Raw genomic sequence first — 121,431 nt, 5'->3', positions numbered from 1 at the left:
TTAGGCCTAGGCTATAGGCTATAATCTAATTCAAATGTAAATCACTGCAACCTCCAGCTGGAGATTTTCACAAGGTAAAATCACAAGTCCTACACACAAATAATTGTATTTTTAGAATAAACTAAACATATACAAAAATATATATACTTGGCATGGTCTGGGTGAATACTCAATTCTGATTGGCTGCAGGGTGTCCATAAAAAATTAAAAATAGGACACCTAGCTACTAAAGCATTTCTGGTGAAACTGACTGTTGACTGTCCTAAATGAAAAGTGAATCTGTTATTTCCAACACTGTGAGGTGCTTCAGTGCCTCGTCCTCTGAACACCACAGGATGGCGCTAACACACAAGCTGCAAGAAGTGACATTTAGTGCCCCTCTTAACTGACTTTGTTTCACAGCGAATAACGTTATCTCACTTCACGTTCGCTGTTCAGCTCGCTACTTCAAGCTGCGGCCGACAGTAACGTTACACATCGTGGAAGCAACCGCAGAGGCAACCGCGTCGGACGGTTCATGTCTCGCTGTTGTCCATTAATAGCCTACCTGACAATGGACACCTCATCGGGCATTAACCCTTACATTAAATACACATTTTGTTAATGGGAAGACCCTCAAACAATTCCATCGATTAGAAATTCGACATTTGATTTTACTTATTCAAGTTTTAAAGGATCAGTAAACTCTGTTCTACAAATAAAACCTCAATAAACTGAGAGTGAAAGCATTTTCTGTGCCCTACATCTATAGTTTCTAAACTACGTTTGTAACCCCAAATAGCAGTTGCTTAGCCCTTCTGTGAAGTGTAACAAAGTGTTTGTATAATGGGCTAAAGTACAATACTGTCGGGCTGTTTGTTTGAGTGTGCTCTTTCACATGTCAAACTAAGCCTATCTAATCATTCATTACTGGTTATTAAATATTAAATATAGAATCCAAAGGAAGTTGTGCAAGTGTGTGTGTGTGTGTGTGTATGTGTGAGTGAGAGAGAGAGCTTTAATCACAAATTCATTTAATAACAATACATTTAATTTGTAGATAAAGATCATGTTTTGCCAAAAACAGACATTTTTGTAGCTGTTATTGTTGCTGAGAGAGCATTTAAATGCAAAATCATAACATATGGTACATTTAATTTGTGTTGACAGATGACTGATTAATAAATTAAAACTGAATGACATTAAGAACCTTTAATGTAGAGGTTTCTCAATCCTGGGGTCGGGCCCCCATTTGGGTCTCCTTGACGTTCAGAGTGATTTCTAAGACTTGTTTATTCATATTTGTTTTAAAGATATCGTCACATCTTCAGGGTATCAGCTAGGGCTGAAACGGCTCCTTGGGTAACTCAAGTAATTTGATGCAAATTCTTTGCATCAATGCTTTGTTTAATCCCTAAAACTATATGCAGTCCATTGTCTTCTCCTTGTTGGTGTTTTATGGCAGCCAGCATCTGCATTGCTGCCACCAGAGCCCAGTGTGTTTTGCACAGATAATTATAACATAATAATGTTACACAATGTGCTTACGGGCTGTATACGGGGGAGGTGGACGACGTGGAATGCAAAATGGGGAAGAGAGAGAAAACAGCGAGGCGCAAAGAGAAGAGACAGGCCAGAGAAAGTGACAGAAAGTGTCCAAAGTTTGGGATCATTTCAAGCTGTATTGTAAAACAGAGCTAGCCACAATAGCACGACGCCAATGCCTCAGCATGTCAGCAGTAAGCATCCAGTCTAACATCAGCACCAAGTCCATGGAGCGGACCCAACATAACGTTAACGTTAGCATCTAGCGTAAATTAATATGATTGCTAGTAATGTTCAGACTTGCCCGTCTGGCGGATGAACCACACTGCCCACACTGTGGTGACACAGAGCTGGTTAGCTGATTTAGTCAGTTGTTGATTTTAAGAGACTTGTCTTATTTTCTCTTGTGTATATTATTGCTCTTTAATAAAGCAAAAGCATGTCTTTTCTGATTACTTGATTAATCAAATGATAATTTGTCATTTAAAACAGGAGTATTTCCTGACAAGATGAAAGTAGCTAAAGTCATCCCATTGTATATATCTGGTGACATATTTTCAATAACTATAGACCGGTATCCTTGCTTTCTCAGTTCTCAAAAGAACTTGAAAAACTATTTATCACAAGGCCAAATAATTTCATTGATAAAAACAATTTACTAATGGACAGTCAGTATGGATTCAGATTCGGTAGATCAACGTCTGTGGCACAAATTGAGTTAGGAGAAAGATTAACAAATTGTATTGGAAACAGAAACTATGCAGTGGGGATTTTCATTGATTTAAAAAAAGCATTTGATACTGTTGATCATGAAATCCTGTTAAAAAAAGGAAAGGTATGGCATCAGAGGTGTGGCCTATAACTGGATAAAAAACTAAATTGAAAACAGGAGTCAGTTTGTTCAAATGCCGGTCAGTGAGACTTAGTACTTCCTGTGGCATTCCACAGGGGTCAGTATTAGGCCCAAAACTGTTTATCCTCTACCTAAATCACATACATACTCTTTATTGCACGCTTATTTATTCATTTATTGCACGCTTATCTTACCAAAGATGTAGCCTGGTTCCAAACCACTGGATCACATCTTGAAATTGTTCAGCGATTCAAATAACTGCGAAAGGAATAATCAGGCTATTAAAGATGGACATCAAAGAAACAAAACAGTAATCGATTATGCCGTGTCAGTGGAGCTGCTTTGTGGACGGTGAAAGTCACTTTGTGGAACGATCCAAAGTTATAACGGAGGTTTTATCACCATTCTTAACCCGAGAGCATATGTTGATCCCTCCGTAATTATCTTGGACACTGTCACCTTGTCCCTCTGTTTCAGTTCACTGTCTTCAGAGCTGTTAATCGGTTTATCCTTCACAGGCTTTGGGGATGTATCAGGCTGCCTTTTTTCCTTTTAATTTGTTTTTTAAGACAACAGTTACAGTTCACTAATGCAGAGGAATCTTGCCAGATGTATTATGTATTCACAGATATGACATCACCACGTTAACGGGTTACAGCTTCTACAGCAGTTTGAGAGAGCGCAGCAGCACATATACCACACCTAGAGGAAGGAGGAAAAGACCAAACAATATGATCATTGGTTACCTAATAAAGTTCTAGTCAAACAGCATTAATCCTTGCTGGAATGCATCAAAGTCTGGACCTGTGTGGGATTGGATATTGGACTGAAAGAGGCCTCTGAATTGTTGAAGGATGATGAGGTAAACATAAGCAAGGCAATGCAGCTTTACTTGTATAGCACATTTCAGCAACAAGGCATTTCAAATAAAACATTTATAAAACAGCTATAGTGTGTGGTTTCTGCCGCACCCATGATGCATTCTAAGTAATGACAACAAAACTGTCAGCACGTCCACATGATACAAGCCTTCCGTGACCGCGCTTTTTTTTTAAAGAAAGGCAGCATCAAAAATAAAAGTCTTCAGTCTTGATTTAAAAGAACTGAGAGTTACAGCGGACCTGCAGTTTTCTACATAATACATAACATACATATTACGTACTGCTTCTCTAAAAGTTTACAAAAGAGACATAAGACTGAAAAAATTTGAACAAATCCTTAAAAAAAGACAAGACATTCATTTCTGACAGTGTGTAAAGAGAGTTACCACATTCCCTGTGATAACATGTCATACGCTGGTACCCCATGTACTATGATTCCTATAGTACTTTTTGTGTTCATGTGATATATATTCCAATACTCCAGTACAGAGACTTGTGAGGTATTTTGATACATTTACCACAGGGCCGTACCACATGCAGAACCTGAGCTACATTCCTGTGGTAGATGTCCCAAAATTCCAAACAAATCTCTCAGTCCCACAGGAAAATGTCAGATGCCAGAGGAAAATGTCACAGGAACACAAAAAGTACTAGAGGAAGTTACCTCAAAACCTCGGGGTACCAGTAAAGCAGAACATAGGGTATTTTACCACTGGAAATGTCTTGTTGCGGTGTCCACTTGTTCTTGAGAAAAACATATTTAGCTCTTTAAATGCCACGCTATGCTATTGAATGCTGGACATTAGCTTGCAGTGGGTTTATCACAACTTGTTTGCAGAGTTAGTGATAATTGTCTGTGAGTTTGTCATTATGATTAATCTTTAAAACATTGCACATTTGATTCAGTGTTATTCTGAAACTGGTTCAAGTCCCCACATGGATACTATGGATAGTATGGTGGTGGACTGGTAGCTGGAGAGGTGCCAGTTCACCTCCTGGGCACTGCCAAGGTGCTCTTGAGCAAGGCACCAAACCCCCAACTGCTCGGGGAGCCTTTCCATGGGCAGCTCCCTCCCTCTGACATCTCTCCATTAGTGCATGTGTAGGTATTGAGCATGTGGGTGTAATTCAGGCCTGTGTGTAATAAAGTTATGAACAGAGTGAAAAAGTGTAATTTCCCCTTGCAGGATTAATAAAGTATACATTATTATTACATTATTGCAGCTTTAAACCCTGGAATTAGAAATACATTTTTTGTCATGGAGGGATCTTCACCTGCAGTTAAACAAATTCAGTTCAATTCAATTTTATTTATAGTATCACATCATAACAAGACTTATCTCAAGACACTTTACAGATAGAGTAGGTCTAGACCACACTCTATAATTTACAAAAACCCAACAATTCCAGTAATTCCCCCCAGAGCAAACAAAGACTGTGACTTACTTCGTGACAGGCTGTCTTAGTTTAAAAGGTCTCAAAATCTCTTAATAATAATATCCTTTGGGTTAAAGTAACTTTTCAAAAACAGCTGTTTAAATTTCAGTCCATAGTTACTGAGGATTACGGGATCAAGGCTGGATTATTAAAGGTCCCATGTCATGAAAATTTCACTTTACGAGGTTTTTTAACATTAATATGCGTTCCCCCAGCCTGTCTATGGTCCCCCAGTGGCTAGAAATGGTGATAGGTGTAAACCGAGCCCTGGGTATCCTGCTCTGCCTTTGAGAAAATGAAAGCTCAGATGGGCCAATCTGGAATCTTCTCCTTATGAGGTCATAAGGAGCAAGGTTACCTCCCCTTTCTCTGCTTTGCCCGACCAGAGAATTTAGCCCACCCATGAGAGAGAGACATCAGGGCTTTCAAACAAGCAAAGTGGCAGTTGGTCAAGGCCACACCCCCACCCTCCATCTTGCCCCCTCTCTCTCATTGTGAGACTCTAGTGGTAATTCTGCACCAAGGCTGAATTTTGGGAAAGAGACTTCAGATAAAGTATTAGGGGACCACTAAGGTCTATATAAAAGAGACTTCAGATACAGTATTAGGGGACCACTAAGGCCTATATAAAAGAGACTTCAGATACAGTATTAGGGGACCACTAAGGCCTATATAAAAGAGACTTCAGATACAGTATTAGGGGACCACTAAGGTCTATATAAAAGAGACTTCAGATACATTATTAGGTGACCAGTAAGGTCTATATGAAAGAGACTTCAGATACAGTATTAGGGGACCAGTAAGGCCTATATAAAAGAGACTTCAGATACAGTATTAGGGGACCACTAAGGTCTATATAAAAGAGACTTCAGATACAGTATTAGGGGACCAGTAAGGCCTATATAAAAGAGACTTCAGATACAGTATTAGGGGACTACTAAGATCTATATAAAAGAGACTTCAGATACAGTATTAGGGGACCACTAAGGTCTATATAAAAGACACTTCAGATACAGTATTAGCGGACCAGTAAGGTCTATATAAAAGAGACTTCAGAGACAGTATTAGGGGACCACTAAGGTCTATATAAAAGAGACTTCAGATACAGTATTAGGGGACCACTAAGGTCTATATAATGGGGTTTTTCCATTACATGGTACCTGCTCCACTCGCCTCGACTCTACTCGCCTCGACTCGCTGTGCGTCCGCAGATTTTAGTATCGCCTCAGCGTGGCTGGTCGTCATAGCGACTGCCGTGGGCGTGGCTTAGTAGCTTGCTTTTCCCATTGACATATCCCCACGCATTTCCTGGTTCTCCGTCTCCGTAAACAACATGATATCAAAGAGATAGTTAACGTTTACTGCTCCAGATTTCCCACCGTGGTCACATATATATGACTCTAGAGTCGCTACTCGCTTTGTTTCTCTCACATATATATGACTCTAGAGTCGCTACTCGCTGCGGAGATAATCACTGTCACTCTCTCACTTCTCCCTCGCTCACTAGCTCCCCACACACACACATACGGCGACTCAACACACACACATCACACATGCACACACCAGCGCACCAAGTATATATAAAGTATTAGGGGACCACTAAGGCCTATATAAAACAGACTTCAGATACAGTATTAGGGGACCACTAAGGTCTATATAAAAGAGACTTCAGATACAGTATTAGGGGACCACTAAGGTCTATATAAAAGAGACTTCAGATACAGTATTAGGGGACCACTAAGGTCTATATAAAAGAGACTTCAGATACAGTATTAGGGGACCACTAAGGTCTATATAAAAGCATCCAAAAAGCAGCATGTCATAGGACCTTTAAATAGGAGCTGAACTACTATTAGCTTGAACCTGGATATGATAACACTAGTGGCCAGAGAGCTGTTTATGACTGATAAGATGCTGCGATTAAATGTTATCAAAGACCTCCCTTAAGAGCTCAGCTGGGACAACATTTTGGGGAAAGGTGATGAACTTCATATGACTAACACCTCTAGGAAAATAAGTTTAAAACAGCAGCAGATTTAAAAAAACGATTGCTCACAAGCTTTTGATGAAGGATAAAAGAATCAGCATGTTTCTCCTGGGACGATCGTGTTTGGCAGAGGCTTGATAGCAGAGATGATTACACTGAACAGTGCGTTAGTGTTGTGGCAATTATAAGATAGGAACTCAGAGAATGCTGCTCTTGCATCTTCTCTGCATATATCTCACACTACAGTAGGTCTTCCATAGGGTCCTGGAATATTTGCACTCTGCTGATTGTCTGTCATGTTCATGCTCTATAGGGGTTTATGTTCCCGGAGTAAAGAGAAGGCTGCGAAGCTTTTTATTTTCTTTTATTTATTTTTTTAAACTATAGTGCTACAGAACTCAATTCAGGGACTCCATTCAGCACTAAATGGAAACTGTGCCATCTCTGCAAGCTTTGAGAAGCTCACAATGTCTGTTTTTTCTTTAAGGCTGTGCCCAGAAGTATGATTTCAGTTCTCGTTCCTTTGTGTCTTTAGGAAGCATAACGTCGCTGTAGCCAGGTCTCACCCAGGCTGCGTTTGAACTTTAACTGAAGTGGCTTGAAAGGCGATGCTAGCCTGCTTGCTAGAGTTTTTCATTGACGCTAGCTGCACACAGGGAAGACATCTGTGGGAGGACACCAAAGCCTTCTCACTCCTGCTTCTTTCCTCCCATCCATCCCTCGGCGCCACTTTTCTCTTGCTAGGAAACAACTGAAGACAATGGAATCAAGTGGTGAAGAGGAGGAATAAGGGAACATGGAGGCCATTTGGGATTTGGATGTTTATTACTTCTCTATCATGAAAAATTGACATCTGTTATTGATGAAGTGGTCCAGACATATAGCCTGTAGATTTAAGTTCTGATGTCTGAGAAGGTAGCTCGAATTAGCTTTTGAAAGCTGATAGAAAAATAGAAAACAACTGCTGAGACATCTAATTGGGTCTAGTCACGGGGCAACATGCTTAAAACTTTAGAGGGCAACACAGAAGTAGACTTCTGTCCTGTGTGATTTTATGTCCATCTTCAATACATAGATATTAGTCTGTGTCTTGCATTGTCTCGTCTGTATTTTCTTGTTGAGTTCTAAGTGTAGAAATTTAATGTATGTATCTATTGTTTTGTACTGTCTTTTATATATTTATTGTTAAGTTTTATGTATTTTAAAGGCCCATCTAGGGACGGGTATTGCAAATTATTAGGCTATAAATGCGGTGGTGTGTGGCATAGGTTTACATACTTGCCTATAAATAACATTATAAAAAGATAATAAAATAGAAATCAGTGAGGAGCTACCATCTTGCATGCAGATAACGCACAACATTATGCTACATCCTCAAATTGTCCCTAATTTGTCAGATTTTTGATAATCCCCCTTTACTTTTAAGGCTGTGCCCACCTATGTTAAACCCACACAGGTGCTTGTAATTACTCGTGCTGATCAGACCTTTTCTCAGGACTGTGTGAGCATCATGGTGACTGAGCATGCCCAGAGAACGCTTGGTTGACATCTCCCGCACTCTTTTGTAAGCTTTGTTGCACACGTTAGGGTGGGACAAATTACACCTTTATCGTGGCCGGTGAGCTCAGTTGGTAGAGCGGGCGCACATATGCAGAGGTTTGTTCCTCGACGCAGAATGTCCGGGGTCCGTGTCCGACCTGTGACGGTTTTCCTGCATGTCTTCCCCCCTCTCTCTTTCCCCTTTCATATCTCAGCTTTCCTATCGAATAAAGGCAGAAATGCCCCAAAAATTTAAGGAAAACCACACAAGACATTTTGACACGTCACAGTAGGAAAACCACAGGTTTAAAAAAAGAAAAGAACGTTGGCTGCATTCCATCTGGTTTCAGGGTTCTAGTATTGTATCCCCGTCACAATGTCATGGCTTACTGGGACACTTGAATTGAACTCATCGTTAAAGTTATTATGATCCCCTGTGCTTTTCCTACTATGATAAATCAAAACTGCTGCTATAAACCTTTTTCACGGCAGACATGTTGCATTGTCATAGTAGGAAAAGCACAGGTGTGTTCAAAACCATTAATGATGGCTGCATTCCACTTAGAAGAGGCCCCTGTTGTGCATGCTGACTCACTGAAACAGCTCACTGGGACCCTGTTTACACGTACATGGTTATTTTTACAAACGGAGACATTTCCCTTCGTTTGTACCCTTCGTTTACACGCAAACGGAGATTTCGCCTCTGAAACCGAGTCTTTCTAAAAACTCTGGCCAGAGTGGAGATTTTTGAAATCTTCGTTTGCACGTACACTGAGACAAACGGAGGTTTAGGCCATAGACAGTATATAAACTGGACCAACAGACCCTGTTGCTCTGGACGGAGACCAGTGAAGGATATTAGAAGCACTTTTCCGGTGATGGCCAGCTTTACTGCGCAGCCTCCAACTGACAGAGACAGCGTAAATGTGACGTGAGCAACGTGTCTGAAAGTTGGAAGTCTTCTGGTAGCTGTGCCAAGAGAAATCTCAATCATTCCCAATCTTACAGAGACGGAGAGCGTAGGTATATGAAAGGAGATAACATGGGCACAGGCTAATTATTGCTAACTAAAATGCTAGTTAACATTAGTAATTAATCCTAAACAGCTCATGTAAGTTGAAACTTTCTGCAAGCTTATCCTGTACTATACGGTAATTCCTCTACTATGTGACACAATCGTTAGAGATACAAGGTAATGGAGCCTTTTATACATTATTGTGTTGAGGTTTGAGTTCTGAAGCGAAGCTTACCCCCGTGGTTTACGTCCCGAGAGAGAGAAAGAGGAAGTGATTTGTTGCTGTTGTTGCTATTTTCGGGATTCTGATTGGCTAACGTGGGCTTGAGCTTCTCGTTACACTGCCACCTACAGGTCTAGTGTGCTCTTGACTGCATTGACGGTAAACGAACACTTTTCTGAAAACTGACAGCTGTGCACAATGTTCTTTTTGAAAATGGAGAGGTTGAAATGTCCGTTTATGAAAATAGCCGGCCATGTGTAAACGTAGCATCAGACACTTGATGGAATTGAGCCATCGTTAAGGTTATCAATTTCAGCTGTGCTTTTCCTACTATGACAAGTCCAAATGTCTGCTGTGAAAAAGGTCCATTAGGAGTCCCCAGAATAGCTCCACCTTCCTTGAAGATGTAATCAGCCAGAATTGGAAACACCTGTGTGGGTGTGCGTGGCCTTTAACAGGTAAACACTGGCACTATTACAGTAATATTGAGGAGACTGACATTTAGTCTTATTAAAATGCGTCCTCTCAGTATGAGGATGATCTTTTCTTGAGTTCAATCAAACGGCTAATTTAGAACTCCACTAAGCGCTATCTCCGTCGTTTCCCTGTAGGTGAACCAGTGAAGTGAATTTGAGCTGTGATCCATATATCTCTCCCTGGCTGTGAGCTGGGAGTAACAGCCTCTGATCCTCCATGTTGATGCAGGTTTCCTGGTGTATGCTATCATGAATTCCCTTCATTTCCCTGTCCATATAAACACGATAATCAACATATCAAGCACCTTTAAGTAGGGGATTCGAACTCCAGTCGCTGGCAAGGACTGAGCCTACATATAACAGTTATTTACTCCACTGCCAGAGCATTCACATTTATTACACAACAAAATAACTGCTGCTGAGGGGTGACAGATCACTATTTTGCTATAAAGGCTCTGTATGACTGCAGTTATGGCTCACTATCTTACTATCCTGCAGCAATCTCAATTATGAAATATCTTCATGGAGATTGGGGTTGTAGTAGCACAACACCTTTTTAAAGCAGAGTTGCTTTTAAGGGCAGTAATTATCTCACTAGGGTACTGTCAATTACCCAATTAGAAATAATTAATTGATGTGAAAGTATCTGGTTGATCTCTCAGTGCTTTATTTTATTTAGTGCTTAAATAATCCCGCTGTTTTCAACTCACCCAATACAATTGTCTTTGCTGATTTCACCTTATGTTTTCTTCCTCTCATGGCATTTTGCGCCAAGGTTTAAGAAAGTGAATTTAACTGTGTGTCAATCACACACACGCATTCATTCTCCCTTGTGGGGTGGGGCTTAGGAGACCGTTTTGGGCTTTAGCGGAAAGGGGGGAAGGACTGAGAAGTTGTCAACGTTCAAATTTTTTGGCTAAGTCCTGGATCTTCGCAATCCTACCTACGGCACCTTTAAAGCAACCAGATTATGCAACGATCACCGGGAGCTATCGCGTTGTTGCAGCAGCCATACTTTAAACCTGTTCTCCTTTCTGCTGCTGTCAGTTGTCATTTCAGGCTAAATCGATGCGACCCTTCCTCCACCCCGTTCACCTCTAGCTCTCATCATCATTCCCAGCAGCGCCCAGGCTTCCTGCATCATCAGAAGCCCCGCTCCTCATCGCGTCCATCCAGATCTCCAGGCCTCCTTCATCACCATCAGCAGTGTCTAGACTCCATCAGGGGGGATGATCCTGTACATCCATGGCCTCTATGCCCCTTATAATTTATTTAACGTTGCGATGGAGTCTAATCGCCAAAGACTCAGAAGACATATCAACCGATTATGCACCATTTTAAATAAACATATTTCACTCCACTGAAGTCTCTCCTGATTGAAATCTGTCAGAGATTTTGGCCTCTACCCCAATACAATGGTGGTGACTATAAATCATTGTATGTTCCTTAAGGTATTAAAAAAGTGTATTTTAAAAGCGCTCCCAGCAGCTCTGGTCATTTTGAATCAGTTCCAGCCGCTGTACTATCCCTTTGACTCGGCAGCTGATGAGAGCAGCTGTACCTACCACACATGTAGCATGTTTTAAGACAATCAGCCGCCTACGAGTAACGAGACCTCAGGTTGCACTGTACACCCTGTCAGTCTGAGGTACGGGTACTGATATAAAGGAGGGAACGCTCCAACCTGACCCCAATGCGTCAGCCTCTGCTGATGAGGCATCTGGTTGACACTCTGTAACAATCACTGGTGAAATCAATCAGCACAGTAGATCAAAGAGAGACGGAGAGACAAGAATGCAAAGGAGCCGCGCTAACGTATTAAACAGAGCAAGTACTGAGCGGGAGAGAGTGTTCTCAAGTGAGAGGCGGGTTGCCGTCATCTGGGGGGGGATGCCGAGCATTGTGAGAAAACGGGCATGCTAATGAGGAGAACAGCTGCATTGTAAATGAGCTGACTTTGTACACTTGAGCTCGGCTGAATCTCTGAAGCGTTGTTTGTTAATCAAAGGGGGAAAAAAAAGGGGAGAGGAGCAAATGACTAAAAATAGTAACTGGAAAGGCTGGGTGCAGCTCTCGCCCTCTGATGACACATACAGCTGTGGTAATTGCTATGAAAAGGTCGCCATTATTGTTATTCGCACTGTGAAGGCAGGTTGAGGAACTGTGAGGTACTCCTTGACATAAAGCTGATGAATGCACAGAGACTTTATGTCCCCGGGTATGATTATAGCTCAGGCTTTGTCTGGAAGACTGGGACGCTTTACAGGTGAGTAACCTGATCGCCAGAAGGCAAATCATCTGGCAAGAGGTCACAGGATTTACGTCATCAATAATAAGGAAAAGGTAACTTCACAGCACTGCCCATCCTTATCCCCTTTAACTATTCGAAAGGACTCCCACATGTTGTGAACATAGACGGTATATATAGAATGGACCAACAGATCCCGTTGCTCTGGACGGAGACCAGTGAAGGATATTAGAAGCACTTTCCCGGTGCTGGCTGAGTGTTACTGAGCAGCCTCCAACTGAGCTCGAAGACGTAGATGTGACGTGAGCAACGTGTCTGAAAGTTCTAAGTCTTCTGGTAGCTGTGCCGAGAGAAATCTGTCATTCCCAATCTTACAGAGACGGAGAGCGTAGGTATATGTAAGGAGATTACATAGACACAGGCTCATTATTGCTAACTAAAATGCTAGTTAACATTAGTAATTCAATTTAAACAGCTAATGTAAGTCCAAACTGCCTGCGAGCTTCTCCTGTACTGTACGGTAATTCCTCTACTGTGTGACAGTAAGTCGCGTGGTTATGACACAATCGTTAGCCTATTTTTACAAAAACGTCTGCTACGGAGCCATAACGTGAGCCTTTAATACATTGTCGTGTTTCTTTAGAAATAAACAATGGACAAATAAAGTCTTTAAACGCTTCAGACGTAAAGTTATTAGCTGTCAAAGTGGCGTCAAAATGAATGGCAGTCAATGGGATGCTAACGGGGGGGGGGTGAGTGCTTGTTAGCATCAAAATGGCGCCATAGGAGCTACACTTGCCAGACGCTCGCTTACGTCCTTGGTCTTGAACACTATCCACATCAAGAGGTCATGGGAAATGCTTTTTTTAGGAATGTAAGAGGAGGCCTGTTCAGTTTACCTCAGGGTGTATTCAGTGACTGCAAAAAACAACGCTTGAAATCCAGAATTTCAATAAACGTTTATTTACAAAACGAAAATAATGACAAAGAATAACTTGAAGAGTGAATACAAAACATGTGCTAATATGACAAAATACATTATCATACACAACGTATATCTTTATGTATGTGCATAAACTATGCGTAGATTTTTTTTATGGGGTTTCCGAAAGGTTGAGGAAGCAGGCAGCCACTGTTGGATTGCTTTACGTTATAGGGATTATTGCATTTCAGTTTGTGTTTAAGGCAAAGATGAGACATGAAGAGGAGACGGAAACACTTCACGTCACAATGAAGCAACATTACTTTTTCTCATCATCACAGGGCACACCATCACATAAACATCAATGACCAGGAAATGAAAGAAAGAAAGAAAGAAAGAAAGAAAGAGAATACTCATCTCATTAAAGAAATGAAACAATTTCACAAATAGGATTGGTCCATACATTTTTCATTTAAGAACAGCTTACAAGAGAAGCCATCAAAGCCATGTGTGTGTGTGTGTGTGTGTGTATGCATTATGAAACAGTCCCTGCAGTTGTCAGATGAATTGTGTACCATGCCGTCCAGAGCACCCTAAGGACTTGTCTTTGGTGCCTGATGTGCTGTACTAGTGTGAGTCCACAGAATCAGAGTCCTCTCCCTTTAGTCGCACCGCCTGAGGTCTTGGGCCGGTTCCCGTCTCTCTGATGCTCCCTTCAGTACGGGTACTGCTTCTGCTTCTTCCCTGCGAAACATGACAGCCAGGTGCACAGCAGCATGGCAGCCGCCGCCCCTGCCCCTGTGCAGTAATACGCCCAGCCGATCTGGCAGGAACCTGTAGAGGAAAGCCAAAAGGATTCAGGACCATATCTTTTTTTTTTTTTCACATTTTTATTTTATCTGTCCGTCTGTCAGCAGGATATCTCCAAAAACCCATGAATAGATTTCAATGAAATCTGGACAGATAAGCCTTTGGCCAGGGACCAACTGATACGATTTTGGCTTACCACCAGAATGCCTGAGAGTTAGAAGAGTCCTGCACTGTTTACTCTACATTTTATAGAGCTTTTTTTTTTTGGGGGGATACTAGGGCTGGGTACAATTCAAAAATGTTGGATACAAATACCATAACTTTGATACCGGTTCCTGAACGATTCCAATTTTATAAAATAAAAAGAAATTCCAACATTACAGCACAAATCCATTTATTTCTTTTTCAGCTCCTACTACGTGTAACGTGGAGTTTTTCCTGCGTGTCTCTATGACATGTAACGTTAGAAAGCCAATCCCAGACATGATTAGATCTTGGTAGATCTTATAAATTTTTGGTTCAAGCCACAGCATTTCCCTTCCTCTTGTGAAAAAGAGTTAGCCCGGTTGACACCAGACCCTTCTCAGTTGTACCTGAGAGTGGGTCTGGGCAAGCTTCAATCGCAGCCCATTTCCAAAGGGGCGTCACCAACGGACGCCGCTCAAATGCCTCTGGACGCAAATCGGATAGTCCTTCAACCAATCAGAGCAACGATCCGGGTGACGTAGCAGCGACAGCGGCATCAACGGGTCGCTGCGCTTCAGTGGCCGTAATGGTGAATGTAAACAAGAAGCTGCTCGCCGTCACGGCGCTATCGTCATCGCGTAAAGCCCGCCTCAACGGTTGTGATTGGTGCCTCGATTTGGAAAAATTGGAAATGGGCTTGAATGGGCTCTTGGCCAGACTGACTCGCAGAGCAAATCTCAAATTTAAGTAAGGAAGTTCGTCAGGGTTTTCCCAGGCTAAAAAAAAAGAGTTAGTGTTGTTGAAACAAGTTTTACTCAATTTGCAAACAAATGCACTCTCACAACACAGACTTTTGGAAAGCACACCAGTGGCAAAATATGATGAAACTGAGCCAAAAGCCAAAAGCAAGAACAAATTAACACATGAAGGGCCTATCCTTAAGACGCATCTTCTATAATCCTCAAAAGGACATTATGCGCATTATTAAGCAAAGATAGGATCTGATTCTAAATTTGGAAAATGTTATGACCATTAAGACTTCTCATTTTAAACATTACATCTTGGGAGAATGTCTGATTGACTGTAGTTATGTAATTACCAGCCGTGTAAGGGGAGGCGGAGGCGTCTCATTAACAAATCATATCAGCCGTCTGATTCAGCAGCCAAAACCTGAAAATACTCCGAGTCTCAAATTTCTCTCTGTGTCAGTGTCACACCAAATGAAAATTTGCTTGCCCTCTTTTTATCTATTAACATAATGTAGGAATAGTAGAACATGTCAGGTCAACGCTAAGATTTTTCATGCATTCATTCTGTGGACATAGGTTTGATCATTTCATCAACCCTTTCGTGTTGCACATACATGCAATTGATGTGTTCTGCAACAAGTGCTGCCTGCTCTCCTCATGATTAATCACAAGTCTACGAAGCGGAGATTTAAAGTCCTTGTTGTGGCATCACTCCCGTTCTCATGGGAGAACATCACAGTCTTGTCATGAAGAAAGAAAGAGGTGATACTAGAATAATTGATGTTGATGCTGATGCAAACACACTTGTTAACAATAATTTATATGTACTGAGCCTGTTCTTTCAAAGAGGAAAGAACAAAATTAAAACCTAACATCCAACACAATTACTTCTGGTGACAAGGGCCGGCTATTCAGTAGTTAAGCTGATATGTTTAGGAATTCTAAAAAGTCTGTTTGTTTGGATTTAAATGCTGCAAGAACAGTCAAATCTTTCTGCTGACATATTGGCTGCTGTAATCCGTATGTGTCATCATGGGTAGATGCATAGACTTTATAAATCCTGCCAGAACATCTTGATCGCCCACTTATGGCTGGCTGCAGTATAGGTCATAAATCCCACCCCCTCCATGTTAGCAGATGGGACATAAAAAAAAAAATGTATGTACACAGCAACATTTTTTATGCAAAGATTGTTTCTGTCATTTTAGGAAGTTCTTCTCACGCTGATGTTTGTTCAAGTGTTCATTTTCCTGATAAGTTTGGTTTTTATTAGATAAAAACAGGCTAAAACATCATGATTTAAAGCTTTGATTGACTGTGATTGGTCAAGTGGGTGTATGGGCGGGACTTGGATATCCACCACCCGATCACTACTGCGCTAGTCTCGCTTTGCCAGACCTTCCTTCACAGCGCTGCGGAGGAGGGTCTGGGCTGGCTAGTCCACACAGCATTCCGGGATGGGAGAAAAACGTGCTCTGGTTTATTGGCGTTTCTTTAAACCAATCACAATCTTCTTGGGTGGCGCTAAGCGCCGGACAGAGCAATGGTGCCTCTGCAAAATAGCCTTGAAAAGGAACTTGTTTCAGTGGAACGTGCACGTAGGGAAGCAAGCTCTGGAATTAAAATGGCTGTCAAGTGTGTGAGGAGAATTTTACTCAAAAAAAGGGATAAATATAATCTGATTGTCGGTTCTAGCTCGGAGGATGTTTCCCGAATCGACCGGAGTTTAGAATGCCACCACAAAGAAAGCGGAATGTGAGGGACATCCGGACAAAAATGAGGCTACATGTACATTGCTACGTTTTGGTTTACATTTCAGAGTTCCTAAACCGGAGACATTTAAAAACACTTCTGACCCCGTTTTGGTTTGGAATCTGCGGGGTTGTGTTACGGTCTCAATGGCCGCAAACGGAGACCTTCGGGCAACACAGACACTGACGCCGACGTTTCGCCGCCTGATTGGGTCGTGACGTCTCGTTCTCTGAGACTTAAGCTACTAACGTTACCATGGCAACTACCAGCATCGGGCAGAGTACATATGCTGCCTCCTGTTTACCCCTGAGTCCTGCAGCGGTGCGGGGGCAAATCCAACCTGCTGCCCTTTGTGGCGTGTCATCCCCGATCTCTCTCCCCCTTTCATGTCTATCCACTCGCTATAATAAAGCGAAAAGACCCCAAAAAATAATCATATATATATATATATATATATATATATACTACTATATATATATATATATATATATATGTTGTTAACATTTTTTTGATTTACATACTTTTCCTCTTGTTATTTCTAAATTATTTTGCATAGAATAATATTATACTGACTACTATTTTCTCTCTCTGTTAAATTAAACTGTTGTGGATGTGTGTAGATATTGTCAAGAAACCAAAACACTGCTTGAACTCACAAGATAACATGGGGGGAGCCACTGTTTAGTCCTCGTCTAAGCACGGTGTGTTCCTGAGTACGCCCTCAGGAACACAAAGTTTATTTTTTACTTGTGAACACAAGGAGGCAGTTACAGTACTCTCAGCAACAGAGTTGATGTCGTAGTCAGTTGTTATCTGGTAAAAGGACGATGAGTCCAGTTCCCAGACCAGACAGATGAGACGACATGGTCTCTTACCAGATAACTACTGACGACATCAACTCTGTATCATGATTGTATTACATTCCACTTGGTATTAGAAAAAGCGTCTGTAGAGAGCTTTTCGTTTTCGGTCACTTCTGTACTTAAGCTGAGAGTACTGTAACTGCCTCTTTGTAGTAGTTTAGTAAGTAAAAATGAACTTTGATATAACTTCAGTGGTTCCGTCTATCCTTTGATAATGTAAATTATTCTAACACACACACATATATATATATATATTTCAGTCCTTCCAGAAAAATGCTGAGTTTTTTAGTGATTGTTGCAGGCAAAAATCCTTGATTATGCAGCACGTTTTCTTAAAAAATGCGATGGAATATGCGGGATATTTATGCAATTTTATGCGATGAAATTGCGGGAACTTGCAAAAATTGCGGTTTGATGAAAAAGAAAAAAAAGTGATTCTCCCAACGCCTGCTGTTCACGTCGCGTAATTACGTCACTTCATAACGTTCCCATGGCAACAGGGGAAAAGGGCTGCTCTTGTGACGTAAACACAACATTTTTCAATTTTCTGCTAAGATATATGTGACTTTTTTTAACGAAAATGCGGGGATTATGAAATCATGCAAGCCCCGCATATTTTGCGCGGAAATCGGCAATTTATGCGCCGAAAGTGCAGCGTATTTGAAAAAAATGCGGCCCCCGCATAAATATGCGGACTTTGGCTGATTATGCATTGAATTATGTGATCGCATAATCGCGTTTTTCTGGAGGGACTGATATATATATATATATATATATATATATATTTTCTTTTTTTTACAGTGGATGTGGAGATGTGTGTTCATGTTTATTTTATTTTATTCTATTTTTTTTTTTACAGTCGATGGTATGTATCAAAATGTATTTCTTAACTTAATAATAATAATAATAGAACTAATACAATGCCTTGTTGGTGATGGTTTTAAAGAAGGGTGATGTTTGGTTGGTCTTTCAGGGAGTTTCTTCACCCATCTGTCCAGATTAATATCTCACCAACTACTGACCAGATTGTCATAAAACAAATCATTGACGAGTGGCGCTCTGGTGTCACACCCTCATAGTTGCTTTGTAACAAGCTGCACTTTTTTCACTCAGCAGTGAATAGATATATTATAGTAATCCGGTTCAATGAAGACATAGAAGCTCTGCATATCTTAATGGAAGGAAGAAGAAAAGATGGAATAAAAGTGGCAGAAACTCTAGCATGGTGGACATTGACGTAAATTGAAAGAGAGAGCAAATCTAAGTGTAACAGATGACGTAAGTTATGAGCTCAACAGCGCTATCACGAATGTACCTTTGACATTTAATTAAAATATTACAATCACACCAAATTAATCTCTCCGTGTACATTAAGTAGAAGATCAGAGCGCTGTTCGATTAGCATCAAATAAAAGAGCAGCTGCAGTATGAATCGCACCTCCAGTGTCTGATACAGTAGTATATTATTGTCTATGAGAGAATCCTGAGAACGCCAGCTGAATACAGAGCACAAATCAAGCTCCTGCTTATTCTCAGCACATATTTATAGCTATAAAACACTTCAGAAATCGACAGCAACTGGAGGTTGTGTTGACTTTTTATCAAACATTTTAAATACCAAGGGATTGTGTTTCCTCAGTATATGACAGCAGCAGAGAGCTGTGTCTGATCCGTTAAAAAAAAAAGAAAAGAAGAAAGACAGAATGTCAAGGGCCAGATATAAAAGTTTGTTCTCAGTTTCCAACTTTCTCATACATTTGTTATCTGTTCTGGGACAAGAACATTCAGCGAACACAGGACACATTTACCCAGTCATGGTTGTGGTTTAGGCGCTGTGCGTAGGCTGTAGGTGTGTGTGCATACTGGATCTGCCCGGTGGACAGCTTACCTAGTTGAAACTGGTCTGAGCTGTTGTTGCAGGTCTGTTGTACCTCCTCACTGTCCCATCCCAATGGGTAGAGTGCACAGCCAGATCCTATGAGCAGACCTGAGACGAGAGAAAGAGAGTCTGTGAGTGACGAAGGAATCACAGTGGCTCGACTGATCCCTGCGGGTTTAAAAAAAAAAAACATCACAAAATATGACTGGAGGCCGAAAAGACCCAAGAGACGTTTGTGAGGCGAGTCCAGTGCTGGGTAGCGTTCAAAATGTTTGGATACCGGTACCTGTGGGTAAGCGATCTGTGCTTCCTGCACGATTCGACATGCGCAAGCAGGCAGCACAGATCGCGTACCCAGAGTGTGGAGGAAACTGAAGGTTTGCATTGACAGAAAGAATTCATTCCACATCTAACCAAAATGGTGTATGTTCATGTAACATCTCCTTTATTATTTTGGATCGGCAACCACATAAACACCTCGTAATGCTACATTTAAAAACCTCACCGTCCCATTGATGCCCAGCATGTCCATATCTACCGTGGAGTTATGGAGAAAAACCCAGCTCCAAAGTAAATCGAGATTTTGACATTTCTGTTGCTAAAGTGCCTGACTTTGCACAGCAAGTCACAAAAATAACAATGTCGCCAAGGCGTAATACATGGACGTCCATGTGCGGTTTTGGATCAGTGACAATAAGAACTTAATTTAAATATCTTCATAAAAACATACCTGCTGTAAACAGCATAATGAATAACATAAAATGTAACCTACAAAAATATGCCGCCAGTTGTGCCGCCTGGCCGTCCAGTGTTTCAACGCATTAGTGTAGGGAAACCGTCACGTTTTCTTCTACGTATTTATGCGCATGCGCATATTGGATCGTGCAGGCAGCACAGATCGCGCACCGACAGTACCGATACCAATACCGTGACAGCACAAATATTTATTTTTCAGCTCCTACTACGTGAGCCCCGTCTCTCTGTGTAACGTAGACTTTTTTCCTGCCTGTCTCTATGACGTGTAACGTTACACAGCCAATAACAAACATTATTAGAATAGGGCTGCGCGATATATCGTTTTTTTTATTTTTTAGCGTCATCGCAATATCAACTGCCGCAATATACACATCGCGAAAGGCTGCGACATATCGCGAAAGATTTTTTGCCTTAGTTGAAAAAAAATATCACTAGAAAACTGCACTTTAAAGTCATTCTTTTTTCTTTTTCTTGCCTTAAATATTGAATTCAATGTTTCATTTGTTCAAAAAAAGAAAGTTGGAAATGATTTCCTTTCATTTGTTTTAAATTCAACAAGCAATTTGTCGTTTTTTAGCAGAATACTGAAAGCAGCAGAAATACAGAACTGAGTACACTTAATAATATCTGTTTATGTATTGCAAGTAATATTGTTATCGCGATATTCAACAGCGTTATTGCACATTCCATATCGCACGGCCCTATATTAGATCTTGGTAGAAGCATGCTGCATGCTTATTGGCTCACTGACACTTGATGGGATGTACCCCTTAAGGCCCGGACACACAGGGCCGACGGACAGCTGATTGGACGAACGCGTCACGTGGGTCTGGTTTCTCCGAAAATTCTAAGCCAGACTGTCATGGCGGCTTGTTCAGAATACGATCTCATATTGTACTAAAATAGTTAACAGAAACGTGTTTCTGAAAACATTTTAAGAGAGAAATAGGCCGTGCAGTCTTCATTTCACATCAACAAAGTTTAAAAGATTTTCGTCAAATTTTGAGAGACTCCAGTCACGCTCATTCCTCTCCCCGTTTCCGGGTTAGCTCTCCACCAATCAGATGGGTCATTTGAGTCCGACTGTCGGCAGCACCCCCGCCGATTATACATGTCAAATCGGCCCAAATGAATGCCGACGGCACGGAAAACACCGAACAGACTCGAGTCACTGACCTCACCAGACTGTCCGACGACCGATTATTGGCTCTATGTGTCCAAGCCTTTAGGGATTGAAATTGGGTATTGAATGACGAGGCATTTTTCGATACTTTCGGTCAGTGCCTAAAAAAAGTGTTGAATTGGGTACCCAGCCCTCAGGGGACGACTGCAGCAAGGACAAACTCTCACCATCAAGGTGTTCACTCGGCTCCTTGAGGGAGGTCTGTATTGTTTTTGTGAGACCTCGCCTATGTGGGTTTTTCATAACTTAACAATCTTTTCATTAACGAGGAAGTAAAAATGCAAAGCAGTGTGTTGTTGTTTTTTGTTCTTCTTTTGTTGCATCCAGATATCCTGCAAGGTGAATTTAATTCAAACTCGGGTTTTGTGTGGATTCGCTCTCATTTTTTTGTGGTTTATGTTTTAATTAAAATGATCAAAAAGACAATGTGCTGCTGCTCTGCAGCAGAGTGATGCGTGTGACCCCCACCTCTATGATTTTTGTTTTTGTTCACCTTATCAACCGTTTCCAGCTGATACTGACGGTGAGGCAGCTCCGACCTGTTCCAACAGTTTCACCTAACACGCCCCAAATCCCTTTGTAAAATGACATGGATTGGGATTTCGACACTTCATCACGTTTTTTACAGCGACAAAACAAAGCACTCCTGCCAGCAGCTCATAAAAAAACGCTGCAAATGAACAACGCACATATGCAAATGGCTTGGCAATTTATCACAGAGGCAACAGTGAGAAAGGCAAGCACTTTTTTGGTACGCAATAATTACTGTAAAACTGGAAAAATCCTAGAGGGACTGCTTTATGTCAGTGATTAAAGATACTTAAAGCTGCACACAGAGACAAGAGTAAAATCAAGTCAGGGCCATTTACATTAAGGATTAATATCCTCAATATTAGCCTACAGCCAGGTCTTGACAAGTTATTCCCTGGATGCCAAGGCCTGTCTCTTGAAATTACCCTGTAGGTGGCTCTGCCATCACATTAGCTTAATCCCCTCCGAAGTGTCTACGCTGCTTTCAGTTTTGGGATGTGAGGATGGCAGCGGAGGTAGAGAAGGCAAGAAAGCTCTGCCTTCCAACCTGATTACCCCTGCCATCCAGGGCTGCCTTATTACATCTAGGCCTAGATAACAAGCAGGAATTAATCCACATGCTAATGCAGATGGGCCAGACAAACTGGCCAACATCAGCAGTAGGAAAAGTGAAAAAGACATCTGTGTTTTTCAACAGTCGCAGCCAAAAGGACGGCGAAAATGTCATCGGCTCGCTTCTGGGAGAAAATAGACTGGCTGATTATGGCACCTGTGGTAGAAAATCAATTCAGTGAAACTCTCTATGTTGATGAGAATGAAGGGATATAAAAAGGCTCGGACCAAGTCTGTGTCATTACAGCTCAGGATCCAGGGATTGTCCTGCCTAACAACTCAGCCGTTTCTTCTTCAGCCCCCTTAAAAAAAACTTCAGAGGAGTTTCTGCTTCAGATCCAAAATGACTATACCTTTAGCTGAGCAGTACAGTCAAAGTTACACAGGAGCATTTGATGTAAATCCCTGTGCAAGCGCCCACTGTGGACCTCTGATTAACATGAAAAAAAAAACCCACTATTCTACAAGGTACAGAAATGCATTTAGGAGCAAGTGAGCATACACACAGTCATTAAAATATCCCCAGTTATATAATGTCAGTTCAATTTAAATGTGTAACAGTAAAGGCTGTAAAGCATGTGATAATGTATTCATGATTAATATTTAACAAAATCTAAAATTCTCTTTCAAGTGTTGTGTAATGCAGAGAGATACAGCAGCATGTAATCAAATTGAATTTCCTTGCAGCACAAGGGAGGAAAAAGAAATAGCGCAGGGCAGAATGTGGCTTTCCATCCCAAAGACAATGTTATTCTATCCCGCAAACTGTATATAACTATATTTCCATTTGAAAATAAAATAATGTGTGGATTCTTAGTCATTCTTTGATTTTTGCATTTGTTAAAATGATCAAAACCATGCTCTTTTAGCAGGCACCTCAGAGAGAAGAATGGGGAAAGAAAGACTTCAGTGCATAGTTTCCACATCAGGTCAGACGATGATGATGATGATGATGATGATGATGATGATGATGATGATGATGACATGGAACGCAGAAAATGTAGGACTACGGCCAGGTGGGAAATTACTGCAAACAACAGAGACAAAAGCTCAGTTCCATTGTGTAACCACAAAGGTTTCCGGGTGAACCGCCATGTGTTTTCTGTTGGTTTTGGGGATAAACTCAATGTGAGCACTCACATGTTACCATGACACTATGGAGACAGATACTGAAACACAAATTACTGTGGGAGCGGATCAAAAATACAAAAACATGGCCAAGATGTAATTCAAGTTGGTATTATATGTGCTTCTCTTTTGGCTTTTTATTTATTTTATTTGATTCATTTATTTTCTGCCACTATAGCTAATTCCATCAAATCCCATCCTCCACACTCACTATGTGGGTTATTGAGAACCAGAGGTAGGCAGGCTGGTGACTGGGATGTGGGAGACAGATTAAGCAAGAACGGAAAATGTTTTTTTTTCCACATAATGTTTATGAGGCAAGCTGCTCGAGAGGAAGTGTGGACTTGTGAGAGGCAGCTACCTCAGGCTCTGATTCTCAATGCGTACCGCTACTTCCTGTCCTTCTTATTTTCCTAAGCTGACACAGATGCCCAAACAGACAGTTGGGGATTTGTGTCATTTAGCATGTGGTTGTCGGCTACAGCAGTGCTTCTCAACCTTTTGGGCATGTGACCTCTTAAACTGTACTCTTGACCTCCCATAACATCTGAAGACACTTTGTATCACAAAATGTGTTTTTTTCCCCCCAAAAATGTCTAAATGCCTAAATCTGGTGTCCTGGCTAAGGGAACACTGAGCTATCAGTGCACATGCTACAATCACAAGTACTAAATCACATGCTCAACTTCATAAGATAAGAAAAAACTTTGGATGAAAAATTGGTTCGCAGTAGTAGAAAAATTAAGAGACAGATTAGCTCACATTAAGTCACATTAGCATACTGCAATAGAAAAGTGACAAAGTGCAAATGCACACATGACTTTACCGAAAATCGAAAACACCCATATTGGCTTCAACAAATGTCCTTTGTGAATTTCAATGCGTTTCCCGAGCCACGGAGCAGCTCTCTCCTCTCTCAGACAACATGATGGGAAAACAGGCGTTTAGGCTCGGAATCAGTAGCAAAATCCCCCCAATCTTCAGAGGCTGGTCTCATTGGACACATTTATAGTGATTCTAAATGAGTTGGAAGCAGGCACATCTGGCTGTAACTGTTTCCAATGTTTTGAATGCTTTTTATTTATACATTTTTTTATCTTATAAGTTTTCATTTAAATCTTTCACATGTTCTGCAACGGTGTTATTTCTGCTGCTTCCTGTCTTGACCGAGACAATCTTGAAAAGAGAAGTTGTACCTACTCGTGGTTAAATAAAGCCTAAATAACATATAAATAATCAACTACAACAAGCGGCTAATTGTTCTGTGAGCAGATGGCTGTCTCATGATGAAATAATTGCAGAACTCCACTATAAGCTGCCGTGAGGGTAGTAGTGGAAGTCACCGCAAGGCTGTTAATTCAGCTATAGACAGCTACTATATTACACTGTTGAACAACTGGCGGACAGAAAAGATCATAAATGTGAGAAATCTGCCATCACCTGCATCCACAGAAACTCTGCGTGCCTTCCACAGACGTTTTTAAAGGCCAGGACACATAAAGCCGATAATCGGCCGTCGGACAGTCTGGTGAGGTCGGTGACTCGAGTCTGTTCGGTGTGTTCCGTGCCGTAGTCCGTCCGAGGGGCCGTCGGCCTTCATTTGGGCCGATTTGACGTGTATAATCGGCAGGGCGGGCACTGCCAGCAGTCGGACTCAAATGACCCATCTGATTGGTGGAGAGCTAACCCGGAAACGGGGAGCGGGATGAGCGTGACTAGAGTCTCTCAAAATCTGACGAAAATCTTTTAAACTGACCTTTGTCGATCTGAAATGAAGACAGATTCAGCAACTGCACGGCCTATTTCTCTCTTAAAATGTTTTCAGAAACACTTTTCGGTGAACTATTTAAATACTAATTTAATACTAATACAATATGAGATCGTATTCTGAACGAGCCGCCCTGACAGTCTGTCTTTGAATTTCCGGAGAAAACAAACCCACGTGACGCGTTCGTCCAATCAGCTGCCGGTTTTCATTTTTTGGGCAACATTACAGATTAGCGCCGCCTGCTGTTATGGAGACGTATTACGTCTCGTCTCTGAGGCATTTGTTTGACCAACTCGGGGAGACTGATCAGTCGTACTGCCTTTTCTGCCGACGGTTTTCCGTCTGGTTGGTGTGTAAGCAGCTTAAGAATCAAAGTTTCCCTTTAGCAGCATCAACCGTGACCTTGGGGCCAACTTAAAGAGGCCCCTGAGCTTTCTGGGAGAGCGGGAGAGGTTCACGTGCCGCTCTATCAACACAGGCCTGGGAGGTCTGTTTGTTTACTTTGCTGTTTTTTTTTTGCCAACACCACTGTTTGTCAAACCTTAAACCGTTTTGGAATCTCGTTTCAGTTGCCATGGCAGCCAGTTGATGCTGATAGTCTTCTCTGGCAGAGGCGATGAAGAGGAAGGCGAGAGGGTCAGAGAGAGCTAGACAACTTATTCACAGATCGAGTTTCAATTGATCTCCATGAGGTCGTTATCACAATGACTATCTCAGGCCTAATGGCTTCTCTGAAAGGCTATTCTATGAACTGGGAAATAGTTCAGATGAATGAACTTAACCAAATACAATCAGTCCCACATATCAGTGTTCAATCCATCAAATCCGCTCTAATACAGTGAACTTTCTTCTGCATATCCTTGCCTCGGATTTCATCATTGTAGTTGAGCTCACTTTTGAAATTGCCTTAAAAAGCACACAGAGAAGTGCTCTGTTCAATGGGAGCTGCTCTATTGTTACCCATCCTTTTTCCGTCAACGTTTTTTACCTGAATGAAAAACTGCCCCCTTTTCATATCCTCTACATTCTCTGATTTGGGGAGTGTTGATGCCTTTTGTCAAGCTTTCCTGCTCTCTGTCAAGAAGCAAAGGAAGTTCTTTACCCTCCTTCATGCCCCGAGACAATACCATTCAAGGTTATCATTCAAAAGGCCAAAGAGGACAGGGAGAAAAGGCTGCCGCTTAAGCTGGAGAGAATTTTGGTGGCCAGGGAATTGGAGTGGGGATGTGCCTGAATGGGCCGGCTTATTGCAAGACATTCCCTTTTGGGCTTGGAGGATGGTGCAAAAGGTTTATCAGTGTTTTAAGCCCCCAACGTCTCCTTCCAGCGCTGCCTGGAAGGCACTAGGATTAAGCAATGGTTATGGTTATGGTTAGGGTTAGGGTTAGGTTTAAGGTTAGGTGCCTTGAAGTCAACGGTCGCGGCATTGCCTGGAAGGAGACGTTGGGGGCTTAAAACACCATCGAGCGTGCAAAAGAGTGAGGGAAATGTAAGAGCAACCACACCTGGGAGAGCAGGCCTGTGCCGTGCCAACATACTATTTACATGTCCTTTTCACATGGACTTTTTTTTGTTAAAAATAATAATTCCAGTTATTTTCAATGCTTGTTTATCCAGATATGTGGAATAATATCATGAAGAAACAAAAGAATAAGGCAGGCTGGTAGGATTAATGAAATGTCTAAATATGTTAACAAAACTAGTTGCAAAAATGTATCTCACAACAACAGCAACAAGTTAAACACGAAATGAGTAGCTTAAGTAAGAATCTTTAAGATTATCATGGAATCAAATTGTTCGGCAGTAGCCGTTGAACACATTTACATTCTGTAATTATCTCTCTATATTGTAATTTTCCTTGTTAGTGGTGGAGTCCGCCATTACCACACTGAATACAAATTGCCTGTGTATGAGGGATTCAGCAATGCAGAATGTAATCCACTGCCACTGTATTTTAATTCCATCTCATTGATATTAGTATCATCGCTTACTGCTCACTCTCCTCAACCATATCAGATTATTATGACATTTCCTGCTGCTGCTTCACATTAAAAGCCGTTAAATGGCGAAACACACGATGGCGATGGGGGTGCTGACAGCAATCATTCATCAAAAACACATTTTTGGGCAAAACGAGACGTTTAAATATTACAAGGTAGTAATGAAACAGGAGGTGAGGGGGGGGGGGGGGAATACTTATTTTTGTAACAATCAAGTACCAAAAACTGAGTGATGTGGTCCTCCTCTCCTACTTCAATGCCTAACGAATCTATCTCTTTCACTGGTTGAAGCCTGAAAATATTGTAAACAAATTAATAACATAACTAATTACACTGGTCAGACTGTTGAGCTCTGTTTCAGACTGATACCTCTGGTTCAGGCTGGTCCTCATCCTCAACACGTGCCTCTTTCAGTCGTGGAAAATACTTTTCAATACTCATCTGGATTGAAGCAGCAAACATTCAGTGGAGTAAAAAAATGACATAACATTATTTATAATAGGCCTACGACAACCCAAATGCATTTTACCGCAAACTTGCGACTAGTTAACTTTCTAAAGCAGGCGCAATCGCTTGATTGCTAAGAGTTGGGTCGGGACTCCAGCATTAACACACTGACAACATTGTATTCAGAATATAACATTTTTTTATAGGACTTTTTAATGTGTGATTGTGTACAGCTGTTCACGAGATGGATACCAACCTTTCTTGAACTTTTGAATTTTGCCAGCCGTCTTCTCTCCTTTATGGAGACAGACGCTGAGCACGGTGGGAGGAGCTGTGCGTGTGTGTGTGTGTGTGTGTGTGTGTGTGTATGTGAGCGAAGACACAAGTGACAGAGAGACGGAGGAGAGCAGGGAAAGGAAATGCAGCTGAACATGTTTTAAATTGTGTTTTAAAAAAAAAAAAGTATAACAAAACGCAATGTGCGGCGGCCGGTGTTGATAGTGTGGCGCACCGCCACACATTAGTCTATGTGTGGGAAACACTGTGTTAACTTGGATATTGGATGAACATATTAATCTAACACTGGTCGCTGGAGTAGGCTGTTGTGCCACTGTGCCACCGCCCGACACAGAAGCACAGCTGGTATCCTGTGGGCAGCCCACGGTCTGAGCATGGGGGCTCGTCCACACCAAATCTTTACACACAACCAACCTTTTCAGAGCTAAATATTTCATAACTGTAGTGTTATAGCCTACAGTTTATGTCATTTTTTTATTCCTTTATTTATCCAGGTAGGTCGATTGAGAACAAATTCTCATTTGCAACGATGACCTGTCACATTCACACAGTTCCACATTCATACCTGGAAGCTGCCCAGTACAACCACAGTCTGATCAGCTGGCCACCGAGCAGCTCTGCTGGAGCGCTTGGAGGTTAAGGGCCTTGCTCAAGGGCACCTCAGTGGTGGTAATGAGGGAGGGACAAGCACTGCTCTTTCACTTTCCCCACCCAGATTCTATCCCAAGGGGGTAAGCGAGCCTCCGCAAAGCGTACCTCCTGTGGAGCCATTTTGTTGCTATCAAGCCGTCACCTGCCGTTAGCATTCCATTGACTGCCATTTTGACGTCACTTTGACAGCGAATAACTTTACATCTGAAGCGTTTAAAGACTCTATTTGTCCATTGTTTATTTCTAAAGAAACACGACAATGTATAAAAGGCTCCATTACCTTGTACCTCACGTTATGGCTCCGTAGCAGACGTTTTTGTAAAAATAGGCTAACGATTGTGTCATAACCACGCAACTTTCTGTTAACTAGCCTTTTAGTTAGCAATAATTTGCCTGTGCCTATGTTAGCTCTTAACATATACCTACGCTCTCCGTGTCTGCAAGATTGGGAATGATTGAGATTTCTCTTGGCACAGCTACCAGAAGACTTAGAACTTTCAGACAGGTTGCTCACGTCACATCTACGTCGTCAAGCTCATTTTGAGGCCGTGCAGTAACGCTCAGCCAGCACCGGAAAAGTGACTTGATCATGTCATGCAACTGCTGAATTAAAATACTGGCACCTTTTTTGGACCAATTCAGGCAGTGGTGTTAGCTGTAGTATGAAACCACACTTGCTGATACCGTGGTTACAGCAGGCGTTGCCACACAACCGGGACTACAAAATCAAAATGAAGACATTTGTTGTGCATTGTCGCCTTTACCCACAAGATAGCTGGTAACATGTGTGAACAATTGTGCTCCATTTAACCAAATGACGCACGTGGGTCCTCGCATGTAATGCATCGATACAAATAATTCTTTAGTGTAATAACCTTAATATGATATTGTAAACAGGTCCCACAGTGTGACTTCAGCCTATGTGAACAATCTGTCAACCGTACCGCCCCTGCATGTTGAGGCATGTTTATTCCCTCACTTGAAACGCAAGGCACACATCAGCATGTGCAGCTTGCATCCCTGCTTTTCTTATGATGCTCTCTTATTCTCTCTGTCAATCAAGTTGGATCAACACAGTCATATTCAGAAGGGCTTACTCTATGTGAGCATTTTTTGCCAGCGAGGCTGGTGTTTTTATGTGAGCGAGACGGGGATCTGGAGACTCGGTTGAAACGTTAGATTCTGGAGCTGTGAGAGATGGAGCGTGAGGGGGATGCAGAGAAAGAAGGGATTTAAAGAGAGTATGTGAAGTATGCGCGCGATGTGCAAAGTGATGGATGTAAATACTAAAATAAGCGTTATTTAGCCAATAGTCTGCTGTTTTTGTTAATATTTCTCTGCTAACAGAGTTTTTCTGCACAGCACTTCCAAAAATGACACCTCAATCATCCAGTTGGACGAGGTGTGTTCATAGTGAAGGTGTTTTTCTGGTTGAACGATGTTTCCTCCCAACTGTAATATTTTGAGATATATTTCCCACTGTGTGAAGGGTGACTACGCAGAAGCTCTTCCAGCCTGCAGTATTCTGAGTCTGTTTTATGTTTCTCCGTGTTTTTTTTGGCTTTACAACTTGAATATCAAACACAGGAAACCGTATTACTGACCAGTAAGAACAGAGCTCTGTGACAAACAAGCTCTACAGCAGGCTCTGACTGTTTAATTCAGAGGGTGACCATCCTCTCCATGACCAATTTCGCCCTCTTACCTCTGGTATCTGCTGCCGCCGGCCCAAGAAAAGGTCAAACCATTACAAACAGTCCTTTATCCCAGCAGCCATCAAAGGACTTAACAAGACTCATTGTCAGGTCGTGTTAATGTGAGGTCTGCATGGTTATATTTTCATCTTGCAAACAGACTGTTGTTTTCATGTGTTTCCACTTGCTGTTTTGTCACGTATTGCTTCTTTGTTCGTCCTGTTGTCTCTGCTGTATATCAGTTTCCCTCTGGGACCAATTAATAATAAAGTGAACATAACTATTACTGTTTTAATCAGTACACTAGGGGTCAAACACCCTAAGATCATTCTAAAATTTGGTTGTGAAAAGCATCTTTTTCACTACAGGAACTTAACAGAATGGAAAGTAATGTAGCTATTGTCACTCATTGCGCTTTTATTGCAATTGTTCTGTGCATGCTTTGGAGAGATCCTCCTAGAACTAACTAACTGGCTCAGGCAGTGCTAGCTGTGTTCACACTTTGTGGAAAGGTTATGGTAATAGAAAAAACTGTTCAAAAGTGAGACTATGTTACATGTTACATTGTCAATTTTGACTACATATTTCTAAGGAACAGGCCAACTATAAGCCCAAAGCGATGTACAGTATATGCTGGTTTGTTGGTTTGTGCCACTCTCCTATAACACAGTCTCATTTCATTCCCATGTCCACCCATCAGTCACCATCACTGGCCCTGGGCAGAAAGAGCAGCTTGTGTTATATTGATCTGTTTCAGCCCTTTTGCTACAGGCTTTCTGTCAGGACCTGGTCTTATCTAATCACGCCATTCATTTGTCACACAGTTTCCGGCTACAACCGCTAATTATTAAACACACCAATTACAATAGCAAAATTAACTTCTGGTTCATTAAGCAGTGGGCATTAAGCAGGAAAAAAACAAACATCAGGAGCACAACACAGCAGCCTAGAAATCTAGACACACCGTAGCGGCAGCAAATGTTATTTGCAGCCAGGGTCAGTCTAGCACATCTCTCCGTTGGCTTGCGAGCTGGAAAAACCAAACTCTGGTCAGGCCAATCACATGGTGTATAGAGTCGGTGGGCGGGCTTATGGTTGCTGCTGCTGGGAACAGCGGCCTTTCGAATCGGCTTTGGCCGCGACTCTGGAAGACTTGGAGTTCAGCTTTTCTTTGAGAAAAGAACAAAGAACAGCTCTGAAGTTATTCTTCAAAAAGAAAGATGTGTTCGGAGTTTTGCCGACCTGATACGGCAAAAGTTTAATCTATCAACTAGCTCCGCTACCTTCTTCGTTGCTCTGCTTGGTTGTAGCGCTATCCTATTGCGTGCAGAGGGAATTTGACAGACAACCGTTTATCCCGCCCCTCGGATTGAGTTCCCAGACCCAACATCTTGACGTGGGTCTGGCTTGTCAGGCTAACAACATAGTGCATAGAGATTAAACTGGGGCGTGCTAAATACGTAGCAAATAACTTTGGAAAGACAATGTCTTCTGGATGTGTGGGGGAAATGAGCTTTTCACATTAGGGTGCAGATATTTTCTGTATGTCTCACTCTTTCCAGCTACAAACCCACGCCTCCCTGCGACCTCAACCATGTCTCCTCTGATCTCATATTGCAAATTGGACATTCTCCCCCCTGCTTTCAGTTAACAGGAAGGGTAAAAAAAAGGAAAAGGGAAAAAGGGAAGGAATTCAGCAGCATCTGAGATTCCTAAAATTCCTCCTCTACCTTTTGCAAAATGTTGCACAATTTTACCTTTGTCTTGTTAATATAGTCACCCCTGTGCTAACCTAGTGTTAGAATGCACAAATAACAGAATAAACAATGAGCTCATGTATGTTAGCAGGCTATCTGAGACAACCTGCTGCCACGCTACACTGGTGTCAATTTTCTGCCTTGTGCCCCCCACCTCGAAGTCAAAGGGAAAATTACCTTTTTCAATATCTTGCAATATTTGAATGACTTATTGTCATTGTGAGGCTTGGTGGCAGGGTGGTGACAATAAGCTACTTTACTTGCACATGACAAAGATAAAGTCAAAGCCAACTTACAGCAGATTCTGGGCAGCAGTACTTCAGCCCTTATTTAACTGAAATTTCAGTAATATAAAAAACATCAAAGTAAGTGGGGGAAAAAATGCTAACACGGATATATGAGAACCTTCTACAAACTGTTGAACAAATCAGCATGCTAGTCTGGAATTTCAATTTAAAAGGTGATGGCTGTTGCATCCATCTGAGAGGCGAGGCAAGTGAAGAAGAAACTGTGTGAAGAGAACAACAAAGCCAAAGGGTATGGAAATCCTCCTCAGGGTAGGATCCACTTTATAGGGTCCTACAAGTGTAGCTCTTCTAACTGGGTCACGTCTGATGTGTTGAGCAGCACCCTCCTCCCACTGATAGAAAAGCATGATGGTAGTCCACGTGTCCAAAAGTCAGCATATACCTACAGCGATGCGCTCCTGCCTTAATTACCCTTTACAATGAGCAGTAAACATGCTAACGCAAGGCCTTCTGGGGAGAGGGGAATCAAAGGCACTGCAATTTACACTTTAATGTTCATGTTAATAGCATCCAAATATGCAATGAATGTTTTAGTATCTCCCACACGACGCTGGCAGATATCAAAATGCCTCTCTGACAGTACTGGGGCTCATCACGTGAGCAACTCCATACTGCAAACACAAAGAGCCTCCTTTCAGAAGACAATGCAACGCTTCAGGGATCCGGGAAAAACTGACTCCCACTGCCAAGTGTACAAAGTACTCCATTGCATGTGATTAAAGTGCTGGCCCACTGCATTCACGCTGTCTTCTGGGACACACACCAGGCTAGCTTATTACCCTGGGGGATTGAGTATAAGCAACCTTACCAAACTCCCAAAAATCAAACATTCCCTAAACTAACTGGTCACTTTTGCTCGCAGCATTTCATTGTGTGGGTGTGATGTGAAAACCGTTTAGTAAGAGTGGGAATCTCAGTAAGAGGCTCATTTTTTAGCACTAGAAAGGTTGTAACAACACCAGAATATAAAGTGATACATTATAGCACATATATATTCAAAACAAAGCATAAAACCACAGAAGTAGATTTTAACCAACTTTAGACGTACATTGTAATGATTTCATAGATAAAACAGTTAACAATAAGAGTTCACCTAAAACTGAACAGCCTGATATGATCTTTATGATTTACCCAAAGGAAACATTTGACATTTTGAGAATGTGCTTATTTTGCTTTCTTGCCTGGAGTTAGATGAAAAAAAATCAACACCAGTCTCATGTCTGTAAGTTAGTTAAGCTACCACTAGCAGCCAGTTAGCTTAGCTTAGCACAAACATTGTTTCCTCTATGTTGATTGGCAAGTGGCGGTCCGCCACGGTTAGATTTCTCCCGCCACGGTATCAGAAAAAAGCTGTCTATCAGCAGTGATTGTTAGAGAGTCGCAGAATAGCGCGGACACGCGCTTCACAACGCGAGTGCCACTCAGAGAAAAGGGAGAAAGAAAACCGGAGGACCCGGTTGAGATGGCATGTGTGCATCCTCGAGAACTGTAAGTCGTACAGCCTAACTTATATTGTCAGTTCATTTACGACTGTATTAGTCTATAGTAGGGGTGTAACGGTACGTGTATTCGTACCGGTCCGTTTTGGTACAGGACTTTCGGTACGGCGCACATGTGCACCAAATGCAATCTTTTATGTGCGGAACATAGGTACATTTTCGTGTTTCCACACAAACATATTAAGTGGCGGAAGTGTCCGCGTTCAGCGCAAATCCCGCCCTGCAGCTGATTCTAAAGTTTTCATTGGTCATGTCAATATGTCAATCACTGTACAGATTAACTACACCAAACACTGATCTCTAAACCTACCTGCCGTCACTGTAACTTAAACCAATGAAATCGACTGCAGGGCGGGATTTCTGCTGAATTGGTTTGGGGGAAAAAATAAAAATCACACACCGCGCGTTGTACGCTTTAGCCCAGCCTCTAGCTAGCTAGCGTCATGGCCAATGCAGACCAGCCCATAGACAGTATGGACAAGCCGGAGCTTGAAGAGCCACCCATATTATTAAGGTCTCCTTTTTGGGAAAACTTTGGTTTCCCAGTGAAATACGTCAACGGACAAAGACTAGTCGATAAGACGAAAGCAGTGTGCCGACATTGCTCAGTAATGATCGGGTATGTTTCCGGCAACACTTCAAACTTGTTAACGCACTTGAAAAGGCATCATGCGAGTGTGAACATCACTACTACAAGGAAAAAAACGACCGTAATTCAAACACAGCTCCCGTTGGCATTTAAACAGACCTTTGCTGGTAATTCCGATTGGGCCAACACAATAACAAAAGCAATTGGGTTTTTTAACAAGAAACAACCTACTTTGCAGCTGGTGAAGGAAGAGGTTACCTTATACAAGGCTGTGGACTGCATTTCACTGGATTCCAACCCACTTGAACGGTTGAGGACCAATGAGCCCATATATCCTCATATTGCCAAGTTAGCAAAGCACTACCTTGCTGTACCTGCTACCTCAGGCCCTAGTGAGAGGGTATTTTCTACAGCTGGAGACATTGTAACTGCCAGCAGATCTGCTCTTTCCATAGACAATGTGGACAAGTTAATTTTTTTGACAAAAAACATGAAAGTTGAATGAATCTGAGCAGGCCTTCAGCCTGGAGCTGTTAATGCTACACTTTAGACTGTGGAAAAGTTCTTAAAAATCTGAGCAGGTCTAAAAAAGTTACAGTTGTTGGAAAAGTTATATATATTTTTTTTAATATAAGCAGGCCTACAAGCTGGGATTGGTAATGCTGCACTGTAATCCATAGTTATTTATTTATATTTTTCATTATATTTTATTATGTGATATTGGTTTGAGACAGAGTATTTTATTTAGTGGAGAACTTTGCAGCAGTATTGTATTTCTTATTCTTTTTTATTTTATATATATTTTATTTATTATATTTTATTAAAAAAAAAAAGTTTATAGTAATAAACAACCTGCAGTTTAATGTTTGCATTTCTTTCCCTTACTGTACCGAAAATGAACCGAACCGTGACTTTAAAACCGAGGTACGTACCGAACCATGAGTTTTGCGTACCGTTACACCCCTAGTCTAGTGCTTGCACATTTTGAGTTTCACCTTCACCTGCTAGCTAAATTGCACGTGGCTGTTGATTCAATACAACTCCCTTGATATCATATCATGGCATAGTAGGCTAAACCGTGATTATTTCATACATTCATGTCCCGAAACATATTGGGGGAAATTCATTCAACATAATTCCAGCCAAAAAACAATTAAACGTAGGCTATGTTATTTGAACATTTATAACTTAACTTAACTGGCACTGCCTCCGTTTTGGTGTCTGCTGCGGTGCGCAGCGCAGCTCGGACCGTGCACCGCTGCACTTTTTTTCCTCCATAAACTCCGCTCTCCGCTCTCTGCCAGTTGCTGCATGAACTTCCTCCGGGACATTTTACAGCTGGTGCACTCTTTGGAGAGGATGTGTGTAATGATTCCAGCCAGTTGTAGCATGTATAAAGTTATATGAACACGTAGACAGCTACCGGCCATCTAGGCTACGTGTAAGCCTACGGCGCCTTTCACAGAGCGAGCGCCCGGTGCTTTTCTTCTGATTCAGAACAGAGTCCATCCACGCCGTAGCCTGTGTTACCGACTCTGGCTTTGCCTTCGGCCCATCGGTGATGCCCACTAGAGTCCGGATCGGGCCGAATTTTTCTGTCTGTTCAATGGGTTAACCTCTCCTGATCGCTTTGTTTCCGACCGGGATCAGAAAACCACCGGAGACTGGTTACCTCCAGGGCCGACGTTATAAAATGAATAACCACTAACTCTGCTCCGGATGCATCTACAACACGTATGCTTCCTCTTTCTCTATCTCTCTTCTGCCCACTTAGGCTACCACCTTAATGCCCTTAATGCCCACACTTGTTACTCGAGACCGCTAGTTACGTTTCTCTGACAGAGACTATGATTATTACTAAGCAACCAAGATGCATCTTCAATCACAAAAACAGAACCGCGAAAATGGCCAAAATAGGTAAAAGTGATTGTATTTTCTTGGCCTTTTGTGTAATGTATATAGCCTAAAAACAATTTTAAATGAAAATACACTATTTTAGGAAAAGCCAGGTACCAGCAGGATTGCATTTTTTTATTTAGCAAAGTTATTAAACATATAAATTTCGAAACGGTCAAAATGACCGTCCAGGCCACAGGGGGACCATCTAGCAGCATGTATGCTACTCAGCATTAATGGGCCACCTCTTTCTGAATTCCCCTATAGCCGAGCTTTGGAGTTATTTTTCCAAAAGCCAAGAAAACTCAAATGCACACAGCAAGGCTGCCAACTTTGCCACTGAGGCAAATATGCAATTAGTTTCATTATGAATGGTTTCATACTATAGCCTACTCTGGGTTTTGGTTTCCCTATGAAGAATTTCTTGTAAAATTCATTTTGTAGACCTACAGTTCCTCAAAAATACAGTTCAATCAAAACCAAATGAAAATATGCCTCATTGTGTGTGAATAGAGGTGAATAAATATATTTGTTTGTGTTGCAGCGAAGTGTCAGTTCCGTTTTATATGTAAAACATTTGGCAGCGGGGCGCGGAACTGGGGGGCGTGGGGTTCCGACAGATCTGTCCCCACTGCTAAAAAACATCCTAGAGGAAACACTGACAAAGACCAGCCAGCCAGCCAGCCTGGCTCTGTCCCAATCCGCCTACCACCTCTGAAGCTCACGAATTAACACGTTATCCTTCCTTTCTTCAATGCACACACAAATCAAAATGCACGTAACAACTTGTGGATTTTGTTAGGTGGATTTTGTTATAGTCACGCTAGTTGTTCCCACCTTTGTCCAGTCTTTTTTACATGTGTGTAGTAGCTCTACATTTACCGTACAGTTTTCCCAAAATGTAAAAAAAAGTATTCTTTTAAAATGGGAAATTATCTTCTCTTCTTCATTAGCTTTTTTCATTTGCTGTTTCTAAACAAGTCAAAGCTCATGGAAGTGACCTTTAAAAAAAAAAAATAATAATCTTACTTTTGTATAGATAGACAGACAGACATACAGACAGACAGAGAGACATATATATATATATATATATATATATATATATATATATATATATATATATAGATAGATAAAGTTTATATGAAAAAGCTCAAGTGGCGGTTATGGTGACATTTGAGAGCCTTTGAGGAAGAGGAGTATAGTTGAAATGAGAACACATTATGTAACATGTCATATCATCTTTGAGCAACACAATAGGGTAATACAATGGAGAGGCAGAGATCAGGTTGTGCAAGACAGTGTGTGCCTTTGGCATTTTGAATTATATTGAATTGGTATTGTGATGCTACATAATCATATAATATCTGGTTGATCCTGTCCGCTCAAGGATGAAAAGCTATTTCTGCCCTGGTGATTCAACAGACTGAAACTAAACAGATGTCAAGGAAAGGCTACCAATTCCATTTGATATGAACATTATCTTGCCTTTTTTTGTCGCCGTGCCAACTTTGACAGGGGAGTAAAAAGAACTCAGGTAAATTGAAGCGAATGCTATTATGTTGAGATAAATGTTGGTGATGAATCTGCAGCCTCCGGGTGATGCCTTGTCTTCTTAACAGTGCTGTTAGAGAGTCCTTTGAACCCACGGGTAATAAAATGACATCTAGAATAAACTTCGGTTTCTTAACGCTGATTGTGTGGTAAATATACATGACAGTGACACGTGTTTATTTTGCAGTGATGTTAAAAAGGCCTGCAGTGGTAAAACATGATGAAATATGTGTTACGCCTGAGAGTTTTTTTTTTTCCAAAACGGATGATAATTTTTGCTTCTTGGTTAGAGCACTGCCTAAATGCGATGACTTGGATCTTGTTTTTGACAGACATCTTTATTAAATATTCATATTGATTAACAGTTTGTATTTTTGTCAGTTAAGCCCTGAAGCAATCTAAATCAAAAATGTTTAAGGTAAAGAAGCAGAACCTGCGGGATCAGTATGAATCCAGACAAATGTAAACCCAAAGGGTTGAGCACTAGCTGGTGGGCTGACAACCAAGCAGTTTATATGGTTAATTACAGAGAATACTGAAAACGCACATCATTATTTGGAATACATCCATGGCTTTGCTTTGTTTACTCCTGTATCCACTTAGGAAAATGTGGAAACACCATGACGTAATGCAGAATGAACAATGAGGCAGTTATCCAACATGATGGGTTTCTAATAAAGCGAGAACTTTTAAAACAGGCCGTGCAGTGGCCGGTTGGCTCAGCTGGTAGAGCAGGCCGCACATGTGTAGGGGTTTGTTCCTCGATGCAGAGGGTCCAGGGTTCGAGTCCGACCTGTGACGGTTTTCCTGCGTGTCTTCTCCCCTCTCTCTCCCCTTTCATGTCTGAGCTGTCTTATCATTAAAGGCGGAAAGTCCCAAAAAAAAAAAACAGGGTGGTGCCCTGGTTTCTTTTTTAATATGCTTCAGACAATGCAGCCTTAACACCTCTATTACACTACTGCCTCCCACAAAAACGTGGCTTCAATTAAGCTGCAGGCATTCACGTCATACGAGTCAGTGGATGGCATGAATCCACAGATTATAGCATGGGAGCAAGGACGAATGAAAATCAATAGTTCCCTGAGCCCTAGCAAAAGTACCTCTCGCTGAGATGTTTCAAAGAGAAGAAAATCAGAAGAAAGGAACAATGCTATTTAAGCACCAGTGGTTTCACCCTGCAGTCACGGTGGTTATGGTGCATTTGCACTCTTACTGCCTCACGCTCAATTCGCACGGGACTAATAGCACGGTACGTTCAGAACTCATGGAATTAATCAATTAGCTACTTACTTCAAAGCAGAAGAAAAAATGAAATTTAGAACGTCGGATACAAGTCTGTGAAGTGAATCATTTTATAGTTTGTCACGATCCAAAGCTAAAAGCTTCAAATTGCCTCGCAGAAGCATTCGCAACAGCCCACTACAGTTTCCACTACTGCATCCGGTCTTATAAGTGCACAAAATTTTGCATCTAAAAGAAAAAGACATCGTTGGATACCAAAAGCAAGTTCAATTTGCTTGGGATTAGTATGTATAACCCTAGGACCTCTGACTTCACCAAGATGTGGCAGGTAATTTGCACTTAGGGCTGGGCAATATATTGATTATATATCAATATCGTGATACAAGATTAGATATTGTCTTAGATTTTGGATATCATTATATCATAATACGGCATAAGTGTTGTCTTTTCCTGTTTTTAAAGGCTGGAGTACAGTAGTATAGTCAAGCCTACGGTATCGATATCGAAGTGTTTGGTCCAAAATATCGTGATATTTGAATTTCTCCATATCGCCCAGCTCTGTTTCCACTGGAATTTTGCTTAAATTACAACCATGGCAGACGCGCATCAGGATTAAAATCATCAAGGATCACTTCCATCATCACTTCCCAACCTCAGGTTAATTTAGTTCTGTGCAAATACTGTAGAGCTTCATAAAGTTCCAGTATCAGTATTCAGAAACATGAACGGGTCTCTTCAGAAGCTTAAAACCAGAGATAAAATGTGACTCTGCTGCACTGACGATGAATTAGATACCAACTTTGTAGGATGATACTGTGAAACTTCACAGCGAAATTAACTTATCATAGAGCTCTCAGTGATGAGGCAGAAAAGCTCGCCTGTGTAATGTCATGTGTCCACAAAGGCTCCCATTCACTGTCGAAAAAGCTTGTCTCCTGATCGTCAGTTTGAGTGCATGTGGCTCAAAGAGGGACTTGTTCCTGCTCACACATTACGACGGAATTGTCCAAGATCACAGGCTATTGCATGTGCAAACACTTTTTTTTTTGTCAGGGATGAATTTTCATGTATGTTAATAACTGTAGCACTGTTACTGTAGCCTCACAGTGACTGAATAGCCTGACAAGGGCTGTTGGGAATGTACCACTGGACATTTCGGAGCTAGTCAGTCTGATTGATTGAGCCATAAAGAGTTTGTCCGTGGGGCTAACAGGACTTGGATAAAAGATTAGGAGTCTGTTGATTCTTGATTAATGTTAGAGGACATAACCTCTGGCCAGTGGTGCTGATAGATTTACAGTAGGCTATGTATACACAGGGTCTCGGTGGCGAAATATATACGCACGCTGAATTGGAGCGAATTTGAAGTCACTGAGGACGAAACAATACTAGGGTACCCTCAGGACACAAACTAAATCAAAACACAACTGTCACAAGTCCATAATGAGGACAACAAGCGCATTAGCCGGCAAATGAACACAAGCGACAAAACAGACCAGACTGAAAGATATATCTCAAAGGCAAGAGCCCCAATTTCATTTTTGTTGTTTTCTAAATCAGAAGGAATGTGATGACGGCGGGGAGAAGAAATTCCTCTGCATATTTATACGGGACCTTGGCTGTGTTAAACCCTGCCCCACCCCCTGGACTATAGGCTGCCTGATTAGTATTCAGTGAATTCATTAAGACACAATTGCTGGTGTCTGGGAACGTGGGGACTCTTGATGGAGGAGAGGTTGAGTTCAGCCCACTGGGTAAGTCCCCACAGAGGAAAAAACACCCCCATCCCCCCCAAACCTGAAGGTTACCATGTCCTTACCCAGCTACTGATATGATGATCACAGGCAAACAGCGGTGCTGGGGCTCAGTGTTAAAGATCTTTATTTGCACATGCCGTGTGTTTATTTGCACAGCATGCAAAGACCTGCACTGTGCCTCGGAAAAAGGTGAGCGTGAGTTTGACGTTTGGCTTGATTGTCCCCAAAGGCAATCACCCACAATTTATCACCCAGGAGGGAGCGTTGTTGTGCTGTGTTATAATATAGTGGTTCCCCTTGTAAGCAATAAACAAAATATAAATGAGATAAGACTTTGTAGCCCGCAGACCATCCATTCCTCAAAAGTTGCGCACCCCCCCCCTACTGCCCCCAACCCCCAACTATTAAAATCAATGTTAAGATGAATGAACAGCAGAGATCCAGGAGGGGACACCAGGTAGAAAACTCTTCCGGCTGCTCCAATGGTTCATACGTTAGGGAGCGGGCTTTGGTTTGCGTCCCGGCAAACTGGTGATGAATCATTCCTCAGGGAAGCGCTTACACACTTTCAGCCAGTTTAAATGAAAAACACCCCCCAAAAAAAGCTGTCCTGCATGAGAGCTTCACAATAATAAATCACACGCAACGAGAAAATATTGCATATGGCCACGGTGCACAAATCCAATAGAGTTTGGCTAAACTCTCCCCTCACTGCTGGACTGTCAATCTCGAGTGTTTCTTCCATCCTGCTGTTATGAATTTGACCTGGAGCTCCAAATACAAAATCTTTTTTCGTCATCACTTCCAACGTCTGAAAATGATTTTCAAATTATGAGAGAATTATCAAACAGGGGCAGAAACACTTCCCCCGGTGTTTAATATCACAATATAGGCTTCTCTGTTTTGCCTCAAGTGGTCTCTTGATTGCTAAGGAAAGATCTTTTGCCCGCATCAGTCTTAAGGTGTTCACAATAAAACTAATTACCATTAAAAAAAACAAAAAAAAGAGAATAATACCAAGAGCAGCTTCTGGCAGTCCACAGTGTGTATCCCAGAGAGACCTCTGTGCCATATATCCTGAGGCTTCTTTCTGTTTTCCTCCACCACAATGAGGAAGAAAGACTTTGATCATCCAATAGACTGTATCTCTCACTCACCAGGAGAAGAGGAAAGCAAAGTCAGGGCATAAAAGTTTGGTCTGCCACACGAGGGAACGCAGAGGAGAGGAAAATGAGGTGAACTGTCATGAAAAGAAAATCAAATTGAGAAACCTTTTCTGACACACACACGCAGCGCGGTCACCGGATTGTCACGACCAAAGTGGAAATGAAGTTGCCAGAGACTGCCGAGGATAGATCACCAACATCAAGAACAATGCTGACTGTGGAGGTGATGGTGGTGGTGGTGGTGGTGGTGAGGTGTGTGTGTGTGTGTATGAGTGTGAATTAATTCATTAATCCTAAGTGGGTCCTTCGATCAATACAGGATTGGAATTCCTTTGCACCACGTCTAGATTTTTGTCGTGGAGCCAAAGCAAAAAAAATTAAAAGAAAATAAAAGAAAAAAGAAAAAAAAGAAAGGCTTCCTCTCAGCAGAGCCCAAAGTATTCTGTCTGTCTCAAAAGATTTTCTTTTGGAGCCCAGGCATGGCAGGCAGGCAGGCAGGCAGGCACATAAGCATGAACGTGACAGCACGAGCGAGTCGATAAATACGCCCGGGCCGAGCACTTTCATTTAGGAAGTAGGGAGTACTTCAAAGTTCGGCCGACGGGGTTAAGAGAGAATACGAAAAAATAAAGAGGAATCTACGCTGGCTGAAAATGCATTTTGAGATGGACAGAAATGGATGCAGCGGCAACAACGGCTCCAATAAATACATCTTCAGTTGCATTCAAGTTCAAGTCAAAATAAGGAAAACCCTATTTGATGTTTATGAATTGTCTAGTCATGCCTCTATGTTAATTAATTTAGTGTATGTGTGTTAGTTAAGGTATTTAATGGGTTGGGTACCAAAACTACAGCTGGTTCCCACGCAACCGGTAGGAATTGGACCGGATTAGAACACAAATTTCGGTTCCTGATTTCGGTTCCACTTAATGTGTCGACTGAAATATTTTCCTAGCCTCGTGAGACCGTCCTGATCTGGCGAGCTCCAGTTTTCCACTCGCAGATCAGTCTGGCATCTTGAGGCAGAGAAAATTTGGAGCCGTTAGCCAAACGACCGGGCCAATCAGCGTTGGTTTTGAGGTGGGTTAGGTGGTGATAGACAGATGATTTATCCAATCAGCTAACCAGTATTATCAGCCAGCGGTAGCCCTAATTCTGTTAGCCGCTCGCTAATGCTTTTTTTTCTCTTGGATCCTTCTTTTGGAATATGGTCCGGGAACCTGAAATGGTGCCTTTTATTCCTAAATTCTCGCTACACAAACGGCAAATCTCCTTTACCGACATGTTGCTTGCATGCTGAGCTTACGAGCTATGCTTTGGCTGCAGCAGCAGGGGCGGGCTTGTGGTTGTATTTTCATACGCTTCGTGGATCTGACTGGTTGATTTGGCCCGTCTATCACCAACATAGGTGATAGACAGATGGTTCATCCAATCAAATAACCAGTATTCCGCCCCTTCCCAAAAGTTCTCCAACGGAAAGTTCCCAGATGGATATACCGAGCAAATGCGAAGCAATCCATCCTTTCTCTGTAGTCTGCCGTTAGCTAGCTACCGTAAATGTAGGATACTAAAATGCCATATTTTCCCTCTGGGCTCACCAAAAAAGGACGCAAAAGCATATTACGGCTACCACATCTATAAAAGAGCCTTTCTTTGATGTCATTTTTCAGTTTTTCAAGAATCGGTTTAGGAATCGGAATCATTTTAAAAGTACTGGTTCTGCATCAGAATTGTAAAAATCCAAACGATAACCGACCCCATTAATGACTAAACATTACAGAATAGCAAAGTAATATATTATTTCTAGCAAATCGCTTAATATGTTTTGACAAAATGTCCACAGAAAAGCAGAGGGTAAGCATGAACTATAAATCACACTAAAACACAATGACACTAATTCAAGAAGTAAAACAAAAATGCAAAGAGAGATATATGAGATGTGTTCCAGTGGAAACAGCAACAAAGAAAGGAGTGTGTTTATGTGTATATGAGTGTTGTGTGACTAAGATCAGGGGCATGTTGCAAAAGTTGAAGTGCTGAGTGTAGCTGCAATGGGATTAGTGGTACCCGGAGGGCACAGATGGCACCCAAATCCTCAGAGTCGTTCTGAAAAGGTCACACACAAATACAGGAGAGCCACCTCCTCACCCACCCATCACACTGCTGCTTACACATTCCTTGGGCTGGTTTCGGCTCGGGCTTTTAGTCCCTCATCAATCCTCTGAGTGCTCCACAATCATTCTTTTCAAGTGTGTAACAGAGAGCCGAAGAGAAATGCCTTCAAAATGTCAAACGGCAGCAGGCCTGACTTGCTGTCATTGATGAGATCGCAGCAATGGCTGAATTCAATAAAAAGCTTGTGGCGCTTTAGAGGAAAACAGATGTTAACGCAGCTCTTTTGTTACGATGTTTAATGGAACAGGAAGCAAGAAGGGAGCAATGCAGAGTGATTAGTATTAAAAAGACATTAGTCTTTATGGCCGTGCAGAGAACAAATGAATCGCCGTGCACCTTGTAATTTAGTCTGCAGGTCATGTTTGACCCTTTTCCATTCTTCTCCTCTCATTCATCTGTCTCTGTCATACTGCATGTACTCATGTTAGGTCCGTTGTTTTTGCATTGCAGTAAAGAGGCTCGCATTCCTCTTCTGTCTTGTTTTGCCATACTGCTGCGTCTGTGTATTTCCTGCCACCATACGGCCACATCGTCCCCAGGCGCTGGCTCCTTTTCGCCAACACCATATGGCAAGGCCAACTAGGCAGGCAGCCCTCCGCGAGACTCTCACAGCATCTCCGGTATCCGTGTTTTCTTCAAGGGACCCAATAAACCACTTACAGAGGGTTATTACTGCGTATAGAAAACACAAATACACTACATACCAACTCATGTACAATCGGAGCACGGCACAGCGAGGCAGCAAAGCAATTAGCAGAACAGACCACGATGGATAACAGGTTTTCAGGTAAGAGCCTCCGCATCTATTTGTGCATCATGAGGTCTTCATTAAAAATAGTTGTTTTTTCAGGAGGTAGTTGAGTAGCAGAGGGAGTTTGCCTGGAAGACAAAATCCTCCTTACTCCACCATACTGCTTGTAAACTCAGAAAACATCCACTGAGAATGGACTTAGCCTGACAGCTGGCAAAGCAATCACTGAACTATGGGGAGCGGTTCTGATGATGACATGAGTCAGAACTCTCTACACTCCAAAACCTGGAGAATAACTACTTCCACTAGACGCTGTGGGTGTAAAATGAAGTGTGATTCTGTAGCAGCACAGCTCATTTCGGACCAGTTTTGCTGGGTAATTTATGAGAATGTTAACAAATGCTGACAATAACTTGGGAATTTATTTTATTTTTATTAGGACAATGCACATTAATCAACATTTCTGTAAATGCGCCAGTGTTAGCCAGTCGGCTAATTTTCAACTGTAGTCCTAGTTGCCTAGCACGCATGTCTTTATGAATTTATGGCAAATGAATGAATTAAAACAATTCATTAATTTGGAAATCAGATGGAAAGACAGCCACACTGTAAGAAAGAAAAAAAATCTGTAGAAAAATGGATCATGTCCTGGCAGAAATGTACCAGTACCTTTTAAAGACATTTCTGTTCAATAACCGATGGGGTGGGGGGGTTCTTCCCCATTTTTGGCACCAGCAGTGTTAGAATGAAACGAAAAAAATTAAAAATGAAGTGTGAAACCAAATCTGGAGAGAAAGCTGTGAATCGACTCAGACAGACAGACAGACAGAGGTGCAGTATGTGTTATAGTGTGAAGATGAAGCATTGGTACCACAGGGTCACACTTCATACTGAGTAAGCCACTCTCTACGCGCTCATTTCAAATGGGAAGGTGTTATCACATTTCCTCTGCACAGGCGTCACTTTGGAAGGAAACTGAACTTTGATCGTTTTGTGTTGAAAATCTTCCATCTGTGAATCAGAGGTACCACAAAATAGAGATGTTGAAATTAATTAAATAATCGATGCATCGAATCGTAGCCATGGACGATGCTGCGTCGATAATCGGCCGGCTCATAATCGATTACTTCGGTTTACAATTTAACGTAGGCCTAACAACATTTCTGTTGACATATTCTGGTATGTTTTGCACATTCAGAAAGTGCCATGTGCTCAGTGCTGTAGTTTTATGTATCCATATTTATTTTGTATTAGAGCACTGCAGAAGGTTTTGTTTTTGAAGCTTGAAAAGCTATGAGTTAAATATCCTACATGGCTTTAATAGAAAAATGTATTGACGCATATAATAATATATAATAATATATGACGCATCGTGACGCATCGTGATGCATTGAGATAATGAATTGAAGACATGATAATCGTAATCGAATTGGGAGATCAGTGAAGATTCAATTCAATTCAATTCAATTTTATTTATAGTATCAAATCATAACGAGAGTTATCTCAAGACACTTTACAGATAGAGTAGGTCTAGACCACACTCTATAATTTACAAAGACCCAACAATTCTAATAATTCCCCCAAGAGCAAGCAATGTGACAGTGGCGAGGAAAAACTCCCTTTTAGGAAGAAACCTGGGACAGACCCAGACTCTTGGTAGGCGGTGTCTGACGGTGCCGGTTGGGGGGGTGATGAACAGTGGCAATAATAGTCACTTTAAAGATAATGGAATATTGACTTCAAATGATAGTTGTAGTAGTTCATGTCAAGATTCACACCTCTACTACAAAATGTGATGTTGAAATGGTATAATTAATTATCTAATGAGTTCCATCTGTCCACATGAAATCCTCGCACAGAGCTCTGCAGTTTGCAGGGACATACATTAAATGCATTATGGAGTAACTGATACCGGTGTCAACACATGAGAAGTGACAGAGAGTCAGCGCCCCCCCTGACATCTGTGACTGATTACAAGTTGTAATGTGCCAGTGATAAATGTGCGAACACGAGGCGGTGATGAATTTAACACTGTTCCCCGAGAAACCAGGGCCTTCCATTACATGTCGTATTACTGTCTCCCCCTCCTGATGGCTTAATTGATCCTTGAGGGCCAACAAAGTAAATCCTCCTCCACCCATCCAGAGATTATGATACCCGATAGGATGTTGGGGGGGGGACAACCACAGCAGCTTTTAACCCAACTGGCCCCTTGTTCAGCATTCAATTACAGAAGTGGTAAGGCACTGAGTCTCTTGTAATATCGAGCAGCTGCTGGACCATAAAGGTGAATGCAGCGTTTCATCACGTAACTTAATTTTCATTGGATGCAACTTGTTTTTCCTCAGCAGAGAAAACATGAAAATAGGGCCACTGGTCTGATTGGCATGTCCTGCTGCCTCTGGTGCGTGCTAAACTGAGCGCCTTCATGGATGAATTCAGAGGAGAAATGCCAAGCATGGAGGAATAGCATCAAAGAGGTTGACCGCAGCATTTGCTGCCGCTTGTTATTCCCTGTGTCTGCCTGTTTTCCATTGTATTTATAGCAGGGGGGAACTTGATTTAGATCTGCTCCATCTGGTTATTCGTTGTAGGGATGGGTGCCACATCCTCCGCTCTTCTGTGTAACCCCCCCCTCCACTCTGCTTACTGGCCTTTATTTAAAGAAGATGGTAAGTGAGATAGCAGGGCGTCGCTCCTCTCTCCGTCTTTTTTACTCTGACACCAGCTGCTGCTGCTGCTGCACAGTTTATGATGCTGGCTGGGAGGCATTATGAAGAGGGGGGGGTCTATGGAGGTGAAGAAAAAAAATCCCTCCCACTTTCTCTGGTGGCTTGCAAAGATTCCACGGGCGGCCTCCAGAGCCCCTTTTCCTTCCACAACCCTCCCCCAGCCTGAGCTCCCATCAAACCTTCAGCAGCCCCAGTAACAGAGCTGAGGTGTGGGTCACAGAGGAGGAAGAGGCTGATTAAAAATCATCTTTACCCTCCGACTTCCATGTCTGGTTCTCCTTCTACCTCAATATAAAGATGTGCAGGGATTTGTACCTACAAATGGAGCGAGTGTAGGTGGAAATGTATTTCATTTCATGTAAAAGCACTCAGCAGGAAATGTAGGGCAGGATGGCCGAGCTGCCACAAGATGATTTTATGATTTAATGAAGCCTAAAAAAAAATAATAATAAAAAAACAACCCAGACATACGCAGGCACCGACATCAAGAAAAAGAATAGCAAAAATAAAATTCTCTGTATATTCCTGAACATTTCAGCAGCACAGACCTGAGCCCATTTCCTCTATAATTTCATTTTAGAGGAGATCATAATACCTCTTAATGGGAAGGAAAGTCATCGCAACGGACAAGTGGTAATGTGATCGTCTACCCATGACTGACACTCAATTCAAATCTTTCTTTAAATGCCCTGATTTCATTACCCTCTAATGTATTCTTTACTCAGCATGCTGGTGCAGAGAGAAGTGGGTGAAATGAGGGAAGGGGCGGTTAAAGATGAGCTGCTATCGCAAATGTCTCATTTCATGGGTTATTTTTTTGCTGTTAAAAAAAAAAAAAAAAACTTTCAAATTGGGCAATTTCTAATCCGATGATTAATCAGCATCTGGCTTCAGCTGAAACAGGCCATTTGTTTCCTTCACCGCAGTGTTAAGTTGAAGTTTGTTGAAGCTGTATTTGACTTCCTCTCGAAAGGAACAAACAAGGAGCTCGGCCTTCAGCAGCTTTGTCAGGGACAACATGTCATTCACTTTGCCACAATTGCAAGACTTTCTGAGTGTACTTGCCAGAGTAAATAACTAACCATAGGGCCGGCCGTCTGTCTGACGGAGCTTTATTGTTGAATGCTGAACTATATACAGAAGTGCGTGCAAAACACCAAGATTGTACTTTAGGATAGGGCTGGGCAATACATTGATATATCGATATCGTGAAATGAGGCTAGATACCGTTATAGATTTTCGATATCGTAATATCATAATATGTCTTTTCCTGGTTTTAAAGGCTGCATTACAGTAAAGTCATTTTCGGAACTTACCAAACTGTTGTAGCTGTTCTATTATTTGCCGTTACCCACTAAGCCATTATATCCACTGGGGATAGACCGATAATCGGGCCGTTTTTTGTCAGTTTGCAGATTATTTGTATCAGCGTTTTATTTGCCAGATAACCAATGAAGTTAATTAATTTAAAAAGTGCGCTACTTTGGCTCAGCTGAGCTGCAGGCAAATGCTGACTTCTACCGATTCACACAATGATGCTAAAACAGACTGTGAAGCCTTCAAACCACAGCCAGATGGATGCATTGTGTGACAAAACACAAGCAAAAAGGGCACACAAATGACTTGCAAACAGTTCTTTGTCTTCTAAAGTCTTCGCGTCGTAGAGAACAACACACTGACGAGGAGCATCTTTGGCTGCCTGTGCACCGTGTGCGTGTGTTTGCATAACTGCGAGAGACTTGATTGTTTGCTCTACTCTGGCTACGTGACAAAGCTACGATGGAAATTTACAACAGGAAGAAAACAATAATATCAAATGTTGTTTCGGCAAATATTTATGTGTGATATGTGAGCAGCTTCTAAAACAAAATGGAACCCAGAATGAAAACAGGAAAGAGCCCAAACAGCACAGCCAGTGAAACTAACTTCCCAGGCTATTTATCCATCGTCACCTCTGAGCGCGAGAGCGGTCATGCCTGATTGTTGCCTCCGAGGTGGCTGGAGGCTCCCCGCAGGGAAAAAAGGGGCAGTCTTTACTGATTTTCATTTCCACGCATACCAACAGAGCGCGGGGGAAGAGACAGGCCACTGCTCCGGTGCCCACCTGGTGACCAGATGAAGGCTTTAGGGTTCAGCATCCCCCTCGTAGCTCTGCATATGCAAGCAGGACAGGACAGGCGCTAGGCTGGACCCGGCCTGTAGCCTGTCTTGAAGACGGATGAGGCAACGGTGCTGGGCCTGGGGCCCCCTGGCTCCCTGCAGGGACCTCACTGCTGGCCTGGTAGATTAGGTCTGGATCACACTTGACGTGCCACTGCAGAAAGCAATGGGATGGCGGAGAGAGAGGGTGGAGTGTTTCTCTCGACTTCAAAAGTGGAGCAGCCAACATGTGATCTGGTGTTTGAGATGGTTAGAACCGTTCTATGTAGTAATATAATGGCTATACCTAGCTTAGCTATTACTGAAATAATTTAGGGGATTCATCTGTCGATTATATTCTCGATTAAAGGATTAGTAGTTTGTTCTGTAAAATGTCCCAGAGCTTGTCTTGTTTTGTCCACAGCTGAAAGATATTCACTTTACTGTCACAGAGGAGTGAAGAGACTAGAACATATTCACATTTAACAAGCTGGAATCAGAGAATTCTGACCTTTTTGTTTTCATAAAAAAGTACTTAAACCAATTAATCAATTATCAAAACAGTTGACGATTAATTTAATAGTCGACAACTAATCGATTAATCTTTGTAGCTCTAATACAATTAGTCAGATAATCAATTATTCAATCAAAAGAAAATTAGATGTAATGGTTTAAGTCATTTATTAAAAAGGTCCGGTTTAGTTCATTATCAAAATCTGTGTTGTCTGTTTCACAAACTTGTCCTTTTTCATGAATATTTACCACCACCATCAATTCCAAGTATTCCTATTTGCTTGAAATTTTACATTTGCATTCGCATGAACTGGGGTAGACGCTCCATCTGGAAATACGTTAGCCAGTAAGGGACATACAGGACATAAACTCACAGCTACTGCTAATGCTGCTAATGGGTATCGTAGCTTCCCGGCCCTGGCACGTTTGAAGAAGGAAACATAGAGGACAACATGTATTCAAAATCCAAATTTCAGGAACAGGAGACTTCTTCTTCGCCCAGATTAAAAGAAAAAGGATATTGAAAAGAGCAAGAGACTGGCGTCATCAGAAAAAAGCGTGAAGGCTACCGTAGCTGTAATACCTACTTTGAACTGCGTGGCGCGAGAGAGTTGATTATATGATCTCAACGCTAGATGGGAGAAATTCCCACACATTGGACCTTTAAGCAAAAATGCCAAACATTGACTGGTTCCAGCTTTTTAGATGTGAGGATTAGCCTTTTCTCTGTTTTATATCATGGTCAATTGAATATCCTTAGGCACTGGACTGTTGGTTGCACAAAACAAGCAATTTGAAGGCGTCACCTTGGCCTTTCGAGGAAATGAGTTGCACCCCTATACATAACAATATTGATCATGGAGAACCTATGTACAGCATTTCATTTGTATTGTTTAGACCATTAGAACATAATAATAACACATCGTCCTTCCAACGGTTTCGTATTATCACGGGAAAGAGTACATTAGCAGCCACTCAAGCGGCAGCAGCCCATTTCCCCCATGGTCCCCTCACCACCCCCACCTATTACTGCTTCCTGAAGATATATAGGCAGCCAGATACATGCCAATGAATCACAGTGCTGCTCTGCACGCGACACGTTGCCCTTGGTTAGGTGTTACTTCTCAAGCTCAAGGTCTAACAACAGGGCAATTATCATAAAGGGGTGAGATAAAGGAGGATGTAGAGAATGATATGTTTAGCCAAAGTGCAAGGGGAGGTCCTTAATTGCTAGACACTTGGTGTAGGATCAATCATTGTTTTTTTGTTTTTTTAAAGACAAGGCAAAATCAGAGGACAGTGGCTGGATGTCAGAAAGAGAACAAAAGTGGCCGGGTTGGCTCAGTGGGTAGAGCAGGCACACATATACTGAGAGGCTTATGCCTCGACGCAGAAGTCCAGGATTTGAGTCCGACCTGAGACGATTTCCTGCATGACTTCCCCCTCTCTCTTCCCTTTCTCACCTAAGCTGTCCTATCAATTAAAGGCAGAAAAGCCCAAAAAATAAGTGCTGCATGTGAAGAATGTCGATCAAGATTTCTAAATGGAAAGATGTTAGGAGAAACACTCTCAAAGTACACAGCGAGGCAACAGAAAGGCTGAATCTAACTTATTTCTTATTTCCCGTCTCAAAGCTCTTATCCCTAACCCCGAGGAGCGAGCATCGAGGAGGGATCATCGAGGAGCGAAGGGCGAGGATGGAGGGATCTCTGAGGAGCTATAGGCAAGGATACACCGGAGCAGCCTTCCTGGAAGCCATTGCAAACTCCGCCCATATAGCTGTATTAACGTTACGCTTCAGAAGAGAGGACGTCTCATCCCTCTAAAACACATTTACTTATTTCCTCTCCTTCCTTCCTCGGTGGTACGGACTAGGAATCGAGAAAGGGAAGGATGCAATTTAAGGGAAGTGAGTTTCAGCTCGAGCTGGGGCGATATGGAGAAAATCAAATATCACAATATTTTGGACCAAACACATCGATTTTGGCGATACTGTGTAAGGTGTACTGTATATTGTGATTATCGGTGCTTTCACAAAATATGTACACAATGACATTTTAGATGAATAAATCATCAGTAATGTGAATATAATGACTATAGTACGTGGTTAAAGGCAAGTTCAGGAAACACGTGTCATATGATATTACGTTATCCAAAATCTAAGACGATATCTAGCCTAATAGAGTGATTTGATATTGATATATAGCCCAGTCCTAGATTCAGCCAAGGTCGCTCATCATCAAGTGCCAAATAGCGGTCTTTCGGTAGCTCTGGAGAAGATGTATTTCTCTTTTCACAGATCAATAAGTCCTGCAGACGCCCCTGTCACGGGGCCTGGTGCCTGCTCGTGTCTCCGTAGTGCACTGTCCCCTCTACCACTACCCTCCTGTGGAATGCCTGCAGGGCTTGCCAAGGGTAGAAGAGCACGCTGGAAACAACAAAGCCTAGAGCAAGGACACTATCGGGCTCCCAGCTGACGGATCTGAGCTTTGATCATGATTACAGCTTTCTGGGGCTTAGGGCAGGTGTCTTCCTGACTCAGCGCACCCCTGCTGCGAGCCCATCAATAAGCAGTGGGAAGGATGACTGTTGAATACTTTGGCTCGACGACAACACACCTTTAAATCCCCACGATACCACTGTACAAGCTGTCTTCTTTGAAATGTTGTTTTGTTCAGTTGCCTTTCCAAGAAAGAGGATATTGAAACCCAGGGGAGCTTATGACCAGATTTTAGAAGGGAAACTCTTTTATTTATTTATTGTTTTCATAAAGGAAATCACAACTTCTTGCCCAAAGAATAAGAACCATCCATTACTTCATCCCATTTATGTATCTGGTTTTCTTATCAAACCATGCAGGTTTTTTACTTTGGGCTGCGATCCCTCTATCGCACGTTACAGCAGTGAAAACAATTTCATAGTGACTACGCTGGAAGTTATTGTTGAACACTAGTGCCTTTTTTGTTTGAAGTTTGGAGTGGCGTATGTGTGTTATATATGTGTCTTTTTAAACTGAATCTATGTCGCCGGGGAAATCTCCAAGCGTCAGTTGCCAGTAGCCGGCCGGCAACTGCTCAAAAAGTGCTCAGCTCCTCTCAAGACTTTTCATTGTAAGCGTCCTCTCTGGAGGATAGAGAACAAAGCTGGGGATTGACCAGCAACCATATCTTTGCCATTTTGCTTTAGTTTGTGCTTTCCTTTAGGTTGGGAGCCTGATAGACAGGCAGAGACTGGGAGTTTCACACCAGCACAAAAAAAGCTCCAAACCATTGGGAATGCAGTCCTTTGATATAATAAGCTGTCAGATTTCCTTTGAAACCCTTGACATTTTGTTTCAGACCGTTTGTCTCTACTGTTTTTCCTGTCTAGGGTAAACCACAAATGTATTTTTTAGATTATTTTGGGGGCATTTTAGGCCTTTATTTTTTTCATAGGACTGCTGAAGACATGAAAGGGGGGAGATAGAGGGAGATTGACATGCAGCAAAGGGCCGCAGGTCGGAGTCAAAACCGGGCCCTCTACGTCAAGGAGTAAACCTCCATATACGGGCGCCCGCTCTACCAGCTGAGCTATCCAGGCGCCCTGACATATGTATTTTCAATCCTAAATGGGCTGTAGATATAGTCATATTGATACTTTACACTTATATGAATGCTGGAAGCTTTGAGCTGCATTCACATTGACTGTGTCAGTCCTCCAGACGGTGCGGCACAAACGCAGGTGTGCCCATTCATTTTGAATGGGGGTAGTGCATTTGGGGGGTTTCAAATAGACGTCACACTGCGGTGGCCAATCATATAACCAGCGATGAGACTTATCAGTCCGTTTGAGATGGTGTGAGAGTCCCGTACAGTAAACAGGAAACATCACTGCCTCTATCGCTGCCACAAGAAAGAAACAAGCAAGGAGTGTAACAGCTGACTGTTTCCTGCAACAACAAAGCACAGCCTTCAAGTGCGGTCGGGAATGTTGAGATCGATCAACAATCTGATGAAAAACAATAATTGTAAAATGTAAAATCTTCTTGTGCTACATTGGGAAGGGTGAATTTGCCCTTATAGGGAAACTCCACCCAGGAACAGCGTATGCGGTTTAAAACTATTTTCAGTTTGGTTTAGGTGATTTTATTATTCCTGCAGATAACTGGTTAACAACATGCCAATGTATATTTAGTACAGTCATGTCAGTCTTCAGTGATGTTATTGTCCACAGTAAACATCAGGTTTTGGTTCCAGCCTTAAACATTTGAGATCTGATCAAGAGCTGCTTTCTAGACGTTTTGCACCAACGTGCAACAATAATACTAACTGAAATCCATTGTAGAATGAACAGATGTCCCAGTTTCTGACTGCAGAGCAGCCACTTGATTTTCATTAAGCGGTGCAGCTCTGGCTTGGCAGTCTGATCTTAAAGTTGATCATGTGGGTGAATCCGCCAAGATACATAACAAAATCCTGCTCTTATCCTAGAGGACATTTCCAGCACAGATCATCAGCCAGCGAGTCCACATGGTTTTCAGCTGTTTCTCGTCTTTTTGGACAAGCCAAATAATGGATAACTCATCTCCAACTGCATTGCCTGAGGAAGTGGAAGCTTAATGATGTCAGAGCTCCAGACTCAGTGGAGGCTGGAGGGCACGATGCTGAGAGGATAATGGACATTTAGTGGCCAAAACCCAGCAGGGTATTGCAGGGGTCTCTGTACACCGCACAGCTATCTCGGCTTTTATTGACATTTTGTTCATGCGGCCTGGGTCAGTTTACCAGCTGGCTTACAGACTAAACTTGATGCCACTGCTGTTCATGGGTGATGTGCAGTGTAACTACTGAATGACGGATGTCAAACTCACCCACCTCTATAATAGCCACTTCTGTCAACCCACACCACCAGAGAGTTGATGCAGTTACAGAGGCGGAAAAAACAATATTGGGTAACATTTCATTTCTGGGCCAGTCGACCGTGAGAGAAAGATGTCAATATAATATCAAATCAAAAACCAGATATCAGGCAGGCAATCAAAATAGTACAACCTACACTTTGTCCACTCTAGAGTGTGACTGACAGTCTGCACCGTGTTATCAGCAGGCCCGAGTGCCCGACTTCTCCGCTTCTATTATCTCCCTCTTTGAACATGACGAGCTATTCGGCATCCATCATGAGTGAGGCTGAGTGCTCTCTGTTTGAGAGAAAAAAAAAATCCCACTCCGGCCACCCACTTACTCCGTGGTTATCTTCAAATGTCAGATGGTGAAGCACATCACGGTCGGGCTGAAACATGTTGAGCAGAACCGCTTTGAAGGACTTCCCTTCCTGATCCAGCAGCTCTTGGAGAGATTCAGCGATGTTACAAAAAAATAACATTGACTTCTAACCGGCCATCACTTTGTCAGAAGAGTTCAGCCAGCCGCTGAAACTATTCTGTTATGACAAGCAATCAGCTGAATCTCCTTTTATTTGCGTAATTTTGCCCTGAAATAATCACATCAAGGATGTGCCTTGTGAAAGAGCCTAATCCGAAAAAGCCACTTTGAAAATGTTCTAATGAAAGCCATATCTTCAGTTTTTCTGCATCTACGTGTTGTAGCAGAGAGAGAGGATGCAGCCTGAAGGGAATACCAACAAAGGACCGGCATTAGAGTAGCACTATCAGGACAGCAATACGGTGGCCCTGAAGCACAAAACACAACGACATTTCAAAAAAAACAGAGCTACATTTCACAAAACTCGACATTTCACAAAACACATCAAAAGAAAAGAAAAACACAACGGCATTTGGTGAGACTCAGATCGGAAAGGAAGGTAGGTACGTATTGGAAGAGGATTTCTCATTGTCGCTGATTGGATGCACTGTCTGTCAGTAAATTCCTGCAGCATCTAAAGGCAGCTGGACTGATATGGTGATACATTTGCAGCCTTTGAGAAGTGCCGTTACGTTGATATATATATATATATATACATATATATCAACCTCTACACACATCCGACTGGTCGATTACAGCTTTTTTATGATGGAGACGTCCAGTTCCCAGGGCTCATTCTAGTCTCTTTTCCAACTTTCTTTTTGAGAAAAAGTTAGTATCTCATGTTTTATTCTTGAAACACACTGCAGTGAAAACACTGTTGTGTAACGTTAATTACTAAAGCATGTGACTATGTACGAGCTGAGATACATTGGAATTATTCCTAAAATAGCGTTGGTCCGATCACTCTTCATTCTTTATTTTTAATTGGTTATCGTTATTAAAGCTACTACCTGGTGGAAAATCATACATCTGTCTTGATGTTTGTTCATGTGGTCGCGCTCTGAACCATTCAGACATTTCCTGAGGTAAATCTTCCCGTTTGCTGAGCTGCCGTTTGTCACGTTTAACTGATTGGCACAGCTGTTTCAGAGCTATGAGACCAGTGATGTGATGGAGAGTATTTAATAATCACCACAGCCGATCTGATCTATATTCACCCTCACCCAGCCCTTTTGCATTGTGCGTATGGAGACATGCCCACACCGCCTGTGTGCGCCTTACCACCTTGTGCTTGGCATTCATCATGCAAAATTAAACGGAGAGGTGCAAAATATTACACTGATGGTGCGATGCATGCTTTTGCACCCTGTGTATTGAAACTGCTGCATTGCAATTCTTCCCCGGGATATATATTACGTTTTATTTAGTTTTATCAACCCGAGCTGTGAGAGGCAGGAAAGTGCTGCAAGTAGGGCTGTCAAACGATTAATTGTTTTTAATCGCGATTAATCACTGAATTTCTATAGTTAATCGCGATTAATCGCGTGTTTTATCACATGATTCAAATTCTATTATTTTGCCTTTCAGAACTGTTTTTAAGTACATATTAACAATGGAAAGCAATTCTTACCAGTGTATCTTGATTGGGAACCAAATGAATGCAAAGAAAGTTACTTTATGAACTTGACTTTAAGATTTTTATTAGTTTATTATTTATTTACTGTAAACAAAAGAAGGAAAAAAAAAAAAAAAAGGAGGGTACTAAACAACAGTCAGCAACTTGTTTATTGTTAAGACCATGGTCAAAATTAATGATTTAATAATAATGTAATAACTATAACAATAACTTATTTCACCAGTAAATTGCTGTTGAATGACAAAAACAGGAAATTTGTATTTTACAATTTCTGTGAATGCACCACGAGGCTACCTGTTTTAAGTCTGTGTTGGTGAATTCTGACAACGGCAGCTGCTGCGCTGCAGAGCAGACTGTTACGTACTGCTGTTGGAATCCTCTACAGTGAAATCAAGTCACACTTTAATGTTAGCTGTCAGCATTTTAACCCTGTTTAATCCAGCTGCTAGCTAAAGGTAGGCTAACGTTACATGCTGTCAGGTGTAGTGTAAAGTCAGGCAACGAAATGAGGCACCGGAATTTTCGTTCTTATTCGGTCTCGTTACTACTGTTTAGGTCGGCACGTTTCGGTACCCAAACCCTACTTACCAGAGTCAATATAGTGTGCAGTAACTTCTAAATAATTTTGATTACTCACTGACGTCCAGGGATCACCGGTTGATGAGACAGCGTTGGCACTTTGGTTTCAATAACAGGTCGGCGAGTAGCACTCTCCAAAATAGTGCTTTGCCTGAGCCCACTAACATCAAACTGAGTCATGTTAACTGGACTATGCTTAGCTCATAGGTGGTAGCTCAAGCTTGACGTGCTTCGGTGACATTTTAATTCGGTTTTACACAATGTGCATATGGCTTTCGACTTGTCTACGGGAGTTTTGGAAAATAAAAAGCGCCATTCAGAATTGTGTTGCTGCTGCATTTCTTCATCATGCCTGCAGCCTGCAGCAGGAGGATGTGTTAGGAGGAAGTATGACAGCTTGATGATATGTAAAGGTGCGGCAAAGGGTCAAAATAGTAGCCTGTTAGGCACGACGCTGAGTGAAGTGAAAATAAATTAATAAATGGCAGCATGCGATTAATGCCATTAAAAGAAATTAACGCGTTATGCTCGGCCCTTAATCGAAAAGAAAAAGAACTTCTGTTTGTCGCAGACTGACAGACAATCACATGTTCAAGGCAGCGCTGGGACCGTAACTTCAAGGCACCTAACCTTAACTTTAACCCTAACCCTAACCATTGCCTCATCCTAGTGTCTTCCAGGCTGCGCTGCCTGGAAGACGACGTTGGGGATTTAGAACACCAAACACCCAATCACATCGAGGAATCATCCTACAATACGTATCTACCTTTTTTGGTTTGAGTCTCACCAAATGGCGTTGTGTTTTAACTTTTTCTGTTGCATGTTTCGATAAACGTTTTGTGAAATGTTGCGTTTTGTGAAATGCTGCGTTTTGTGAAATGTTGTGTTCTGTGAAATGTTGCGTTTTTTGAAATGTTGCATTTTGTGAAATGTTGCATTTTGAACGAAGAAATTCCGTCGAGGTTTTTACTTTTGTGTTTTGTTGTGTTGTGTTGTGTTTTGTGAAAATGTTGTGTTTTGGGAAATGTTGTGTTTTGTCCTTCAGGGCCACTGTACGGTCATGATAGCGACACATTCCCTAATGAGTCTTAGCTGGAGGTGCAGGAGATAAGTAGATGTGAGTGATATCACTGGCAGTGAAAATACGCTTCACCTCCCAGGGGCTTGGCTCCACATATAATCACTCTGTAATACCTGCTATACCTTAACAGGCAACAGCCTTGTCTTTAGTTGTGTCTGTTAAAAGCCTTTTGGTTTTCTTCCAATTTTCCCACTTAATGATATTCACAAGACATACTACAGTATATAACACTTGGGTGTGGGGACTGTAATGAGGTCCATGTATTTAATAAAAATAAATCAATATATTTTTCAGATTGTGGATACTAGAACAGAACAGATTGTGGATACTGCCAGAAAACTATATTTGATCCGATTAAACTTTCGAATGGATTGAGATTACTTTGGCAAAATGAACGCCACAACGCAAAGCATACAAATGACGGTGGTCAATGTTTGTATTATCTTGGAGCTAGACACTGATGATTGGTGTTTTCATTATGTTGGGGAGTCTATAAAGCCAGAGAATAAGTCATGTTTTATCATTTCGATTCCTCCACACCATCTCCCGCTAGAGACAGTAACTCGAGAGCCGGCTCAAGCAATAGCTGGAGTATGTGATTACAAAAGCCCTGGGTTCAATCATACTATGACTCTAAATCACTCCCAGGAAAACTTTCTATAATATTCTGTTTGTAACTGTAACTAGAGCCAGGTCGGCGTAGCCATGGGGACCCGCAGTGAGCCCGTGGGCCATGAAGTGGGTGAAGCTGGGCTTGTCAGGCCTAGGAAAACCTCACCAGGGGGCTCAGACTGGTCAAGACCCCGAATTAGTGCAGAGCAGAGTCAATCTGCTGGATCAAAGAGTACCTTTGTTCCCATGCTCCCTTTGTAAAGCAGCAGAACTCAGTTTTTCATTTCAGTTTTCAAAGAGAACGTACACATGAGTCAAGCAAGAAACAAGTGAAAACTGAAAAGAGAACTAATACTAAAACGTGACTAATGGTAATAGAGTGAATCATAGAGGCAGAGGAAGAGGTGGAGCGAGCATGGAGGGCAGATTGTTGCTGATATCATTATCCCCACCTATCATACATACTCAGCTCTTACTGCATCTGACACAACCTTTCAGTTGGGTTCCCCAGATTTGAACTCCAACATTAATTTCACTTTCAATTTAACAGTTGCCTCTGCATGGCGTTGAATAAAACCTCAGACGGCTCTGTACAGCTCTTCCAAGCTGTTTTTCCCAACAATCCTATATATGGCCGTCAGCTCTTGCTGATCTTCATAAACATACAAATATGGGTAGAGCCCGTCTTCTGTCCTGTTTATAGCCTCCGCTAGCTCTCTCTGAGATGGAGCTCTCTTTGAGCATTCCAGAGACCTTGTGTTATGCTTTCCCAGGGCTGCATTTTGGTCAGAGTGGCTCAAAATACATCCAAGCCTCTCTGTCTTACGGGCCTCGTATTCTACAGCACTTTGACTACCTTTGACTGCTGGCTAGATGCCTGGCTTCAAGGCCTTTCTTGCTGGGTTTTGTTTATGTCTAGCTGTTGTTGCTGGCTTTTTCTCTTGTTAGGGCTTTAAGGAAGGCCAGTCGACAAGGTGCTGTTTAAGTGTAGAGGCTTGAAACTGATCAAGGAGGGTAAAAATAGACTTTTGGAGCTGAACTGACCATTAGCAGAATGGGAATGTGCTGTTTCTTGAATCTAAAGGCAACTTGTAGCTTAACTTGTTTATCATAAGCAACAGAACACTGACCACTGCAAGTTACAAGGCTAGGGGGATTTTTCCAAATGTTGACCCTCCCTCTCCCTCACTCTCTCTGTGCTTTGGGTCTGCACCCCCTGCTGCTGTGGAAACCAGATCTTATAAGGGGAGAGCCCACCCAACCAGCTGGAATGAGAGACTGGGAAGCAAAGCAAAACTGGAATCACACTGCGTCGCCTTCCACCCAAACACTAAACCCTGCCCAGTCTCCACAAGTACTGCCGTGGGCCACAAAATGGAGATTATTCAGCTTGTGTCAGCCTTATAAAAACTGAGGGGATGCACACTTTTCTTTTCCTGAAATGTAATTTCATGCGGCACAATTATAGGCTTGTCATTTTATGATAATGGCGGGAGTGACATTTTGCTTATTACCACGCCAAGGTGCCTTTGATGGTTTGTTTCTGTGAGGCTTTAAAAAAAGCCCACAATGCACATTCCACATGAAGTCTTATTTGTATTGATCACTAAACGCACAAACACTCATTCTCTCAAGGCTCTGCACACTTCTAACTTATATGCTACAATACTTATCACAAGCTCAATACAGATTTTAGCCCACTGCTATAAAGACAACCATAGAAAGCAGTGAAATGTATTCAATTCTAACACTTTCTCTTGTGCAACACATGCAAGCACACTCATTCAAAGTCTCAAATTAAACTGGTAGTGGTTCTGAGGATGAGGAAGTTAGCGGGGGGTAGGAGGCAACAGAATATGTTTACCCTAAATTCCCAGCATTACTCAAGGCAGACAGAATAGGCGGGCCCTGGCCCCCTCAGCACACGGGGCATTAATAAACTCAGCCACATGCAGGCACCCCTAAAACAAACAGGATACAGGAAACAACAAATTCACACTTTACAGGAGCACATGTCCCTTTCACACATGCAAATACCGTCACCAAGTCATTAACAGACGCGTGACAGACAAATGCATGTGCACAGGTGACCAAACCCCCCCACCCCCCTCCCTCCTCTGATCTGATCTTCAGCTGCCTTTTTACGCCACTTTCACCTGTCCTCACTGTCGAGCAGCATGACCACATGTGTTTGAGTGACCCACTGAGGGACAAAGCTTGTCTCCCAGAGCTGCACACTGACCCTGATCTAATTCTCCCGGAGACAGAGGCGACTCTTTTCCACACATTACTAACCATGGGAGCGCTGGCTCTTTGTGAAGCTCTTAATGCTATTCCTGGCCTTTCAGGGATAAGACGCAGGAGATACTCTGCCACACTGGGTCAAATTAAATGAGACATCCACGAGTCAAAGTGGCGAAATAGAGAAGAATTGCTCATTCTTGTAGGTTATTCGCATTGCCTCTTTGGGACATGGAAATTTACAATATACTGTATCTGGTTTGAGGGTAAAGAAACTAAAGACAGGCAATTACTGTGGATTCTTTTACCAAAAATAGACTCCTCTCCCGGCTATTTTACGCCACCATGTTATTCGCAGATCTGACTCCATACATCCAGCCCATATTCGATTTCCTTGCTGGCCTGCTATTTGACCTACGAGAAGGCAGCACAAAAGGAGTATTGACCTCACATTCCCCCTCACTAGGAAGAACAGGGTATAATTAACTGTAGTGTTAAAGGCACGGAGCCTCTGAGACTGTAAAACAGCGTAGGAATACTGAGCAAACTACTTTCTCCCAAAGGACTCGGACCCAATCCATCCAATCCATACTTATTCATTTATTCAGCCCACTCATGGCCTCTGACTCCCTCAGAGACAGGTCAAACGTGGGCTTTCCATCTTCTTCGTCCCTAATTAGACATAACATGTGGTGAAATTCAGGAAAACAGTTATTTTTTTCTTTCCCTTGTTTTGTCTGTGTTTCTGCTCACACAATAGCGCTTATCTGCCACAGAAACAAGGACTAAGGCAGCTTAAACCGCATGAAGGGGGTTTATTCTTGTTTGCCTACCTGTGACTGAAGTATTGCTCACTGTAAGTACAGACTAGGGCACTGACATCAAACATGCCCTCCACAATGTGTGTCATCGGTGAAACAGAGAAGTGGAGCCTCCACCATCTGTTAAGCATCTGTCTGAGCGGTGCCTCATCTATTCACACATATTTGCTGTTTTAGGTGTCAGTGGCAAAGACGTGATATGTGTTATCAAATTTTCTGTCTGCTTCGCCCTTTCTGTTTAAGCAAAGAAGAACATCCTGGGTAATCATCCCAGGAAACAATGTCTTCCCAAGGAATTAAAAAAAAAAGGTTCCTGGGTTCCATTCCAACTATTTTTTTTTCATCCTCAAAAAATGTCGGTTAAATGTTAGCATACTAACAGGCTAAACTAAAATTTGCAACAAAAAAGGGAAACTTACCAGCTAAACATCAGCACCCTAGCATTGTCATTACGATTGTGTTAGCATGCTGATGTTAGTATTTGGCCACTAGCATGGCTGACTCTTATGCCCTACTTCCCAATGGGGTAAGCGAGCGTCTGGCAAGTGTAGCTCTTATGGCGCCATTTTGATGCTAACAAGCACTCACCCCCCGTTAGCATCCCACTGACGGCCATTAATTTTGACGTCACTTTGACAGCGAATACCTTTGCATCTGAAGTGTTTAAAGACTCTATTTGTCCATTGTTTATTTCTAAAGAAACACAACAACGTATAAAAGGCTCCATTACCTTGTATCTCATGTCATGGCTCCGTAGCAGACGTTTTTGTAAAAATAGGCTAACGATTGTGTCGTAACCACGCGACTTACTGTCGCATAGTAGAAGAATTACCGTACAGTACAGGAGAAGCTCGCAGGCAGTTTGGACTTACATGTTTAAGTTGAATTACTAATGTTAACTAGCATTTTAGTTAGCAATAAGTAGCCTGTGCCTATGTTATCTCCTTACATATACCTACACTCTCCGTCTCTGCAAGATTGGGAATGATTGAGATTTCTCTCGGCACAGCTACCAGAAGACTTCACACTTTCAGACAGGTTGCTCGCGTCACGTCTACGTCGTCTCTCTCAGTTGGAGGCTGCTCAGTAACGCTCAGCGCTCACCTGAAAAGTGCTTCTAATATCCTTCACTGGTCTCCGTCCAGAGCAACGGGATCTGTTGGTCACCTCCACGTAGGCGGGCTTGTCAGCTGATCGCCACAGCGATGCTGCGTTCCACTGCGGTGACACCATCTTCAACGCGAAACTCGCAACTGTTTTGCAGCCTACCTTTTTTTTTATTATCTGGGGTGTAACTGGGTACTGGCCCAAACGCTGTTAACGGTAGCATGGCTGTTTCAAAATGGCGGGTTTGTGCATGATGTCCCGTGTCGCACTAATGATGATTCTCTCTGACCAAGCTGGTCTGCCGTGTTTTAACTCTACCTTCTAGTTTTGGCTCAGCTCGCTTGGAACCTCAACCATGGTGGTACCAAATAAAGTACCAGTACTATACACAACTTCTGCTAATGGAAAACCAAAAAAAGAGTGGGTCAAGTTGAGTAGAGCCGCGCTGTACCATGCAGTGGAAATGTGGCATTAGTCTTGTTGTTGTTGGATCATAAAAATAAATGCTCATCGCAGAATCCACAGTCACAGTGCTTGTTTTGTCTAACCAGCATCCCAAAACCAGATCTTTAAAAAAGAAAGGAACAAAGAATCCTCACATTTATGAAGCTGGAACCAGCAAATGTTTGACATTGTTGCTTGGTAAATTACTTACAAATTAACAATTAACACTATCAAATTTATATCCCAAACTCATGAATTCCACAGCCTGTCAGGCTCCCTTGCTCTCTGTTTTTATAGCTGCATTAATGCCAGACACGAACGCAGAAACACCAGACACGTTTTCTGGAACAGTTCTGTTCTGAGTGACAAAAACAACCCCATATGCAGCACGCCTGCTACTATGGCAGTGAAAACAATGACTTAACAGAGGAACAGACTGAAATAACGCTTCTGTCTGTCCTTTGGTTCCCCAGACTTCCTGTTTGACAAAACTAAATCCCTGTTGATGCTGGGCTTTCCGCCCTGTTTCTCTCTGTTTCTGTCTCACTCTTTTTCTTTTTTTTTTATCCATTCTCTCATTCTGTCCAAGCCCAGGTCCACTCTTCGGGTCAGTGGGTACTGGCCCAATCTATTTTTCTTTTAGCTTGCAGCAGACAGCAATGTGCACAGCCACTGCAAGGAGGAGGAGAGTGAGGGAAGGAGATGGAGAAAGGAGAGAGGAAGGACACAGAGGGGTGGACATAAAGCAGAATTAGGGGAAAGGTGAAACAAGCCTGAACCGGAGAGTTAAAGACTGAGAGCACTGGAAATAATACTGTCACCCGAAAGGTTAGAAAAGGGGGGCAGAAAAGGAGGTGTGAGTTTATTCTGAGAAAGAGTGAACGGTGAAGGAGAAAGATAGACCAGACCATTGGAGAGAATAGACTGCCTGTGGTGCAATTGCAACGTTTCACTGCTCTCCAAACACCCTTGTGGTGATGTTGGTGGGGGTTTAGGGAACTGTATGTTGAGCAAAAATAGCTGCTGGGCTCAATGAGTGCCTTACAGTGTTGCAAGAGTGGTCTGCACTTTAGGTGATCAATCAACTCAGAGGAAGAGACACCCACTTTATAACCATCAGCGGCCGGAAACGTAAGCAATGAAGAGCGAGATAGCGTTCTAAAAAACCATTACACAAGACTCTTGTCCGTAGTGAAAAGGCCTGGCTTCCTCCTCTCTAACATATGGAGCGGTGCTATTTCATTAGTTTTTATGCAATGCCTACGTGGCAGATGAGACAGTGTAGTCCATCATCATCACATCAAACTGGCAGGCATATGAGGAGGAAGGAATACAGATTTTGGAAGTAAAAGGATAACACGGCGCGTCAGGGAATATTTGCCCATCGCCCCGGAAATGTCTTGTGATCCGACACCATGAAACAATGTCAAGAGACAGAATTTCCCCCCCCTGGAAACATGAGCTCTTCATCCCAAAGCCTTCCTCATATGGATGCGATTTCATTTTTGTTGTACCTCTTGAAAACGAGTGCCGGTGGTGAGAGGGGAGTGGAAGCACACATTCTGGGACTGGGCGGGATCCAGCTGGCAAGAACTCACAAAGCCGACACAAGGACAAAGCTCCTGGCTGTGTCGGTATGGCTCTCAAACAGGACAACACGCTCCTGTGCCAAACAGCCCTTGGCAACATTACGGAAGCCAAAATGGCAGCCCATCTGTAATTTATTTACATGTCTTTAAATGCATCGCTCGCGCTCGTGCCCTTGACATACACGTTGAGCCACAGAGGTAGGGCAGAAAGATGTGATAAATTGACTTGAAAACTTGATTACATGTTACAGGTCACTTCTGGTGAAACGGTAGAGCTATACTCGGGAAATGATACTTGATACAACGGAGGCAAACTTAGGTGAAATAGACCCAGAGTTTTTCATTGTGTTTTCTCTCTGCGGCTTCATATTGTTCATTTACTGACATCGCACACCAGTGTGGGCAGATGAGATGCTGGCACAGAGGTGTAAACAGAACCAATCAGCCAGAAAACGAAATAGAGAAGCTTTCCCAGAAGGCAACAGAGCCAATTATTTGATAGGTCAGATCAACTGCAGCATCATCGGAGGCTGGTGTGGGATGTATTCAACCAGCACGGCCAACAAGCCTGTGCAAACCGCGAAGAACTGGACCCAGTGCATTGCATGGTTTCCCCCTTAAACATGTGCTTTTGTTCAGACAAACCAGCCTCATACCCTTTCATCTACTTTCACTCTCATTTCTTCAACTGTGCTTTGAAGACATAAAAAAAAAAAAATCCAATAAACATTTTTTTGCAACTGGTCAAAACATAAATGTTGTCATCTCAATCTGAAAGACCTCACATGGGAGCATCACAAAGCAGATATGCATGTGTGAAAACCCACATTTTTCTTATCCCATTTCATCAAAGCACTGTCAGAACCCCGGGGTAATATTTAATGTAATAGACATTTAATCTCTCCAATCAATAAGAAATGTTTTTAGTCCATCTCGGAGTGATTGCATTGAAAATGCCTCCTAAAGCTGTAAAGAGTTCTCGGTACTTCTCCCAACAATGAAAGACAAAATTACACTGTATAGATTCCATGCTGACCACAACCTTCCCTTGTGGCAGTGAAATATGCTGCGTTGAGTTGTTTTTATAGTTGTTTTGTTGCATCCCTTTGGGACAGTACACCTCATAGGTCTGTGCCTCCTCTGAAACAGCAGCAGCTCTTAGGAAATGCTCTGCTTGCACCCTACATACTGTCCCAACAAACTCCCTGTAAAAGACCAAGTACAGCCTGTCATGCATCATATTGTTTGTCTTGTTATTTCGCCTTCACTTTCAAGGACGCAGCAGTTCAACACCAGTTCTATAACTCAATAAAATAAAGCCTTTATGCTCCAGCCTGCAGCAGCTAGATCTCCTGACATTTTTATCAAGAGTTAAAGTAATCTCAATCCAGCTGACATTCTCCGCGGGTCAATGCAATCCTATTTTCTTTTTGAGATTTCAGGCATGTTTTGGAACAATGCTTTATCACTGCCTCTCCTAATGTGACTTGCGATGTTATTTGGGCTTCAGATACTGCAAATCAACCTTTGGAACCTTTGTTTTTTTGGGTCACAGCAGTTTTATTTGATTGATTGTCTTGAAAGGGCAACGGGGTGTAGTTGTTGCTGACGTAAACTGGGTCTACATTTGCAATTCGTGTTGTAAATGGACATCACCACACTTCAGAGAAGGCGAGAAAAATTAAATACTTTGACATCCACAATAAAATATATATAATAGTAAGATCAGATGGTGCACAGCTATTTTAACTTGCCTTTACAATTTACCTCTGGCTCTAGCACAGACAACCATTTCCAACTGTTTTTCTTAGCTACTTTTCCAAATTTGGCATCTAGCCCATATTGTCTTTTTCAGCACAGTTCACAAAAATTCTGACTGCTGTGTACTGGTATTCTTTCTCAAACTCCAATTGCACCACAGTCATTTGAGAAAGTTACATTTTGTTTCTCTAAGGTATCGAAACATTCCCAAACCATCCCATAAGAAGATCAGGCATCTCACTAGAGATGGCCCGATACCACTTTTTTGCTTCCCGATACCGATTCCGATACCTGAACTTGCGTATCGGCCGATACCGAGTACCGATCCAATACCAGAGTGTCATATATGTCATTATGTTTTAACAGCTGTATACTACTATCCCTGTATGGATGTGATATGATTTCTATCTTTGTTGTTGGTCTGTCTCAGGTTAAACTCTTTGTGAAACATGAACAAACAATGAATGCCCCAGAACTTTCTTTTATTCTCCAGTTTGACAGTCAGTTATAACGGAAAAAGAACATAAATAAACTACTTTAATGTAGATTTTCTTTAGGGCTTTATTACGTGGTATCGGATCGGTGCATAAACCCCAGTACTTCCCGATACCGATACCAGCCTTTTAGGCAGTATTGGAGCCGATAACGATACTGGTATCGGTATTGGAACATCTCTATTTAGAAGCCCATACAAAATCAGATATATTATAAAGTGAAAGTAGTATGTGAGTATGAAAAGATAGCCCGCCCAAGATAGTGATGGGAGGCCTGACGCACCCATCGCTATCCCTAATATTTAATTGGTGAGGGAGCAGACCTGTCATCCAATCACAGGGCCTGTCAGTCATCAAGAGGCAATCAAATAACAAAATGTCAAAACAAAACCTGTCAGGTGCAGAGAGGAAAGAGATGAAATAAACGAGGACACAAAAGCACAAATTAAAAGCAGGTTATCGAACCGAGTAAGTGTTTTCAAAAGGTACACAGAGATCTTATATCATGCTTGTGGAAAACAAACGTTAAATAGCTTTCCTCCCGCTGTGCACAGCTCTGCTTGAGGAACCCAAAGACAAGGCGAGGCTCTGCAGGGGGGGGGACAAAATCCCTAACAACTAAATCCAAGTCAAGAATCTTTTCATGTCTGCCAAGCAGTTGTTTGGAGTCATCACCGCTGCATAACTAAGACAAGCAACTACAGTACAGGAAGTTGTTTAATGTAAGCAGCACAGAGCGCTCGGGCCTTTGATTTATGAGCCAGAACAGTCTCATAGTCTCATACTCCGACTCCAACTCTCTGGTCTGTACAGGAAATATGGGCCTTTGCCATCAGCAATTAACCAACTCGGGAACAACTTGCCCATAGTGAACTGGGAAGACAAAAACTTTATAAGAGGCAAGCAACAACACTAGTAACAATAATAGTTATTGTTAAAAGGTATTTCTTCAGTCAGGGCTGCTAGCTAATGAGTTAAAGCCCTGATAAATCCTATCAACATCTAATCTATTGCTTGGGATTGAGATAAATTACAGGGAGATATAAAGTGGATGTTTTACTCGTGGCAGCCCAGAGGCCCTGGCCTCCCTGGTAAGACACTCTTCATTAGTGGCCTACAAAAGGAGTGGAGGAAACACAATAGGAGGAAGACACCGGCGTCAGACAGTGAACCGTGAGGCTCCTTTGCATCTGGTGATTTCAAATGCGTTGCCTCACCAACTGTTTGCCTCATTTATTCCCTCTCACTGCTCCCGCTAATCGCTGAGATTTGATCATATCTCTCGGCACACATTCTGGTTCTCCCCCTGCGGCTCTTTATTTCTCAGCGAGGTTCTTGGTTAATAAGAAGTGAATGCTGAATGTTTCAATCATCAGGTATATTTTTTTTTTTTCTCCCTTCTCACTCTCAATTTACCCTTGCCTCCTCCACATTTCTACACTCTTTGTAAGTGATTGAAGACAATACATGGAGCAGCCCACTGAGCTTCCCAATTGTGTCACTTCCAATTAGCCCTTCTGAGACATATGCCCTTTGGCTCACTAGCATTCAAGTTTAAGAGAACTGAGCGGAGCCCCTTGTATAGTACCCCGCCTTCCTTCCCTCTCCCTCCATCTAAATTCATGTGTGTCTGCATGTGTGAGTCTACGAAAAAGAGAAATCGCAAAAAAGACACACAGGGATTTTTTTTAATCCTATAACCAAAAATAGCAGTTTGCTGTAATGCTGCATGTATGGAGCTGCTGGCAGCTTAAAACGAGCTTCCCCTTACATAAAAGTGCACATTTCTGAATAAGCCAACCAGCCTTCACCTTAATCATCCTCCATATTATACATCATTAATACTGATGTTCCTAAGTAGCTAAGAACTAGGACATGGCACATTGTGGTGGTCCTCTTTAGATTTAGCTCTGCAGCTCTGTCAAATCTGCCTGCAACCTGCTTTTCTGTCACATAACTTTTTAAAGCCACACTGAAGTGATGGGGATTGTAAATAGCAGAGTGGTGAGCCACAGTATCCGAGTAAACGTTTTGGAGTTAATGAGAGGGCTGGAGCACTGCAGCTTCTTAAACTAGGGCAGAGAAACTTGTTGCTTTGGTGGAAGCCTTCCCTCAGACCTCGCGTCCCGGGACAACACATGTGCAAAACCAACGGTACCCTTAAACAAAGCTGGTGCCGTGTGGAGCTGTGTCCACTTACTGCAGTCAAACAAACAAACGGCCAGAAAGACATTTCCATGGCCAGAGCTGCAGCGTGGACGGGACTCTATTTTTCCAAAGAGAAATAAAAAAGGCTGTGGGTTTCCTTTCAACTTGAAGGGGGGCATTGTGGATCAAAACCAGAGCACAAAATCACAGATATATTTTGGGCAGCCCAAATGAAGCTCAATTTTCCATCATTTCATCGGTCAAACTGAAAACAAAAGATATGAATCAATGTCAAAATATGCTGCACGTTTAGTAAAATACAGGAAGGTATTAAGAAAAGGAAAAGTTTTCTTCATCAAACTATATGCCCAACCTTGTTTATAATATGTCTGTTACAACACGCACGGAGATGAGAAGGGTATGTATGGACTTGTCTAACTCTGGGGGTTACTGTGAATAAGCTAAAGTCCTAATAAGTCGGCGTGTTCCTTTAAATGAAGTTAATTGTTGACACAATACAGTAACATGAGCTATTTAAATTAGTTGGATACATGGTTAAACCCATAGACTGTTAATATTAATGGACAGAGCATGGTTTGTGGAGTTTGCCGTTACGGGCGCAGCCATCCTGGTTGCGGATGTGACGATTTTAGACGAGAGGGAAGAGTGAGGGAGGAGCTGCTTGCACTATACGTTACGTTACACACTTTCACTGGCAATCCCATCATGGCCACGCCCTAAAACACCCCCTGCTTTATCGCCGATTTTAAAAGCAACAAGACCATAATTCAAAACATGAACATCATTCTGTGTTGCAGAAGACTTAAAACTAGTTATTAGGACTATAAACTCTTCATGAAACTCTTCCTGAGGTAATAAATCAAATGAGAAGTGGGTCACTTTCTCATAGACTTCTACAGAAACCGACCTCCTTTTGCAACCGCACGTGTCTCCCCCTGCTGGAATTTAGATAGAATGCAGGTTTAAGGCACTTCCGCATTCGCAGAATGACTTCGCCGAACCGGATGCAATATTTTTTTTTCCAGCTCTAGTTAAACCTCATTAGCTCTTACCAGTGTATCTCTGTGTGTACTTCGTTCACAGCAATCCCACCAATCGGTCCCAAAACGTCCCAGTTACAGAGTAAAGGCCGTAAACATATTCTGTGTAAATCTTTACGATTCCCTGAAAGAACCAATCAGGCCTGCCTCGTTGGACAATCAAAATTTTTTTTTAAACTTGCCATTTTCAGCGTGTAGCTCGCTAGCTGGAAGTTTGTTGTTGTTTCCCGTAGCGAAGGGATTTTGAGAACGACAACACACAGAGAGCAGAAGGTGGGGGACAAAGCCTGACATGTCAGGCTTTATTGTGTGGAAATGTACTTCTGTTGATCCAGACTATTAAACCGAGTTACATGACCACATCTCACTGGGACACTTTTAATTTCTTGTGGAGCCGAGTATCTATGGAAACAACAGCTTTTCTGGGCTGACAGCAGGTTTGTTGGCAACGAAAAGTTGGCCAGAGGTGAAATTTGCACGGTTATCAAGATTTCTATGCCTCATTGTTCCCTCACCAATGTGATCTTGCTTCAGGCCCTGTCAGAGAGTTCCAAACACATTTTATGAGAAGTTAATTACAACCATTAAAACCTCCCAGTCCAAAATCTATATCTTAGGAGTTAAATTAAAACCTGTCTTTCAATGCAAAGCAAACCATCCTGAACCTCTGCTCTGCACCCCGTCAGTCAGAACACAACTACCCACTGCAGACACTTTTTTTAATTTAACCTTTATTTATTCAGGTTAGGTTCACTGAGAGGCAGCCTCTCTTTTGCAGGAACGCCCTGATCACATTCAGACAGTTACACATTCATACCTGGAAGCTGTCCTGTACAACCACAGTCTGATCTGCTGCCCAACTGAGATTGGGGTTAAGGGCCTTGCTCAAGGGCACCTCAGTGGTAGTAATTCTCTTTCCCCACCCAGATTTTATCCTGTCGGTCTGGGGATTGAACCGATGACCTCCCGGTCACAAACTTGCTTCTCTAACCTTTAGGCCACCGCTGCCACAAACGCAAACAAATCCCAGAGACGTAAACTCACCTCCAACAAACTGGATGCCGCCGGCCACCCGGCCGATTGTACGCGAGATGAGGTCAGAGATGCAGCAGCCCATGAGAGCTGTGAGGGCCACCAGCAGGAGGAGGCCGCATCCCACGCCCGTCACCACTGTGCAGATCCTCCACTCCAGACTCGGGATGCCGTTGAAGGAAGCGTAGCGCCCACACTGCTCCAGCATCACCGTGGCTTGCTTCTCCTCGTCCCTCACCGGGTAGGAGCAGCGCCTGAACGTGCCAAAGGACACTGGCTTGTCCATCTGTGTCCCCAGCAGCCAGTAGGGCATGAAGAAGCCAACGCAGGAGGCAGCGGCACACAGCAGGGACAGCAGGGCCCAGATAACACCCGTACATGTCAGACTAGAAGCCATGGTAAACAGTCTGCGAACGGTTCACACAGTCACTGAACTAACAGCAGTTATATGAGCAGTCAGTGTGTTGTGGGAAGCCTGGCAGTGAGCATTTAACACTAGCAGCCTTCACCTTCTCAGTGACTCCGGGTCCCTGTCAGGAGGAAGACAAACAGAAGACAGAAAAGTCATCTATGGGAACAAGTTGTTGGCTTTTGAAATAACATGAAAAGCCACAGCTCGATAAGCTGAAAACCAAAAACCTGTTCTGCAGTCATTATAGGTGCAGCTATAAACACAGATATGAAAGAATCCAATTAGAGAGTATTAGTTTGTTAGATCTTTTTTTTTCTGTAGGCTGAAGCACTTTTTCCCTAAACCACGAAGTAAGCAGATATACACTTAACAAATTGGCAAACACAGTCCAAAAATGATCAAACTCAGGCGTACATTTCATATATCTTACTTATTTCTTTAATAATTTCGTTCACCAAAATATAGGAATGTTAAGAAATAATTAACAATCCTAGCTGTTAGTTCACATACATAATTCAGCACATTTAAGGCTGCGGTGGATATGCATAACAACTACAGGTAGGCTATTATTGGAACAACTAGTATTATTAGGTGTGGTTACTGTGAATTTAGTTAACAGCAACAGCATTCCTATTATAAACTTTATAATGATATCATACACACATCACAGCAGAACTACAAACAATGCAGCCTATGGCATGTTATAGGACTATAATAGCATATGAAATAGTACCACAGACGCAATGGAAACTGGACATTTGGTTGAGGAAAGACAGTAGAAAGTCACTGCAGGAGCAGCCTCTATAGTGTTTTTTCGTTAGGGGTGACCTCACGGAACACGCTGTATTTATCGCAGTGCTCACACTCTCGGAATGTGAATCAGGACAACGAGGCAAAGAAAAAGGACCAAGTAAGAGAAGAAGAAAGCTTACATGTTGGGAGAGCTCCGGAATAAGGTGCGCTCGGTGGACACTGAGAGCTTATTTCCATCTGCCGACTCCAGCTGTGTTGGGTCTCAAAGCAAACTTTTCTTCAGTCGAGGAAAAAAAAAAAAGAAAGAAAAGAAATTCGTTCGAGCAAAGAACGTAAATCCCAAAAGTGACCGCAGAATCCGTTCACGAATCACTTCTTCCTCATCAATATATTTGGCCGAGGCACAGATCAATTATTCACTTCTGTGCTGTGGAGAAACGTGCAGCGCTCACTGACTGGACTCTGTTTCCCACATTCCTGCTCAGAGAGAGAGAGAGAGAGAGAGAGAGAGAGAGAGAGAGAGAGAGAGAGAGAGAGAGAGAGAGAGAGAGAGAGAGAGAGAGAGAGAGAGAGAGAGAGAGGGGGGGGGGAGGGGGCGTGTCTATAAAACACTCCCGGGAGGTGACCATCAATCACACAAATCCCCATCCAGGGGCTGGACTCGCCGCTACTATCATTCCCTACATGTATGCTCCTGATGCATTCAAGGACGCCTCGTAAACTGCTACAGTAGACTTGGAAACAACAATTCTGAATCTAGTAAACGTCAATGGAGTTGTTGTAGCGATGAAAGTTAGGAAAGTGAATGATGAGTATTAGTAGTATTAGTGTAGTATAGTGGAATATGGTAATTATCATTATTAATAAATATCTTAAATTTGATATAATTATGGTTTTAAACGTTTCTTCTTTTTTTGGTTTTATCTGTGTTGCATGTCTGCCTTGGTATTTAACTTCTTGGGACAGTGTTGAAAATAAGTGTTCTCACATTAACATGTTACCTTTTGGAGTGTTCTGTCGATTAATAAATACAACTAAAGCAATATTTTGGAAGTATTATTTGCTTTTAAAGCAGCACAATCAGATATTAAGCCTGATATAGTAACATGTATAGGCTACTGTACGGCCTGTGTGTACTTTGCCCTTTATAAACTGATGTTGAAAAAAGTAATTATAATATATCTGCGATTTATTAATAAATCAAGTCATATTACCACCATAGCCTACTATCAGGTTGGTTTACTGTAAACTTGAGGATTGGGTTAAAAATCTTTCTACTTGAGGATGTTTAAATTAGATTTTTCTATATTATTAATTTGATCTGACTTATTTATTGATATAACAATTATTATAATCATGTATTAACATATTTCCAACAGCATTTAAACGCAGCATTGCTCTCTGCTCTTTCACTTTAAACATTTTCCTCTTTCAATTATGATCTTGTTTCTCTTATCTCTAAAAGTTAATCTGATTCAGATACCGACCCGATGAACTGGCTAAATGAGCCTCTTAACCCCACCGCTCCACCTTATAACGTTAAAGCATATGCCATTAAAACTCCAGAATAATATAATAACAGAGCTTCTTCAAGGATCGAGAAAGCCTAAAGAGCAAGAAATATTATATTTTCATGATAACATTACCGTCATCATTCCTTGATGACATCACCTCTTTAGTAAACAACGTATTTTAACTAAAATAAATATACCCGCGTAGCGGAACCTATCGTTCTACTCCATGGATCTACACGCTGACCGGACGTTAATTTCAGACGGACCAAAACATTTTCCCGAAAGTTGACGTGGAGGTGTTTGTGTACGATGGCTGATATTAAAGTAGAAATTTCAACTGATAGCTCCACTGTAACTCAGAACGCAAATGCGGCATCTCAACCCAATAACCCGCTGTCCCGGAAGCTTAACAAAATACTGGAGACGAGGCTTGACAATGACAAGGTAAGATGGAAGAGTTTAGCTAGCTAGCTTCTGGCTAGCCAGCAAACATTAACGTTAGCTGGAAATGCAAAGCTAGTAGCGCCACAACTGAACAATTAATAACAATAATTCTGCTCTTAGGTGATATTGTTGTCAACCACACAGTGATACATGTTTGGAGGAAATTATACAGTTCCTCACCCGCCTTTAAAACCTGGAAAAGACAACACTTATGCCATATTACGATATCCAAAATCTAAGACGATATCTAGTGTCATATCACGATATAGATATATTGCCCAGCTCTACACCCAACTAACATTATATCGGTATATGTGCTTTCAGGAGATGCTGGAGGCTCTGAAGGCGCTCTCTGTGTTCTTCACCGAAAACAGTTTGCGCACGAGGAGAAATCTTCGCGGTGACATTGAGAGACGAAGCCTTTCGATCAACGAGGAGTTTGCACGAATATTTAAGGACGTAAAAGAGGTAACATATAGATTTGCAATAAAATACAGAGTATTACCTTTACACCTTAAACAACACTCATGTCCAACTCATTCTAACCAGCTAAAAGCGCTTGTGCAGTGATTCCTTTTTAAAAATGAGGTGGGAAAAAAAAAATCGATACAGCATAGTATCGCAATATTTTCCGTGGCAATACTGTATCGATACACAGACAGCAAGTATTGATCTATTATTATATATGTGTTGGTCAGTTTGTCTGCTTGACAATCCCATTTTGCAGCAATACAATTGAAGTGATATTAAGAATATATGTATATACATACAGTACAGGCCAAAGGTTTGGACACACCTTCTCATTCAATGCGTTTCCTTTTTATTTTCATGACTATTTACATTGTAGATTCTCACTAAAGGCATCAAAACTATGAATGAACACATATGGAATTATGTACTTAACAAAAACGTGTGAAATAACTGAAAACATGTCTTATATTTTAGATTCTTCAAAGTAGCCACCCTTTGCTTTTTTTATTAATAAGGGGAAAAAATTCCACTAATTAACCCTGACAAAGCACACCTGTGAAGTGAAAACCATTTCAGGTGACCACCTCATGAAGCTCATTGAGAGAACACCAAGGGTTTGCAACGCTATCAACATTCCATATGTGTTCATTCATAGTTTTGATGCCTTCAGTTAGAATCTACAATGTAAATAGCCATGAAAATACAGAAACACATTGAATGAGATATGTATATGTATGTGTGTGTATATATGTATGTATGTGTATATGTATATATATATATATGTGTATGTATGTATGTATGTATGTATGTATATATATATATGTGTATGTATGTATGTATGTATGTATATATATATATATATATATCTATATATATTGTCATTGTATGCAGTACAACAAAATTCTGTTGCATATATATAACAGAATTTTGTTGTAGTGCATACAATGACAATAAAGATCTATCAATCAATCACAGACTGGCCTGGTGATTAGATTAAAAGAAAGTTGCATCTGCCTTGTTGCTGTTGTAACTGTGACTTCATGTTCTCCATAGGAGCTTGAAAGTGTTCATGAGGATGTCCAGGCCATGAGCACATGTTGTGAAGAAATGACCAATAGATTAAAGGTACGGTATATCATCTCTGCATGTTGTTTGAAATTCTCCTGTACATATGATGATGTACTGAAGCTAGACTTTTCATAACAACAATAAAGAGTCATATATTTGTGTATGGTGTGTATCAAATGTGAAAAATCAATCTGACACTTTCATATGACAGATTTATTACATTTCTTTTGAGAACATAATGCTTGTAAGCCATCTTTTAAAAACACAGCAACTTTTCTTCAACAGGCTGCGAAGGAGCAAACTCAAGACCTCATAGTAAAAACCAACAAGCTGCAGGGGGAAAAGTGAGTTGAACCTAAAGGGGTAAACATTTTGTGTGTGTGTTTGCATATGTGGGGATGTATGTGTGCATGTGTTACTGCCCAAGGTTAACCTTATAACCTGACATACAGTGCTCAGCATAAGTGAATACGCCCATGCTAAAGTTGACTAAAAAGAGGAATAAAAAAGCATCTTTTGGAAATTGATCTTAATGCCTTAATTAAAAAAATGAGGAAATTAGATTGGCATGGGGTACTTTCCATAAAATCATCTCTCAATACAAATCAAACTAGCTATTAGACTAACTGAAATAGAATCATGCCAATCTCTAGGTATGGTGAAGGGTATGTGATGATGTGGGGGGGGGGGTATTTTAATTCCAAAGGCCAAGGGAACTTTATCAGGATGCATAGTATCCTGGATCCATGAAATAACTGGCCTTTAAAAATCAAAATCTGCCTGCCTCTATGGGAATTTAACATAGGGGTGTACTTACTTATGCCCCCTGTATTTTAAGGAAGAACATTTATTTATTTATTTATGATACATTATTCATTCACAAAGAAAATTGGTGTCCTTAAGGGTTGGATTTTTCCTTCTTTTTTTTTTTTTTTTTTTTTAAACGAAGGCATTAAGATCAATTTCCAAAAGATTTTTTTTTTTTTTTTTTTTTTCTCTTTTCAAGTCAACTTTAGCATGGGTGTATTCACTTGTTCTGAGCACTGTATGTATATTTGAACTAAGATGGGGGATTCTGTCAGACAGAATGGATTCTGCTTTCTTTAGCAATTGTTTAATGGAATTTTTTTGTTGAGTACCCGTGATACTCCTACAGACCTTGGTCGCCTTTGAAAAAAAAAAAAAAAAGGAAAATTCGACTCAATAAAAGATCTATAAAACAAAATCATCAGGGATCTGTGAACTTCAACTCTACACGAGTCTGATACACAGAGTGACCAGAAAAGTAGAAACTTCTGTGCAATGTAATGTAATCCAACTTGCAGTTATTATTATTATTACAGCCTTTGGGAAATGGTGCGTCAGAAAGTAAATTCAGCTCTACTGTAAATTTTTAGGCAGTAGTTTGGTATTTTTTATATTGGATTGCATTTGTTTTCTGATATTTTGCTTCATAAATCTGGTGGACTAAATGTGAGGTATTACTTTTACTCTTATGCAGTCAAGTGCTCTACACATTTATAATGTACAGCCTCAGATTGCTCTGTGAGCACTCCCAAAAACTAAACTACTAACAGTAGTAGTTTTAACAAAAACTGAACCTGGCACTGTTTATTGTAGGGCTGATGGATTACATTGAACACGTTTTGTAGCATTTTTCACTTTCAAACAACTGTTGATATGGGAATTATCCGAGAGACTCTTAATCTATCACAGCAAGCCCACGTTTCTCAATCTGATGGTAAGTAAATCACCAAAATGTAAAATGAGACCATAGGATAAGGCGGCCGCCCTGAACATTTAAACTAAAATGTCAGTGAAAGATAAGACGGCTGGTTTATTTTAAAATATCTGCCAAAATTTCAAGGAAATCTTGTACTGCCGTTTTTTTTCCCCCCGTTATCTGTTCGGAGGCTAGAAGTCATTTTGGAAACCTATCACACGCGTCACTGATAGGCATCATCATCAGTCCAAAGCTAGACACAATCAGTTCACTCTCTCTGTGGTCTCATTTCCCTTGCACAGAAATGACCTCTTTTTCTATTTAAGTTTCCAGACAAATCAATCATGGCTCACAACAGGAACGACATGGTGATAAGTGTTTATTGCACACATGTTGTTTGGAAAGTAAGACCTTGCTTGATGTGCTAGCACTTCCTTAGGAGTTGCCACTGGCAGTTGTCAACCAAAGGTGGGGGGGCGTTCCCATTTAATTAGAGCCATACATTAACACTCAAAATGATATAATGATCATTTGAAATATTTGCACAAATAAAGACATGACCCACCAAGTTTGAACACTAACACGCTGAAGAGTAAATTTCTCGACTGTGAAATGCTGCTTCTCTTTAGTGTCAAAAGTTAGAGAGATATGGTGCTGGGCAGGAGGGGCTGGCAAGCACGTCTTTATTTTTGATGAGGAGGGATGAATGATTCATGAGGTTGATGAATATTCCTCCTGCAGTTGTCTATTTGCATAAGGAGGGCAGCGATCATCATTAATGAAGCTTCATTTGTTTTATTTGTCATGTCCTGTGATGTCTGGCCCTGAGATACACATCAAAGTAGTTCTTGTTTACCCCGCGTTGCTCCTTATCTCATTGCGAGCCAGGCTATTACAACTGGAGAGCAGCCCATCACGGTGTTCCTGTATTTGAGCATTTGCATTGAGATTTGCTGACAACACATATTAGGAGCTATCAGATATGCAGATCCAGTACAGTGCACCATGGCATAGAGTCATGAGTGGAGTCAGACAGTGCATCTCGGGTACTTACACAGCTGCAACTCGTGGAATAGTGCTAGATTTTTAATATTTTTTTTTTGGTTGAAAGCCCGCCAATAAAATTAATCTAGGTATCACTATTATCATCTCTGAGTTAGGCTGGGCAGAGTGTTGACAGCGAATTTGAAAATGAACCCCCTTCTCCTGTTGGCTGATAGCTGAGGGGTTGGGGTTGGTTGGGGTTGATTAGAATTTTGTGGCGGCTGTGACCTTAGCGCTCAGAAACCGTGTGCGTTGAGATAGAGGCGCGGGCAATGGCAATGTAGATTTCTGGCAAAAGACACTGCTTACAGCTGTGATGTACCGATGCAATTCCATGCTCCGCTGGCACAGCTTCAGGACCTCCTTGACGTAAAGGTGACACGGGAGGGGAGGGGCTCTGAATCTGAGAGCAGCGAAAGACACCGGTGGGGACAAAGCCACCAGTGAATACGTGCTGACACAATGAATGCATTAATATATGAAATAAACATGTCGTTTTGTGAAGGGTTTCTTGTTGAATGTCAGAGGTTCTACTTGAATGCCCCTTGAATGCCCCCCCCCTCCCTCCTGTCTTGTCTTTTTTCTTTGCATAGTGGTCCCATTGGGAACTGCTGTCCATCTGCGTGACATTTTCATTCGCAGAACTAAAATGACCCCACAGCCAGATGGGATAGTGTCTGCACGCTGGGCTTTGACCTTGTCTTTAGCGATTGTGTCTCAGAAGAGCTGCCAGGGGAAGTGTGCAGTCAAGCTGTCCTCCTTCAGCCACCCACCAGTCAGCCCACTGCACCACACCACTCACATCTATTCCAGGTCACACAATCCTCTGCAGTCCCAGGCCACTGTCTTTTTTTTGGTTGTTTTTGTATGTTTCTCCTATTCACCCTTATTAGGGCTACACGATACGAGGAAAATATGCGCTAACGCTGTTGAATATCGCGATAATGATATTACTTGCGATAAATAAACAAATATTAAAATGTACTCAGTTCTGCATTTCTGCTGCTTTCAGTATTCTGCTAAACTATAACAAATTGCTTGTGGAGTTTAAAACAAACCAAATCAAATCATTTCCAACATTCTTTTATTGAACAATTTGAACATTGAAAATAAATAAATCTTTCGCGAAATGTCGCACCTTTTTGCGATGTGTGTATTGTGCCAGTTAATATTGCGATGACTATTTAAAAAAAATAAAAAATAAAAAAGATATACAGTATCATGCAGCCCTAACCCTTATCATAGCAGTATAATCTGATATTTTGTGCTCTGCAGATGCTCCTGATGTGTATTTGCCCGACAGAGCTGGCCTGTCCTGGACTGTTTGCTATCTTATCTGCCAGTGGCACTGTGTCATTTGTCAGCTCTAATGAAAAGGAAAGGGAACCATTGCTTACAGTGTGCAGAAGCAAAGGTGGGAGAGGCTGGCCAATGAGAATGAGAATGTTTGTCTGCCAGCTTGAAGGCGTGCTGCTCTTTTGTTTTGGGCTGGTCCTGTTCAAAGACGCTGTCAGCAAGAGCAGTAAATAGGTGTTGTGTGTTGTTCCATAATGAAACGTAACGCTACCCAGCTGCCCTGCACTGTGTGATCTTTGCATTAGCGTGACAGGTTATCTGCTGAACAAGTTGAGACGTCTCCCAAACGGATGTTTCTGTGAACTGTGTGGCCTCGGCAGCAGCCCGAGCTGAAGGGGCCGCTCTGTTGGTTTAGTTCTCCAGCTGTTACTGAACCACTCAGGCAGCTACAGTAGGCCTACTTGGTTGCATGCCATAGAGCAATGTAGATACATCTAGTAACCACAACTAAGAGTTAACCGCTTTGCTTTTTGGCTTGTAGCAGCCACTAGGGGTGGGAATCACCCCCATGATACGGTATTATCACGATACTTATGTCCCAATACGATATTATTGCGATATATTTAAACATGTTGCGATAATCTGCGATACTTTGCAATTTATAAAACATTTTCCTAGTCCCCAAAGAAAAAGGTAAATTTCTCTGTTTGACTAAAAACTCAACTGCACCATCTATTGAACTGGAAAAGCAATTAGTTGTATTATTCTAGTCCCAAAAAGTTAAATTCTCATGTGCAATTTATATAATAAAAGACCGACCCTTGGCGTCTGTGTATTGCCACGGAAATTATCGCGATACTATGCTGTATCGATGTTTTAGTGAAGCCATTTTCTTCCTGAAAACAAAGTGAATGTTTTAACCCTTTTGTTGTCTTCCATTGGACCGTGCACTTGTCATCCTCCTGAGTCAGAACTGAAACTGTTCAATGTTTTTGGCCCCTTTTTCCTACCGTTTCACACTTCCTTTCACTACCATGTATGAACACCACTAACACCAACTTATTACTCGCTTTGCACTTATTTTTGGAATTCATGGTCAATAAACCTTATAGGAAATTATACCTAATCCTGGAGATAAAAAAGCAAAAATTATGAATTATTCAGACTAATAATAAAGTAAGGATAATCACAGAAGGGTCAACGTTTAGTCTGGATACTGTTTCGAAACATTTCGATTTTTTTTTTTCTTTCTCAAATGCAAAAAAATTGGAACAAAATCCAATGAAAGTAGAGATCCGATCTTTTGTCGTAGTTGCAAAGCGCGATGTATGGAATCATCCGTGTTACTTTTGGGTAATTACAATTAGGTAGTAACAAAGAAACTCATATTTCTGATATAGATATTTAGAAAATGGGTCAAATTTGACCCAAAGACAACACAAGGGTTAAGTATGACTTCTGTGTAGGTCATTACTAAATCAGGAGCTCTGAAACCCCTAAGAGAACGATCAGGGACATCAAAGTGAAAATGACAACCTGGGTAATATGACACTTGAGCCTTATTAAGGCTCAGCGGGCTGTTAATGAGGGTATGGCTGTGAATGTGCCTTTGTATTGTCTGATGGGACTGTGATCATTGGCGTGTGGCTAACTAACAGCTCTGTGGATGCCACATTTCCACGCAAGCCTTGGAAATGGCCACTAATAGATTTTAAATGGATGATCAACACACATGGTTTACAACTTATGAGAAGGTTTAGACATTTGCTTTTGTTGAATCTTCTTATTGTTCATCCTGTGTGATTATCATTCAGAAATGAAAGAAGTGTCTTGTAAATCTAAAGAAATCAAATGTGTAATTTAAAAAATGAATGAAATTAAAATGTTTTTCACTGATCAAGTTTTTATAAACTTGGTGCTGCACCATCAGCTCAGCTCTGTGAGGTTATTAAATAGGCTTCGCTAATTTTAGTGTTTCAGTTTGACAAAACTGTTTATGAGATTGTGCTGCGTTACTGTATATTGCTCAAACGATTTCTGTGCTTGAAGAGACAAAATCAATTGGCCTACTTGAGAAATCTAAGCACACAAACGGACATAAAGAGAAACTTTGTAACACGTTTTCATCCCATCATGTAACCTTATCTAACCTGGATCTAATTTTACTTTGCAGAAAAGCATACATATTGAGTTCATCTTTTTGAACCACTAGCCCAGAGTCTCCACATACTTGCCAGTGTGACACTGCCAATTCACTCAAGGATGTTTCCTCTCTCTGGTATTTGTTAATTACAGTCTGGAGAAGAATGTGTCATGTCCTGACAGCGCTGTAGAAAACGATCCTGCTGCTCCACCACCGTTCCCTTGCTCTCCTTTGCTCGGCTGCTACAGCGCCCACTGTACCCACACACCTTGTACAGGCTTCGCAACCTATGTCTTTTGCTGTGATTAACATCCTGGAGGAACAGGTCTGTCACTTTTGGCCTGAACTTGAGAAATTGGAGGCGTTTCTTATCTTCTAGGGGTGAATCTGTTTGACATGTTTTTCTCCGCTGGTGCTTCCGTGTGCAACACGCCAATGGATAGAAACACCAATAAACAAGGGATTGGGAACAATTTCTGCCTTGAAATGAAACTTGTGAGTTCATATTTCTGACATTGGAGCAGAGTAGTCTCGCATTGCCAGATGTCTATCTCCAAAGCGCTGTGGAGTAAGGACTGGCCCCTCCACACATACATTCTGGGATAGGAGAAAAAAGGCTCTGGGTTGTTCCCATTTCTTTAAACCAATCCCAATAGTCTTGGGCGCCGCTAAGCTCTGGACGCAAAGACATTGGATCTGCTAAATGGACTTCGGAAGGAATTTGTTTTGGTGGAACATTTGCACCCCGCAAAAGAAAACACCACATACAATATTAAATGAAGTGAACTGTTGACACTATACAGTAACGTGAGCTATTTAAATTAGCGGAATACATGGTTAAAACTCATATGCTCTTACTAGTGTAACGCCATGTGTATTGTGTCCTTAGCAAATCCCTACCAATCGGTCCCAAAACGTCCCAGTTAGTGAGTAAATGCCGTAAACTTATTCTTTTTAAATCTCTACAATCATTCCCCGAAAGAACCAAGGAGACCTTTCTTGTGTGCGATCCAAATTTTCTTCAAAATTGCCATTTTCATCATGTAGCTTGCTAGCGCGAAGGTTGTTGTTGTTTCCCAAAAACGAACAGAGTTTTGCATGGCGAGGGATATTCGGCGGAATATCCGCCAGCGCCAGTAAATGAACTGTTGTCAATCCAGACTAGGAGCTAAGTAGAGTTTAGATTCTCTGCCTGAGCCCAAGCCCGAATCAGACCCGACCTGACCCACGGGCCGGGCCAGGCCGATATTTTACGCCGCTATGATCAGGCCGGGCATGACCGTATTAATTAGTGATCGAGACAAAAAAGTCTTCTATATGGTTCCATGGCTTTGATTATGTTGCTGCCTTGATCTGTTACCCACACTATTCGGCTGAGGGAGCTAAGGTTGAGTTTTTTTTTTGTTTTGTTTTTTACGTTCGGATCCATTTGCGATCCGTTCCATTCTGAATAAACAAACGCAGTTTACATGCTTCGTCCTTGTTGCATTAATGGTATTTATTAAGATAATTCTAAACAGATTTCTGTAGTTCAAACAACTCTGAATTGTAGTTGAGAACGTCAGTTATAACGGCCCACGTATTAAAACATTTTGGGGTTTAAATCGGGCTCAGGCTCATAATTACAGTTAATGTGTCGGGCCGGGCTTGGGCACAACGTGCTCTGAGGCCTGTACTACAAAGCAGGATTTGGCGTTAACGAGCTAACTTAAGGCTCAACCCAGGATTTTCTGTACTACGAAGGTGAATCAGTTGTTATCGGGTTCAATCGCCATGGTAACTCATGCTGAACACCTAACCTGGTCGGGAGCAGGTTAAAGGAACACGCCGACTTATTGGGAATTTAGCTTATTCACCGTAACCCCCAGAGTTAGACAAGTCGATACATACCCTTCTCATCTCCGTGTGTGCTGTAATACTGTCTGACGGCTCCAGCGGCATCACGCCAGCACAGAACATGCAGGTGAATGGTTCCAGCAATCCTACTGCTCCGAATAAGTATAATAAATATTTACATGTTGTGATTTATAGAGTCACAGCGTGTACAAAAAACAACGTAACATGAGACACAGCCGTCTTCTAACTGTAAACAAACCGGGAACTATATTCTCAGGCGGAAGAATATAGCACTTGGGCGGAGTGATATGCTCGCAGCAAGCCTGTCTGAGAATATAGTTCCCGGTTTGTTTACTTTTAGAAGATGGCTGTGTCTCATGTTACGTTGTTTTTTGTACACGCTGTGACTATACAAATCACAACATGTAAATAGGAACATGTTAGTGTTATTTTGTCACTTTTGTCACAGTTCGGAGCAGTAGGCAATTTGGAACCAGTTACCTGCAGGATCTATGCTAGGCTAAGCTAATGCTGGAACCGTCAGACAGCGTTACAGCACGCACGGAGATGAGAAGGGTATGTATCAACTTACTCTGGGGTTACGGTGAATAAGCTAAATTCCCAATAAGTCGGCATGTTCCTTTTAAGTTGGAGATTAGAGATCAACCGGTGTAAAAGCACCACCTACTGACCAATCAATAGGTTGATTGATAACGGCGTCACCATTCTTAAAGAAGATCAGGCGGAGCTCGGTGCAGAGAGAGGGGGAGAGAGGGGTGCGCTCATAAAAGTTAAAACATTTAGAGACCAACAACCCCGTTAACATGGGTATTTTTATGAAATATAGCCTATATATTTTAATTGGAGGGAATTACATATTGGCTTCTTGAGCCATGTGTCGCCAATGCGCACACCGGTTTGAATTATGTTTTTATATTTTTTATTTGCGTTCACAATCACTTCCCACTGCCAAGGTTGCAACTGAAATAATGGGCTAAAGCAACGACAGTTTATGGAAGCCCAAGTGTAATTATGGCCAGATCTTGGTCCTGACTGATGGGGAAGTGATATTGGAATTGTGATTTAAACATCTACAGCGTCGGCAATTTTTTTTTTTTTTGCCATCTTTCCTTCCTGTTTTAGGAAGCAGCGACTGTATTGCGTTTTCCCTGTAAAACCGTGTCTGTGTTCTTCATATTTATGGAGAATTATAATTTGCTCTTCTTATATATAGCATGCGGCTCTGGTAGATGTTTGCGATGGTCGTGGTGCGCAAACACCGCCTCTTTTATGTGAACGCGCGCGTCTCTAGATTGGACAAACCTGGGTTGATTGAACTAGTTGATAACCACCTTCGTGACACCGGTTATCCGGGACCGCAGTTGTTAGGGTTAGTGAAGCCGGATAACTGAAAGAAATCCAGGGCATGTTGATCTTGCTTCGTAGTACAGGCCTCTGGTAGGGTCGGGTTTGATTTTTTTGGGCCCGATCTAAGCTCTAGAGCTGAGTGAATTATATAATTGCTGGTCAAGTGGTTTAACCGTGAGAAAGCTGTTGCAAGGTGACTGACATTGCCTTGGGCCAATTTTAAAACTTGATAATGATTTTGTGTTTTTGGCATTTCAAGTGTCAAGTTTATTGATAACATATATTAAAATAAAGCTTTTGGACATAGATTTAAGTGTATCGCATACATCATGAACACAACATCACTGGGTCATGCAAGTCAACTCCTTACATAGACACAGTGAACACGACCAAATTTGAAGGCAGGTGGAAATGCAGTCTGCGGCTTTAATGCTTCATGAATTAAATTCCAAGCGATGGTGTATAAAATGTGACCAATGAGATAAGGCTTATGAAGCTTTTATGGCTATAAGGATCGGATGGCCAATTTATTTTATCTCCCATAAAACTGGTATGTATGTGGGACCTTTTATGTTGTGCATGTGTGCGTTTCTGATTTTTGTAAAAGCTTGCTGCATAAATTTGCATATTAGTGATAAAATCTCCTTTCTTGTAGCTTCTCGTTGTACAAGATTTTACAGTTGTTACATTAATATTGCCCGTAATGCGTGAAGACAAGCATGTTCACATGGAATTAGTTTGTCTAATTTATGCATCACTCATTTTAATGAATAGCCTCATTGGCATAGCTTGTAATTTTTTATATATTACTGTTAATGTGATCGAATATGAGGTAACTGAAGTGCCTCATGTTTTAACTTATCTCTCAGTAGCATGGTGGGGGTTCCCATCAGTTTTCTCTACTCTGTCTTGAACTTCAGTGTCTATTTGTACTCATGTGTGCAAGGTTGGGCAGTGACGGGTATCATTAATACAAATGCTATGTGTCTGTTATATTACCTAAATAACAGACCCATCATTTTAAATATTTGTGACAGACTTAAAGATTGCTTTGGACAATCTCACAGTGAAAGCATGTAGCCTTTTTTTAAGTAGAGACAGGCCTGCTGTGTGGATAAAATTAAACCGTTATAATAATAATTATTTTCACTACTTAGAATTTTAGATATTGTAGCTGGGTTGCTGCAATTCCCAAGACAATCTGTGCATGGAATTGAAGGCGCCGGTCCAGCCACGCTGTCCTCTTTGTGCGTTGCGATTCAATTTCAAGATTCCTTGAGGTTCTGCGTGTGAGGCTCCACGAGCTGTACAGAGAAATAGTCAATCATAGAATCCTGTAACAGATTTACAACCCTTTGCTTTCAGCTGGCTGAGCTCTGGTAATAGCCGCGTGAGAGACAATGGTCCGATAATGTCGGGTTCTTCTTCTCCACCACAACAACAACCTGGTGATTTACTGATCCAGCCTTGTTTTCGCAGACGGGAGGGGAGGGGGATATAGACGAGGTGGTTTGGATGGAAAGCTGGGGACAGAGGGAGTGCTCGCTGTTGTTCTGCTGTCCCGTGACAGAGTTCCCTGTTTGACTGGGGTGGTTGCTATGGTCACTGTTGTGTTGAGACACTTGCAGTGACACTGATAGTGATCGCTCTGCTTTTATCGATAGTGACAAAACCTGGCCAGTATCTGGCTCTGTATTCTTTGTGTGTCTCTTGTCTTCCTCTGTTATTTATTCCTGCACATGACATCTTAACTCTGTGTCCCACCCTGTTGTCTCACCCCAACTGTGTGAGACTCACTGTGAGCAACGGTGTGCGCGTGTGTGTGTGAGGAGTATGACTGCCATCTGCTGTAGGACTCCAAACATTACAGCTTGTTGACAACATGCATCATTTATTTTTTGTTTAATAAAAGCATGCATACTTTGTGCCAGTTTTCCACACTGATGGGGCTTTTTATCTGCACAGTAAGAAAGCACAAATGGGGGGGACATAATACAGTGATAAAACTCAACAATGAAAGACGGAAGGAATAATCTGGACGCTGTTGTGAGCTAAAAATCCACCAGGATTAAACCTTGAAGACAGACAAAACAAATTGTATTGTTATTACAAGCAAAGGGCCAACTGAACTAAACAGAAACGAAATGACAAAACATTATGAGGAGAAAATAATTATCTATAAAGATATATAAAAGTGCAACAATGGCAAATGACAACATGTATCCCTTATTTCCCCCCAGTCACCGCCTGGAGGTGAGAGCTCAGGTTGCTCAGGCTTTCCTTGCCAAGTTCCAGCTGTCTAATGAGGAGATGTCCACACTGCGAGGGGCTCGGGATGCACCCATTACTGAGGTATTCTCCATTTTAATGTAGACTAGCCAATGAAAGAATCCTCCCATCTGCACCCACGGGATGGGAGGAGGCAACATCAGGTACACATTAGTGTCTTGCCAATCTGTAGCTGTCACTTCCCTTCAGTTTTTTGCTTGAGAGTGCTATCTGTGCCCTGTAGTTGAAGAGTTTGATCTTCTCACTCTGCCAACATGCTGCTACAGTATCTAATATGTTGTAAAATGTGGTCAAGATATTCCACATCCATTAACCAAAGTTTCTGATTTTGAAAAATGTAATTTTTTATCTTTTCCTGCCATCCTCCCTATGACTTTACACTATACTGTATACCACCTACTATACAGTACATGCTAAAAACAAAATGATTTAAAAACCTTTTACTTTTTATATGATTGTGATATGAATATTATTTAGCATGTGAAATAACACCAAACATCTGTAAGCTTCAAATCAAGTTTTTTTATTTTATTATTATTAGGGCTGTCAATCGATTAAAAGAAATTAACTAATTAATTGCACAATTTGCTGTAATTAATCGCTTTTTTAAATTGAGACTGAAGCTTATAATAATGGATATTTAAATGCTAAATCATTTAACTTTGCAAATATGAAGAAAAAAACAAACAAGGAAAGGTTCTGCTAAGTTCAGAATGTTTAATATCTTTCAGAACAACAGCAGCAACAATTTGGCTTATTTAGTCCTGCTGAAGGCTGCTGGAAACGCCTAGAAACTGTCTGACTTGAGAGCAGATTTTTGCCACCGTCCCCGGCTGCTGTCGCCTGCTCTCGTCTACTTTACAGGCGAGGCGCAGTTCATCTCCAACGAGCCGAGAGTTCAGTCGGCGGCAGGGCAGTCGGGACTCACCCAGAAATGGCGAGCGGAGTGAGGTGACGTGACTAGTCTCTCAAAATCTGACGAAAATCTTCTAAACAGACCTTTGTTGAGCTGAAATGAAGACAGATTCAGCAACTGCACGGCCTATTTCTCGCTTAAAATGTTTTCAGAAACATGTTTCAGTGAACTATCTTAGTACAATATGAGCTCGTATTCTGAACGGCCGCCATGACAGTCTGGCTCTCAATATCTGGAGAAAACAAACCCATGTGACGCGTTCGTCCAATCAGCTGCCGGTTTTCATTACTTGGGCAACAATACAGAGTAGCGCCACCTGGTGTTATGGAGACGTATTACGTTTCTCAGCCGCCACATGAAGTAAACAAACACAGCTGCGTTAATTTTGTTAATTTTTTTTTTAACGAGTTAAATATTAAAAAATTAACGCATTAATTTTGACAGCCCAAATTATTATTTTTATAATCAATTGCATGATCAGTTACAAAAGCTGTCCTTGGTCACACCAGAATTCTTTTTTTTACCAAAGCTATAATTTTGTTTTTGTTTTTTGGACCAAAAAACAGTATATTGACTGCAACCCATATCGCTCCTAATATGTTCATGTGTCATTTAATTTCCCAGGATTTTTTCAAAGCTCTCAGACGAGTGAAGCACATCCACGAGGATGTGAAAATCCTCTTGCGAACCAACCAGCAAACTGCGGGGTAAGGTGCACGTCAATGAAACAACAGTGTAGTTTACAGCCATGCTGTTCTAGTTGTCAAATTCATTTCCACCCTGAATGGGGAAAAACAAACCCATCCAAGTGTGGTATTTATGTCACCGTCGGGGATCTGACACTATGCTGCAGGTTATGGGTATGTAATATGTGGTCTTGGTTTGTGCGCTATTTGCAGGTTAGAGATCATGGAGCAGATGGCCGTGTTACAGGAGACCTCTTATGAGCAGCTCTACCGCTGGGCTCAGAGTGAGTACAGCACACACAGTTAATACCACTGACGGAGAAAACTGACTCACAGTAACCCTCATTGTTCAAGGCCTCCATACTGAACTTGAACTTGACAATGAAGCAAGCGCATTTTGAAAAAAGGAATGAAATGTATGCAAAGTTTCCTCCCATAATCAGGCTTTTGAGTTTTTTGTCACAAGTTTTTCTTAAGTTTCTACTGTTTGATTATTTGTCAGTAGTTTTTTATTTGAAACCGCATGGAGCTAAATACAGAATTGTGCTCTTTCAAGTGAGAGTAATGGCGTGTATAGGACACATTTGAGGACACGTGACTCATAACCACTGAGTTTTGCCAAAAGAATGCCAGAAACCCAATTTTTACTCAGCTTAGCCATGTGTTTTGTCATTGAAATTAAAATGGAAATAAACAATTTAGATCACAGAAAACTCATTTTTGTAAATACTCATTAACAAAATATAAAGCGTCTACTAAATTATGAGTTGCTCTACAGGTGCTTATTTTGCTGTGCTTTAGAATTGTTCAAAGACACAAATCCAGAAATTTGGCAAGTGGACGTTCGGTAATGGTCAAATGAAAGAGCTGTCAGTTATAATGTTGTTTTATAATTTCTCTGCATGTAGTAGAAGTAAGTAAGTCTATTTTGTGAAGGCTCTCTTCTATACATGCATTTTTCAGTAGTTTATGAGGGAGAACTACATTTTTACAAAAATATTAGTGCATTTTGTTTAAAGAGGGCATTTGCTTGTATTTCAAGCATTAGGTATGGTCCGACAATAGTGGAGTGTTTTGACCCATTTTCCCCACAGTCTGGAAGATTGGCCACTGCCTGCTCATTGTTTGTATTGTCTGAAGCATAAGTAAACTGACTGGCTTCTTGGGACAAACTCATTGGAAAATATGATTGAAAAATGTTCTTGGTGCTTTGATTTGCTCCTTGCCAACAGGGTTGCCATGGCCCAAAACATTTAGCAACAATGAATGAAGCATAATGCAAGCATAGTTACCAGAAAGACTGCAGCTATTTATTAGTTGGATAATAGTGTCCTGTTCCTATTAGTCTCGCTTTGCCAGACCATCCTCCACACGCTGCAGAGGGGAGGAGGGTCTGGCTTGTCTACATAGCATTCTGTGATCAGAGAAAAACGTGCTCGGGTTTATTGGCATTTCTTAAAACCAATCACAATCGCCATGGGCAGCGCTAAGCTCCGCACGGAGCCGCTGCAAAATAGCCTCGGGAAGGAACTTATTTCGGGGGAACATGTGTACGTTCAAAAGTTGTTTTAGTCGTGCGAGAGAAAACTCAGATTAGACATATTGCCTAGATAGCTGTGTGGATTTACCCTGCAGAGATCTGAGGAGCAGTTAACCATAGTCCTCAGAAATCCCAGAAGTGGAACGTTGTGGATATAGACTACATTCCTATAGATACATTTCCTGTCCCTTTTTCCTTCTTTCTACAAAGATGAATGCAGAGGACTGACCCAAGAGACCTGTGATATCTGCCCTGTGTTGACTCAAGCCATGGAAGCCTTACAAGACCGACCTGTCCTTTACAAGTAACACACACACACACACACACACACACATACACGCACGTTATATGGTCCATTTCTTCGTTTATCTTCCTCTCCATGCCAATCAGTGTTTACATCTCTTCTAAGAGCATTAACAGATTTAGTGTGTAGTTTCTGTTGCCCCCATGAGGAATTCTAACCAATGACAACAACACTGTTGGCACGTCCAAATGATACAAGCCTTCCGTGATCATGCACAGCCCCCCCTCCCCAGATACAGGGAGAGTTGTCTGGAGTCTTAATTTGCTTTGTAGAAACTCGTTTGGCAACGGCTTGAATGTAACGGACGTTCATTAATATCAAAAAGTTACGTGCTAAAGCTTTAACAGCTAGTAGACCTGTAGTGGTGGATGTTTTTGAAAATGTGTAAAATCAAGAAATGGATACTCATTTATTCAAATGTAAAAGGAACTTTAGCCCTAAAAATGTTTTCCAACCACTTCTGCATATCTCTGCCAGACAGGCACTGCCATTCATCATAGGAGCAGAAATGCATGCCAGTTACATTGAAAATGAAGAAAAAAATAATATAAAGCAAGAGAAAATGGCGCAACCATCCAGCCAGCAGAAGACGAAAAGTGCAAATCCACCAAAACAAAGAAGAAAGACACCAGAAAAGAAATCAGCATTGTAACAAACTCTGCATTTGTATTACAAATCCTGTAGGAGTACAAATTTCAAGTGTATACTTTGCATGAATTAATCCAAATCTATTCCCTCATAGTTTAATAAAGCAGTGCTCAAAAAGACTGAAATCATTGTGATTATGCCCATTAAATACGTACGTTAACTAATCTATATGAGACATCATATGACATTCATTTAAAAATTCAACAAAGGTTTGTTTTGTAGCAGCTACGTTCCAAATGTCCCCTTGTCTGTTTTGTTTTGAATCCTCATTTAACTCCTTTCAATTCAAGTTCTTCCAGTGGGTTAGGTGATAAACAAAGAGTTTCATGACTATATACTATACCTTTGGGTCCAACCTTTTAGTGCTTTAAAATGCCTGAAGCATAACATCTGAAACGTTGAGAACATTTTCCAGGTTCCAACATTAATTCCTCATTACAGCGAAAAAATTGATTTTGATGTCATGGAAAGGGACAATGATCCCTACACATAAGATTTGACTAATACATTACATCTGGAAAGGATAAGATATGTAATGAAAGACATTACATTAAGACCTGGCAGCCCTTGGTTTCTTACCTGTCACAATGAAAGTTATAAAATACATATATGCACTGTATTACTATACCTCCTGAGTGAGTTAGTTGAGTAGAAGTAGTAGACTGGGTAGGGTATACTGGACACGTGTCAAACTCAAGGCCCGCGGGCCAAATCCGGCCCCTTGCAGATTATGATCAGGCCTTCATATCAATTTAGGTTCAAAAATAGACTTTGGCACGCCAAGTTGTGCGCCAAAACCAAAAACACAGGAATTTGACAGAATTTGGCAGATTTGCCAACTTTGAGACTCAGAAATTCCTTCATAGTTAGGTTTTATTTTTTTTATTTTATTTATTTCTACACTCTTTCTTTATTAGTTTTTTTCTCGGTCTTGCACTGTATGCTTTAATTCTGTTTTTCTGTAACGAATATTTTACATATACAGATTAATAGTTGTAACTTTAATTTTACTGTTCTAAAAAAAAAAAATAAAAAAAATACGAGCACTGACTTGACTAATTCACTGTCTGTACAATAATCTGTAGCTCAATAAAAAAACATTTGAGAAAAAAAAATTAAATGCCTGAAGCCCAAGCAAGTATTACTAATGTTATTTTGCGTGCAATGATGATGATTTATACCGTCTTGCACAGGAGAGCAATTTGTGCTCAGATAGTATAAAGAATGTCAAAGTTCTCGCAGATTTCCTGTAGCTTACTGTCAGTGTAACTTTGTCCCTAGAACAAAACAACACAAAGGAAAGTTTCCCACGTTTACCCCAAGATATGTTTTCATGGCAGACCCTCATTCTGTCGGTCTACATTCTCTGAAATGCACCTGTCTCAGTACCCAGTGAGTGTTTCAAGGCCATGCGCTGGCTGGGGATGTTGAGGCTGAGAAAGTGGAGACCGGCGTTCCTGGAAACTGAATTCAGCCCTATCTTCTGTTTAGTCTGTCACAGAGCCTGCCACCGCCAAATAATCAAAACAACCTCAAAGTCTTTCCTTTTTAAACAAGCTGCCTGCATTGTTGATGTATGTCAGCGACTGACCTCCGACACACAGTCTGCACGCAAACACTGCGGACGCCTTCTTTCTCATGAGGCTTGGGTGTTGAATGCTGCCCGCTTTCTCTTCTGTCTCGTCAGGTACACTCTGGATGAGTTTGGGACTGCGCGCAGGAGTGCAGTGGTCCGAGGCTTCATCGACGCCCTCACCCGCGGCGGGCTGGGAGGGACTCCCCGCCCCATAGAGATGCATTCACATGACCCTATGAGGTACAATGTCATGTATGACCTGAACATTGCCGTTTCTTACTCTTATAACACCAAGAGGAAAAATCAGTTTGGATGGAAAATTAAGTATTTCTTTCAATAATAAATAAAAATTGGAGAAACTCATGGATGCTTCCTCAATATCTCTGCCTTGAGTTTGATGGGATGTTGTTGAATGATGTGTTCAGTGTAGTTTAGCTCAATTAAAGGAAGTCCATAAAATCAAAGATGATCTCCCCTTTTAAGATAGGAACACATACGGTTATGCATCTCCAAAGATGAATGGCTACTGGAACTTAACGACAACTTGTTATTTATAGCGTTATTTACGCTAACTTCCCTTTTATTAAACAATTCCTCAAACTTTCAACCTGTTTCCTGTTTACACGTGGCCACAACCAGAGCTGATGAAAACACATACCGTGTATATCTTTTGTAAAATTCATGTAGTAATTCCAGACAGTTTTTGCAATTATTAGGATTTTGCATGAACTTTTGAAAAACACAATTTAGCAGAACTCCAAACTACATTACATACAGAGACATTCAAATTAAATCAGTGGGGTTGTCTAAATATATTACAGTAATATATTACAAGTCCTCAAAAACACAACTATCCCTTGATTGTAAATCCCGTGACTCCTGAACTATAAATCTATTAGATTTATTTCCAAGCTCCAGAGATTCTTAACTTTTAAAATCCAATTCAAGATGATGTTGAACGTCTATTTGATCAGTGTCTGAGTTTGTCTGTGTTTCCTGCTCTACTACATCCTCTTCCTTCTTCCTCCTATGCCCAGGAGCCAAGGGGAGATTTTCTCAGAATAGTGATTCTGTGTTTGTGTAAACAAACACAGAATCACCTCCACTTTATAGGAGGCATCAGCAGTTCTAAGAACATCAAGTTCCTTCTCACCCTCCTATGTCCACATACGCTCTCACACACACACATACACACACACACACAGGCTTACACACATTAATTCAAGTTTAATCTTGCTGTTTTCCAGCATTATGTAACCCCAAAAGTCGTTGAGATGACCAATGCCTGGCTGTAGCTGTGGTCTGGTCGTGTTACGATTAGCCCTCAGGTTGACCCCCTCGGTGACGTACTGTTTATTACAGGCTGTTTTGTTGCTCTTTCAGGTATGTTGGGGACATGCTGGCCTGGCTGCACCAAGCCACCGCGTCGGAGAAAGAGCACCTAGAAGCTCTGCTGAAACAAGTCACTCTGCAAGGTATGATGTTTCCTGCATGCTAATTTCACACTCTGCAGTTCTCCATCATCTGCACGGTTCATGCCACAGCTTCAATTTCAAGGGGTGTGATCACACCTACACCTGTTTTTTCCCCTTTTGTTTTAATGTTGCCCTCATTGGACATGTTTGCCTTGTTGCATCTATTAATTAATTAATAATTAATCTTTTATAGGTGAATCAGGTGCCTGTAAACAAATATCACACAGACGCCCAAGTAGCTTGTTTATTGGACAGAGTTTGGGTAACCAGTCGTTCAGTAGGGTGGGGACAAATCTAACTCCAGTACATTTAGTCCAGCTGATGGACTGATCCTGTGCTTTTATTTATTTTAATTGTGTTTTTATGTTTTTTTGGTTCTCATAGCAGCCCGTGGTTTTTAACATCCAGGTTATCAAGTGTCAACATTTATCTCCTTACACCCTTTTGGGGTAGTTTTCTGCAGTTAATTGTGATTATCGTTTCACAACTAACAATTCATGTGATATTTGACTTGGAAAAAGTTTGAGCCCTGCAGGCAGGTGTCAGTGTGGCTACACAGTGCCACCTGTATACTGCCTCTACTACCGGTTTATATTTTTCATCCTGTCTATATTACAGTTTATTTATTTTATCACTACTGTACACCAGTCTACCATGGTATTCTATTTTATATCTTATCTTACATTTCATTTTATTCTATTAAATATATATTCTATTTAATTCCTATATTTTAACTTCTGCACAATTTTATGTCTAATGTCTTGGATTCTCATTTTTACTACTACTACTACTACTACATGTTACATACATGTTATAGTAGCATTGTTGGAGGGAGCCTGAGAACAAGAATTAAGTTGCCAACACATGCTCCACTATCATTGTCGTGCATTTGAAACATAAAGACTTGAAATCTTGGTGCCACCTAAGTTTGAATAATGGCATTGCTCTCACCAGCCTAAACACAGTGAACTCAAAAATAGAGCTGTAAACGTTGGAGTTAACATGAATGTGTGAACACATCCTAAGACTAATACAGGAATGAATTAGGAATGTTGTGTCCCTATGTCATTCTGTAGTGTTATACTGTACATGTATACCCTGGATGGTATTCATTAATACTGTGCATGTATTCATGGTATCCTCAGAACACTTATAGTATTTAATCCCAAATTGCCCTATTATTTATTTGGCAGTTTAGGACACACACAGGCTGGTTGTAAAAGGCTCATCAGCTTGGGATGCCTCAAAAGAGGGCTAAACGACTAGCAAAGTACTGTGCTCTGTCCTGTATCATATGCAGCCGCAATATATGGCGAAGACGCTGTTACTTATACCCATGTGAACAGAGGCATATGCTTAATATTATGGCTGTATGTATGCCAATGGCCCATGATTTTGTATATGTATTTAATTGCATCTTAATATTTATGTCCCTGTAAATTGTTCCCTTCAAGTGGACTTAAATACATTGTTTCGGTCTGTCTCTGTCCCTCTTACATTAGATGTGGATGAGAACATGAAGGAGGTGGTTGGACACATCACTGAGGGAGTCTGCAGACCACTGAAAGTGAGCATCCAAATATGTTCAAAACGCTATTAAAGAAACAGACCAGCTCCTTAAATGCATTTCGTGCTCTGTCATGTCGTCACTCGGTGTGTTGTGCTTCTGTCCCTCAGGTTCGGATAGAACAGGTCATTGTGGCTGAGCCTGGTGCTGTGCTGCTTTACAAGCTGTCCAACCTTCTCAAGTTCTACCACCACACCATCAGGTATTTTGACTTTTAACTGTCGGCAACAATTTTGATAATCGATTAATCTACAAGTCATTTGTAGAGCAAAACATATTTTGGTTGTTTGTTTTTTTGTGCTAATTTGGGAATTTGCTGCTTTTCTCTGTTTTGTATCATTGTGAATTGAATACCTTTTTGTTTTGCAAAAGCAAGCAGTTTGAAGATGTCACTTTGGGCTCTTTGCGCTTGTGATGAGCATTTTTTGCTGTATTTACACATTTTGTAGATTTAAATTTTTTTTGATGACTCAAAATAAAATCATAATTGATAATGTAACCAGATGCAGTCCTAACTGACTTGTCCACATATTTGGTCTTTGTCCAGCTCCATCATTGGGACCAGTGTGGCCTCATTGCTCATCACTATTGAAGAAATGCACATCCTCAGCAAAAAGATGTTCTTCAACAGCCTGAGCCTTCATGCAACCAGACTCATGGACAAGGTACAGTAAGAGTAAGATGATTTCTATTTGAATAATCTAAGATATTGTTTTCTCTTGTACAGTTGTACAGAGAAAGTGGCTGCTAGGAAAACAGTGCCATCACCTGTGAAGAAGAAGCCTTGTTTTTTTTTTTTTTAATTGACTGTTCGCAATGTTCTTTCATAAAATTGCTTAAATGACAGTGCAGAAGTTCAGTATGAACCCTGTGGACACACATTGTGTATTTCAGCTCGGCGTCAAAACCCTCAAAGACAACAAGGCTATTTCTGAAGCCCTTTTGCTTATAAACAGTTTATGCCACAGCATCGAAATGGTGCTAGCTGCCAAAAAACACCAAACTTATTACCTTTTAGTTAAATTGCCATCCAAATATACCTCAGCACGAGCGGGAGCTTTTCCACATAACATGCTGGCTGTGTCGTGATCAATAGCAGTTACAAGAATTATCCCTGTAGCTCGCTGTTAATCCAATTGGAGGCCCAGAGGGTTTTGGTGTCAATTCCAGCTAATGCCAGGAACACAGCCTCCTCATAATTTGCTCTATTAGGTGGACAACGGTGGCTGGCCTCAGTTCTGTGTTGTGTATCCAGAAGCCAATGAAATCAAAACCCTTTTCATTAAAAAAAAGCTCTACTGACTCCGAACAAGCTGAGGCTCTCAGTAGCAGCAGGAAGCAGTTGTATATTCAGTCTTATCATGCTGCTCATTAGGGATGTTTATTACGCGGCGTTGTTGAATACTCGATTCTGATTGGTCAATCACACCATTTTACGCTCTGTTATTTCTGTGTAGCAGACCGCTACTGTGAATAACAGACCGTTGCTATGGACGCAGTTCTGATCATAGACTCTGGAGGACCATTTTTAAATCAATGAAATCCTTTTTTGAATCCATATTTTGTGTCAAATCATTGATTTCTTTAATAAGCAGACGTGTAATAAGCGGGATAATGTAGAGTTATTGCAAATTAAAACCCCTTCAGGGGCATTTAAGACCTTCACCATCATGACCGGCACGCTCTACATTATCCCTCACTCAATGCTTTGTATAATGTGGGCCGCTTGCTCTTTCGCTCCATCTACTCATACCTTGTCTTGTTCTGACTGTGTGTGCCTGGGCAGGTGGAGCTACCGCCAGCAGACCTGGGACCTACAGCCTCCCTCACTCAGACACTCTCCCTCCTCAGGGAGGTGCTGGCCTCCCACGACTCGTCAGTGGTTCCCCTGGATGCCCGCCAGGCTGACTTTGCTCAGGTAAACTTATACTTAACCATGCAGCCTCTTTTTTCTTAAAATGCTCATGTTATGCTTTTTGGCTTTTCCCCTTTCCTTTATTGTTATATATCTTTTTTGTGCATGTAATAGGTTTACAAAGTGAAAAAGCCCAAAGTCCCCCCCCAAAGGGATTACCATCTCCAACAGAAAACACTGTTTGTAAACTGCTCCAAACAACTCTATTGTAGTCCAGCCTTTACTTCAGAGACAAACGCTTGTCACTTTGTAACACAGTGTAGTGTAAGCTAGTAGTCCTTACCTAGGTACTGTCAGGACACGCCCTCATACTCTGCTTCTGACTGGCTAGTAGTCCTTATCTAGGTACTGTCAGGACACTCCCTCATACTCTGCTTCTGACTGGCTAGTAGTCCTTATCTAGGTACTGTCAGGACACGCCCTCATACTCTGCTTCTGACTGGCTAGTAGTCCTTATCTAGGTACTGTCAGGACACGCCCTCATACTCTGCTTCTGACTGGCTAGTAGTCCTTACCTAGTTACTGTCAGGGCACGCCCTCATACTCTGCTTCTGACTGGCTAGTAGTCCTTACCTAGGTACTGCGCATCTGCGACTCCCAACAAAGATGGAACAGAAGTGAGATGTCTCACTCTGTAGCTAAAACAGAGAGCTCAACACACAGGGTGAAAAGAGAAGCTGCAGCAATGTGCTGTGCTGTACTGCACAAATATGGTGTTTTCTGAAAATGAAACCATGTAGACCTATTCTGGTACAACCTCTAAATGCAATTATGAACCTGAAAATGAGCATAATATGAGCACTTTAAATATGTTAAACAGCTATTTTGTATTTTTTGTTTGTTTCTGTATTTGTTTATTTCATATTAATGTATATATGTTTGTTTATGTATGCTCCAACCACCAAGGCAAATTCCTTGTATTCCTTCCTTACTGTTACTTGGCAATAAATCCTTTTTTGATTCTGATGAAAGTCAAACTTGTCCCTCTCCATTGTCATATTTACCAATTGCTGTGAATCTGTCGGAAATGAATATGTTAATAATACCCGTTGACCAAAGCCAGTGATGCTTCACACATCTCTTATGGTTCTGTTGTACTCTGTCTTTCCCAGGTGCTCTCCTGCATCTTGGATCCCCTCCTACAGTTATGCACTGTGTCTGCCAGTAACCTCGGCACTGCTGACATGGCTACCTACATGGTCAACTCGCTGTATGTCATGAAGACGACCCTGGCTCTCTTTGAGTTCACTGACAAGAGGCTTGAGATGCTCGAGTTCCAGGTCTGTCCTAATTGTAAATTAATATTGTTTCGAACGCGCAAAACTAAGCGGGCTCTTTTACCACAAAGACCACCGCTACTACAGGTTAACCTAGCCGGTAACAAAAAACACCCCTCTGCCTCCTTTTCCCTACGTGTTGCATTCAGCGTGAGTGTGAAACTAACCAACCTGGGTGGGTTCAAGGCATTCCTACTTCTGGAGGGGTTTGCGTGGTGTCACTGACTCACCTCAGTCTCTGATCATTTGCGTTCGGACGACGACGACTGCCTCTGGGAACGCTCCGGTGCTTAACTTGGCTCCGCTCCAACGGCGTCCTTGCCGGGCCAGCCCAGATCCTTCTTTTGTTGTCTCAGTTCAGATTAGTAAAAAAGGTGTATATATGCCGAAGTTTGTGGTGGGGGGAAACAAGAAAGTATTTCGGTCCTTTGTCTTTCGTGGTGTTCTTCATCTAGCGACGTGTTCCACAGCCGTTCGCTTGAGGCCCGGTCTTTTCGACTCCCCTCCCGCTGGAAGAAACCTGTTCCAAAATCGCAATCATGGCACACACCTGTGACTGTCCAGGTTAAATCAGCACTCAACCACTCCCCGCCTCATGTCACGTCGGTCGGACCCTGCCCACCACCACCTGAAAGACCAATATTAATATCATAAGAATTATATGAATAATGAATCTGTCAATTAGGTGATTTTGTTCATGTTTTAGGTACCTTTTGACATTTCATCATAATTAGTCAAGGGCATGAAACTAGTAATGACAGGCCACAGCGTAGTCGCACAAGACAAACTCAATCATTAAACTTCAACTTTAAAACTCCTCTTACAGTCATAACATTGTCTGTGCGTAGGGGTATTGTTCATTAAAAAATATTCTTGTTCCTTTCATAACCCAAAACCCATAGAGCCCAAATCTTTTATTAAAAAGATTTAATTTGCTGTTTCATAGAAGGCTGTGCGTCATGTATTGTTCATGTTAAAATGCGCCATCTATTCTCTATTTTTAGCACATCTTTTGTAATTGAGCACCACAAGAGCTCCTGTGGAAGTTTTATTATCAATGGCACAGTGGTTCTCTATTAACCACAAGTACCATTGACTCACAATGCAGGCATCGGACTGGATGTTAAGCCACTGTCTCTCACATTTTCCAGATCGAGGCTCACCTTGACACTCTGATCAACGAGCAGGCTTCCTACGTGCTGACCAGGGCCGGACTGAGTTACATCTACAGCTGTGTCCAGAACACTGAGCAGGTCTCACACTGAGCACTTAACCACACATCCACATGCACTCACTCATGAAGTTATAGAACTGTGGATTTTTTTTTTTAACACACCTCTCCTTTTAGAGTCCCTAATGGTCGTCTTTTATACTTAACAGCCACTAACAGTATTGTTTACACTACTATTGCTATGGTTACCACATGACCGATGTCTTCATTAGGGCATAATAGCATTTCTTTCACATGTTCAGTTGAGAAACGGACAGAAGGAGTCAGGTCATATTACAAATCTTATAGCTTCTCCAGAATTGTCGTGTGCAGATGAGAGAGCCGATGCCCTGGAGTCTCCCCCCCCCTCTCTTTGTAACACACTTTGCCACTGGGCTGACTGAGACCCATAGTTGTGGTTTAGCATGCGAGTCTTGAAACCCTGGGTCATGTCGGGACACACCACACCCTGCTGCTGCTGCTGCAGCAGCTCAACGCAAAGCTCAATCAAGAACTGTCATTCTTCTGCACACTACCTCTCTCCTCGGGTGGCCTGTCCTGGGGTTTACTTTAAATAGTCTTCTGTTTGAAACGATGAAGTCTAGCTGTCCACACTCGACGGCTTACCAGATGTCAATGACTGAAAAGAATCCCCAGGTTTATTTTAGACTTTTCAGGCTCACTTTCTCTGTCTGCTTAAAGTTGTATCCCTGTTATTTTCTGTGATACATCCGATGAACAGTCGGGCACAAGAAAAGAGTAATTAAAACAACACTGGCGTGCAGCTAGCGGATGAGTTTGCTGGCTCATAGTGCGTTTGTTAATGTGCCCATATCCCCATAAAATCACTGCACTGTAGCTTTGACCCTTGCACTGCCTTCTATTTGCTGCTTTTAATGTTGGCAATTTAGGCATTTAAGCCTGACTTAATGTTGCCATTCTGGATAATCAGTGTCAGTTAATTGCCTTGAAGGTACCTGCTGTTGTGTTCACAAAGTCATGGCTTTACCTATCAGGATTTAGGGTGGGAATTAGTTTTCTCTGTTTACAAATGAAGATTCACTATGTTCAAGTTTGGTGTATTCAGAAAAACGTCTTTTCCCAGTACATTTCCTCAGGACTGTAAATTAGGGCTAAATGTTAAACTGTATTCTGGCTAACAGTTTTCAATATATGAATAAGTCTGAATCCCATGTAATTAAATGGAGACGTGCTGACTGAACATCCCATGACATGTAACCAACCAATCAGCCATTTAAAAAGTAAAAGGGAAAATCATTCATTCAGCCATCACTGTGTCCCTGCCTCTATCCATTTTTAGTAGCTGCTGAGGTGCAATGTAGTCAGAAAGGAAGAAAGCGTTTCAACACTGCCTGCAAACCTGAATGATTAAAGGACCTCGGCCCCTTGACTTGTGTTCGGTTCTGAGATTCAACATTGTTGCTGTTGAAACACTGTGACTTTGAGTTGAGTTTTAAGCTGATGTTTCCTTGTCTGTCTGTCTTAGGGTCCTCTGTCCCTCCTCCCCAGCATGGACAGCTCTTCTGTGAAAGCAGCCATGGTGAGTTACACTGTGTATTAACCAAGCAAATTTTCCTGCACGAATCAATACATTCTCACTCGTTGACTCATCACCTGCTCATAACTCTGTTGCGCAAACAACAGGTCCAGTTCGATCGGTACTTGTCATCGCCAGACACTATTGTGATGCCACAGCTCAACTTCCTGCTCAGTGCAGCCATCAAGTGAGTCCCTGTCCCTATTGTTGATAGTAGCTCTCTCCGTTCAGGGAAAGTATAGCAAACATGCAATATTCAGACTTGATGTTAAATGTTTACAACAGTTTCAGCAGGGTAAAGAGCATGTACAGAGTGATAAAAATAGAACAGGAGCGTTGGCCTAATAATGTTCAACATTCATTAGTTTCCCAGATGTAATACGATCATTACTGCATTCCAAACAAAACACTCGACTACAGTAAATGCATGGCGAGTTTGGAGGCTAAATTGCCAAAGCCGCCAACACATTGAGAGAGCGGTCGGCAGGACTGCCTGCATTTGTCATCAGAAAATGCACATGCTTTTAGCTCAATCCAGCTGCTACATTGGAGGGCTCTTTCTATGAGTCACGTTTACTGGGAAGTGCAGCAGGCTTGAGGAGCACTCTGTACCTCAGGTTAATGTTCTCTATTAATGGACATGGGAGGACTGATGGGCAGGACGCCATTAATTAGCTTCTGGTCCATTTCTCACTCAAACTCGTTCCCTCCTCTCCTTCCTCCTCCATTTCTCTCTCTCTCTCTCTCTCTCTCTCTCTCTCCTGCTATCTCTCAAGTCTGCTTTTCTGCTCACCTAAATACACAAAAATACTCTGAAAACACTCAAATACACACAAATAATGGGAATGCACTTTTCAGACTCCCATTGTTTCACATTTCGTGTTAGTGCACTTGGTATGGAGCAAGGTGTTATACACAGCACTATGGTTCGGTGTTCTCTGTGGGCCAATTAAAAATATGGATCTCAAGAGCCTGAGTTGGATACAACCGAGGCGCTCCCACTGTGTCCTTGAGTCATCTCACTGGGCACTTTGGTCCGACTGTTGCATCCTCCATTTGTACCCCACTAGAAGTACATAATGTCCTTCAGGCAACGGTACATGTTGAGATTTTTATGGCAAATAATTTAAAGGAAAAAACGTACATAAGAACTGAAATAGACAAAAATCCAAAGAAGCAGAACAAGATATGTGGTTTCTAATTAGAATGACTACAACGATAAATAGTTGCTAAATAGTTTTCTTTCGATAGACGTATTGTTGCAGCTCTAAAAGCAAACAAAAAAATAATAACACTGTACGATTAATAGATGGCTCTAATGTGATTGGAGGGAATACAATACTGTTATTTGAAGAGTCTTTTCTTTGCTAAATCAGTATATGATGCTGCTGTGGCTGACAGCTGATGCGTGTGCATTTATGCTGTAATATGTATCCATAGATGGCAGTGTGTACCACATACTGCCACTCATTGTTTTGACACTGGGGACACGCAACGGTCACTGCAAAAAACAAAAAAAGTAATTAGGACAAATTCTTACTCATGGCTAATTTATTCAGCTCTTGATCAGTGACTAATCACAGCATAGTTCTGTTTGTCTGATTTAGACCTGAAATGTAAAAAGGCCACTCACTGCTGGTACTTTCTTCCGTGAGTATAAAAATGTAGAGTTGTATCTGTTTGTGCAGGGAGCAGATTTTCCGTCAGTCCACAGAGCTGGTGTGCAGAGCCTATGGGGAGGTTTACAGCGCGCTGACCAGCCCAGCTAACGGCTACAAAGACCCTGAGAACCTGCTACCCCGATCACCTCAGCAGGTCCAGGCCTTGCTGTCCTGAGAGACACTTCGGTCACACCTGATTGATCTCAAAAACACGAGGTGAGCCCCAGTGAAGGACAGCCTGCTGGTTATTTAAAGAGCTGTGTAATTTGTACAGCACAAAACCACAAATGTATATAAAAGTAGTTGTTAAGGTGCAGTTCTTTGTGGGAAATGGGGGCTGTGGGTCGCTGACCTCAGAGAGAGACACTCCTGGAGGAAAGAACATTATATGAATACGATCCATTTACTTTCACTGCTGCAGACTGTCGACTTGTTTTTCTCTCTGTAAAGCACGTTTCCTTTTTTCTGTCTGATTTACTACCATGTACTCTACCATGTCCATAATTGTACAAAACAATGTCTTCTTTTTATGAAAACACTGAACATTATATAAATCAAAAGGATGCACTTAATTTTTAAGAGACTGGTCTTATTTTTCCACACTTTAGAGTGGTCAGGAAAATTCCGCCACAATGTTAAGAGGAATCTCAGCACCAGCGTTGTGTTTACTTTCATCTCAACTGTTTTGAATTGTAGGGATACAATGGAAAATCTGTTTTACCATCTCGCTTGGCTTTAAAAAAAAATGTCTACCATGCTGACTAAGATGTATAAACCAGACTATAATAATACTGGCTTTAATCATTTACTATAAATTCTACCTTTTTAAATGAACTGTGACCATATAAAACACATTACGTTGTATTAAATAGGTGGAGAAATAAATTCTGTATTCTCCATTAGTGCCACATTAAAGGAGAAATCCCACGCAGAATGAACCTAGGGGTTAATAACCCATTTGTACCGAGTTGACCGTTCTCTGGGATATGTTTTCATGCTAATCGAATGTGACCAGTTTTAGCGCAAACCGCTAATTAGCTTCTAACGCTAGTTGTCGGGGTACGGGTAAAGTAAAAAGACAACCAGTCAAACGACAAACGCTGTGTTTAGCTATGTTACTGGTTACACGTTGTTCGACTGGTCGTGACTGTTTTCCCAAGATGGCGCCCGCCTGTATACGTGCTGTCGGTACTGTCTTTATAAACTATTATTTTCATAAACTGTCTGTACACTTACAAAGATGTCACTGGTTCGGTTTACATGTAGGGACCCTCATTTTTGCTACCGTGGAATTGTGTTGCTATTTTGAGTCTTGTTAGTGGTATAGAAATATTTCTTTTTTACCCTCTGCCCAACGACTAGCGTTATAAGCTAATTAGCAGTTTGCGCTAAAACTGATCACATTCGATTAGCATGAAAACTAATCCTAACGTTCTCACAATGTTCCAGTGTCTTTTGGACTCAATATACCTTCTAGTCATTTATGTTTTGATATTTTAACTGATGTTTTAATATATGAAAAGTTTTCTCTATATAATGCAGTGGTACCTGTTATAAAGGAATACAGTGTTGTCGATTGCTCGTTTTAAATTAAATGCATGCATAAAAGACTTAAAAAGGCTTTGATTTCATGAGGACAATCTCCAGCTTTCATCAATTTAGATCTATCCAAAAGGAATTATTTGCTATATTATCTTTAAAGTAACCACACTCTTTAAGTTATTTGTAAATGCACAAACTGTACAGTTGATCCCAAAAGTGTGGTATTTTTCATCTCTCAGAATAACACCCCACGGCATTGGACTGTTGTGACATGATGGCGTTAAATATCACATCAGTCCACATAATCCCCAATAAAGCACAACTGAAACAGTAAAGATAAGTAAATATTGATCCAGTCTGTTGTTATGGTATCTGGCCTGAGAGGCAGCATTTCATTTCTGATATCTGACATCAAGGTTCATGGCAGCAGGCAGATCTTTTCAACGCTGCCAGCAATGAGACCCAGGATTTCCCCAGCTCACCGGATGTTACTCAGATATCATTGGCCAGGACATTGAGTACTAGGAATAAATGGAATACCACAAAGTTCAGCATCTGGACGGCGCTCTTAAGTCCTTTTTAAATAGACCAGCTCTGTCTCTCTTCCAGTTCTGCTTGGCTCCGGTCAGATACAAGCAGGATTCTTGAGTGTTTTTACACAGCGCTCTTTGGCAGAAAGTGGGATCATGTTTGTGACGCAGGATTACTGAATAACAACATATTGTCCATGTGTAACAATACACACAGTGCACGCCCTCACTTACTCAGCTTCACATCGGTTGTGTGTGAATACATGTGGGCCTTCACAGTTCAGCACGTGAGAGCTTTTTTCCCCTGCAGGTGGCTGTATTAATGAGTTAGCAGATGTGAGAGGTGGTGGAGTCACCACTTAGAGGCAGGTAGTGGTGAGCAGGGTGGCAAACATTCATCCCATCATCCGCTCCATATGACAGCGGTCACCAAGCTTTTGCCTGCTGAAGCATGAGACCAGCAGGAATCTGGGTTAAAGGATAATATTGAGTCCCCCCCCCCTTCCCTCTCGCTCCAGTGACTGGTGATTAATGTCAATCCAGAGCTAACAACTTGAGTCTCATCTATTGCCTCAGCAGAAACGTTGAAAGGAAAAATTATTCCAAGAAATGCACAGCTTACTGCACACTTACTGAACTAATGCTGCTCTTTCTCCGCGTTCAGGCTTAGAAATGTCATGAGTTGCTTCCTCGCTTGGAAATGAATCATCAGCTCCTCAAAGTAGGATTTGGTAACTCGTTGAACAAGAGGAATGAGTGGGGGGCGGGGATATGTGTCACAATATAGTGATGCTGTTCTAATGTATTGCATTGAAGACACAATTCAATTCTGGACAGATGTGGGAAGAGCTACTTTTGTACATATCAGTCACAACAACACATCAGTCATTGTACTAAAAATAATTGTGTTGTGTCTACTGCTCCTTCAGAATGTCTTTCTGGAAATTAAATACACTACTTGCATATACTAAAATGTCATTTCTATTTTAATGGCCACAGTGATAAGCTTAACTATATTAACTGAATAGAGTAATGACACAGCTAATTTGTCTTTAGGATGCTGCCATCATGTTGCTGATACAGTTTTTTGGAACATTTGTGTGAAGAGCCCAGGTCAACTGTCACTGCCATTAACTCCCATCTTCCATAGTTACCTCTCTGAGTTACCTCTCTCTGTGTTCGGACATGTTTTTTTTAAACTAGTTCTGATCGAACATAACCCGGCCCTAAGAAGTGGCATGGACGGAATATTGAAAATTAAATTATATAAAGCAAATAGGTCAATACTAGTCTGGATCAACAGAAGTACCTTTCCAGGATAATTGCCTGACATCCGGGGCGTGGCTCACATGCTGGATGTCACTCACCTTCCGCTCTCTGTGTGTTGCCGTTCTCAAATTCTCTTTGCTACGGAAAACAACAACAAACTTCAAGCAACAAGGCAGGCCTGCTCGGTTCTACACGCTGAAAATGGCACGTTTTAAAGAAAATTTGGATTCTGCAACAAGGCAGGCCTGCTCGGTTCTTTCAGGGAATGCTTGTAAAGATTTACAAAGGATATGTGTATGGCATTTCCTCTCTAACTGGGACATTTTGGGACTGGGCGATACATTGGTAAGAGCAAATTACATTTAACCATTTATCAGCTCATTTAAATGGCTCACATTACTGTATTGTGTCAACAGTTAACTTCATTTAATATTGTATGTGGCGTTTTCTTTTGCAAACGCCACAAGAGTGTTTTTTTTTTTTTCTCCTACCAAGGAATGAATGTATGTGGGGTGTAGCCAGCCACAGTGCTGTGGAGTAAGGTCTGGCAATGCGAGACTAGGTCAATACAAACTCCAAACTGGTTACCCCAGATGGACTAAAATGATAATGGCAGGGGATCTGGAACATGCTGAGCCTAGAAATAAACTTTACAACTGCTGGTATGTTTCTTTACTTGAGGTAAAATTCCTTCTTCTACCTTCCAGCTCTAATCTTCCCACACAGATAACATTATGTCCGAAAGGAAGTTGTTAAGAAATGAATGACGAAATAATGGACTTTGTGCCACTAAACGACAAAGTAAGACCACTGTAAGGTGTTCGATGTTAACATGTCATTTACTTGCAGATTATGGACAGTTAGGTCATGCCCTAACCCCTGCTTTTCAAACATTGTAAACAAAATGTTCTGCAAGAGGAGGTGCGTTTATCTCTGGATAATCAAATTTATCAGTCATTATGTGTAACATGGTCTTACTTAATACTTGCAGGATGCTTTGTTTCTGAATTTCATCACCTACCCAAATTCTTGGTTTGAATTGAGACCCCTCACCCCTAACATACTTTATTAAGCCCAGTAGAATAGAGACATTAGTTATGTAACTATTATGCTCTCCATGCTTCGTGCACTAGCTGCTTCAAGCATGGGGCTTGGTTATCCATCTTATTGTGAAGATCAAGTATCTCCTGCCTCGTATCAATACAACTCATAATTATTTCTCCACGTTGCTTTTATTATTCGGAAAGGCTACCTCATGTCAAAGCTCTTTTTCTATGGAAGCTATTATGTAATTTGTCTATTAGCACAGGAAGGGGGACACTGTGAAGTACTGACCTGAAACGGTAGTGTGCAGTAATTAATTTTCTTTTCTGATTCTCTGCTGCTCCCGTCACCATAATTAGCATTTCATTCAGTGCACTTGACACAACACAGGGCTTGAGAAACTTCAAAACTACCTCGAAAGTCAGCGTTTGCAGCTTGTGATTTTGGCACGTAGTTATTAATTGCATGTCCATCTGGCATTGCTATTGACAGGCATACTCCCTGGCTGACCAGATGCATGTCCAGGTGGCCTGATAAACAGAGCATATCAGAGACACTAACAGCACAGTGTTTGGTTAGTTGTGGGATGAGAGGCGAGCGCCGAGATGACTGGCTCTCTCCTGCCAAAGATTAGCCAATGATGGAGCTGCCTTGCCCTCACGCTGTTGGAAAAGGTTGGACCCCCCGATGGTGCCCCAGAATGCTTGTACAGTATTGCGTGTGGCTGTGATACTTCATTGTGTAAGCTTTTCCTCCCAGCAGAAACATTTGTTTGCTTTTGTCGGTATGAACACTTTGTACCGAGTCCCGGGGGCCGAGCACAAGCGCGTTCAGTGATTTCTGAATTGTTTCACTAATGACCAGATCTGTCCTGTGTTGTTGTATTTTAGTGTCTTTTTTTTTTTTTTTTTTTTTTTTTTCTTCAGCGTGAACATGACATATTTTACAAAGTTGTGTGTGTCACAAAAGAGAGATTTTTGGATTAAACTATGAAGATTTCTTGAAATGTGACGTGTGTATTCACATCACTTGTAGATTGTTTACTATAATAATTTCTGAGAATTTTAAACTGAAGAACATTTTAGATGCTTTTTTTTTTTTTTTTTTTTGGGGCCAAACCTTGGTCACCAGGTTTGCCGCCAGCACGCGACCAAACCCATAAACCTGACACACAGAGAGATCTATTCACACTAACAGAATAGAGAACAAGAACATGTAACAAATTCAGCATGACTAATGCCTCTGTGAGTAATCCAACATGCTGTCAATCATTACTCACACAGAGAGCACTGTCTCCGCTCTCATTGGTCCGAATGTGGACCTGCTGTGCGCTTCTTCAAAGCCCAGTCCCGTGACTCCCATCGTGAGGCGAAAGACCCAGGGCCGAGCTGCGTTGGGTGCAGCAGAGGAAGAAAGGCAGTGATTATATGGACATGGGTTGTTCTTGTCGCCGCGGTCACGGCCAAAGACCCGCTCACCCCACTTTCATGTGTCCCTGCTCAGGGTCAGTAAACAAACACGGCTGTGAGTATTAGCCTAACTATATTACTCATGGCTGTGTTTTGACGACAGAGTGCCTGGAAGGTGATGCAACGGTAGGAGGCTGTGATCCAGTCAAAGGTGGCAGCATCCGCTCTGGTTCTGCACTAAGATGGAGCCGCGTGCAGGTGCATCGGCCAAGTGCTATTCAAGTTTTGGCAGCTACTTTGTTTTTATTGTGTCCTTTTTTTTTTTTTTTAAGTACATCAGCAGCATATGTACAGTATAGTAGAGCTGAGATTTGAATGTTCTATTTTGTTATTTTACTATTTAAATTTTATATTTCTGTTTGTTTGTTTAACTGTCATGTTGAGAGCTGCTTAACTCCGTTGTGTTGTTGAAAACAATGACAATAAAGATCTGTTCTGTTCTATTCCATCCATGGTAGTTTAAAGTTGAGCGTCCGTATCTCATCCTCAGATCACTGCCTTTTGTATATGTATGGTAAACTGATGAGGTCAATGATTTGTATGTATTCTCTATCTCACATCACCTGTGTTATTTCTTTCTTAAAGTGTTTTTCAGGATTGACCCAAAAACATTTTTTTAGAGCGCCCTAGAACGAGTAGCTTTCACACACCCAATGGCATTTCCGAATAGCTCACAATCCTTAAAATAAACATTATGCGGGGTTCACAGTGAACTTTTTCGTCCAACAGCCAAATGGCTAGTCAATGTTCAAGTTTTACCAGCCGCTCAATAGATCACCATTATTTTTTTGGCTGGTGAGTGAAGCAAATGCTGGTGGATGATGCTAATTTTGAACCCTGCATATATGGTATTTCTGATTCATGGAGTAATACAGTAATCCTACAAATAAAGGTACAGTGAAAAGTAGCCTCAGATTCAACAGGTAAGGAACATTTCCTATAAGTATTCTGTCATGAAGTAGTTGATACAGCTTGCCCTGGCCTAGTCTCTGATGGTTCCTCAGTCCAAAGTTGTTGTTTTTTTGCCTTGCAGAACATTATGAACATGGTGGAAGTGTTTTTTTTTTTCTTCCTCATAAAGCAAAAACTTATTATAACCAGATTTTTAGCTAATGCATTTGCCGATATTTTGTGAAATCTGACCTTAAGTATAGAGTGCTGCAGGCATGACATATTTTCAGAGGCCAACCCGGAAGTTACCCTGGTCCCCTCGACAAATCATTTGGGATTATTTCATTATCTCTGTGGCAAACAAAAGTGTATGATACTGACATGTTTTGTTCAGCAAGATAATATTCACAAATGAACACGTTTATGATTTTTGAAGCAAAAATGCAATCCTCAAGAAGTAAAAAAGCTAACATTAGGCTATAAACGAACTACACCACGCCACGGTAGCATGACTACAACGTCACAACCACTAGCTTCCAACTGATGTGTGTTTGGTGTCTCATTTAGCCATTTGTTAGCAACCTCCTTTTTTTTAAGGGAACCATGCAGTTGTAGTATTAGCTTAATTTACCTTAAGTGAACTTCGGAGTCACTGGAATGGTTATATTTAACAGCTGCATCCCTGAATGGATGTGACATGATTTCCATCTTTGTTGTCGGTCTGGCTCAGGTTAAACTTTTTGTGAAACGTGCACAAACCCAAACAATGAACGCCGTAGAACGTTCTTTTATTATCCAGTTTGACAGTGACTCATAACGGACAAAGAACATAAATAAACTACTTTAAAGTAGGTTTACTCCAGTACTTGCCATTACCAGCATTTTAGTTGTTTATCTGTGTTTTGCCTGCCTGGAAGGAGACGTTGGGGGCTTAAAACACCATCAAGCATTTTAGGGAGTATCGGAGGCTTTTCCCGATGCTGGTATCGATACATCTCCAGTATTTACTGACGTATTGTTGTTGTATGTTGTAGAGAAAAAAAAGTAGGAACTCTCTTAAGCTATTAAGCAGACCCTATTTCAGGCATCTAACCATTCAAAAAACCATAGACTTCGAGACAAGGTAACCAGAAGTGCAAAAATGCTAAAAATGTAAGACTTGTTCCTGCAGCACTCTTTTGCTGTAAAACTTTAATGACACTTATTTTGGATATTGTGATGCCCCTCCCTCCGTCTTGGAGGCTGTCCTTGCCAACCTCAGTAGTCAATTATTGGTTTTAAACCTTAGTTTAATCAATTATGTTGATTTTAAGTAAATCCCTTGCATGGACTCCTCCTTGTCACATTCCTTGAGCCAGTTTGTGACAGATATGTATACACGTAAACTTAGAAGTTTTTCCGACAACACATTGTCATAACTAAACAACATTAAAGGTGGATTTCCAAAGACATCCCAAAAGGACACACATGATCGTTGTATTTACTGCCGCGTGGTGGCGGTTTAATTATGTGATCGATATCGTGCGATCGTTCTGTATAACATAAAGGCCATCTTTTTGATCGGTTTGAATGAAGCCATGAATTATACACCTGATTTATTGTCATCTCACGTCTCCCACTATTTACATCACCTAGCTTGCTGCTCGGCTTTGCTAGCTTAGCTCTGTTTCACAACGCATAACTTTATCTTACCTGATGTGTTCTATCCAGCGTTATCAAATCATTATTTTTCTATAGCTTTTCACTGCAGTACATATTTGTTCCAAAGTAATGTCCCGTGGTGGTCCACCGGAAGGGGAGGGACTTAGCCTCTCCCTTTCAAAATGACAGTTGACTTTTGGTGTCACATGGGAGACACTACAGGTCAACTGTCATTTGACCCCAGACTCTCAGTGAATTTCCTGTTTGTTTGACCTAGCCATCATTTCATTTCGCGCTCGTATACTTTGTCAACTCACTTCCTCGTTTGCTCTCGCGATGATTACTACGGTGACGAGAGGTCGCCGCCTAACAAGAAACATAGTTGTGGGTCGTCGTGCTGAATGCATAATTGACCCATATGGACGTTTTCTGGGTGAAGACGGCTTGGGAAATGAATAGGAGAACGAGAGTATTGTGTCATTATTTTTTATTTCAAAAAGAAAATGCAAGAAAAAAGGGGAAAACAGTGATACACCTGCTGTGTGTGTGTGGGAGAGAGAGGTGGGGGTGGTTGCACAGGAACAGAATTAGAGGCCTAAAAGGGGAAGGAGAGAGCCCCAGTTACTGAGTAACCCAGAGCAGCAGTCCCATACTCACCTTTCCCCTAATAGCCTTTCACCTTCCGAACCACGTGAAGTGGGCCTGTATGCTGACTCCCCATAGTGTGCACTCAAACACACACATCAAAAAGCTTAGCCAGTGACAGAGACTCCCAGCAGCACACACTCGCAAGACCATTAAGTAGAGTTTCCCTTGACAGCAGAACAAGCAAAATAGCAGCAGCTTAAAGGTGGATTATGTGTGATTTTGACCGTCCCATAACACAAAATGACCAGAATATACCATGTCTGTTACGATTTGACTTGGTTGTTGGTCAGTACTTATTAAGTACTACTTATTAAGTTACCTTTTCATCTTTGTACCATATGTGTAATTGTTGTCTAGCTCTGTGTTTATTTTTCTTTTTATTTCTTCTGCTTGGGAAGGCAAAATGAATTTCGGTGTGAACTGACAGTAAAGTTGTATCGTATCCTATTAGGACTTAACACTTGCCTCACTGTGCTGAGATTTCAAACTCCACTTTCACACACTTAAGGGCCCTGACACACCAAACTATTGGGTGCCGTTGGGCCACGTGTGGTCCACTGTAGTGTAAGGGCCAATCGACAGACTGAACATTTTGTATTGATGTTGGAGGCAGTTAGCATTCCTAACACGCCAGATGGTTTTTCATAACACAAAGCCATGTGAGTCATTGGAAACTACCTGGCAGGTGATTAGATGAACCATCTGTCTATTGCGTCCGCCATTGTTGTTTTGAATGATCAATCACTGCTGACACAAACGCATTACTTTAAGCCTGACAACATGGATTTTCGTGTGATATGTGACCCCGCGATTCTTGTGATGTTACAAGAATTCAGCTGCCGTGCAAGGGAAGTTGCCGTCAGCGTTTAGTGAGGTTTCTCCATGTTACGTCTTAACCTTTACTTTGGGCTGACAACGCCATTGCAAAGCAAAACTTTATGTTGCCAGATTCACCTTTTTATCCAGACTGATCTCGTGAAGTGGCGTTTGTATGACACGCCAATTCGTATGCCATTATTAACGTGTTATGAAGACGCGCGCTCGCTTTTTAGCGTGGTGTTTATCAACACCGTTTGTCCTCCATTGACTTACATTACCTTGCGATTGAGTGTAAATTGACGCCGTAGCGAGTAGTATGAAAGGGCGAAAATCTGCATAGGTAGGTTGGTCGGGGTGGAGGATGGGTCAAACACAGGACTTTCACCCAGGAGAGCGGGGATCATGTCCCGCATGTGACGTTTCCTTCGTGTCCCGCGTGTGATGTTTCCTTTCCACGTTTGTTCTTTTCCTAAAACCAACGTTCTTAATCCCAACCGGTTCTTCTTTTCCTAAACACAACCACGTTCTTCTTTTCCTAAACCCAACCACTTTCTTCTTTTCCTAAACCCAACCACTTTCTTCTTTTCCTAAACCCAACCACGTTCTTCTTTTCTTAAACCCAACCACGTTCTTCTTTTCCTAAACCCAACCACGTTCTTCTTTTCCTAAACCCAACCACGTTCTTCTTTTCTTAAACCCAACCACGTTCTTCTTTTCTTAAACCCAACCACGTTCTTCTTTTCTTAAACCCAACCACGTTCTTCTTTTCCTAAACCCAACCACGTTCTTCTTTTCCTAAACCCAACCACGTTCTTCTTTTCTTAAACCCAACTGTAGCCTCACGATAACACGCCACGTGGCTTTAGAAACTGGCGTGTATGTCTATGCTGTGGCGTTGCAGACTGCCGTCCGCTGTATACAGCGTAGACATACACGCGGATAGCTCAAAATGTGTACAGACAACACGCCACTTGCCTTTAGGTAAGTGGTGTGTATGTTTACGCGAAGTCATGATGTCATGTTGTCGCCTACCTATCGGAAGGTTGGTGGTTCGATCCCTGATCCTGCAGTTCCATGTCAAAGTGTCTTCGGGCAAGACACTGAACCCCCGAATGTCCCCCGATGCTGTGCCATCGGTGTGTAAATGAGTGTGAATGTTTAGCTGATGAGCAGGTGGCACTAGGGCTGGGCGATAAATCGATTTTATCGATTAACTCGAATGTGTAGTTAACGTCGATTTGTTTAAATCAAAATCGGTTTTCTCCTTAACATCCGCCGACGCTCCCCTCTGGGCTCCCGTAGCTCCGAACGGCCTCCCCCCGCACGTTTGCCATAGAGATACACAATCAACATGGCAGCGACAGGGACTAACATTAATTAGAATATATAATAACTAGTCATTTCATTACTTACTTATCCGTAATCTCTGCCGAAATGCCCAGCAGCTCGCGGTGCTCTGTCCCCGGCTGACAGTCACCTATTCTCGGATATCTGAACCACCAACTAAATCCTGACCTGAAGGAGCACCATGCGGAGCACCAGAGCCGGTGTTGAGGAACTCTGTTGCGGCTCAACACATCTACTTAATGCCGCTGATACGACCGATCTGTGACGGAGGTCTGTAAACAACTAGCAATCGCCGCTCTGTAGCACGGAGCTCCTCTTCGACGTTTGTTTTTACTGCTAGTTACTACGAAGGAGCTTGGTACAGGTGTGCTACATTCAAGAGACCATGGGATGTTAATGTACGTTACTCAGCAACAGGTGAAAGTAGGGGCAAGGTTGCGCAATAAAGTTTATCTCACGCGTCCGTTTTGTTGTTGAATATTGAATATATAGCCCCATGTGTGTGTGCGTGTGTGTATGAGTCAAAACAAAATAAAGTTAAAACTTGTTTTGAACAATTTTTTTGTCATCTGCAGATTGATTTAAGTAGGGGGAGAAACAAATCGATTTAAATCTTAAATCTGATTTTAAATTTTTTTTTTTTTAATCAGGGATTTTTTTTTTTGGGCCACATCGCCCAGCCCTAGGTGGCACCTTGTATGGCAGCCTCGGCCACCAGTGTGTGAATGGTGAATGCGCTTTGAGTAGTTGTTAAGACTAGAAAAGCACTATATAAATACAGTCCATTATTTCCTCGCATGCAGGCACAGAACATGTATGCTATGCGTGTTCGGCAGTAAATGGAAGTCAGCTGTAGCGTTTGCTGTGTGCCCCAGTGCAACTTTTAACAGAAGCAATGAGGCGATGCATCCGTCGGTCTTTGCGAGCGATCGTTCTTTCAGGTTGACTGACAGATTGCCAGGAGTGTCCAAAAACCCAAAACATTAGAGCTATGAATGTTAACAAACCTGACAAAGCAGGATTATCACTCCAGGGACTGCATTCCTATATTGTTGCATCTTCTTCACTTTGTAATGGATTTTATCTAATTAGCTAGATATTCTAAACACATCACTTAATTATTTGCTTCACTTACAGGCCACAGGAACAGAATGGTGCTGTTGCGAAGTCATTAGTCACTGGTAGAGTTTCAAAAAGGCTTATGCTGCTTGACAGTAAAGCACAACTGAACTTGGTGGAGCTTAAACTACAGTTGAATATGGCTGTCTGGAGAAGTGTGTGGGAATGTGTGCACCACTGTGTCAGCAGAAAGCCACTCCTTCCCATTGTAGTGGCTGAATGAGTAAGATGTCAATGGAAAGTATGAGTCACTAGACCTACAACTCACAACAATAATATTTAGCATGAGCAGGGAACTCTGAGCAGTCTGCAGAAGGTAGATTGGTGATTAGTGGCTTTGTACGCAGACTGGGAGTGGCTGTAGCAAAACTGCTGGCCTGACATCACTAATCCATCCCAGCCCACACACTCTCCATGCTAGACTGGTAAGGGAGGTACCGGCTGAAAGGCGGGCTGCTAATTCGGTCCCTGGTGAGGAGCAGAACTAGAGCGAACCAGATCAGCCGCACTCTAACTTTCGCCTGTTCCCTCATCGTATGGGTGTGACTAGGAGTTTTTCTGGTAATGCCCCGTCTGAAAAAAAAAAAGGTGTGGTTTCTCACACTCCAGAGTACATTATTCCATGTCATCGCAAACATGTTTTGCAAGTATTGAATGAGTAATGAATAAAAAATTTATATATACGTATAGTATATACGTATGTACAAGTTTAAGCAATTTGGCCTGTGCCCATCACTGTTAATAACAGATGAGTCATTTTATATTTATGGAAAATTTAATTAATGATCCATGAAGTTTAGCAGTATGATGAGGAACTTCATTATGTGACTGAAAGCTCTACAATGTGTGATTAGTATTAGAGCATAATCACATTTCTGTCAGAAAACTTTACCGTAGTGTTTACTTGAGTATTTTGGAAGTTGTGAAGTCCTTTAAATAGCACAAATTAACAGTATAGTGGCTTGAATTATTACACTTTATACAAAACATGAGACCTTTAAATGTATCTGAAATCTTATCACAACTGAAGTACATTGCCAGGATAAGTCTTGACATAAGGCTTTGCCCCTTCGCTTCTGCTCTCTCTGCGTGTTGCCGTTCTCGAAATCCCTTCGCTACAGGAAACAACAACCTCCGAGCTACACGCTGAAAATGGCAAGTTTTGATGAAAATTTTAATGAATGATAAAGATTTACAAAGAATATGTTCACGGCATTTGCTAGCTAGCATGTTTTCCTACTGGTTATGGGAAAAGTTTTATTTTCAAAGCAGGGCCTATCGTCCGCAGTGAGCTAAGCTAACGTTAAACAGAGATATGGCGTGAAAATGCCATGGGTTTGATTGTGTCTCCCTTGGTCGCAATAATTAAGGACCAGGTGAAAACCCTGCAGCTTATTACGCTGGGCAAGATAAAGACAACAACGTAAACATTGCTGCTGCCAGTTCTCCATCTTATAGATAGATAGAGAGCCATCCTGCCAACGTTCCGGGACCGATTGGTGGGGATTGCTATGGACACACGGCGATACAAATTACGTTTACATGGAAATGGAATGGAAATCTAAGCGCTTTTACATACTGTAGTACAGGAACCATTCACCATTCACTCCCATTCACACACTGTGGCCGACTGCTGCCGTACAAGGTGCTACCTGCTCATCACATTTACACTCTGATGGCGCAGCATCGGGGGCAACTCATTAACCGTGTATCCAGCAAATTTAAATATCTACGTGCAAATGTTCCACCAAAACAAGTACCTTCCCGAGACCATTTTGCAGAGTCATCATCGCTGCATCTGGAGCTTAGCGCCGCCCAGGACGATTGGTGAGTGGTTTTAAGAAATGTAAACAAGCCAGAGCGTTTTTTTTCTTCTCCTATCCCAGAATATATGTGTGGTGTAGCCAGTCCTACTCCAGTCTATCTCTGCAATGTTTTTTGGAGGACACATGCAGACTACAGACAGTTATTTCCTCTCATGCAGGCACAGAGCACATATGCATGTGCAATGACCTATCCATTCACAGCGCTGAAACAATGCGAGACTAGTGGTATATTAACCTGTTGAAGGAGCTGTCATTTACACACACTGTTGTGTAGTTTATTTACACACACAAATAGAAAAATCTAACCGTATAAGTGAGCCATCACTCTGACGAAGACTTAAATACACTTAACCCTGTAACACCAAAACAACCACTTGCTCCCAATATAGACAATACTTTCACAGTTTAAATGCACTGTTTTGTAGGATGCTGTATATACAGTATATAGACATGTATGCACATACTGCACATTATCATCCAGTCCATGTGTATCCATTTAGTATTTATCTCTTTGCACTATTGGTAAAGTTTACAACTCACAGAAACCATGGACTTGTATATAGACTGTTTATTTTTTTGGGTTGTTGGTCATTGGTGCTTTTTAGTTATATATATATATATATATATACACACACACACACACACACACACACACCTATTTGTTCACATACTTGTTTGCAAAATAGTCCTACCCATTCTTTACCTTTATTTGTTTGAATGAATAATGGGGCAATCCATGATCAAAATCAACAGAAAAGATGACTTTCTTTTTTGAGATGTGAAGTTCAAAAACACCACAGCAGTACTTCCCCTAAATGTCAGCAGCCTTGACATATTAGAGCCTCGGAAAAGAGAGACAACTCTTTTCTTTTTTGTTTGTTTATCAAAACTTGTTTTGAAAAAGTCTATTTTTCAAAACCGTTAGACTGTCATTGTTCAGTCACTTGTTTTACTGCCTTTTTTTCTAACACAGCATCTATGTGAAAGACGCACTAAATATTTATACTGTACACGTGAAATTGAGTAATCATTCAAATTTACAAATCGGCCCGTGATGTACGACTGCATTGAGGTCGAATCTCCAGTTGGTGGTGTTGACTCAGAAAATGAGTCACGGAACCTGCAGAGAGCCCAGATCATCTGAGCAGCTGTCCCAACAAGCCGGGGGCCGGGGCCAGATTAGGCCCTGTTTTGTTACTGAGGAGGCGGGAGAGGAGAGAGAGATCTGAAAACTTTCCACAGAATTTTTTTTAAACGGTCAGTTTCATATCATGGAAGCATATCAAATCCATGCGGAGGAAACAAGCTGCAGTATTTAACCTGAGTGCACAGAAGCAAAGAAAGGGTGTTATTATTCAATGACTGCATAGTGGCCAAACTCTTTGGCCGTTTCCTCCCATTCATACGCTGAAAGGTCTCGACTTTCTCTTAAGTGATATCTTGGCTCCAACATATCAAATGCTCCAGATTGATCAAGAAGTAGGAAGCTGTGTTTGACCTGAACTAGGAAATCACAGTAGGAAGTTTGATAAAATTCAAGAATGGAGGATCATGCTTATACAAAACACTTTTCCGCTTATCTCGCGGTGTGATTTATGTGGATTTGTTTTTACCTTTGCGTCGTTTCAACATCCGTGAAGGCAACATGCCAAATTATCAAAAGATCAATTTGTCTCACAACCCATTGTTTTCATTAGAGTTTAGCTTACCTGTTATGCAAAGCTCATTGCTCTCCAAGAAAGGAACAAGATCTCTGTGTTATACTTATTTTGCTCAAACTTTGCAAAAATGCAGTATTTATGACATGAGTCAAGAGGCTAGTTTCTCATTATATTTTTTTGTGTGAGATGAAAGAAAAAGTTGTTTTGAAGGTATAAATTATGGTTGTCGTGGAAACAGTGTGTGATTTTAGCTTGGCGCTCTTATACGTGGGTGGTCCAGCATGTGAGTCAGCGAAACACACCACTTGGAGTGCATCTGTTGTCACGATATGAGGGAGATCGTGAACTCCATCTATTTTTTATTCCCTGAAGAGAGCGGCCATATGGTCGAGCCTCCTTTTTGCTGGCGCAGTCCTCAAACTGGGTTGTCTGCTCGGTTTTTCTCTAGATTCAAGCTTAAGGAACACTGATGTCAAATGAATCAGGAGCAGCAATATGCCGCTTTATGCAATGAGAAGGAACAATACGTATGTATTGCTGCCATTAAAATCATCCAAAGCATTTGCTGCATCAGTGTACTCTTATAATTAAACAGC

At 41.7% G+C, this 121,431-nt stretch overlaps 2 protein-coding genes and 1 long non-coding RNA gene across 3 annotated transcripts; 2 read left to right on the top strand and 1 right to left on the bottom strand.

Moving 5' to 3' along the window:
- Window positions 1–13,173: 13,173 nt before the first annotated feature.
- Window positions 13,174–75,980, bottom strand: LOC114552608 (LHFPL tetraspan subfamily member 6 protein). The gene is made up of 5 exons (XM_028573540.1): window positions 75,964–75,980; window positions 73,680–73,977; window positions 72,348–72,865; window positions 19,354–19,452; window positions 13,174–13,939 (listed from the first exon to the last, which is right to left on the bottom strand). Exons 3-5 carry the CDS (start codon window positions 72,730–72,732, stop codon window positions 13,821–13,823), a joined length of 603 nt encoding a protein of 200 aa, XP_028429341.1. The 5' UTR covers window positions 72,733–72,865; window positions 73,680–73,977; window positions 75,964–75,980; the 3' UTR covers window positions 13,174–13,820.
- On the top strand, window positions 75,248–105,818 carry cog6 (component of oligomeric golgi complex 6). The gene is made up of 19 exons (XM_028573538.1): window positions 75,248–75,458; window positions 75,783–75,926; window positions 76,983–77,054; window positions 77,283–77,341; window positions 88,648–88,759; window positions 90,237–90,319; window positions 90,512–90,582; window positions 92,049–92,142; window positions 94,478–94,606; window positions 95,750–95,841; window positions 97,344–97,408; window positions 97,519–97,610; window positions 97,956–98,073; window positions 99,195–99,326; window positions 100,436–100,603; window positions 101,752–101,853; window positions 103,318–103,371; window positions 103,476–103,555; window positions 105,057–105,818. The coding sequence occupies exons 1-19, from the start codon at window positions 75,324–75,326 to the stop codon at window positions 105,202–105,204; spliced, it is 1,950 nt and encodes a 649-aa protein (XP_028429339.1). The 5' UTR covers window positions 75,248–75,323; the 3' UTR covers window positions 105,205–105,818.
- Window positions 105,819–110,539: 4,721 nt separating this feature from the next.
- Window positions 110,540–111,331, top strand: LOC114553368 (uncharacterized). Its single transcript, XR_003692299.1, has 2 exons — window positions 110,540–110,918; window positions 110,987–111,331. It is a non-coding gene; the product is annotated as an uncharacterized LOC114553368 (long non-coding RNA).
- The last annotated feature ends 10,100 nt before the right edge of the window (window positions 111,332–121,431 follow it).

This window comes from Perca flavescens, chromosome 3, assembly GCF_004354835.1.
Source record: "Perca flavescens isolate YP-PL-M2 chromosome 3, PFLA_1.0, whole genome shotgun sequence".
Lineage (NCBI taxonomy): Eukaryota > Metazoa > Chordata > Actinopteri > Perciformes > Percidae > Perca > Perca flavescens.
The sequence above is the reverse complement of the archived record's forward strand: the minus strand, read 5'-3'. Positions and strand labels throughout refer to the sequence as shown.

What these genes read in the sequence shown, in the direction of transcription:
- LOC114552608 (XM_028573540.1), bottom strand. Translation starts at nt 72,732, where the DNA reads ATGGCTTCTAGTCTGACATGTACGGGTGTTATCTGGGCCCTGCTGTCC. An exon ending in CGGCATCCAGTTTGTTGGAG is followed by an intron (nt 19,453 to 72,347) that starts GTGAGTTTACGT and finishes CTCTCGTCTCAG; the next exon opens with GTCTGCTCATAGGATCTGGC. An exon ending in CTCAGACCAGTTTCAACTAG is followed by an intron (nt 13,940 to 19,353) that starts GTAAGCTGTCCA and finishes TTTCCTCTACAG; the next exon opens with GTTCCTGCCAGATCGGCTGG.
- cog6 (XM_028573538.1), top strand. Translation starts at nt 75,324, where the DNA reads ATGGCTGATATTAAAGTAGAAATTTCAACTGATAGCTCCACTGTAACT. An exon ending in TTCTACCACCACACCATCAG is followed by an intron (nt 97,611 to 97,955) that starts GTATTTTGACTT and finishes GTCTTTGTCCAG; the next exon opens with CTCCATCATTGGGACCAGTG. An exon ending in TTGAGATGCTCGAGTTCCAG is followed by an intron (nt 100,604 to 101,751) that starts GTCTGTCCTAAT and finishes CACATTTTCCAG; the next exon opens with ATCGAGGCTCACCTTGACAC.